Raw genomic sequence first — 131,644 nt, forward strand, 5'->3', positions numbered from 1 at the left:
TCCATATATGTCCATATTTGCGGCCGCATGTTTTGGACACTCAGGTGAAGAGAAGGGCGGAGCTGTCAACATATCACCACCTGGTAGTGTGTTGGCTCCAAGGGTGGGGGAAGATGCCGGTCCGACCTGGCGGACCCAAACGTATTGTGAGGGTTTGCTGGGAACATCTGGCGGAATCCCCTGTCAGAAAGAGTTTCTCCCTCTGGCAGAACTTCTCCCTTGTCCCGGGGGAGGAGAGCGTTCCGAGGGGGCTATGTTCCGCGCCTCCATTGTTAAGGCAGCCGATCGGAGCTGCGGCCATAAGGTAGTCGGTGCCTGTCACGGCGACAGTCCTCGAACCACCAGCAGTAAGGCATGCCGTCAAGCTGAAGAAGGAGTCCTATCGGGCCTTTTTGGCCTGTGGTACTGCAGAGGCAGCAGACAGTTACGGGCTGGCCAAGCGGAACGCGGCTTCAGCGGTCGCTGAGGCAAAAACTCGGACATGGGAGGAGTTCGTTTGAGGCCATGGAAAATTACTTCCGGGCAGCTTTGACGAAATTCTGGTCCACCATCCGGCGTCTCATGAGAGGAAAGCAGTTCACTATTAACACTGTGTATAATGGAGATGGTGTACTGCTGACTTCAACTCGGGACGTCGTGAGTCGGTGGGGGGAATACTTCGAAGATCTCAATTGCACCAACACGTCTTCCTTTGAGGAAGCAGTCTGGCGAATCGGAGGTGAGCTCTCCTATCTCTTGTCACGTTTCAGTTGGTTTGGGTTTTTGTTTTATTTTGGTGAGTGTTGGTTGTCTGGTGTTCCTGTCTTCTTCCCCAGTCTCGTTATGGTTTACCTGGTCCACCTGCTTGTGTCTTCCCTTCCTGGTGTGTATTGCTGATTGGTTCCCCCTCCCTGCTGTGTCTCCAAGGTGTGTCCTGTTATTGTCATTAGTGTTTGTATAAGGGAGTGGTGTTTGTCACACACGGGTGTGGGAGCATTGTTTGTTGGGATGTTTGATGTTTGATGTTTGATGTTTGCTGGTTGAATGTCTGCATGTCTGGTCACCGTGGTGTCTTTATTACCAAGTCTACCAAGTCCTTATGGCCAAGTCTACCAAGTCTGTTATTGCCAAGTTCAAGTCTTCTACGCCAAGTCTTCCCTGCTAAGTCTTCCACGCCAAGTCTGCTAAGTCTTCTACGCCAAGTCCTCTACGCCAAGTCCTCTACGCCAAGTCCTCTACGCCAGGTCCTCCACGCCAAGTCTTCCACGCCAAGTCTTCCACGCCAAGTCTTCCACGCCAAGTCTTCCACGCCAGGTCTTCCACGCCAGGTCTTCCACGCCAGGTCTTCCACGCCAAGTCTTCCACACCAGGTCTTCCACGCCAGGTCTTCCACGCCAGGTCTTCCACGCCAGGTCTTCCACGCCAGGTATCCACGCCAGGTCTTCCACGCCAAGTCTTCCACGCCAAGTCTTCCACGCCAAGTCTTCCACGCCAAGTCTTCCACGCCAAGTCTTCCACGCCAAGTCTCTGCATCACGCCACGCCAAGTCTCTGCATCACGCCACGCCAAGTCTCTGCATCACGCCACGCCAAGTCTCTGCATCACGCCACGCCAAGTCTCCGCCATGATCTGTGTCCACGTCCAGCCCAGTGTCCTTCCCTTCAATCTCGTCCAGTCCTTCCCCGTCACAGTCAATAAAGTTCCTTACATCGTTCTTCCACTTGCTCTTCCTGCCTGTTTCCTCCACTTTTGGGTCCATCCATACCCCATACGTAACATCTCTGGGTTCAAAGTCACTGAGGTGGTTGGAAATCTCCTCGGTGGCAGGGCCCTGAGGGTGGATGAGATCCGCCCGTAGTTCCTAAAGACTCTGGATGTTGTGGGGATGTCGTGGTTGACACGCCTCTAACGCTGCTTGGTAAATAATTTACAACGCTATTGCTCAAGATTTATTTATTTTTTGCATTTTTATATATTTTAGTTTGGTTTTAAGGTATTTACAAAGAAAAAGGGCAAGGTTAAAATGTTAATTTAAAGATGCCGGGAGAATTTGTCGGCTGCGTGACGTCACTCTCGTGGATTTTGACAGCACACACGTATTTTTTTTTTCACTCACTCACTCACAGAAGCTAACGTGTGAATGAGTGAGTGAAAATAAAAATCCGTGTGTGCTTTTCAAATTGCCGCGGGAGTGACGTCACGCAGCCGACAATTTCGCCCGGCCCCGTTTGCGACACGCCAAACCCCGCTCTGCGATTGGCTGGAGCGGTGTAAACAGAAACGTCCCGCTGTTTACAAACCAAACACAAAATTGCAAAATACAGGCTGGGGCGGTGGGGGTTTATAGGACAAAATCACCCCCAGAAATTAAGAGAAGCCCAGATCTGTAAATTGACAAGTAGTTTGTTTGTTTCAATCCTGCATTTAAAAAGTGCATTTTCCTGCGTGAAACCGGCAGACTGGGCCTTTAAACTCAGAACATTTGGTGATTAAATCTCATCCCTAATAATAAACATTCAGTTTACCTCAAAATGCTTGTTCAACTTTGATGGCGAATTTTTAAACTGCACATTCACCACAAAAAAATGGAACTCTTTTTTTTTTTTTTTTTTTTTTTTTTAATGAATCAAATTTAAACGGGCATTTAAACTTTACAATTATATCGGGAACAAAACATTGAAAAAGGGAATGAGACTTTCGAACTGCAGCAAAAATGGCGACATCTGCCGATGACTTGATGACAATGCTTGCTCTGAAGCCCCCGGACAATTTCCAGCAGCCAATCGTAACGCAGCGGGGGCGTGTCCTGCCTGACTTCCGCCGCACGTCTACGTTCGTTTCTTCACGTGCTCACTGCACTGGCCGGCGGCCACATCGCGTTTCATCAGACGTCCTCTGCTAATTCATTCTTTCTTATTTGGTGTTGGACTGAACACACAGGACTCCCATCACCATTTTGAAGGTCTGCGACACCATTTATTAAATGTCGGCGTGCGTTTAAACTCGTCTCGGTGCGCGTTGATGCTTCTCGGCCAAGTTAGCTTAGTTTAGCTTAACTCGCTAGCCGCTAACAAAGAGAAGCACATAACACGTTTGTCAGGAAGAGACCAAGTGTGACTTTGTTGGCATTATTGTGCCAAAATGTCTGCGAGAACGACACCAAAGGACGAGGAGGAACTCTTTGGAGTCAAAGAAGAGAAAGAGCAACATTTTCAACCGCTGGACGACGTTTGCGAGGAGCCTCGAATTGTGCTACACGCAGCAGGTTTGTGCACTTCTTATTACTCTCCCTTGCTTAGCACTACTATATAGCGTTAAAAAAAAAATCACTGCAGTCCTCATTACTGTACACAGTAATTAAATTCAACTGTTATTTTAAAGAGTGAAATAAATTGATTTGATTGGTTGATTCCGGACAGGGGCCGATTATACAGTCATGAGACAGTCATACCAATGTATCTGACAAGACGTGTGCGATTTTAAGAACACTTAGGTGCACAATAAGACTGTATTAAAACGGTGGTACAATACTGCAAATTAATTTTTTTTGTCGGTATACATATCCCTGTTTCCCACATACATTTTTTTTTTTACAAAACAGTCACAGTTTTGTCATGATTACTGCATTATTACATTCCACTGCTGTTGCAACCAGTGTTAATTTTGACAAGAAATTTTAATTTAGTTTTAGTTATAGTCTTTTGACAAAAATTAACAAGTTTCAGTCATAATTTAGTCTTCTGATTGTATTTTAGTTTTGATCCAATTTTAGTCGACTAAATTCACAGTTTAGTCTGTTTTCCTTCAGCATACGTTTAAACTTTTATGCAGAATATTATAGCACCCCTATTTGTGACTGTAGTTTAACACGCAAGACACATTTCATACAATGGTGTCTTTCTTGTTTCAATGAATCATGTTCAACTGACAATAATGTAACTTTTCACCTGAATAAGAAAAGTGCATAATGAAATTGCTTGAGATTAATCTTACAGCTGCACAATTTATGTTTATGTACAACACTTTGTATACAGCAATGCCTGTTCTTAGAGCGCTTTATAATTAAAGTTGAGCTGAGTTAAAGTGCAGTGAACACAACATTTTCTGAGTGGTTCTTTTCTCATTCATTCTGATTGGATTGTGTGAATTTTCACTACTGTGTTGTTTTCATTTCCATTTTAGTCATTGACGAAATTGTCAGTCAATTTTAATCATAGTTATTGTCTGAACGAATGGCTTCTATTTTAGTTTTCATTTAATTTTCGTCAGGAAAAACAATTAGTCACGAAAATTATGATGTCAATTTTTCGGCGACAAAAATATCACTGGTTGCAACTGTAGCATTCACGAAGACGGGAGTCAATGACAATCGATTCCGTTTTGCAAATCAGTGCCGAGTTCATATGGGCATATACAGTGGCATGAAAAAGTATCTGAACCTTTTGGAATTTCTCACATTTCTGCCTAAAATCACCATCAAACGTGATCTGATCTTTGTCAAAATCACACAGATGAAACAACAGTGTCTGCTTTAACTAAAACCACCCAAACATTTACAGGTTTTCATATTTTAACAAGGATAGCATGCAAACAATGACAGAAGGGGGGAAGAATAAGTAACTGAACCATCACATTTAATATTTTGTGGCCCCCCTTTGGCAGCAATAACTTCAACCGGACGCTTCCTGTAGCTGCAGATCAGTCTGGCACATCGATCAGGACTGATCTTGGCCCATTCTTCTTTACAAAACTGCTGTAGTTCAGTCAGATTCCTGGGATGTCTGGCATGAATCGCTGTCTTGAGGTCATGCCACAGCATCTCAATGGGGTTCAAGTCTGGACTTTGACTTGGCCACTCCAGAACGTGTATTTTGTTCTTCTGAAACCATTTTGAAGTCGATTTGCTTCTGTGTTTTGGATCATTGTCTTGTTGCAGCATCCATCCTCTTTTTAGCTTCAACTGTCTGACAGACGGCCTCAGGTTTTCCTGCAAAACATCCTGATAAACTTTTGAATTCATTTTTCCATGAATGATTGCAAGTTGTCCAGGCCCTGAGGAAGCAAAACAGCCCCAAACCATGATGCACCCTCCACCATGCTTCACGGTGGGGATGAGGTGTTGATGTTGGTGAGCTGTTCCATTTTTCCTCCACACATGACGTTGTGTGTTCCTCCCAAACAATTCAACTTTGGCTTCATCAGTCCACAAAATATTTTGCCAAAACTTCTGTAGAGTGCCCAAGTGCCTTTTTGCGAACATTAAACGAGCCACAATGTTTTTTTTTAAGACAGCAGTGGCTTCCTCCGTGGAGTCCTCCCATGAACACCATTCTTGGCCAATGTTTTACATATAGTTGATGCATGCACAGAGATATTGGACTGTGCCAGTGATCTCTGTAAGTCTTTAGCAGACACTCTAGGGTTCTTTTTTACCTCTTTGAGTGGTCTGCGCTGAACTCTTGGCGTCATCTTTGGTGGGCGGCCACTCCTTGGGAGAGAAGTAACAGTGCCAAACTCTCTCCATTTGTACACAACTTCGCTGACTGTTGATTGATGAACATCCAGACTTTTAGAGATGGTTTTGTATCCTTTGCCAGTTTTATACAAACCAACAATTCTTGATAGCAGGTCTTCCGACAGCTCTTTTGAGCGAGTCATGGTGCATATCAGACAATGCTTCTCATCAAGACAATTCTAACCAGGTGTGTGTTTTATAGTGGGCAGGGAAGCTTTAAGCCACTCATCAGTGATTGGGCACACACCTGACTTAAATTGTTTGGTAAAAATTGTTTTCAATTGCTCTTTAAGTATCCTTAGGCAGAGGGTTCAATTACTTATTCCTCCCCCTTCTGTCATTTTTTGCATGCTATCCTTGTTAAAATATGAAAACCTGTAAATGTTTGGGTGGTTTTAGTTAAAGCAGACACTGTTGTTTCATCTGTGTGATTTTGACAAAGATCAGATCACGTTTGATGGTGATTTTAGGCAGAAATGTGAGAAATTCCAAAAGGTTCAGATACTTTTTCATGCCACTGTATGCGAACTGCGCACAAGACGACACGTGAAAATGGAATGAAGCGGTTGCGCTTAATTAAGGTAAATTAATGAGTTAAATTCAACGGTTATATGCGGTTGCGAAACACAGTCGACTCCGCGTACCCGTGTTCCCCTCCGCGAACCTGGTTGACGTCCCGCTCGTGAATGCGTCTTGATTATCCGTTTTTTACACGAATACAAAAAGTTAGTATTCCTCGTTGGAGATCGTTGCTGAACCATTATGATTTGACGAGGGGTTCTTGACCTGGTTAAAATAGTCCGTGTGCCACGTCATCCTGTGCTTCCAGCATGTGAGCAGTAATAATTTCGACATTTTTTTTGTTACGAACATTTTTTTTTTCAGGCGAAAATTCAAAACTAAAGTAGAAGCCATTCATTGAGACTAGTGTTGTTGCGATACCCTTTTTTTTTTTTTTGTCCCCGATTCCAATACCCAGTTTTTTCGTATCGATGCTGGTACCGTACCGATACCAATGGGTTTTTTTCCAACATGAAAATTGAAAAAACTGCCCTGCCATTGGTTCAGAACATTCAAGGGCCAATAGGATATCTTGGCTCGGCATGCAGTGAACATGTCACACATCAGTGAATGTCGTGCACACGCAAGAAACAAAATGTTGGACCAAATGTCCAATATTAGTGTCAGAAATAATGGTATCGGCATGTTACTTGTTAGTACTCTGGGCCTCTCCCGAGACCAGTATCGGTATCGGAACAACACTAATAGACTATAATTAAATTGATTGACAATTTTCTCAATGACTAAAACGAATTTCGAAAACAATACAGTGACGAAAATTCACACAATCCAACCAGAAGGAAGGAAACGTGTGTTGGAGAAAAGGACCACTCAGACACTGTTCAGTGCCACTGCACTTTGTTTAATGTAATTTCATGAATTTATTTCATATTATTTATTTCATTGTGCAGCTATAAGATTAATCTCAAGCAATTATGCACTTTTTATTTAAATGAAAACTAAGTGATATTAGAAAATGCAATTTCTGGAGAAATTGCGGGTGAATGCATCCATCCATCCATCCATCCATCCATCCATCTTCTTCCGCTTATCCGGGGTCGGCCGAGCCACCTCAGCTGGCTCCTCTCAACGCGGAGGAGCAGCGGCTCGACTCTGAGTCCCTCCCGGATGACCAAGCTTCTCACCCTATCTCTAAGGGAGAGCCCGGACACCCTGCGGAGGAAACTCATTTCGGCCGCTTGTATCCGGGATCTCGTTCTTTCGGTCACGACCCACAGCTCGTGACCATAGGTGAGGGTCGGAACGTAGATCGACCGGTAAATCGAGAGCTTTGCCTTTTGGCTCAGCTCTTTCTTCACCACGACGGACCGATACAGAGTCCGCATCACTGCAGACGCTGCACCGATCCGCCTGTCGATCTCCCGCTCCATCCTACCCTCACTCGTGAACAAGACCCCAAGATACTTGAACTCCTCCACTTGGGGCAGGATCTCATCCCCGACCTGAAGACGACACTCCACCCTTTTCCGACTGAGGACCATGGTCTCGGATTTGGAGGTGCTGACCTCATCCCAGCCGCTTCACACTCGGCTGCGAACCGCTCCAGTGAGAGCTGAAGGCCCCGGCCTGATGAAGCCAACAGCACCACATCATCTGCAAAGAGCAGAGATGCAATGTTGAGGCCACCAAACCGGAACCCCTCCACGCCTCGGCTGCGCCTAGAAATTCTGTCCATAAAAGTTATGAACAGAATCGGTGACAAAGGGCAACCTTGGCGGAGTCCAACCCTCACCGGAAACGAATCCGACTTACTGCCGGCAATGCGGACCAAACTCTGGCAACGGTCGTACAGGGACCGAACAGCCCGTATCAAGGGGCCCGGCACCCCGTACTCCCGAAGCACCCCCCACAGAACTCCCCGAGGGACACGGTCGAACGCCTTCTCCAAATCCACAAAACACATGTGGACTGGTTGAGCGAACTCCCACGCACCCTCGAGGATCCTGCGGAGGGTGTAGAGCTGGTCCACTGTTCCACGGCCTGGACGAAAACCACACTGCTCCTCCTGAATCCGAGATTCGACCTCCCGACGGACCCTCCTCTCCAGCACCCCTGAATAGACCTTACCAGGAAGGCTGAGGAGTGTGATCCCTCTGTAGTTGGAACACACCCTCCGGTCCCCCTTCTTAAAAAGGGGGACCACCACCCCGGTCTGCCAATCCAGAGGCACTGTCCCCGATGTCCACGCGATGTTGTAGAGGCGTGTCAACCACGACAGCCCCACAACATCCAGAGTCTTTAGGAACTCCGGGCGGATCTCATCCACCCCCGGGGCCCTGCCACCGAGGAGCTTTCCAACCACCTCAGTGACTTCGACCCCAGAGATAGGAGAGCCCACCCCAGAGTCCCCAGACTCTGCTTCCTCAAGAGGAGACGTGTTGGTGGAATTGAGGAGGTCTTGGAAGTATTCCCCCCACCGCTTCACGACGTCCCGAGTCGAGGTCAGCAGCACCCCATCGCCACTATACACAGTGTTAACGGTGCACTGCTTTCCCCTCCTGAGACGCCGGATGGTGGACCAGAATTTCCTCGAAGCCGTCCGGAAGTCGTTTTCCATGGCCTCACCGAATTCCTCCCATGTCCGAGTTTTTGCCTCAGCAACCGCCGAAGCCGCGTTCCGCTTGGCCATCCGGTACGCGTCAGCTGCCTCCGGAGTCCGACAGGCCAAAAAGGCCCGATAGGACTCCTTCTTCAGCTTGACGGCATCTCTTACTGCTGGTGTCCACCAGCGGGTTCGAGGATTGCCGCCACGACAGGCACCGACCACCTTACGGCCACAGCTCCGATCGGCCGCCTCAACAATGGAGGCGCGGAACATGGCCCATTCGGACTCAATGTCCCCCGCCTCCCCCGAGACAAGGGAGAAGCTCTGCCGGAGGTGGGCATTGAAACTCTTTCTGACAGGGGATTCCGCCAGACGTTCCCAGCAAACCCTCACAATACGTTTGGGTCTGCCAGGTCGGACTGGCATCTTCCCCCACCATCGGAGCCAACATACCACCAGGTGGTGATCAGTTGACAGCTCCGCCCCTCTCTTCACCCGAGTGTCCAAAACATGCGGCCGCAAATCCGATGACACGACTACAAAGTCGATCATCGAACTGCGGCCTAGGGTGTCCTGGTGCCAAGTGCACATATGGACACCCTTATGCTTGAACATGGTGTTCGTTATGGACAAACCGTGACGAGCACAGAAGTCCAATAACAGAACACCGCTCGGGTTCCGATCAGGGGGGCCGTTCCTCCCAATCACGCCCCTCCAGGTCTCACTGTCATTCCCCACGTGAGCGTTGAAGTCCCCCAGCAGGACGAGGGAGTCCCCAGATGGAGCGCTCTCCAGCACACCCTCCAAGGACTCCAAAAAGGGTGGGTACTCTGAGCTGCTGTTTGGTGCATATGCACAAACAACAGTCAGGACCCGTCCCCCCACCCGAAGGCGGAGGGAGGCTACCCTCTCGTCCACCGGGGTAAACCCCAACGTACAGGCGCTGAGCCGGGGGGCAATAAGTATGCCCACACCTGCTCTGCGCCTCACACCATGGGCAACTCCAGAGTGTGAGAGAGTCCAACCCCTCTCAAGAGGACTGGTACCAGAGCCCAAGCTGTGTGTGGAGGCGAGTCCGACTATGTCTAGTCGGAACTTCTCGGCCTCGCACACCAGCTCGGGCTCCTTCCCTGCCAGAGAGGTGACATTCCATGTCCCAAGAGCCAGTTTCTGTAGCCGGGGGTCGGTCCGCCAAGGTCTCCTCCCTTGGCTGCCACCCAGCCTACACTGCACCCGACCCCTTTGGCCCCTCCCACCGGTGGTGAGCCCGTGGGAAGGGGGACCCACGTTGCCTCTTCGGGCTGTGCCCGGCCGGGCCCCATGGGTGCAGGCCCGGCCACCAGGCGCTCGCCAACGAGCCCCGCCTCCAGGCCTGGCTCCAGAGGGGGGCCCCGGTGACCCGCGTCCGGGCGAGGGAAACGCTTCTCCAAAGATATTTGTCATCATAAGGGTCTTCTGAGCCGTTCTTAGTCTGGCCCCTCACCTAGGACCTGTTTGCCATGGGTGACCCTACCAGGGGCATAAAGCCCCAGACAACATAGCTCCTAGGATCATTGGAACACGCAAACCCCTCCACCACGTTAAGGTGCCGGCTCACGGAGGGGCGGGTGAATGCAGTAAGGGTGAATAAAAACCTGTGGAATGATTAGGAATAATATTGAATGACCTGGAATGCTATACAGTGACCTGGAATGACCTGAACATGCTAAATTTGGAATGGTTTGAATTTATACAGAAATATAGAAGCAGTTGAAGGAAGAAAAATAGCACACAAATAAAAATAAATTAGCAAGAAACAAATTAACAAGACAACAAGAAAGAAGTCGAGTGAGCAATGTAGGAAGGAGCAAGTAATTGAGGAAGCAATGGAGTCAAGAGAGAAAAATTAAGTGAGCAATGAAGTAAGGAGCATAGAATCGAGTAGCAATGGTGTAAGGAGTGACAAATTGAATCAGCAATGGAGAAAAGATTGAGGACTGGAGTAAGCAATGGAGTAACGGTCACTTTCTGTTGAAATTAGGTCACTTCCTGTTGAAATTGGACTACTTCCTATTGATAAGTCACTTCCTGTTGAAATCGGGCCACTTCCTGTTGAAATTGGACTACTTCCTATTGATAGGTCACTTCCTGTTGAAATCGGGCCACTTCCTGGTGAAATTGGGCTACTTCCTATTGATAGGTCACTTCCTGTTGAAATTGGGCTACTTCCTATTGATAGGTCACTTCCTGTTGAAATCGGGCCACTTCCTGTTGATTCTAAGTCACTTCCAGGTCACTTCCTATTGAAACAGGTCACTTCCGGGTCACTTCCTGTTGAAAACAAGTCAGTTCCTGTTGATTTCAGGTCACTTCCTATTGAAATCAGGTCACTTTCTGTTGAAATTGTGTCACTTCCTGTTGAAATTGTGTCACTTCCCGTTGATTTAAAGCCACTTCTGAGTCACTTCCTGTTCATTTTATGCCATTTCCGGGTCACTTCCTATTGAAATCAGGTCACTTCCTGTTGAAATCGTGTTGCTTCCTGTTGATTTGATGCCACTTCTGGGTCACTTTCTGTTGATTTTAGGCCATTTCCGGGTCACTTCCTATTGAAATCAGGTCACTTCCTGTTGAAAACAAGTCAGTTCCTGTTGATTTCAGGTCACTTCCTATTGAAAGCAGGTCACTTTCTGTTGAAATTGTGTCACTTCCTGTTGATTTCAGGTCATTTCCTATTGAAATCATGTCACTTCCTGTTGAAATCGTGTTGCTTCCTGTTGATTTGATGCCACTTCTGGGTCACTTTCTGTTGATTTTTGGCCATTTCTGGGTCACTTCCTGTTCAAATCAACAGGTCACTTCCTATTGAAATCAGGTCACTTCCGGGTCACTTCCTGTTGAAAACAAGTCAGTTCCTGTTGATTTCAGGTCACTTCCGGGTCATTCCTGTTGAAAACAAGCCACTTCCTGTTGAAATCGGGTTATTTCCTGTTGAAATCGTGTTGCTTCCTGTTGATTTGATGCCACTTCTGGGTCACTTTCTGTTGATTTTAGGCCATTTCCGGAGAGGTAGGGTACAAAATGGGGAATTGTGGTAAGGCGTTAATTTTGGAAGTGAAAAAGAAGAACTCATGGTGTGAATTGGTGGAATATATTGAAGTTGGAACAAAGTGAATCGAATGAAAAATGTGGAAGTAAATGTGAAATGTAGAATCTCCCATTATGAATACATTGGAAAAAACGTGTACGAAATCGGGAATTGCGAGTAAGGCGTGAATTTTGGAACAGGAAAAGAGCTCGTGGTATGATTTGGTGGAATATATTGACGTTGGAATGAAGTAAATTGGATGAAAAATGTGGAAGGAAATTTTTAATCTTCCATGAAGAATGCATGAGGAAAAATTGGGTACAAAATCGGGAATTGTGGGTAAGGCGTGAATATTTGGAATATGTTTAAATTGAAAGATGAGAATGGGATGAATCATGTGGAAGTAGGGGTCTTCCAGCCTAACTATGGTTACAAATTGGTGTTTTAATTTTCTATGTAAAAGTTGAAATGTATGCGGATGGATAATATCAACTCAACTCAATTTAGTCGACTTGAATCAATAGAGAGAGATTAAAATGGTTTTTGATTTGACCTTATATCGGCTGTCAGATTTTTAACAAGGCCAATACTTTTTTTTTTCCTTTTTCTTTTTGTTTTTTTGGATGGGCCAATCCGAGTGTGCGGTGGCCCCAAGTCGAGGTGCACTGTAGAAACATTAATGCACATCATCTCACGCTTGAAATTTGACTTGACCAACCCAAATGTGTGTTTGTCTTCTTGTGTCCTGCAGACGTCGCTGAGAAATATCTTCGTCCTGACCAAGAGGACATGAAGCCTCCGAATGTTAAAGAGGAGGAAGAACATCCTTACATCGAAGAGGAAGAAAAGCCCGTTCGTGTCAAAGAGGAGGAGGTTGAGGATGACGTCACCAAGTCACCAATGACTTTCGCCCCTTTAAAGAGTGAAGATGAAGTCAAGGGTGAGAGTGAGGAGGGCAGAGGGGCGGAGCCTCCAAACAGGATCTTAAATCCTCAAAACATGATTCCAGAAAGTGATGCAGACCACTGGGGACCATCAAAAGCAAAAAGTGATGACATAAGGTCCCTTTCTTCTTATGATGATGATGATAATGATAATGATGATAATCTGGATGGTAATGATGAACGCGCTGATGATGATAGGTCGTGTCACACTGACGACAAATCCTGCGAATGTTCTCACTGTGGGAAAACATTGAGTTCAAAAAGAAGTTTGAAAATTCACTTGAGAACACACACTGGGGAAAAACCTTTTTCTTGTTTAGATTGTGGCAAAAGCTTCTCTGACAAGTCAGATTTAACAAAACATACAAGAAGACACACTGGGGAAAAACCTTTTTCTTGTTTAAATTGTGGCAAAAGCTTCTCTTTGAAGTCAACTTTAACAACACATACAAGAAGACACAATGGGGAAAAACCTTTTTCTTGTTTAGATTGTGGCAAAAGCTTCTCTTTGAAGTCAACTTTAACAACACATACAAGAAGACACAATGGGGAAAAACCTTTTTCTTGTTTAGATTGTGGCAAAAGCTTCTCTCAGAAGTCAGCTTTAACAACACATACAAGAAGACACACTGGGGAAAAACCTTTTTCTTGTTTAGATTGTGGCAAAAACTTCTTTCTGAAGTCAGATTTAACAACACATACAAGAAGACACACTGGGGAAAAACCTTTTTCTTGTTTAGATTGTGGCAAAAGCTTCTCTCAGAAGTCAGCTTTAACAACACATACAAGAATCCATAGTGGCGAGAAACCTTTTTCTTGCTCAGACTGTGGCAAAAGCTTCTCTTGGAAGTCAGCTTTAACAACACATACAAGAAGACACACTGGGGAAAAACCTTTTTCTTGTTTAGATTGTGGCAAAAACTTCTTTCTGAAGTCAGATTTAACAGCACATGCAAAAACACACACTGGAGAGAAACCATATTCCTGCTCAGATTGTGGAAAAAGCTTCTCTTCCATGTCACATTTAAGAAAGCACACAAGAATACATGGTGGGAAGTAGGCGTGTGAATTGCCTCGTACCTGACGATTCGATTCGTATCACGATTCATAGGTCACAATTCGATTCGATACCGATTAATCCCGATACGGTTTTGTTTGTCGATTGCTGCGATTTTTTTTAACTCAAATTTAGAAAATACTAATCAGTAATCTTGTACACTAAGATTTGTATGAAAATGTATTATTTATAGGCGGCACGGTGAGCGAGTGGTTAGCACGTCCGCCTCCCAGTTCTGAGGGCTCTGGTTCGAGTCCGGGCTCCGGCCTTGCTTTGTGGAGTTTGCATGTTCTCCCCGTGCTCGCGTGGGTCTTCTCCGGGTACTCCGGTCTCCTCCCACTTTCCAAAGACATGCATGGCAGGTTAATTGGACGTTCCGAGTTGTCCCTAGGTGTGCTTGTGAGTGTGGATGGTTGTTCGTCTCTGTGTGCCCTGCGATTGGCTGGCAACCAGTCCAGGGTGCCCCCCCGCCTTCTGCCCAGAGCCAGCTGAGATAGGCGCCAGCACCCCCCGCGACCCTTGTAAGGAATAAGCGGTCAAGAAAATGGATGGATGTTTTGGACACTCAGGTGAAGAGAAGGGTGGAGCTGTCAACATATTACCACTTGGTAGTGTGTTGGCTCTGAGGGTGGGGGAAGATTCCAGTCCTACCTGAAAGACCCAAGCGTATTGTGAGGGTTTGCTGGGAACGTCTGGCGGAATCCCCTGTCAGAAAGAGTTTCAACGCCTCCCTCTGGCAGAACTTCTCCCTTGTCCCGAGGAAGGCGGGGGTTCCGAGTGGGCTATGTACAGCGCCTCCATTGTTGAGGCGGCCGATCGGAGCTGTGGCCGTAAGGTGGTCGGTGCCTGTCATGGCGACAATCCTCGAACCACCAGCGGTAAGGGATGCCGTCAGGCTGAAGGAGGAGTTCTATCGGGCCTTTTTGTCCTGTGGTACTGCGGAGGCAGCTGACAGGTACCGGCTGGCCAAGCGGAACACGGCTTCGGCGGTCGCTGAGGCAAAAACTTGGACATGGGAGGAGTTCGTTTGAGGCCATGGGAAATGACTTATGGACGTCTTTGAGGAAATTCTGGTCCACCATCCGGCGTCTCATGAGAGGAAAGCAGTTTACTATTAACACTGTATAATGGAGATGGTGTGCTGCTGACTTCGACTCGGGACGTCGTGAGTTGGTGGGGGGAATACTTCGAAGATCTTAATTGCACCAACACGTCTTCCTTTGAGGAAGCAGTCTGGCGACTCTGAGGTGGGCTCTCCTATCTCGGGTCAAAGTGACTGAGGTGGTTGGAAAGCTCCTCGGGGGCAGGGCCCCGGTGGTCGATGCTATCCGCCCGGAATTCCTAAAGGCTCTGGATCTTGTGGGGCTGTGGTGATTGACCCGCCTCTACAACATTGCGTGGACATCGGGGACAGTGCTTCTGGATTGGCAGACCGGGGTGGTGGTCCCCCTTTTTAAGAAGGGCGACCGGAGGGTTTTTCCAAATACAGAGGGATCACCTCAGCCTCCCTGGTAAGGTCTATTCAGGGAGAGGATAGGCCGTTGGAAGTCGAGTCTCGGATTCAGGAGGAGCAGTGTGGTTTTCGTCCTGGCTGTGGAACCGTGGACCAGCTGTACACCCTCAGCAGGATCCTCGAGGGTGCGTAGGAGTTCGCTCATCCAGTCCACATGTGTTTTGTGGATTTGGTGAAGGCATTCGACCGTGTCCCTCGGGGAGCCCTATGGGAGGTGCTTCGGCAGTATGGGGTACCGAGCCCCCTGATACGGGCTGTTTAGTCCCTGTACGACCGATGTCAGAGTTTGGTCCGCATCGCTGGCAGTAATTTGGTTTCGTTTCCAGTGAGAGCTGGACTACGCCAAGACTGCCCCTTGTCACCGATTCAGTTCATAACTTTCTAAGAATTTCTAGGCGTAGCTGAGGCGTAGAGGGTGTCCGGTTTGGCTGCCTCAGCACTGCATTGCTGCTTTTTGCAGATGATGTGGTGCTGTTGGCTTCATCAACCCGTGATCTCCAACTCTCACTGGAGCGGTTTGCAGCCGAGTGTGAAGCAGTTGGGATGAAGATCAGCACCTCCAAATCTGAGATCATGGTCCACAGTCGGAAAAGGGTGGTGTGCCCTCTCTGGGTAGGGGATGAGATACTTTTCCAAGTGGAGGAGTTCAAGTATCTTGGGGTCTTGTTCACGAGTGAGGGCAGGATGGAGCGGGAGATCAACAGGCGGATCGGTGCAGCGTCCCCAGTGACTCTGTGTCGGCCCATTGGGGTGAAGAAAGAACTGGGCGAAAAGGCGAAGCTCTCAATTTACCAGTCGACCTACGTTCCAACCCTCACCTATGGTCACAAGCTGTGGGTCGTGACCGAAAGAACGAGATCCCGGATACAAGCGGCCGAAATGAGTTTCCTCCGCAGGGTGGTCGCCTGTCCGGGCTCTCCCTTAGAGATAGGGTGAGAAGCTCGGTCATCCGGGAGGGACTCAGAGTCGAGCCGCTGCTCCTCCGCGTTGAGAGGAGCCAGCTGAGGTGGCTCGGACATCTGGTTTGGATGCCTCCTGGACGCCTCCCTGGGGAGGCGTTCCGGGCGTGTCCCACCGGCGGGAGGCCCCGGGGACGACCCAGGACACGCTGGAGAGACTATGTCTCTCGGCTGGCCTGGGAACGCCTTGGGATCCCACCGGAGGAGCTGGTTGAAGTTGCCGGGGAGAGGGAAGTCTGGGTTTCCCTCCTAAATCTGCTGCCCCCGCGACCCGACCTCGGATAAGCGGAAGAAGATGGATGGAAACACGTGCCTTCGAGCAAATAATTTTTTAAAACAAATAACTTTATAAACTAACTATTTAGTTAATTTGAACAAAACAGTCTCTAAAACGTGTAGACAATTTGAATTTAAACAACGTATACAATATCAACAACAAACTTCATCGGAAACACTTTGCTTCTGAACGAAGCTGATGTACAGACGGACTAGTCCGTGCGTACAACATGCTCAAATCAACCGTGATTTAAATGTCGAACTGTGTTGTTGTTTTTGAGAAAATCGAAAGTTTTGGAATAATTGAGGACGGGTAAAACTAAGCAAGCCTCGTCGGTATTTGATAATTTTAAGAATATATCGTCTGTTATAGTCTTTTTTTTTTTTTGTTTTTTGTTTTTTTGTCCTGTTTTCTTTTCCTTTTGTTCGAGTGCACGGTTCTATGTTGTGTGCTCACTGCTAAATTTGCAATTCTCGTGTTCTTTGGATTATTTGGGGGGTCTGTTGATTTTCCTTAAAAATGTCTAATTGTTTGTGTATTATTGCACTATATCGCCACTGGGTATCTTCAAACTTGTTTTCAATTGCATGTGACGCGTTATATGTTTACACGAAAATAAAAAGTTACGAGTACTTAATTGTGAGTTATTCCGAAATGTTGAAGTTCTTGCATTCAAGCCATATGTTTTAAAATGCTTGAATTTGCGGGAGCTGGATTTCAAGTGGAAAGGTGTTCTGCCTGTTAATGCCGATCTACAAAGATGCTCAATAACACATAACAGGTGTTGTGAACTGGAAGGAGCTGCCTGCAGAGTACAAAATAATGTACAGTACTTCTTCAGCACCCACATCAACAGCTGCAAAATTTATTGACACTCGAGCTGAATGTAAAGGAAGGGAAATGGACATTTTTTATTATTATTTTTTAAAAGATATATAATTATGGGCGTTTTAAGCCACGCCACTGAAGACTGAGCGTTCTGCCGCATACTTAATCCAAGAATCCTGCACAATTGAGGAGTCTGCTTTCGAGAAGGAACAGGAAGCATAAATGTGTAATGTAAACGTGGAAACCACCCGGTGTAATAACCTTATTTATTGATTGATTGAATTTTTATTTTTTTATTTTATTTTCATTATTATTATTATTATTATTATTATTATTATTATTATTATTATTATTAATTTACTCTCAGGTGTAATAACCTTATTTATTTATTGATTGAATTTGTATTTTATTATGATTATTATTTATTCAATCTCTGGTGCAATAACCTTATTTATTATTGATTGATTGAATTATTTATTTTATTATTACGCTTTTGTGAATGAATATATTCCATCACGACAGAAATCAGTTTGCGTCCACCTTGTTGTTTTGACAAAACCACCGTCAAAGACACGATTTACTGCAATTACGCTACATTGGCCATTCGGTGGCGCTGCGCTACACTACTACTTAACATTACTTTGAGGTTTTTTTTTGTTTTTTTTATTTGCTGTAAGACATACAAACATGGTAACAATCAAAGATTTTCAGTATAAGTCAACATTACTTTGAGTTAAGATAGTTTACGTTTAGGCTGAGTTTAAAAAAAAAAAAAAGACGGAATTGGAGACCACGTGTTTCCGGTAGAGCTCCACTCACGTGTATGGGGCTATCGGCTATCCAGTCGTTCATATATTCAGGTCAGTGTTCTCGGCCTAGTTAGCTTAGCTTAGCTTAGCTCGCTAGCCGCTAACAAAGAGAAGCGCATAACACGTGGTCAGGAAGAGATCAAGTGCGACTTTGTTGGCATTATTGGGCCAGAAATGTCTGCGAGAACGCCACCAAAGTACGAGGAGGAACTCTTTGGAGGAAAAGAAGAGAACGAGCATTTTCAACAGCTAGACGATGTTTGCGAGCAGCCTCGAAATGTGCTACACGCAGCAGGTTTGTACACTTGTTATTACTCCGCCTTGCTGAGCACTACTATATAGCGTTAAAAAAAACATGCAGTCAGGACGGTTTAACAGTCATCGGACAGTCATACCAATGTAACAGTCGTGTGCGTAGGGTTTTAATAAAGATGCTCGAGTGATTTATTTGCTCTGTAAAAGACAAAATGGGACACAGTTTTTCGTATTCGTCATCTGCACCACATGTGCTTCCCCCTGCAACTCGTGTCGCGATGTCCACATCTGCATTTCTTTTCAAAGATGAATGGAATATATTCTTCCAAAATGTTAAATAATGGTAAGCACCTTCATTTATACAGAGTTAATCAACAAAAAAACACAGTATTTATTTTATTTCAACCGCCCAAAGAAAAAGGACCCAAAAATGGGAAAGCAATACATTGGTTAAAGTGGGACAGTATTTATTTATATAAATCCTTTTATTTATTTATTTTTAACTTTTTTATTTAAATGTATTATTATTATTATTATATATTAAATTATCCTGTTGTTTTTATTTCTATTTCTATTTATTTTTTGTAATAATTTTTTAAAATGTTTTTTAATATCCATTTTTATTTTCACTTTATGCATTTATTTGTTCATGTCTTTCTTCATTTACCTTATTTATTTAAATTTATTATTCTGTTGTTTTTATTTCGATTTATATTGTACCTTTTAAAAAAATGTTTTTATATCATTTTTTATTTTCACTTTATGCATTTATTTGTTCATGTCTTCATTTACTTTTTTATTTTTTTTTATTTTTATTTTAGCAGTTTCTGTCCTCCATACAGAAGAAGTGTGAGCGGGATTGTGGGCAGTTTGGAGATGCAATGTAGCCAACTCGCGGCCTGTCGTCGTGGCAACCCTCATTTGCAGGAACATTAAAATGAATCCGATTAATCTGAAATAGTGCTGGGCGATATATATCGGCATGACGATAGAAAAATGTTTATTGTGCCCTTTCTTACCTAACAGCATAAGACAAATAGCCAAATATTTCTAGTTGACTGTTGAATAATTCAAAATTAATAAAACTTAAGCAGTCTAAAGAAGAGAGTCGTCACAAAGGAAACGGAAGATCAGTAAAAATCTCATCTTCTTATTTTTGCCTTTTACTGTTTGAGGATATTCGACACTTGTGGATTAAGAAAGGAGTAGTTAACAATTTTTACCACTTTTCAAAAGGATTATTATTTCTTCAAAGTTAATGCCCATTTTTGGATTACTTTTGAGATTTTTTTACTTTTCATTTTTGCGTTTATTTTTTTTAATCTTTTGATGTTTCTTCATTGAGTTTTTGGAATTACCAATTACCAATGACTGAGTATTCATTTAATTTGATAAAGGTATAAACTTAATGTCCATTTATTTTAACTTATTTATTTATTATACGTTTTATTTACTTATGTTATCCTGCTTTTACAAACCAAAATAGATCTAATGTTTGCCGTTTTATATGAGAGTTGAGTTTCAATAAATATTGGAAAAAAAATGATATTAACCGTTTGTTTATGATCTTTTCCTCCATCAAGCAGCTTAATCGAGAAGCTACATTTGATATGAATCAATTCGCTCAGTTTGAAGCCGAGCATATACGTATTTCCGTATACGCGGCAAGTGAATCTGGAACAAAACGCACGAAGAAAACCCAACAAAAGTCAACCGAACTACAAGAGTCTTTTGCGCGGGTCACCCCGTATAACAGAAACTCACCTCGCTGGAAAAAAAAAAAAAATGACAGAGGCGATGGCGCGTTTGATTGCAGATTCTGTAAAACAGAATGCTTGTGTTTATTTTGATATAATTGCATATTTGCCACATGTAAATAATGTTATATGCTGTTGATCTACTACTCTAGCTGCACTACAAAGCTACTTTCATAAGAAAGTTGAAACTTGCACTTTGAAAAAAAAATCTTTTTTTGCATTTAATTTATGACAGAAAATGTCTGAACTTATTTTTTTTATGCCTTATAAAAATGTCTAGGCCGCTGTGACTCCTTTGTTTACATTTTTTATTTTATATTGCAGCCCTACGAGATTCATTTGTGACATTCATTAAATGTTACACACAAATAAAATGTGAAATTGTAAGCAAAGTACGTTGTATAATTGGGGTGTGAATTGCCTAGTACCTGACGATTCGATTCATATCACGATTCATAGGTCACGATTCGATTCGATACCGATTAATCCCCATCCGAATTTATAAGTCGATTGTTGCGATTTTTTTTTTTTTGACTCAAATTTAGAGAATACTATTCAGTAGGGGTGTGAATTGCCTAGTACCTGACGATTCGATTCGTATCACGATTCACAGGTCACGATTCGATTCGATACCGATTAATCCCCATCCGAATTTATAAGTCGATTGTTGCGATTTTTTTTTTTTTACTCAAATTTAGAGAATACTATTCAGTAAACTTGTACATGTACACTGTTAAGATTTGTATGAAAATGTATTATTTATTTATCTGAAACTTCAGTCATAACTGTGAGCCACTGTATTGAACAAACAGGTTGTAATCTGTTTCATGTTTGAATGGCTTTGAAATAAAATATTAAGGCTTAATATTCCATTCATTAATATAAAAATCGTTTAAAAGACGTTTAAAAATCGATTCGGCTGCCTATTGAATCGATTCGAGAATTGCGTGATGTAATATCGCGATATATTGCCGAATCGTTTTTTTTTTTTTTTTTTTAACACCCCTATTGTATAATATTTCATGAAGGAACTGCAAATACATCTATATCGTGGTATGGACCATTTGCACGTGCCGTCACTTCCCCCCCATGGGGCCGCACCCTCCTGAACGCTGGACGGCAAAAGAACCACTTGCCTGGATTGTAACAATTGAATCGCGCAGAGCGTGAAGTCCTTTGTGTCGTCGATTAAATTATACAATGGTCATATCTTGCTGTGCGGTCGGTTGTACAAACAGACAAGGGAGTAAACCAAATGTTGCTTTTTAACGAATACCTACTAATAAAAACAAAAGACGTCGATGGATGGCGGCAATCAACAGAAAGGACTGACGGCCCAAGAAAAATATTCACGGATTTGAAGCGAGCATTTTTTACACGAGGTTAGTAGATCAATGTTCATACACTTTACTCGTCAACGTACACTTATTACATACACTCTAACAAAGCGTGTAACAGGGGTGTCGAATTACGTGTTTCGAATCACATTAAAGATTGTTAATGTGAACGTTGGCTTGAGTCACGTAGTGAGCGTCCACTCTGCACACATACAACTTAAGTGTACCTTCTTCAAAACTATTGAGTGCATCTGACAGAAAATACTTGATGCATACTTGACATAACCACAGTGTTTCAATATAGGACCGAATGTGTAAAAATAACATTTAAAAAAAAAAATAACTCCGCATGATAAACAAATTTGACCTTTGCCATGATGAGGTCGATTGTCCCTCGGGTTTGAGCGTAGCATCTCGTTGCAGACCCAGCCAGCAGCAAAAAAAAAAAAAAAAAAAAAAAAAGGGTATGCGTCGAGATTTTTATAAGCTTTTAAATCGTCTCCGGTGTAATGATCGGTGTATGTTGTCAAAATGGACAACATAGTGATACAGGTCGTGCACCGTGAATTCCGGAAAAGTCGGCAATTTGATTAGTTCCGAAAACGGTGGGGGACAGAAGGTAAGGGTCTGTTTTCAAACTAGCCATCTCCAGTTTCTGTAAATATCGCACTCTATGAGCTCCTACTCAACGTTCCACTTCTGCCGACAGGCGAACGTCAGTTGAACTAGCAGATTCCATGGCTCGATGGGTAATAATAACTTTTCGTTTGTAAAATAAAAGTCTCTAAGTTCCATAAATCGCTCCGCGGCCCGTCCACTTCCATTCAAACGTCATTTCCTTCCGCCGTCCATGGTGGGGCAGTCACGTGATCACAATTATTTCCCATATCGCCCAGCACGAATCTGAATAATCGATAGATTAAGCAATTAGGGCTGCACAATATATCGAAAAAATATCGATATCACGATATTGGCTCTTGCAATATGCATATCGCAAAGGCACGCAATAAGTTTTAGATGGAATTTTATGCTTTTTAAATGAATTTGACCAGTCAGATGCTAACTAAAATGTGCATCGCCATTCAATAGTTGAAAATGATCAAGACATAATTACAATTCATTAACTAAGATTACATGAAGGTTGCTTATTTTGCCCCATGAAAAAAAAATTTCTTTCATTCGGTAATAAAAATGGAATTTCTTTAGGGAAATGTTAAATATCGCAATATCGATATCGCTATGTTCAGGAAGTATATCGCATATCGCATGTTTTTCCAATATCGTGCAGCCCTATAAGCAATTCTAAATTTGATAGTAACAGTACTATCAACTCACACTTGAAATTTGACTTGACCAAACCAAATGTGTGTTTTGTCTTCTTGTGTCCTGCAGACGTCGCTGAGAAATATCTTCATCCTGACCAACAGGACATGAAGCCTCCGAATGTTAAAGAGGAGGAAGAACATCCTGACGTCGAAGAGGAGGAAAAGCCCGTTCGTGTCAAAGAGGAGGAGGTTGAGGACGATGTCACCAAGTCGCCACTGACCTTCGCCCCTTTAAAGAGTGAAGATGAAGACAAGGGTGAGAGTGAGGAGGTTGGAGGGGCGGAGCTTCCAAACAGCAGGTCATCTCGTCAACACATGACGACAGAAGGGGATGCAGACCCCTTGCGACCACCACAAGCACAAAGTCATCATGACATAAGGGCTAGAGATAGACCCATATGTTTTTTTCAGGACCGATACCAATAGCGGTTATTAGTAGTCAAGGAGGCCAATGACCGATATTTCAGGCCGATATTCATTTTCATTAAAAAAAAACAAAAAAAAAAAACGTGGGGAAATATTAGCGTCAAAATTTTTGTAAAATACAAAAGCCAATCTTGACTGTGTTATATCGTCTAAAAAAGTGAAATGGAAACTTGAGCAAATAAATACCATATCGCTCTACTTTTCTACAGTAAATGTTTTTCCCCAAAATTTACAAACACCTGAAATCTTCACATTTCTGTCACAAAAACAAAATGGTTCAGAAGATTCCCAGGGTCAGTAGTAGCAACTCTTATAAATTTAACTGAAAATTTCAAATGGGTTTAGATTTACCTTATATCGACTGTCAGATTTAGATAAAGGCCAATACCGATATTCATCAAAATGCCCAATATCTATAATCGGCCTGTATCGGTCTATCTTTAATAATGTCCCACTTTCCTCACGATGATGATGATGATGATGATGCTAATGGCATGTCACTCTGCCAACAACTGTTTGGAATTTTCGCAGTGTGGGAAAACATTGAGCTCAAAATGGAGTTTGAAAGCACACACACAACACGGGAAAACCTTTTTCCTGCTCAGATTGGTGCAAAGGTTTCGCTCAAAAGTCAATTTTTGCAATAAACAAAGGAAACACAAACAAAAGAACACAAACTGATGAAAAACCTGTTGTCCATCGATCAAAGTGCTCCATGTGGGGTGTTGAGTCGCCAAACTTTTTTTTTTTTTTTTTTTTTTTGGACTTGACCAACACAAATATGTGTTTTGTCTTCTTGTGTCCTGCAGACGTTGGTGAAAAATATCTTCATCCTGATGAACAGGAGGTGGAATCTCTTCATGTTAAAAAGGAGAAGGAGGAGGAAGAACATCATTATTCTAAAGAAGAAAAAAAGCCCCTTGGTGTTGAGGATGATGTCACCAAGTCACCAATGACCTTCGCCCCTTTAAAGGGTGAAGATGAAGTCGAGGGTGAGAGTGAGGAGGGCACAGGGGCGGAGCCTCCAAACAGCATCTCAACTCCTCAAAACATGATTCCAGAAAGTGATGCAGACCACTGGGGATCAACAAAAGCAAAAAGTGATGACATAAGGTCCCTTTCTTCTCATGATGATGATGATGATAATGATGATAATCTGTATGGTAATGATGAACACGCTGCTGGTGATAGGTCGTGTCACACTGATGACAAATCCTGCGAATGTTCTCACTGTGGGAAAACATTGAGTTCAAAAAGAAGTTTGAAAATTCACTTGAGAAGACACACTGGGGAAAAACCTTTTTCTTGTTTAGATTGTGGCAAAAGCTTCTGCCGGAAGTCAGATTTAACGATACATACAAGAAGACACACTGGCGAGAAACCTTTTTCTTGTTTAGATTGTGGCAAAAGCTTCTCTTTGAAGTCACGTTTAACAACACATACAAGAAGCCACACTGGCGAGAAACCTTTTTCTTGCTCAGATTGTGGCAAAACCTTCTCTGACAGGTCAGCTTTAACAACACATATAAGAAGCCACACTGGTGAGAAACCTTTTACTTGCACAGATTGTGGCAAAAGCTTCTCTTTGAAGTCACGTTTAAGAACACATACAAGAAGCCACACTGGCGAGAAACCTTTTTCTTGCTCACATTGTGGCAAAACCTTCTCTCTGAAGTCAGCTTTAACAACACATACAAGAAGCCACACTGGTGAGAAACCTTTTTCTTGCTCAGATTGTGGCAAAACCTTCTCTGACAGGTCAGCTTTAACAACACATATAAGAAGCCACACTGGTGAGAAACCTTTTACTTGCACAGATTGTGGCAAAAGCTTCTCTCGGAAGTTTTTTCTTAAAGCACATACAAGAACACACACTGGGGAAAAACCTTTTTCTTGCTCAGATTGTGGCAAAACCTTCTCTGACAAGTCAGTTTTAACAACACATATAAGAAGCCACACTGGCGAGAAACCTTTTACTTGTACAGATTGTGGCAAAAGCTTCTCTCAGAAGTCAGATTTAAAAGCACATACAAGAACACACACTGGCGAGAAACCTTTTTCTTGCTCAGATTGTGGCAAAATCTTCTCTCGGAAGCCATCTTTAACAAGACATACAAAAACACACACTGGGGAGAAACTTTTTTCTTGCTCTGATTGTGGCAAAAGCTTCTTTGACAAGTCGGATTTAAAAGCACATACAAGAACACACACTGGCGAAAAACCTTTTTCTTGCTCAGATTGTGGAAAACGCTTCTCTGCCAAATCATATTTCAACAAACACACAAGATCACATGGTGCAAAGGAACCATTCAGTTGCAGTGTTTGTGCTAAAAGATTCTCTTCTAAATATCTTGCTGAGAGACACGAGTGTGCTGGTGAGAATAGCAGCGATCTTTGAAGCTTCAAAAAATGAAGGGAAGTGAGTCTACTGTGTTATTTTGTAATAAAACATTCAAAGCTACCTGGGGCCTGTCATCATGATTTCCGTTCATTACTCAAATAAAAGTATAGATATTAGGATTTCGGAAGACTTAAGAAGTATCAAGTCCAACGTCTTACTTAAAAGTGTAAATGTAATGCTTTCAAAACTACTCAACCTGTAAATATTAAATGTTTTTAACGTTTACTGTTAATGTGTTTACAATGTATGTAATTTTGGAAGCTATTCTTATCTGTTTCTGAATCTTGTTAATTGTTAATTTGTTGATGTTCTTAGATGTGTTTTTGCTTGTGTGAAGCACATTGAGTTGCCTTGTGTATGAAATCGAAATAAAGCCACCTTGCTTTGCCTTGCAATTTTCCCCAAATAAGCGTCGAGAATACCTTCAGGGACACACAAAGCCATCTGGGATTAAAAGTTGCTGTTGAACACTGAAACGATTAACGCAAAATGTCCTACTCTTTGTATACAATATTAAAAAGAGTGTCGACTGGCTGGCCAGGCTAACTCAACCCGAGATCAAACCAACAACAGCTCCGCGCTAGCTAACGTGCCATATGCTAGTCTTTGGACGTGCATTTCACACATTTTATTTTTCTATGGAACAGTTTTTACATTATTAGCACAATGTACAATATTCAGATGACTTAAGAACAAAATTGTATTCATACCCGGTTTTGCTTCTTTCATTTTTCATGTAATAATGTGGCTACATGTAATGGATCAGGGCTTGTAACTCATACTAATATTTCTGTGCACGTAAGATAAACACGTTTTGTTTATTTTCTATTGTTTAACTTTTATGTTAGTAAGAACAACTTTAGTACATTATCATAGAAGCGTTAGTGAGTAGGACTAGGTGTTTTTGTACTTCTTCCTACTTCTTTTCCTTTTCTCTTTAACACATTCACTGCCAGCCCAGCAAAAATGCATTATTTGACGTTTTTTTCCGTCAATGGCAGTCAATGACTTAAGATGAGATGTAACCAAAATTGATGGTTTTTTAAACATTTGCCTTAAAAAAAAAAAAAAAAAAAAAAAAAAAAAAGGATGCTGCAATATAATCACAAAATATATTGGCACATTGTGTTTAACACATTCACTGCCAGCCCAGCAAAAATGCATTCTTTGACGTCTTTTTCCATCAATGGCAGTCAATGAGTTAACTACACCTTGTTTATGCTTGACATTTTTATATGTTCAATAAAACCCAATCAATCAATCAATCAATATGCTTGACTCTTTCACTTATTCTTTTCACGAAAAAATAAAATAAAAATCAATACCCACGCGATATTACGTTCAATAATTATATATAAGCTGAATCTACCAAATGACATAGTAGAATAGAATACTTTTTTTTTTGCCCCGTCCCGTTCTTTTATAATTGACAGTAGAAAAATGTAGGTTTGCCAAAATACAGCCATTTTTTTTTCCCATGGACTCTGAAAACGTGTGTAGCCTGGGTGCCAAATCCGGTGCCTGTTCCTTTAAATCCCTCTCTGCGTGTGGTCATGTGACCCAGAGTAGCGAGCGAGGAGCACATATAAAAGGAGGGAAAATTGAATCAGGAAGTGAGGTGGGAAGTTGTTAAGAGATTCAGCTGCAGGATTGTGTCTCTTCAGTTTTATTTATTGTATGTCTTAGCCTTGCTTGTTGTTAAATCCGAGCTGACTGTTACCTTGTAGGAGCCTCCGATGAGCCCAAACTGGTGAGCTATCAAAAAATCGTTACGGCAATATATCGTTGCGGGCCTCATTACAATACACGTATCGATACGCAGGCGTCAGAATCGATATTGCTCATTACCTTGAAATAGGCAGTTAACGTTTGCCTTTGCAGCTTGCATTGTACCTAAAAAATAAAAACCAGCAGCGTCTTTGAAGTTAATTGCCTTCAATTAATGCGAAAATAGCTCACCAGTGATTGGACACTGTATCTTGCTAAGAAAAGTGAAAACAGAGGAGGAATATCAACATTTATTTACTTCTAAACTTAACATGGCACGTGTCTTTAATGTACCAATTTTTGTATATTTAGTTTACAAACGAAATAGAATGTGTTACACAAAAAAAATACGTTTTTATTTACCCAAATATTTCAAATAAGCGCATTTTAGAGCTGTAATTTTAATGAGTGTTGTTCCGATACCGGTATCGGCAGAGGTGCTGATACTGCATTAAAACAGTGGTATCGGTGAGTACTCACAAGTAACATGCCGATACCATTAATTCCAATTCTAATATAGGATTTTGGATGCAGCATCTTGTGTCTTGCTGGTGCATGACATTCACTGATATGTGACATGTTTTCATCTTGAGAAAAAAAAAAAAAACCTTAAATATCGGTATGGTATCGGCCGATACTGCAAAGCTGGGTATCGGTATCGGGGGCCAAAAAAACCCAGTATCGGAACAACACTAATTTTCATACTTTGATATTTTTGCTCATATCCCGGTGTGTCTGTGAAAGCTGCTCCTTGCTCTGCAGTGCGAACACATTTAGACCAGGCATGCCGCTTGGTGGTAAACCAGAAGAGCTGCTAACAAAAATATTTTTGTCAGTCAGCATAACAAACATATCCTTTAGGTATACACATGACTGTTATGCAAGTAAATTAATGTAATATATCGGGATACGTATTGCCTTGAAGATCAAGTATTGGGAAACATATGTATCGCGATACGTATCGTATCGTGAGGTTGGCGGCAATACCCAGCCCTAGTAATAACCTTATTTTGATTGATTGAATTTTTATATTTATTATTGTTATCATTTTTATTATTATTCGGTATGGGCGAGTACCGATACCAGGTGCCTAACCCTAACGTGATGTTTGTTGAGTTTCTGCAAAGTCATGATCGAACGTCAAAGAAGAACCTGGATGGAGAAGATAAGCGGTATCTCTTTCGCTTTCCCTCCCCTTAGCATTTTGAGTGTCAGGCAATCCCAATAAAAAGAGGGGGGTGCAGAGGGACTGTTTTTGAAGCATAGGGTTGAATTGTATGGCACAGTTCTCCTCTGCTCTCCTCGCTAGCGTGTTAAAAGGTATTACGGTGTCTTTCTCTCCTTTTTGTGTCTGTGGAAAATTATTATAAAAGTGTCAGTTTTGATGAACCTGACAAATAGAAATAAAGCCACCTTGCAATTTTCCCCAAATAAGCGTCGACAATACGTTCAGACACACAAAGCCATCTGCAATTAGAATTTTTTGTTGAACAGTGTTATCACTGAAATGATTGACGCAAATGTCCTACTCTTTGTTGCTAACTCAACCACCACAGCTCTGTGCTAGCTAACACGCCACATGCTAGTGCATTTTGCACATTTTATCTTTCTATGTAACAATTTTGACACGATTAGCATAAAATATTCATATGACATCAGAACAAAATTGTGTCCATACCTGGTTTTGATTCTTTCATTTTGCATGGAATAATATAATTTCTGTTCATGTGGCACTTTTGCCTCTGCAGGCAGATTGTTCTTGTCGTCAAACAACCTTTCATCACATTTTGAAATCAAAATACACATCAAATGGAGTAGATGCCACCTGGACTTCCGGGCTTCACACACCAGCTCCGTTTCCGGCCACTGCTGCGACTCACAGGCGGCGTTCCGACAAAAATGATCACATTAAGAGAAGCGAGAGTACAATGCAATTGCATTTGTACTAATGAGTGTGGCGCTGATGAGATGATGCTCCCCCTGGTGGGAAGTGTGTGGCAATACCTTACATCCCTAGCCAATCAGCATTAGTGCCCTCCCTACAAATAAGGAGTCAGTTGGTACCTGCCCTCAACTTACTCCTTGGCTCTGAGGTCCGCCTCCTTGACTTCAATGGCTTGTCATCATCAGTCATCACAAACATTTTACCTTCATTGGAAGGTAAGTGTTGCGTCAAAACTTTGCTGAAGGAAAGTGTGAGACCCACAGAAGAGAAAAACTGGCCAAAAGTCATTTGTATTACTTGCAGTACAAATAAATGTTGCATATATATATATATATCAATAATATATCAGATACTGTATCACCTTCCCATGGGCTCACCACCGGTGGGAGGGGCCACAGAGGTCGGGTGCAGTGGAGGCTGGGTGGCAGCCATGGGAGGAGACCTTGGCGGACCGACCCCCCCCAGCTGCAGAAGCTGGCTCTTGGGACATGGAATGTCACCTCTCTGGCAGGGAAGGAGCCTGAGCTGGTGTGTGAGGCAGAGAAGTTCCGACGAGACATAGTCGGACTGTCCTCCACACACGGCTTGGGCTCTGGTACCAGTCCTCTCGAGAGGGGTTGGACTCTCTTCCACTCTGGAGTTGACCATGGTGAGAGGCGCCGAGCAGGTGTGGGCAGTCTTATTGGCCCCCGGCTCAGCGCCAGTACGTTGGGGTACACCCCGGTAGATGAGAGGGTAGCCTGCCTCCGCCTTCAGGTGGGGTGACGGGTCCTGACTGTTGTTTGTGGATATGCACCAAACAGCAGTTCAGAGTACCCACCCTTTTTGGAGTCCCTGGAAGGTGTGCTGGAGAGTACTTCCCCAAGGACACCCTCATTCTTCTGGGGGACTTCAACGCTCACGTGGGCAATGACAGTGAGACAGGGAGCGACGTCATTTTGAGGAACAGCCCTCCCGGTCAGAACCCGAGTGGTGTTTTGTGATTGGACTTCTGTGCTCATCACGGATTGTCCATAACGAACACCATGTTCAAACATAGGGGTGTCCATATGTGTATTTTGCACCAGGACACCCTCGGCTGCAGTTCGATGATCGACTTTGTAGTCGTGTCATTGGATTTGTGGCCACATGTTTTGGACACTCAGGTGAAGAGAAGGGCGGAGCTGTCAACATATCACCACCTGGTAGTGTGTTGGCTCCAAGGGTGGGGGAAGATGCCGGTCCGACCTGGCGGACCCAAACGTATTGTGAGGGTTTGCTGGGAACGTCTGGCGGAATCCCCTGTCAGAAAGATTTTCTCCCTCTGGCAGAACTTCTCCCTTGTCCCGGGGGAGGAGAGGGTTCCGAGGGGGCTATGTTCCGCGCCTCCATTGTTGAGGCAGCCGATCGGAGCTGCGGCCATAAGGTAGTCGGTGCCTGTCACAGCGACAATCCTCGAACCACCAGCAGTAAGGCATGCCGGCAAGCTGAAGAAGGAGTCCTATCGGGCCTTTTTGGCCTGTAGTACTGCGGAGGCAGCTGACAGTTACCGACTGGCCAAGCGGAACGCGGCTTCGGCGGTTGCTGAGGCAAAAACTCGGACATGGGAGGAGTTCGTTTGAGGCCATGGAAAATGACTTCTGGACGGCTTTGAGGAAATTCTGGTCCACCATCCGGCGTCTCATGAGAGGAAAGCAGTTCACTATTAACACTGTGTATAATGGAGATGGTGTGCTGCTGACTTCAACTCGGGACGTCGTGAGTCGATGGGGGGAATACTTCGAAGATCTCAATTGCACCAACACGTCTTCCTTTGAGGAAGCAGTCTGGCGAATCTGAGGTGGACTCTCCTATCTCTTGTCACGTTTCAGTTGGTTTGGGTTTTTGTTTTATTTTGGTGAGTGTTGGTTGTCTGGTGTTCCTGTCTTCTGACCCCCAGTCTCGTTATGGTTTACCTGGTCCACCTGCTTGTGTCTTCCCTTCCTGGTGTGTATTGCTGATTGGTTCCCCCTCCCTGCTGTGTCTCCCAGGTGTGTCCTGTTATTGTCATTAGTGTTTGTATAAGGGAGTGGTGTTTGTCCCACACGGGTGTGGGAGCATTGTTTGATGTTTGATGTTTGCTGGTTGAATGTCTGCATGTCTGGTCACCGTGGTGTCTTTATTACCAAGTCTACCAAGTCCTTATGGCCAAGTCTACCAAGTCTGTTATTGCCAAGTTCAAGTCTTCTACGCCAAGTCTTCCCTGCCAAGTCTTCCCTGCCAAGTCTTCCACGCCAAGTCTTCCACGCCAAGTCTTCCACGCCAAGTCTTCCACGCCAAGTCTTCCACGCCAAGTCTGCCACGCCAAGTCTGCCACGCCAAGTCTGCCACGCCAAGTCTGCCACGCCAAGTCTTCCAAGTCTGCCACGCCAAGTCTTCCAAGTCTGCCACGCCAAGTCTTCCAAGTCTGCCACGCCAAGTCTTCCAAGTCAGCCACACCAAGTCTCTGCCTCACACCACGCCAAGTCTCTGCATCACGCCACGGCAAGTCTCTGCATCACGCCACGCCAAGTCTCTGCATCACGCCACGCCAAGCCTCTGCATCACGCCACGCCAAGTCTCCGCCATGATCTGTGTCCACGTCCAGCCCAGAGTCCTTCCCTTCAGTCTCGTCCAGTCCTTCCCCGTCATAGTCAATAAAGTTCCTTACATCGTTCTTCCACTTGCTCTTCCTGCCTGTTTCCTCCACTTTTGGGTCCATCCATACCCCATACGTAACATCTCTGGGTTCAAAGTCACTGAGGTGGTTGGAAATCTCCTCGGTGGCAGGGCCCTGAGGGTGGATGAGATCCGCCCGTAGTTCCTAAAGACTCTGGATGTTGTGGGGCTGTCGTGGTTGACACGCCTCTAACGCTCCTTGGTAAATAATTTACAACGCTATTGCTCAAGATTTATTTATTTTTTGCATTTTTATATATTTTAGTTTGGTTTTAAGGTATTTACAAAGACAAAGGGCAAGGTTGAAATGTTAATTTAAAGATGCCGGGAGAATTTGTCGGCTGCGTGACGTCACTCTCGTGGATTTTGACAGCACGCACGTATTATTTTTTTCACTCACTCACAGAAGCTAACGTGTGAATGAGTGAGTGAAAAATAAAATCCGTGTGTGCTTTCAAATTGTCGCGGGAGTGACGTCACGCAGCCGACAATTTCGCTCTGCCCCGTTTGCGACACCCCCCCCTGCTCTGTGATTGGCTGGAGGGGTGTTAACACTGTTTGTTTTTTTTTGCAAAATACAGGTGGGGTTGGGCTGGGGCGGTGGGGGTTTATAGGACAAAATCACCCCCAGAAATTAAGAGAAGCCCAGATCTGTAAATTGACAAGTAGTTTGTTTGTTGAAATCCTGCATTTAAAAAGTGCATTTTCCTGAGTGAAACCGGCAAACTGGGCCTTTAAACTCATAACATTTGGTGGTTAAATCTCATCCCTGAAAATAAACATTCAGTTTACCTCAAAATGCTTGTTCAACTTTGATGGCGAATTTTTAAACTGCACATTCACCACAATAAACTGGAGCTCTTTTCAATAAGTCCAATTTCAATTTTACAATTGTATCGGGATCAAAACACTGAAAAAGGGAATGAGACTTTCGATTCCAACCGCAGCAAAAATGGCGACATCTGCCGATGACTTGATGACAATGCTTGCTCGGAAGCCCCCGGACAATTTCCAACAGCCAATCGTAACGCAGCGGGGGCGTGTCCTGCCTGACTTCCGCCGCACTTCTCCATTCGTTTCTTCACGTGCTCACTGCCGTGGCCGGCGGCCACATCGCGTTTCATCAGACGTGCTCTGCTAATTCATTCTTTCTTATTTGGTGTTGGACTGAACACACAGGACTCCCATCACCATTTTGAAGGTCTGCGACACCATTTATTAAATGTCGGCGTGTGTTTAAACTCGTCTCGGTGCGCGTTGATGCTTCTCGGCCGAGTTAGCTTAGCTTAGCTTAGCTTAGCTTAGCTCGCTAGCCGCTAACAAAGAGAAGCACACAACACGTGGTCAGGAAGAGACCAAGTGTGAGTTTGTTGGCATTATTGTGCCAAAATGTCGGCGAGAACGACACCAAAGGACGAGGAGGAACATTTTGGAGTCAAAGAAGAGAACGAGCAACATTTTCAACTGCTGGACGATGTTTGCGAGCAGCCTCGAATTGTGCTACACAAAACAGGTTTGTACACTTCTTATTACTCTCCCTTGCTTAGCACTACTATATAGCGTTAAAAAAAATCACTGCAGTCCTCATTGCTGTACACAGTAATTCAATTCAACTGTTATTTTAAAGAGTGAAATAAATTGATTTGATTGGTTGATTCCGGACAGGGGCCGATTATACAGTCATGAGACAGTCATGCCAATTTATCTGACAAGACGTGCGATTTTAAGAACACTTAGGTGCACAATAAGACTGTATTAAAACGGTGGTACAATACTACAAATTAATTTTTTTTTGTCGGTATACATACTAGCCCTGTTTCCCACATATTTTTTTTTTTTTTTTACAAAACAGTCACAGTTTTGTCATGATTACTGCATTATTACATTCAACTGCTGTTGCAACTAGTGTTAATTTTGACAAGAAATTTTAAATTAGTTTTAGTTATAGTCTTTTGACTAAAATTAACAAGTTTCAGTCATAATTTAGTCTTCTGATTGTATTTTAGTTTTGATCCAATTTTAGTCGACTAAATTCACAGTTTAGTCTATTTTCCTTCAGCATACGTTTAAACTTTTATGCAGAAAATTATAGCACACCAATTTGTGACTTTAGTTTAACACGCAAGACACATTTCATACAATGGTGTCTTTCTTGTTTCAATGAATCATGTTCAACTGACAATAATGTAACTTTTCACCTGAATAAGAAAAAGTGCATAATTTAAATTGCTTGAGATTAATCTTACAGCTGCACAATTTATGTTTTATGTACAGCACTTTGTATACAGCAATGCCTGTTCTTAGAGCGCTTTATAAATAAAGTTGAGTTGAGTTAAAGTGCAGTGAACACAACATTTTCTGAGTGGTTCTTTTCACATTCATTCTGATTGGATTGTGTGAATTTTCACGACTGTGTTGTTTTCATTTTCGTCATTGACGAAATTGTCAGTCAATTTTAAACAGTTATTGTCTGAATGAATGGCTTCTATTTTAGTTTTCATTTAATTTTCGTCAGGAAAAACAATTAGTCACGAAAATTATGATGTCAATTTTTCGGCGACAAAAATATCACTGGTTGCAACTGTAGCATTCACGAAGACGGTAGTCAATGACAATCGATTCCGGTTTGCAAATCAGTGCCGAGTTCAGATGGGCATATATGCGAACTGCGCACAAGACGACACGTGAAAAATGGAATGAAGCGGTTGTGCTTAATTAAGGTAAATTAATAGTTAAATTCAACGGTTATAAGCGGTTACGAAACACAGTCGACTCCGCGTACCCGTGTTCCCCTCCGCGAACCTGGTTGACATCCCGCTCGTGAATGCGTCTGATTATCCGTTTTTTACACGAATACAAAAAGTTAGTATTCCTCGTTGGAGATCGTTGCCGAACCATTATGATTTGACGAGGGGTTCTTGACCCGGTTAAAATAGTCCGTGTGCCACGTCATCCTGTGCTTCCAGCATGTGAGCAGTAATAATTTCGTCGACAAAAATTTTTGTTACGAACATTTTTTTTTCAGGCGAAAATTCAACACTAAAGTAGAAGCCATTCATTGAGACTAGTGTTGTTGCAATACCCTTTTTTTTGGTCCCCGATTCCAATACCCAGTTTTTTCGTATCGATGCTGGTACCGTACTGATACCAATGGGTTTTTTTCCAACATGAAAATTGAAAAAACTGCCCTACCATTGGTTCAGAACATTCAAGGGCCAATAGGATATCTTGGCTCGGCATGCAGTGAACATGTCACACATCAGTGAATGTCGTGCACACGCAAGAAACAAAATGTTGGACCAAATGTCCAATATTAGTGTCAGAAATAATGGTATCGGCATGTTACTTGTTAGTACTCTGGGCCTCTCCCGAGACCAGTATCGGTATCGGAACAACACTAATAGACTATAATTAAATTGATTGACAATTTTCTCAATGACTAAAACGAATTTCAAAAACAATACAGTGACGAAAATTCACACAATCCAACCAGAAGGAAGGAAACGTGTGTTGGAGAAAAGGACCACTCAGACACTGTTCAGTGCCACTGCACTTTGTTTAATGTAATTTCATGAATTTATTTCATATTATTTATTTCATTGTGCAGCTATAAGATTAATCTCAAGCAATTATGCACTTTTTATTTAAATGAAAACTAAGTGATATTAGAAAATGCAATTTCTGGAGAAATTGCGGGTGAATGCAGTAAGGGTGAATAAAAATCTGTGGAATGATTAGGAAGAATATTGAATGACCTGGAATGCTATACAGTGCCCTGGAATGACCTGAACATGCTAAATTGAATCAGCAATGGAGGAAAGATTGAGGACTGGAGTAAGCAATGGAGTAAGGGTCACTTTCTGTTGAAATTAGGTCACTTCCTGTTGAAATTGGACTACTTCCTATTGATAGGTCACTTCCTGTTGAAATCAAGCCACTTCCTGTGAAATTGGACTACTTTCTATTGATAGGTCACTTCCTGTTGAAATCGGGCCACTTCCTGTTGAAATTGAGCTACTTCCTATTGATAGGTCACTTCCTGTTGAAATCGGGCCACTTCCTGTTGATTCTAAGTCACTTCCAGGTCACTTCCTATTGAAATCAGGTCACTTCCGGGTCACTTCTTGTTGAAAACAAGTCAGTTCCTGTTGATTTCAGGTCATTTACTATTGAAATCAGGTCACTTTCTGTTGAAATTGTGTCACTTCCTGTTGATTTTAGGTCACTTCCTATTGAAATCAGGTCACTTTCTGTTGAAATTGTGTCACTTTCTGTTGAAATTGTGTCACTTCCTGTTGATTTGAAGCCACTTCCTATTGAAATCAGGTCACTTTCTGTTGAAATTGTGTCACTTCCTGTTAATTTGAAGCCACTTCTGGGTCACTTCCTGTTCATTTTATGCCATTTCCGGGTCACTTCCTATTAAAATCAGGTCATTTCCTTTTGAAATCGTGTTGCTTCTTGTTGATTTGATGCCACTTCTGGGTCATTTTCTGTTGATTTTAGGCCATTTCCGGGTCACTTCCTGTTTAAATCAGGTCACTTCCGGGTCACTTCCTATCGAAAACAAGGCAAGGCAAGGCAAGGCAAGGCAAGTTTATTTGTATAGCACATTTCATACACAAGGCAACTCAATGTGCTTTACACAAGGAAAGACAACAACAAAACATCTTATAGTTAGAGTTCACACCTTAAACATGGAAAAATGTTTACTATGTGGCTCAGAGTTATAAGCCAAAACAAGTCAGTTCCTGTTGATTTCAGGTCACTTCCGGTTCATTCCTGTTGAAAACAAGTCACTTCCTGTTGAAATCAGGTCACTTCCTATTCAAGCCGGGGCATTTCCTGGCGAGAATCCCTGGTGTACCAAATCAATTGGCCAAGATGGCCGCCACCCCTAGTGAGACTCTTGGACGTAACTAATCAATTGGCCAAGATGGCTGCCGCTGAGGGCAGGCGTAGGGTACAAAATAGTGAATTGTGGTTAAGGTGTGAATTTTGGAACTAAAAAAGGAGAATTGGTGGACTACTTTGAAGTTGGAATGTAGTGAATTGGATGAAGAATGTGGAAGTAAATGTGAAATGTAGAATGTAGGGAGAGGTAGGGTACAAAATGGGGAATTGTGGTAAGGCGTTAATTTTGGAAGTGAAAAAGAAGAGCTAATGGTGTAAATTGGTGGAATATATTGAAGCTGGAACAAAGTGAATCGGATGAAAAATGTGGAAGGAAATTTTGAATCTTCCATTAAGAATGCATGAGGAAAAATTGGGTACAAAATCGGGAATTGTGGGTAAGGCGTGAATATTTGGAATATGTTTAAATTGAAAGATGAGAATGGGATGAATCATGTGGAAGTAGGGGTCTTCCAGCCTAACAATGGTGACAAATGGGTGTTTTAATTTTCTATGTAAAAGTTGAAATGTATGCGGATGGATAATATCAACTCAACTCAATTTAGTCGACTTCATCAATCAATAGAGAGATTAAAATGGTTTTAGATTTGACCTTATATCGGCTGTCAGATTTTTAACAAGGCCAATACTTTTTTTTTCCTTTTTCTTTTTGTTTTTTTGGGATGGGCCAATCCGAGTGTGCGGTGGCCCCAAGTCGAGGTGCACTGTAGAACCAATAATGCACATCATCTCACGCTTGAAATTTGACTTGACCAACCCAAATGTGTGTTTGTCTTTTTGTGTCCTGCAGACGTCGCTGAGAAATATCTTCGTCCTGACCAAGAGGACATGAAGCCTCCGAATGTTAAAGAGGAAGAACATCCTTACATCGAAGAGGAAGAAAAGCCCGTTCGTGTCAAAGAGGAGGAGGTTGAGGATGACGTCACCAAGTCACCACTGACCTTCGCCCCTTTAAAGAGTGAAGATGAAGTCAAGGGTGAGAGTGAGGAGGGCAGAGGGGCGGAGCCTCCAAACAGGAACTTAAATCGTCAAAACATGATTCCAGAAAGTGATGCAGACCACTGGGGATCATCAAAAGCAAAAAGTGATGACATAAGGTCCCTTTCTTCTCATGATGATGATGATAATGATGATAATCTGCATGGTAATGATGAACATGCTGCTGATGACAGGTCGTGTCACACTGACGACAAATCCTGCGAATGTTCTCACTGTGGGAAAACATTGAGTTCAAAAGGAAGTTTGAAAATTCACTTGAGAAGACACACTGGGGAAAAACCTTTTTCTTGTTTAGATTGTGGCAAAAGCTTCTCTTGGAAGTCACATTTAACATTACATTCAAGAACACACACTGGGGAAAACCCTTTTTCTTGCTCAGATTGTGGCAAAAGCTTCTCTTCGAAGTCAAATTTAACAAAACATTCAGGAACACACACTGGGGAAAAACCTTTTTCTTGCTCAGATTGTGGCAAAAGCTTCTCTCAGAAGTCACATTTAACATTACATTCAAGAACACACACTGGGGAAAAACCTTTTTCTTGTTTAGATTGTGGCAAAAGCTTCTCTTTGAAGTCAAATTTAACAAAACATTCAGGAACACACACTGGGGAAAAACCTTTTTCATGCTCAGATTGTGGCAAAAGCTTCTCTCAGAAGTCATATTTAACATTACATTCAAGAACACACACTGGGGAAAAACCTTTTTCTTGCTCAGATTGTGGCAAAAGCTTCTCTGACAAGTCACATTTAACAACACATACAAGAAGACACACTGGGGAAAAACCTTTTTCTTGTTTAGATTGTGGCAAAAGCTTCTCTTGCAAGTCATATTTAACAACACATAAAAGAATCCATAGTGGCGAGAAACCTTTTTCTTGCTCAGATTGTGGCAAAAGCTTCTCTCAGAAGTCACATTTAACATTACATTCAAGAACACACACTGGGGAAAAACCTTTTTCTTGCTCAGATTGTGGCAAAAGCTTCTCTCACAAGTCAGATTTAACAACACATATAAGAAGACACACTGGGGAAAAACCTGTTTCTTGTTTAGATTGTGGCAAAAGCTTCTCTTGCAAGTCATATTTAACAACACATAAAAGAATCCATAGTGGCGAGAAACCTTTTTCTTGCTCGGATTGTGGCAAAAGCTTCTCTCAGAAGTCACATTTAACATTACATTCAAGAACACACACTGGGGAAAAACCTTTTTCTTGTTTGGATTGTGGCAAAAGCTTCTTTTGGAAGTCAAATTTAACAAAACATACAAGAACACACACTGGGGAAAAACCTTTTTCTTGTTTAGATTGTGGCAAAAGCTTCTCTCAGAAGTCAGCTTTAACAACACATACAAGAATCCATAGTGGCAAGAAACCTTTTTCTTGCTCAGACTGTGGCAAAAGCTTCCCTGCCAAACCTGAATTAAGAAGCCACATAAGAACACACACAGGACAGAAACCATATTCATGCACAAAATGTGTGGAAAGCTTTGCTTCCACCAATTCTTTAACAGCACATGCAAAAACACACACTGGAGAGAAACCGTATTCCTGCTCAGATTGTGGAAAAAGCTTCTCTTCCATGTCAAATTTAAGAAAGCACACAAGAACACATGGTGGGAAGGAACCATTCAGTTGCAGTGTTTGTCCTAAAAGATTCTCTTGTAAAAAGCTTGCTGAGAGACACGAGTGTGCTGGTGAGAATGGCAGCCATCTTTGAAGCTTCAAAAAATGAAGGGAAGTGAGACTGGTGTGCTGTAAAAGTGTCAATGTATCTTAAAAGTGTAAATGTAATGCTTTCAAAACTACTCAACCTGTAAATATTAAATGTTTGCTGTTAATGTGTTTAAATGTTTTTTTTTTGTATGTAATTTAGGAAGTTATTTTTGTTTGCTTCTGAATGTTGTTAATGGTTGTTTGTTGATGTTTGTACGTGTTGTGTATTTGCTTGTGTGAAGCACATTGATTTGCCTTGTGTATGAAATAGAAATAAAGCCACCTTGCAATTTTCCCCAAATAAGCGTCGACAATACGTTCAGACACACAAAGCCATCTGCGATTAAAATTTTTTGTGGAACAGTGTTATCACTGAAATGATTGACGCAAATGTCCTACTCTTTGTTGCTAACTCAACCACCACAGCTCCGTGCTAGCTAACACGCCATATGGTAGTGCATTTTGCACATTTTATCTTTCTATGTCACAATTTTGACATGATTAGCATACAATATTCAGATGACATCAGAACAAAATTGTGTCCATACCTGGTTTTGATTCTTTCATTTTTCATGGAATAAAATAATTTCTGTTCATGTGGCACTTTTGCCTCTGCAGGCAGATTGTTCTTGCCGTCAAACAACCTTTCATCACATTTTGAAATCAAAATACACATCAAATGGAGTAGATGCCACCTGGACTTCCGGGCTTCACACACCAGCTCCGTTTCCGGCCACTGCTGCAACTCACAGGCGGCATTCCGACAAAAATGATCACATTAAGAGAAGCGACAGTACAATGCAATTGCATTTGTACTTCTGAGTGTGGCGCTGATGAGATGATGCTCCCCCTGGTGGCAAGTGTGTGGCAATACCTTACATCCCTAGCCAATCAGCATTAGTGTCCTCCCTACAAATAAGGAGTCAGTTGGTATCTGCCCTCAACTTACTCCTTGGCTCTGAGGTCCGCCTCCTTGACTTCAATGGCTTGTCATCATCAGTCATCACGAACATTTTACCTTCATTGGAAGGTAAGTGTTGCGTCAAAACTTTGCTGAAGGAAAGTGTGAGAGCCACAGATGACAAAAACTGGCCAAAAGTCATTTGTATTAGTTGCAGTACAAATAAATGTTGCATATATATATCAATAATATATCAGATACTGTATCACCTTCCCATGGACTCACCACCGGTGGGAGGGGCCAAAGAGGTCGGGTGCAGTGGAGGCTGGGTGGCAGCCATGGGAGGAGACCTTGGCAGACCGACCCCCAGCTGCAGAAGCTGGCTCTTGGGACATGGAATGTCACCTCTCTGGCAGGGAAGGAGCCTGAGCTGGTGTGTGAGGCAGAGAAGTTCCGACGAGACATAGTCGGACTGTCCTCCACACACGGCTTGGGCTCTGGTACCAGTCCTATCAAGAGGGGATGGACTCTCTCCCACTCTTGGAGTTGCCCACAGTGAGAGGCACAGAGCAGTTGTGGGCATTCTTATTGGCCCCCGGCTCAGTGCCAGTACATTGGGGTACACCCCGGTAGATGAGAGGGTAGCCTGCCTCCGCCTTCAGGTGGGGTGACGGGTCCTGACTGTTGTTTGTGCATATGCACCAAACAGCAGTTCAGAGTACCCACCCTTTTTGGAGTCCCTGGAGGTTGTGTTGGAGAGTGCTTCCCCAAGGACACCCTCATTCTGCTGGGGGACTTCAACGCTCACGTGGGCAATGACAGTGAGACAGGGAGCGACGTGATTTTGAGGAACAGCCCTCCCGGTCAGAACCCGAGTGGTGTTTTGCTTTTGGACTTCTGTGCTCATCACGGATTGTCCAAAATGAACACCATGTTCAAACATAGGGGTGTCCATATGTGTACTAGGCACCAGGACACCCTCGGCTGCAGTTCGATGATCGACTTTGTAGTCGTGTCATTGGATTTGTGGCCGCATGTTTTGGACACTCAGGTGAAGAGAAGGGCGGAGCTGTCAACATATCACCACCTGGTAGTGTGTTGGCTCCGAGGTTGCGGGAAGATGCCGGTCCGACCTGGCGGACCCAAACGTATTGTGAGGGTTTGCTGGGAACGTCTGGCGGAGTCCCCTGTCAGAAAGAGTTTCTCCCTCTGGCAGAACTTCTCCCTTGTCCCGGGGGAGGAGAGGGTTCCGAGGGGGCTATGTTCCGCGCCTCCATTGTTAAGGCAGCCGATCAGAGCTGCGGCCATAAGGTAGTCGGTGCCTGTCACAGCGACAATCCTCGAACCACCAGCGGTAAGGCATGCCGTCAAGCTGAAGAAGGAGTCCTATCGGGCCTTTTTGGCCTGTGGTACTGCGGAGGCAGCTGACAGTTACCGACTGGCCAAGCGGAACGCGGCTTCGGCGGTCGCTGAGGCAAAAACTCGGACATGGGAGGAGTTCGTTTGAGGCCATGGAAAATGACTTCCGGACGGACATCCATCCATCCATCCATTTTCTTGACCGCTTATTGCTCACAAGGGTTGCGGCTGGCGCCTATCTCAGCTGGCTCTGGGCAGTAGGCGGGGTACACCCTGAACTGGTTGCCAGCTAATCGCAGCAAACCAAACACAAAATTGCAAAATACAGGCTGGGGCGGTGGGGGTTTATAGGACAAAATCACCCCCAGAAATTAAGAGAAGCCCAGATCTGTAAATTGACAAGTAGTTTGTTTGTTTCAATCCTGCATTTAAAAAAGTGCATTTTCCTGAGTGAAACCGGCAGACTGGGACTTTAAACTCATAACATTTGGTGGTTAAATCTCATTCCTGATAATAAACATTCAGTTGACCTCAAAATGCTTGTTCAACTTCGATGGCGAATTTTTAAACTGCACATTCAACACAAAAAAATTGAACTCTTTTTTTTTTTTTCTTCTTTTTTTTTTTTTAATAAATCAAATTTAAACGGGCATTTAAACTTTACAATTATATCGGGATCAAAACACTGAAAAAGGGAATGAGACTTTCGATTCCAACTGCAGCAAAAATGGCGACATCTGCCGATGACTTGATGACAATGCTTGCTCGGAAGCCCCCGGACAATTTCCAGCAGCCAATCGTAACGCAGCGGGGGCGTGTCCGGCCTGACTTAACTTCCGCCGCACGTCTCCATTCGTTTCTTCACGTGCTCACTGCCGTGGCCGGCGGCCACATCGCGTTTCATCAGACGTCCTCTGCTAATTCATTCTTTCTTATTTGGTGTTGGACTGAACACACAGGACTCCCATCACCATTTTGAAGGTCTGCGACACCATTTATTAAATGTCGGCGTGTGTTTAAACTCGTCTCGGTGCGCGTTGATGCTTCTCGGCCGAGTTAGCTTAGCTTAGTTTAGCTTAGCTTGCTAGCCGCTAACAAAGAGAAGCACATAACACGTGGTCAGGAAGAGACCAAGTGTGACTTTGTTGGCATTATTGTGCCAAAATGTCGGCGAGAACGACACCAAAGCACGAGGAGGAACATTTTGGAGTCAAAGAAGAGAACGAGCAACATTTTCAACCGCTGGACGATGTTTGCCAGCAGCCTCGAATTGTGCTACACGCAGCAGGTTTGTACACTTCTTATTACTCTCTAATGGTACATGTAGAAATCTAGACTGGGGAAAACAATCAGATTTTGATCTCTGGCAGTATAATTGTCAAACTGATATAACTCTTTGTGATGTTGACATCCCATGTGAAGCTATCCTATGTGATGATATAAATTGTAAGAAACAGGAACATTTCATGGCTGTGCTCAACATGTATGAAACAATAGTGACAGGCCTCCTTAATGATAGTAATCCCCTTATTATTGAGAAGAAGAAGCATAGAATCATGCCTGGTTGGAGTGTGCATGTGTCTGATCTATATTCAGAGGCTAAAATGCCACTCAAAAATGGGTATTGGCTGGTAAAATAAGATACGGACCAGAATTTGAGAAGAAGAAAGAAGCAAATGCTGAGTTTAAGTATCCGCTGCGCTTTATTAAGAAGAATGAACAAATGTTGAGAGCAAACTCTATGGCAGGAAACCTTGGGCAGAAAGACAGTATCGCTTTCTGGAAAGAAGTTAAAAGAATTAACAACAGTTAAATACCGCAGTCGGCTAATATTGATGGGATTACTGGAGATAAAAATATTGTGGAGTTATGGCGAAAGTATTATAGTAAGCTTTTTAACTGTGTTCAGAGTGCTGATTTTAATGTATGTATGGCTGATGACAATAATGGCATGGTGATTAAACCAGGTGAAGTGTGCAATGCTATTGGAAAACTGGCATTGAATAAATCATGTGATTCTGATCAAATAACAGCCGAACACCTGAAGTATGCTAGTAAAAGAGTATCGGTGTTGCTCTCTATGTGTTTTTCTGGCTTCCTATCACATGGAATATTGCCTGACTCTATGCTGTCCGTAATCCTGGTGCCAGTAATTAAAGATAAAACATGTAAAGTATCAAGTTCAGATAATTATAGACCAATAGCTCTTGCAAGTGTATTATCTAAAGTCTTAGAGCGAATTTTATTAGACAGACTTCAGGGATACATAATGAGATGTGACAGTCAATTTGGTTTTAAAAATGGACATAGCCCAGATTTGTGTGTTTACACATTAAAAGAGGTGGTGTCCAAATATAATAGACATAACTCCACTGTATTTTTGTGCTTTTTAGATGCATCTAAGGCTTTTGATCGCATCAACCATGGCAAACCTTTTATTAAACTGCAAGAGCGAGGGGTTCCTTCATACTTACTACGTATTATGTATTACTGGTATACAAAACAAACTATGCAAGTCAGATGTGGGACAACTGTCTCAACATGTTTTCCAGTTACAAATGGGGTAAGACAGGGGGGGATATTGTCACCAATTCTGTTTAATTTGTATATGGTTGAACTGTCAAAGAAATTACATGAATGCAAGACTGGATGTATGGTTGGGGATAGGCTCATTAATCATTTAATGTATGCTGATGACTTGGTAGTAATGACACCTTATAGTGCTGGTTTACAGCAACTACTTAAAGTATGTGCTGAGTATGGGGTGCAATATGACATCCAATATAACCCTATTAAAACTGTGGTAATGATGATTAAATCTAAGGCGGATCAAAAGCTGATATTTCCATCTTTCTATTTGTCCAAACAAGAACGTAAAGTTGTAACAGAGGTAAAATATTTGGGCCATGTGTTGAGGGATGATTTAAGTGATGATGATGATGATGTACTGAGACAGTGCAGAAAGTTATATGCCCAAGCAAATATGCTTGCGCGCAAATTTAGTTACTGTTCTGATGATGTTAAAATTGAACTCTTTAAAGCCTACTGTACTCCATTATATTCCCCACATCTATGGCGCAACTATAGAAAAGGAATAATGAATAAGATCAAGGTTGCATATAATGATGCTTTAAGAATTCTGTTAAAATACCCTAGGTGGGAGAGTGCAAGTTTATTGTTTGTTGCCTCAAATGTTCCAACATTTCATGCACTGTTAAGGAATTTTATATATAAATTTATGTGTCGAATTAATAGATCCGGTAACAGAATTATAAAATCGATAAATGATCCTTTTTTAAGTGATTCTAGATACACTTCATTGTTCTGGAAATACTGGATACATGAACTGTATGTTGTTTGAACAAAGGACTATTTTTCATGTGTGTTTTTATATAAGTGTGTTTTTTTGTATGTTGTATTATTTGTTTGTTCTTAATGGACTTGAGTCTGTCAATAAAGATACTTTCCTTTCTCCCTTGCTTAGCACTACTAAATAGCGTTAAAAAAATCACTGCAGTCCTCATTGCTGTACAAAGTAATTCAATTCAACTGTTATTTTAAAGAGTGAAATAAATTGATTTGATTGGTTGATTCCGGACAGAGGCCGATTATACAGTCATGAGACAGTCATGCCAATGTATCTGACAAGACATGTGCGATTTTAAGAACACTTAGGTGCACAATAAGACTGTATTAAAACGGTGGTACAATACTGCAAATTAATTTTTTTTGTCGGTATACATATTCCTGTTTCCCACATACGTTTTTTTTTTTTTTTTACAAAACAGTCAGTTTTGTCATGATTACTGCATTATTACATTCAACTGCTGTTGCAACCAGTGTTAATTTTGACTAGAAATTTTAATTTAGTTTTAGTTATAGTCTTTTGACTAAAATTAACAAGTTTCAGTCATAATTTAGTCTTCTGATTGTATTTTAGTTTTGATCCAATTTTAGTCGACTAAATTCACAGTTTATTTTCCTTCAGCATACGTTTAAACTTTTATGCAGAAAATTATAGCACACCTATTTGTGACTTTAGTTTAACACGCAAGACACATTTCATACAATGGTGTCGTTATTGTTTCAATGAATCATGTTCAACTGACAATAATGTAACTTTTCACCTGAATAAGAAAAAGTGCATAATTAAATTGCTTGAGATTAATCTTACAGCTGCACAATTTATGTTTATGTACAGCACTTTGTATACAGCAATGCCTGTTCTTAGAGCGCTTTATAAATAAAGTTGAGTTGAGTTAAAGTGCAGTGAACACAACATTTTCTGAGTGGTTCTTTTCTCATTCATTCTGATTGGATTGTGTGAATTTTCACGACTGTGTTTTCATTTTCATTTTAGTCATTGACGTAATTGTCAGTCAATTTTAATCATAGTTATTGTCTGAATGAATGGCTTCTATTTTAGTTTTCATTTAATTTTCGTCAGGAAAAACAATTAGTCACGAAAATTATTATGTCAATTTTTCGGCGACAAAAATATCACTGGTTGCAACTGCAGCATTCACGAAGACGGGAGTCAATGACAATCGATTCCGGTTTGCAAATAAGGGCCGAGTTCATATGGGCATATATGCGAACTGCGCACAAGACGACACGTGAAAATGGAATGAAGCGGTTGCGCTTAATTAAGGTAAATTAATGAGTGAATTAATTAATGGAGGAAAGATTGAGGACTGGAGTAAGGCTCACTTTCTGTTGAAATCAGGTCACTTCCTGTTGAAATCGGGCCACTTCCTGTTGATTCTAAGTCGCTTCCAGGTCACTTCCGGGTCACTTCCTGTTGAAAACATGTCAGTTCCTGTTGATTTCAGGTCACTTCCTATTGAAATCAGGTCACTTTCTGTTGAAATTGTGTCACTTCCTGTTGAAATTGTGTCACTTCCTGTTGATTTAAAGCCACTTCTGAGTCACTTCCTGTTCATTTTATGCCATTTCCGGGTCACTTCCTGTTGAAATCATGTTGCTTCCTGTTGATTTGATGCCACTTCTGGGTCACTTTCTGTTGATTTTAGGCCATTTCCGGGTCACTTCCTGTTGAAATCAGGTCACTTCCTGTTGATTTTTGGCCATTTCTGGGTAACTTCCTGTTCAAATCAACAGGTCACTTTCTATTGAAATCAGGTCTCTTCCGGGTCACTTCCTATTGAAAACAAGTCACTTCCTGTTCAAATCAGGTTATTTCCTGTTGAAATCAGGTCACTTCCTATTCAAGCCGGGGCATTTCCTGGCGAGAATCCCTGGTGTACCAAATCAATTGGCCAAGATGGCCGCCACCCCTAGTGAGACTCTTGGATGTAACTAATCAATTGGCCAAGATGGCTGCCGCTGAGGGCAGGCGTAGGGTACAAAATAGTGAATTGTGATTAAGGCGTGAATTTTGGAACTAAAAAAGGAGAATTGGTGGACTACATTGAAGTTGGAATGTGGTGAATTGGATGAAGAATGTGGAAGTAAATGTGAAATGTAGAATGTAGGGAGAGGTAGAGTACAAAATGGGGAATTGTGGTAAGGCGTTAATTTTGGAAGTGAAAAAGAAGAGCTCATGGTGTGAATTGGTGGAATATATTGAAGTTGGAACAAAGTGAATCGGATGAAAAATGTGGAAGTAAATGTGAAATGTAGAATCTCCCATATGAATACATTGGAAAAAACGTGTACGAAATCGGGAATTGCGAGTAAGGCGTGAATTTTGGAACAGGAAAAGAGCTCGTGGTATGATTTGGTGGAATATATTGACGTTGGAATGAAGTAAATTGGATGAAAAATGTGGAAGGAAATTTTGAATCTTCCATGAAGAATGCATGAGGAAAAATTGGGTACAAAATCGGGAATTGTGGGTAAGGCGTGAATATTTGGAATATGTTTAAATTGGAAAGATGAGAATGGGATGAATCATGTGGAAGTAGGGGTCTTCCAGCCTAACTATGGTTACAAATAGGTGTTTTAATTTTCTATGTAAAAGTTGAAATGTATGAGGATGGATAATATCAACTCAACTCAATTTAGTCGACTTGAATCAATCGAGAGAGATTAAAATGGTTTTAGATTTGACCTTATATCGGCTGTCAGATTTTTAACAAGGCCAATACTTTTTTTTTCCTTTTTCTTTTTGTTTTGTTTTTTGGATGGGCCAATCCGAGTGTGCGGTGGCCCCAAGTCGAGGTGCACTGTAGAAACAATAATGCACATCATCTCACGCTTGAAATTTGACTTGACCAACCCAAATGTGTGTTTGTGTTCTTGTGTCCTGCAGACGTCGCTGAGAAATATCTTCGTCCTGACCAAGAGGACATGAAGCCTCCGAATGTTAAAGAGGAGGAAGAACATCCTTACATCGAAGAGGAAGAAAAGCCCGTTGGTGTCAAAGAGGAGGAGGTTGAGGATGACGTCACCAAGTCACCAATGACCTTCGCCCCTTTAAAGAGTGAAGATGAAGTCAAGGGTGTGTGTGAGGAGGGCAGAGGGGCGGAGCCTCCAAACAGGATCTTAAAGCCTCAAAACATGATTCCAGAAAGTGATGCAGACCACTGGGGACCATCAAAAGCAAAAAGTGATGACATAAGGTCCCTTTCTTCTTATGATGATGATGATGATGATGATAATGATGATAATCTGGATGGTAATGATGAACATGCTGCTGATGATAGGTCGTGTCACACTGACGACAAATCCTGCGAATGTTCTCACTGTGGGAAAACATTGAGTTCAAAAGGAAGTTTGAAAATTCACTTGAGAAGACACACTGGGGAAAAACCTTTTTCTTGTTTAGATTGTGGCAAAAGCTTCTCTCAGAAGTCACATTTAACATTACATTCAAGAACACACACTGGGGAAAAATCTTTTTCTTGTTTGGATTGTGGCAAAAGCTTCTCTCAGAAGTCACATTTAACAACACATACAAGAATCCATAGTGGCGAGAAACCTTTTTCTTGCTCAGATTGTGGCAGAAGCTTCTTTCAGAAGTCAGAATTAACGATACATACAAGAAGCCACACTGGCGAGAAACCTTTTTCTTGCTCATATTGTGGCAAAAGCTTCTCTCAGAAGTCAACTTTAACAACACATACAAGAAGACACACTGGGGAAAAACCTTTTTCTTGTTTAGATTGTGGTAAAAGCTTCTCTCAGAAGTCAACTTTAACAACACATACAAGAATACACACTGGGGAAAAACGTTTTGCTTGTACCCACTGTGGCAAAAGCTTCTTTCAGAAGTCACATTTAACATTACATTCAAGAACACACACTGGGGAAAAAACTTTTTTTTGCTCAGATTGTGGCAGAAGCTTCTTTCAGAAGTCAGAATTAACGATACATACAAGAAGCCACACTGGCGAGAAACCTTTTTCTTGCTCATATTGTGGCAAAAGCTTCTCTCAGAAGTCAGCTTTAACAACACATACAAGAAGACACACTGGGGAAAAACCTTTTTCTTGTTTAGATTGTGGCAAAAGCTTCTCTCGGAAGTCACATTTAACATTACATTCAAGAACACACACTGGGGAAAAACCTTTTTCTTGCTCAGACTGTGGCAAAAGCTTCTTTCAGAAGTCACATTTAACATTACATTCAAGAACACACACTGGGGAAAAACCTTTTTCTTGCTCAGATTGTGGCAAAAGCTTCTCTCAGAAGTCAGCTTTAACAACACATATAAGAATCCATAGTGGCGAGAAACCTTTTTCTTGCTCAGACTGTGGCAAAAGATTCTCTCAGAAGTCAGCTTTAACAACACATATAAGAATTCATAGTGGTAAGAAACCTTTTTCTTGCTCAGCCTGTGGCAAAAGCTTCCCTGCCAAGCCTGAATTAAGAAGCCACATAAGAACACACACACGGGACAGAAACCATATTCATGCACAAAATGTGTGAAAAGCTTCACTTCCACCAATTCTTTAAGAGCACATGCAAAAACACACACTGGAGAGAAACCATATTCCTGCTCAGATTGTGGAAAAAGCTTCTCTTCCATGTCAAATTTAAGAAAGCACACAAGAATACATGGTGGGAAGTCGGGGTGTGAATTGCCTCGTACCTGACGATTCCACTCGTATCACGATTCATAGGTCACGATTCGATTCGATACCGATTAATCCCAATACGGATTTGTTTGTCGATTGCTGTGATTTTTTTTTTTTTTTTTACTCAAATTTAGAAAATACTAATCAGTAATCTTGTACACTGTAAGATTTGTATGAAAATGTATTATTTATAGGCGGCACGGTGAGCGAGTGGTTAGCAGGTCCGCCTCCCAGTTCTGAGGACTCTGGTTCGAGTCCGGGCTCCGGCCTTGCTTTGTGGAGTTTGCATGTTCTCCCCGTGCTCGCGTGGGTCTTCTCCGGGTACTCCTCCCACTTTCCAAAGACATGCATGGCAAGTTAATTGGACGTTCCGAGTTGTCCCTAGGTGTGCTTGTGAGTGTGGATGGTTGTTCGTCTCTGTGTGCCCTGCGATTGGTTGGCAACCAGAACAGGGTGTCCCCCGCCTACTGCCCAGAGCCAGCTGAGATAGGCGCCAGCAGCCCCCGCGACCCCTGTGAGGAATAAGCGGTCAAGAAAATGGATGGATGTATTATTTATCTGAAACTTCAACCTTATAACTCTGAGCCACATAGTAAATATTTTTCCATGTTTACGGTGTGAACTCTTAACTATAAGACATTTTGTTGAATATTTTCCCATCAAAAATTGATATTTAAAAATCAATTCTGCCACCTATTGAATCGATTCGAGAATTGCGTCCTGTAATATCGCGATATATTGCCGAATCGATTTTTTTTAACACCCCTAGTGGGAAGGAACCATTCAGTTGCAGTGTTTGTACTAAAAGATTCTCTTGTAAAAAGCTTGCTGAGAGACACGAGTGTGCTGGTGAGAATGGCAGCCATCTTTGAAGCTTCAAAAAATGAAGGGAAGTGAGACTGGTGTGCTGTAAAAGTGTCAGTGCATCTTAAAAGTGTAAATGTAATGCTTTCAAAACTACTCAACCTGGAAATATTAAATTTGCTGTTAATGTGTTTGAATGTCAATGTTTGTTTTTTTTGCACGTAATTTAGGAAGTTATTTTTGTTTGCTTCTAAATGTTGTTAATGGTCGTTTGTTGATGTTTGTAGGTGTTGTGTATTTGCTTGTGTGAAGCACATTGAGTTGCCTTGTGTATGAAATAGAAATAAAGCCACCTTGCAATTTTCCCCAAATAAGCGTCGACAATACGTTCAGACACACAAAGCCATCTGCGATTAAAATTTTTTGTGGAACAGTGTTATCACTGAAATGATTGACGCAAATGTCCTACTCTTTGTTGCTAACTCAACCACCACAGCTCCGTGCTAGCTAACACGCCATCTGCTAGTGCATTTTGCACATTTTATCTTTCTATATAACAATTTTGACACGATTAGCATACAATATTCAGATGACATCAGAACAAAATTGTGTCCATACCTGGTTTTGATTCTTTCATTTTGCATGTAGTAATATAATTTCTGTTCATGTGGCACTTTTGCCTCTGCAGGCAGATTGTTCTTGTCGTCAAACAACCTTTCATCACATTTTGAAATCAAAATACACATCAAATGGAGTAGATGCCACCTGGACTTCCGGGCTTCACACACCAGCTCCGTTTCCGGCCACTGCTGCGACTCACAGGCGGCGTTCCGACAAAAATGATCACATTAAGAGAAGCGACAGTACAATGCAATTGCATTTGTACTTCTGAGTGTGGCGCTGATGAGATGATGCTCCCCCTGGTGGGAAGTGTGTGGCAATACCTTACATCCCTAGCCAATCAGCATTAGTGCCCTCCCTACAAATAAGGAGTCAGTTGGTACCTGCCCTCAACTTACTCCTTGGCTCTGAGGTCCGCCTCCTTGACTTCAATGGCTTGTCATCATCAGTCATCACGAACATTTTACCTTCATTGGAAGGTAAGTGTTGCGTCAAAACTTTGCTGAAGGAAAGTGTGAGAGCCACAGATGAGAAAAACTGGCCAAAAGTCATTTGTATAACTTGCAGTACAAATAAATATTGCATATATCAATAATATATCATCAGATACTGTCCCAAACATTTACTACTAACTAAGACCAGTAATTAAACTCATAACATTTGGTGGTTTAAATCTCATCCCAGATAATAAACTTTCAGTTTACCTCAAAATGCTTGTTCAACTTTGATGGCGAATTTTTAAACTGCACATCCACTTTAATAAACTGGTGCCATTTAAAACTCTACAATTATATCGGGAACAAAACATTGAAAAAGGGAATGGAACTTTCGAACTGCAGCAAAAAATAAATATATAAAAAATGGCGGCATCTGTCGATGCCGTGATGACGATGCTTGTTTTGAAGCCTCCGCACAGTTTCCAGCAGCCAATCATAAGGCAGCGGGGGCGTGTCCTGCCTGACTTAACTTCCGCAGGTCTTCTGTACTGTGTGGGCTGTCGGCTATCCAGCTCAGTGCTCTCAGTCTAGTTAGCTTAGCTTAGCTTAGCTTAGCTTAGCTTAGTTTAGCTGAGCTTAGCTTAGCTTAGCTCGCTAGCCGCTAACAAAGAGAAGCACATAACACGTGGTCAGGAAGAGACCAAGTGTGACTTTGTTGGCATTATTGTGCCAAAATGTCGGCGAGAACGACACCAAAGGACGAGGAGGAACATTTTGGAGTCAAAGAAGAGAACGAGCAACATTTTCAACCGCTGGACGATGTTTGCGAGCAGCCTCGAATTGTGCTACACGCAGCAGGTTTGTACACTTGTTATTACTCTCCCTTTCTGAAGCACAACTATAAATACTATAAAGCGTGAAGAAATTTCAGCGCTGTTCAATTCAACTTTATTCCGGACAGGGGACGGTTATCCAGTCATCAGACAGTCATACCAATGTCTGTAACAGACGTGTGCGATTTGAAGAACACTTTAAGGTCCAGGATATTATTGTATTAAAACGGTGTTTCCCCACATGCATTTTTTTACAATATTGCCACATTAATCTTTTTGTCATGATTACTGCATTATTACATTCAACTGCTGTTGCAACCACTGTTAATTTTGACAAGAAATTTCAATTTAGTTTGTCTTTTGACCAAAATGTATCAAAGTTGTAGTCATAATTTAGTCCTCTGATTGTATTTTAGTATTAATCCAATTTTAGTATTGACATTTTAGTCGCCATACATATCAACGTTTATGCAGAAAATTATAACACACCTATTTGTAACTGTAGTTTAACACGCAAGACACATTTCACACAATGGTGTCTTTATTGTTTCAATGAAACGTGTTTAACTGACAATAATATGACTTAGTTTTCACCTGAATAAAAAAAAATAAAAGTGCACAATTAAATTGCTTGAGATTAATCTTAGAGCTGCGCAATGAATGTAACCATGTTTGAACATTGAACAAAGTGCAGTGAACAGTGAACAGTTTCTGAGTGGTTCTTTTCTCCAATTCGCGTTTCATTCATTCTGATTGGATTGTGTGAATTTTCGTCACTCTGTTGTTTTCGTTTTAGCCATTGACAAAATTGTCAGTCGATTTTAGTTGTAGTTATCGTCTCAATGAATGGCTTCTATTTTAGTTTCCGTTTAATTTTTGTCTGAAAAAAACAAGTTTGTCACAAAAATCATGACAATTTTTTGTTGACGAAATTATCGCTAGTTGCCACTGTAGCATTCATGAACTCAACTTTATTTATAAAGCGTCTTAAAAACAGGCATTGCTGTATACAAAGTGCTGTACATGAAATATAAATCGGTTGTGCAGTCAAGAATAAGCTAACAAAACAAGAACAAAGCAAACATTTCGAAGTGTGTATACAAGTTTTTGTGTTTTTTTTTTTTACAAGTAAATACATTTTACATCAGTAAATTAATAATAGACCTGGTCAAAATAGTCCGTGTGCCGCGTCATCCTGTGCTGCCAGCATGTGAGCAGTGCTAATTTCGTCAACGAATAATTTTCAGCATGAAATTTTTCTTTCAGATCGAAATTAAACAAAAACTAAAATAGAAGCCATTCATTGACATGATAACTAGAACTAAAATTGACTTACAATTTAATCAATGACTAAAAGGAAAATGAAAACAACACAGTGACGAAAATTCACACAATCCAATCAGAAGGAATGAAACGCGGGTTGGAGAAAAGAACCACTCAAAGTGTTCACTGTTCACTGCACTTTATTTAATTAATTTAATTATTTATTTCATTGTGCAACTGTAAGATTAATCTCAAGCAATTATGTACTTTTTTTTAATTTAGGTGAAAACTAAGTTATATTATTGTCAGTTCAGTATGTTTCATTTAAACAATAAAGACACTGTTGTATTAAATACGTCTTGTATGTTAAACTACAATTACAAATACATGCCACCCCAACCACCCCTACTTTGTACACAGATGTTTGGTAAAGCGATTTTCCCCCTGTGCTATTTTGATCAACAAATTGGCTGCAACAATGTAACAAGGGGGAAATATTGAACATTTCATCTCGTCACTGGACACGTGGTGAAGGAGCGCACACCCTCGAGATGAATGGATTCTAAAAAAAAAAAAAAAAAAAAAAATTCGATTGTGACAGTACTATCAACTCACACTTGAAATTTGACTTGACCAAACCAAATGTGTGTTTTGTCTTCTTGTGTCCTGCAGACGTCGCTGAGAAATATCTTCGTCCTGACCAAGAGGACATGAAGCCTCCGAATGTTAAAAAGGAGGAAGAACATCCTTACATCGAAGAGGAAGAAAAGCCCGTTCGTGTCAAAGAGGAGGAGGTTGAGGACGACGTCACCAAGTCGCCACTGACCTTCGTCCCTTTAAAGAGTGAAGATGAAGACGAGGATGGGGAGGCGGAGCTTCCAAGCAGCAGCTCAACTCGTCAACACATGACGACAGAAGGTGATGCAGACCCCTGGCGACCACCACAAGCACAAAGTCATCATGACATAAGGGCTAGAGATAGACCGATATGTTTTTTCAGGACCGATACCGATGGAGATTATTAGTCGTCAAGGAGGCCACTAACCAACATTTGAAGTCGATATTCATTGACAGTAAAGGAGGGAGGTGTTTGGCGTCAATTTTTTCTAAAATACAAAAGCCAATCTTGCATCTGTTGTGTCATCTAAAAAAGTGACATATTGCTCAAGTTTTCGAAAGTAAATATTTTTCCCCCAAATTTAAAAACGCCTGCAATATTAAACGTTGACATTTCTGGTCACAAAAACAAATGGTTCAGAAGATTCCCAGGGTCAGTAGCATCTCTGATAAAGTTAACTGAAAATTTAAAGAAATAGCTCCCACAAAGGTTTCCCTCAGAAGTCAACGTTTGCAATAAACAAAAGAACACAAACTGGTGAAAAACCTTAGATCATCCTTTGATCCATAGATCAAAGTGCTCCATGTGCAGTGTTGTCGGCAAACTTTTTTTTTTTTTTTTTTTTTTTTTTTTTTTTTTTTTTTTTTAATGGATTGGCAAATCCGAGTGTGCGGTGGGCCCAAGTCGAGGTGCCACTGTAGAAACGATAATACACATCAACTCACGCTTAACCAACCTAAATTTGGCTTTGTCTCTTTGTGTCCTGCAGACGTCGGTGAAAAATATCTTCGTCCTGACGAACAGGAACTGAAGTCTCCTCATGTGAAAGAGGAGGAGGAGGAGCATCCTTATTTTAAAGAAGAAAAAAATCCCCTTTGCGTCAAAAAGGAGGAGGTTGAGGATGACGTCACCAAGTCACCAATGACCTTCGCCCCTTTAAAGAGTGAAGATGAAGTCAAGGGTGAGAGTGAGGAGGGCAGAGGGGCGGAGCCTCCAAACAGCATCTCAACTCCTCAAAACATGACTCCAGAAAGTGATGCATACCATTGGGGATCATCACGAGCAAAAAGTGATGACACAAGGTCCGTTTCTTCTCATGATGATGATGATTATGATGATGATTTTGATGATGATGACGACGATGATGATGATGATGATGATGATCTGGATGGTAATGGTGAACACTCTGATGGTGAGAGGTCGTGTCACACTGACAACAAATCCTGGGAATGTTCTCACTGTGGGAAAACAATGAGTTCAAAAGGAGGTTTGAACATTCACTTGAGAAGACACACTGGAGAAAACACTTTTGTTTGTGCACAATGTGGCAAAAGGTTTTCTCAGCGGTCAGATTTAACAACACACACAAGAAGGCACACTGGGGAAAAACCCTTTGCTTGCACATACTGTGGAAAAAGGTTTTCTCAGCAGTCAATTTTAACAAGACATACAAGAACGCACACTGGGGAAAAACCTTTTTCTTGCTCAGATTGTGGCAAAAGCTTCTCTTCGAAGTCAAATTTAACAACACATACAAGAACACACACTGGGGAAAAACCCTTTTCTTGCTCAGTTTGTGGTCAAGGCTTCTCTCACAACTCAGATTTAATAACACATACAAGAAGACACACTGGCGAGAAACCTTTTTCTTGCTCATGCTGTGGAAAAAGTTTCCTTCACAAAGGATATTTAAAAAGACACATAAGAAGCCACACGGAAGAGAAACCGTATTCCTGCTCAGATTGTGGAAGAAGTTTCTCTTACATGTCAAATTTACGAAAACACACAAGAACACATGAGCTGCTTTGACACCAGCAAGACCAGGAACTTTGAGTTTTGGGTCAAGGGAGTTCTTGGTTGTAAAAGTTCAGCTGATGTAGAGACAACGCCCCTGAATTTGACCAATCAGCCGTGGACATTGCAGCCCGCCCCCTCAAAGTTCCTGCCTGGCTCAGCAAGACCCTGCTGCCGAGATAGCACTTGGATGCCACCTGGGGAATTTAATTAATCTGGTAATTGTTGTTGGTGGAAAAACACCCAAACTGAATTTTACTAAGGTCAACTGAAAAGTTATCCAAAAGTTCCGACGGTGGAAAAACCCGTATAGTGAGAACTGAGAAGGAACCATTCAGTTGCAGTGTTTGTGTTAATAGATTCTCTCGTGAAAATCTTACTGAGAGACACGAGTGTGCCGGTGACAATCGCAGCGATCTTTGAAGCTTAAAAAAAAATGAAGGGAAGTGAGTCTGGTGTGCTGTAAAAGTGTCAATGATTTTGAATAAAAAACAAGAGTGTAGGAAATATTTAATCCCTCCCTGATTTTGAGACTTTTCATACGAAGTGTCATGTTTTGGTTTTGTGGGGGGTGGGATTTTGTTTTCTTTTGTTGTTTTTGGTTGTTTGTCATGTGTTCCTTGTCTCTTCCCTTGTCCCGTTATGTCAAACCACGTCCACCTGAGTGTGTCTTCCCTTCCCAGTGTATCCACCAATCAGCTTCCCTTGCCACTTGTGTCTCGCCCAGCTGTGTCTAGTCATTGTCAATTAGCCTGTGTGTATTTAGTCACCTGTTTTCCGTTCGGTTCTTGGGGGAGTCATTGTGCCTGTTCATGTTCATGTCCCTGTTTTCCGTGCCGTGCCGTGCCGTGCCGTGCCGTGCCGTGCCGTGCCGTGCCGTGCCATGCCATGCCATGCGTTTGTTTTTGATCTTGTTAATTTTTTCCATAGTCCCTTGTTTACATTTTTTGTTAATTAAATCCCCCTTTTTACTTGCATCCCTGCCTTGCCCTGTTTTTGTTGACCCCTGCATTTGGGTCCTGCCTCCAACACCCCCACACCTTGACACTAAGTATGTGTGTATGTTTGTGTATATTTACACGCACCCACCTCTGGAGATGGGGAGCGCCGGGCATAGCCCGAAGAGGCTCCATTGTTGAGGCGGCTAATCGGAGCTGCGGCCGTAAGGTGGTCGGTGCCTGTCGCGGCGACAATCCTCGAACCACCAGTGGTCAGGGTTGCTGTCAAGCTGAAGAAGGAGTCCTATCGGGCCTTTTTGGCCTGTGGTACTGCGGAGGCAGCTGACAGTTACCGGCTGGCCAAGCGGAACGCGGCTTCGGCGGTCGCTGAGGCAAAAACTCGGACATGGGCTCTCCTATCTCTGGGGTCAAAGTGACTGAGGTGGTTGGAAAGCTCCTCGGTGGCGGGGCCCCAGGGGTGGATGAGATCCGCCCGGAATTCCTAAAGGCTCTGAATGTTGTGGGGCTGTGGTGGTTGACCCACCTCTAACGCTCCTTGGTCAATAATTTGCAACACTATTGCTCAAGATTTATTTATTTTTTGTCTAAGAATCTGCATTTTTGTTTATTTTAGTTTGGTTTTAAGGTATTTACAAAGACAAAGGGCAAGGTTAAAATGTTAATTTACAATGATTGTCGCAAACGGAACCGGGCGAATTTGTCGGCTGCGGGACGTCACTCTCGCGGGTTTTGACAGCACGTACGTATTTTTATTATTATTATTATTATTATTATTAGTAGTAGTAGTAGTAGTAGTAGTCGTATATTCACTAACTCACTCACAGAAGCTGACATGTGTAAATTAGTGAGTGGAAAAAAAAAAATCCATGCGTGCTTTCAAATTGCCGCGGGAGTGACGTCACACAGCCGACAATTTTGCCCTGCCCCGTTTGCGACACGCCCCACCCTGCTCTGCCATTGGCTGGAGGGGTGTTAACACTTTTTTTTTTTTTTTTTTTGGCAAAATACAGGCTGGGGTGGTGGGGGTTTATAGGACAAAATCACCCCCAGAAATTAAGAGAAGCCCAGATATGTAAATTGACAAGTAGTTTGTTTGTTGAAATCCTGCATTTAAAAAAAGTGCATTTTCCTGAGTGAAACCGGCAGACTGGGCCTTTAAACTCATAACATTTGGTGGTTAAATCTCATCCCTCATAATAAACATTCAGTTTACCTCAAAATGCTTGTTTTTTTTTTTTTTAATAAATCAAATTTAAACGGGCATTTAAACTTTACAATTGTATCGGGATCAAAACACTGAAAAAGGGAATGAGACTTTCGATTCCAACCGCAGCAAAAATGGCGACATCTGTCGATGACTTGATGACAATGCTTGCTCTGAAGCCCCCGGACAATTTCCAGCAGCCAATCGTAACGCAGCGGGGGCGTGTCCTGCCTGACTTCCGCCGCACGTCTACTTTTCCTTCACGTGCTCACTGCCGTGGCCGGCGGCCACATCGCGTTTCATCAGACGTCCTCTGCTAATTCATTCGTTCTTATTTGGTGTTGGACTGAACACACAGGACTCCCATCACCATTTTGAAGGTCTGCGACACCGTTTGTTAAATGTCGGCGTGCGTTTAAACTCGTCTCGGTGCGCGTTGATGCTTCTCGGCCGAGTTAGCTTAGCTTAGCTTAGCTTAGCTTAGCTTAGCTTAGCTTAGCTTAGCTTAGCTTAGCTCGCTAGCCGCGAACAAAGAGAAGCACATAACACGTTGGTCAGGAAGAGACCAAGTGTGACTTTGTTGGCATTATTGTGCCAAAATGTCGGCGAGAACGACACCAAAGGACGAGGAGGAACATTTTGGAGTCAAAGAAGAGAACGAGCAACATTTTCAACCGCTGGACGATGTTTGCGAGCAGCCTCGAATTGTGCTACACAAAACAGGTTTGTACACTTGTTATTACTCTCCCTTGCTTAGCACTACTAAATAGCGTTAAAAAAAAATCACTGCAGTCCTCATAGCTGTACACAGTAATTAAATTCAACTGTTATTTTAAAGAGTGAAATAAATTGATTTGATTGGTTGATTCCGGACAGGGGCCGATTATACAGTCATGAGACAGTCATACCAATTATGTATTAAAACGGTGGTACAATACTACAAATTGTTTTTTTTTTTTGTCGGTATACATATCACTGTTTCCCACATACATTTTTTTTTTTTTTACAAAACAGTCACAGTTTTGTCATGATTACTGCATTATTACTAAAGGTGGGAATCTTGGGGCACCTCAAGATTCGATTGCGATTACGATTCAGAGGCTACGATTCGATTATCAAACGATTATTGATTCCCCCCCAGGCAGCAGAAAAAAAACAATGTATTTTGGTGCTTTTAATGTTTCGTACATTAGTTACAAAAATAGTACAAAGTCCTCTCAGGCTTACATAAACTACTATTTCAGTATCAAGTTAACAGTTCAAAACAGTAAATAAAATACTCAAGTCCTCATTCTGTAACAACAGCTTTTAAGTATATTCAGTCTTCAACAGAATAAAACAGCATTGAGCAAAAATATATTATTTTTATCCACTCAAAAGTGCACTGAGGTATAAATGAAAGACAATGTGAACTACTACTTCAATACAAATACCTAAAAAAAAAAAAAGTGCTTTCCTGCTTTTTAAGTTGTGTAAAGATGAACATGTAAACATTAAAGTTTCTCAGAGGTACAAAAAAAAACCCTCAAGTGCTTTTCTGCTTTTTAACTTGTGTAAACATGAACGTGTATACATTAAAGGGATCATTCGGCTTTTTTAACATGAATCTCAATTTGATCCTCACCTCCCGTGTGTGCGATCAGCACTGACTTCTTTCTGACAGCGTTCTGTGACACGCGTTCTGGTTCGGCGTTGGACGAGAAGAAAATAAAAAAGAAAATAGTCCAGCAAGCTGGCTGGGGTCTCGAAAATAAAGCGTTTTTCTTCTAAAAACTATTTGTTTTCAAAAGCGTGATACATTTCCACCACAATACTCTTTTCTGAATAAAGTCAGACGCCGTTACCGCCAGCCACTACTTTTCTGTTCGTTCGTTCGTATCACTGCGCGGCGCCCTGTAGAACGCTAACCGACGCACTGCAGCCAGCTAGCTGATACTTCCGCCTCAAGTTGTTTGCCTTTTCGGAGCAGGTCTGATCTGACGAAGAGGTGGGTTGGTCAGCTCAGCCATGCTTGTTGTTGTTTTGAATCTCGAGGCGTGAGTTGTGGATGTGTACTCTCGGTCCGTCCCAAAAAGCGTCCGGAAGACCGCGCGCGCTACTGCTTTTCAGTTCCGCGTACTTTTCGCTCCGCTTCACTTTTAGTTTCGCTTCCCTTGGCATATTTATATAATCGGAATTTGGACGTTTGTGAATCGTTCTCGATTGTTCCACGGCCGAATCGTGAATAATCTAAGAATCAGAAATTTTGCACACCTCTAATTATTACATTGAACTGCTGTTGCAACCAGTGTTAATTTTGACTAGAAATTTTAATTTAGTTTTAGTTGTAGTCTTTTGACTAAAATTAACAAAGGTTCAGTCATAATTTCTATTTTGTATTGTATTTTAGTTTTAATCAAATTTTAGTCGACTATATTCACAGTTTAGTCTATTTTCCTTCAGCATACGTTTAAACTTTTATGCAGAAAATTATAGCACACCTATTTGTGACTTTAGTTTAACACGCAAGACACATTTCATACAATGGTGTCGTTATTGTTTCAATGAATCATGTTCAACTGACAATAATGTAACTTTTCACCTGAATAAGAAAAAGTGCATAATTAAATTGCTTGAGATTAATCTTACAGCTGCACAATTTATGTTTATGTACAACACTTTGTATACAGCAATGCCTGTTCTTAGAGCGCTTTATAAATAAAGTTGAGTTGAGTTAACGTGCAGTGAACACAACATTTTCTGAGTGGTTCTTTTCTCATTCATTCTGATTGAATTGTGTGAATTTTCACGACTGTGTTGTTTTCATTTTCATTTTAGTCATTGCCGAAATTGTCAGTCAATTTTAATCATAGTTATTGTCTGAATGAATGGCTTCTATTTTAGTTTTCATTTAATTTTCGTCAGGAAAAACAATTAGTCACGAAAATTCTGATGTCAATTTTTCGGCGACAAAAATATCACTGGTTGCAACTGCAGCATTCACGAAGACGGCAGTCAGTGACAATCGATTCCGGTTTGCAAATCAGTGCCGAGTTCATATGGGCATATATGCGAACTGCGCACAAGACGACACGTGAAAATGGAATGAAGCGGTTGCGCTTAATTAAGGTAAATTAATGAGTGAATTAATTAAAACCCTCGTGGCTTAAATAGACTTTTACCCCTCTCGCGGTAATAGCGCCAACAGTTGGCGCCCCCTAAGAATTGTGATAACTCAGTCATTTATGAATATTTTTTTACTGCCGACCACTCAAAATGTTCAGTGGGGTCATACCTATCGATACATATATAGTTTTTATTTATTGATTGATTTTGGATGCCCTCTATGGACAATAAAAGCAATAGTGCGCTATGAATGAAAATAATTATGATGTGTGTAATATATAAAAACAAATCCAAGTTGGAATATTTCATATCATGTCATTAGAGCCTTGAATATGTTAATGAATCCTAACATCAAATTTTTTTTGGAACACTCATTTTTTTTTACAATGGCAATTTCCAAACTTTTACCCCTCTCTCGGTAATAGCGCCAACAGTTGGCGCCCCCCAAGAATTGTGATAACTCAGTCATTTATGAATTTTTTTTTTTTACTGCCGACCACTCAAAATATTCAGTGGTATCAGAAAAAAAGTCAACAAGTCACAACTGGAAGAATTTAGAATTAACAGACTTTATATAACTCAAACTCACACCAACAAACAACAAACTACTGAACTATCACAACAAACAAGAACCATTGAACTATATATATATATATATTTTTTTTAACAATTTGAACATAGTTTTTGCGTGTGCTTTTGGCAAAAGAAAATGCCACATTTTTTGCATCTGTTTGATGCCCGAACAGGTGTCTCGCAAAGGCCACATTGCCCACGTTTGGGTGTTTGCGGCGTGGCCATCACTGGGGCCTCTGCAGCCGCCTCCGGAGCTCTCGTTGCAGCATCACCTTTTATAAGCGCCATGCCCACTTCCTCCAGAAAGAGGCGGCGCCTGTACAACTTCTTCTTATTCCACCCAGGTTCCACCTGGAGGAATAAGATGTATGCGTTGAAGCAGGATACGTCAAGCATGTGGTAAAATACGCACATGGGCCATCGGTTTGCCCGGCGGCGGCACGAATATGTGCCACATGCCTGCAAATAAGACACACAGACAAAAAAAACAAACATCAGATAATGTCATATGACAAGACAGCTTTGATGGAAAATTTTGACAATAACAAAACCTGTGTTTACCTGGTCCAGGTGATCGACTGCCCCTTTACATTTATTGTAGTCAAGGATCATCTTTGGCTTTTTTTTTTTACCATCTTCCACCTCCGGTTCCCTGTGCTTCGTACTCAAGATCAAAACGTTCTTGTTTTTTTTTGGTACGTACGACACAAGTGTCATCGTCGGGGAAAAGGCAAAAAGACTTGAGAGTACTGGTCGGGATTTGGTTTTGATGAGCGCTGGAGGAAGCTCCGGTTTGTTTTTTCTCACCGTTCCCACCAGTGACATTTTCTTTTTGCTCAGTTCCTTTGCCAGCTGGAAGGAGGTGAAAAAGTTGTCCACGGTGATGGTGTGGCCCTCCAGCTGGTCACAGAGGCTGAGAACCACACGCATTCCTTGATTACGCTCTCTTTGCGTTCCTGGAGCTTTGCCGCTGTAGATCTCCATATTCCACGCGTACGATGTGGCAGCATCACAGACGGTCCATATTTTTATTCCATATTTAGCGGGTTTGGACGGGATGTACTGCTTGAAAGTGCAGCGGCCCCGGAAGGAGACCAACTGCTCATCAACGCAAACATCCCTCCCCAGGTTGAAAAATTTGGAATGGAGGCTGTTCCATTTGTGCCACAAGTCACTAATGGGTGACAGCCTATTGTGGTGGTGCCGCTGTGGCCTGGAAAGGCGGTCGTCAAAGCGTAACGCACGGTTGATGTGAGCAAACCGCCCATGTGGCATGGTGTCAAAAAATATTGACCTGCCTTTTTGTTTGTCCCACAGACTGACCGTTGCCTCATGGCGAGAGCGGTACATACCTGCCAGGATCAGCAGCCCAAAGTAAGCCCGCAGCTCCTCCGCTGTGATGTCCCTCCAGCCGCTGATGGCGCGCCGCCCCTGCAGGTTTGTCATGCTGACAATCTGCTGGACGATGTCATCCGGAAAAAACAGATTGAAAGCCGTTTTGGGGCTGCTGATCCTGGCAATTGCATATCTTGTTGGGCCAGGTGGTAATATGGGTGGAAGAATGAAGTGCCTGGAAACGTCATGTTGAGGCGACCACACCATTTTTTCATCTTTGGAAAGCCATTGTGTCCTGACCTGATTCTCCGCTGCATCCTCTTCATTATTCTCCTCCTCATCCTCCTCATTCTCTTCATTATTCTCCTCCTCTTCCTCTTCATTATTCTCCTCCTCATCCTCCTCATTCTCTTCATTATTCTCCTCTTCTTCCTCCTCATCCTCTTCCTCCTCTCCTTCCATTGGCACATATTCAACATCCTCGTCATCAGAGGATGTCAAGTTGAATGATAAATCGGACGCCTCCTTCTCACTCTCTGAGTCAGTCAAATAGTTGTCATCCAACACCATCCTTACTGCCTCCTGAAGAGATATATTTCGTCTTGCCATCTTTGCACAAGTTGCTCAGGGAGAAAACTGGCCTCTGAGCCGTTGGACCCTTATAAAGGTTTGTGTACACATTTGAACATTCCCTCAACCAATTGGAGGAGGAAAAATTCAAAAATTCTACCAATCAGAGTTCAGAGTCAGTAAACATTTACTTTGAGTTTTTATTCCCACGCTGCAGAGTCTCACATCAAATACATTCAGAGGCCTTTGAAGTACATGCAAAGCCGCTGTCTGCAAGAGACCGCGGCATGATATCCACAGAAGTGGCACCAAGTTACTTTTTTGTCAATTTGGCACATTCATTTCCTTTACCAAAATAAAAGCATACCAGCGGACAATTCTGTTACGCAACAAGCACGTAGAGAATCAAACCTGTGCGCGTGCGCGTGCACGTGCACGTGCACGCGCAGACACACATGCACGCGTGCAAACAAAATTATTTTACTTTTACAAACAGTAAGTACTCGTATTTTAGTAAAACACCGTCGTATTGTCGAATCGAACACGCATCGTGCGTGCGCGAGCACACACGCGCACACACACGCGCGCACACGCACCCCAAAAAGTGCATGTGAGTACACACAACACACTCACACAATAGCCTGTTCATCAATATTCACCGTGCAACTTTTATTTTTTGTGCAAATAAAGGGGACTTTGCATTGAGCTCAGTTCAAGAAAACGATAAACGGTCCTCTGGCGCCACCTACTGGATTTTGTCTTTTATGATTTTGAACACACATTCAATACATTCTGGCCGTTGATGACCCTCTACTGAAAAGATTAGGCCTTGTCTGGGAGAAAATGCACAAAAAAACACCAGGTGTACAGTGTGTCCAAAAATGACATTTATAATGGGACATAATGAGGACAAGTATTGTTCGAATACTGTATGAAGTATTGAAAATTGACTTCCCCACATATAACAATGACAACACAAATTTTTAAATGGTGGATGGTGCCATTTTGAATTTCATCAGATTTTGACATTTTTTGGAAAAATTCAGCCCTCCAACTCATTTTTTGCTATGCTTTATCTATGATAGTATGGCTGCAGTTACAGCAAAACGCCAACAGTTGGCGGTATACCCCATGTATGGAGTAAGGCTCACTTCCTGTTGAAATCAGGTCACTTCCTGTTGAAATTGGACTACTTCCTATTGATAGGTCACCTCCTGTTGAAATCGGGCCACTTCCTGTTGAAATTGGACTACTTCCTATTGGTAGGTCACTTCCTGTTGAAATCGGGTCACTTCCTATTGATATCAGGTCACTTCTGGGTCACTTCCTGTTGAAAACAAGTCAGATCCTGTTGATTTCAGGTCACTTCCTATTGAAATCAGGTCATTTCCTGTTGAAATCGTGTTGCTTCCTGTTGATTTGATGCCACTTCTGGGTCACTTTCTGTTGATTTTAGGCCATTTCCGGGTTACTTCCTGTTGAAATCAGGTCACTTCCTGTTGATTTTTGGCCATTCCTGGGTAACTTCCTGTTCAAATGAACAGGTCACTTCCTATTGAAATCAGGTCACTTCCTGTTGAAAACAAGCCACTTCCTGTTGAAATCAGGTTATTTCCTGTTGAAATCAGGTCACTTCCTATTCAAGATGGGGCATTTCCTGGCGAGAATCATTGGTGTACCAAATCAATTGGCCAAGATGGCTGCCGCTGAGGGCAGGCGTAGGGTACAAAATAGTGAACTGTGGTTAAGGTGTGAATTTTAGAACTAAAAAAAAGATGGAGACTTGGTGGACTACATTGAAGTTGGAATGTGGTGAATTGGATGAAGAATGTGGAAGTAAATGTGAAATGTAGAATGGAGGGAGAGGTAGGGTACAAAATGGGGAATTGTGGTAAGGCGTGCATTTTGGAAGTGAAAAAGAAGACCTCATGGTGTGAATTGGTGGAATATATTGAAGTTGGAACAAAGTGAATCGGATGAAAAATGTGGAAGTAAATGTGAAATGTAGAATCTCCCATTATGAATACATTGGAAAAAACGTGTACGAAATCGGGAATTGCGAGTAAGGCGTGAATTTTGGAACAGGAGCTCGTGGTATGATTTGGTGGAATATATTGACGTTGGAATGAAGTAAATTGGATGAAAAATGTGGAAGGAAATTTTGAATCTTCCATTAAGAATGCATGAGGAAAAATTGGGTACAAAATCGGGAATTGTGGGTAAGGCGTGAATATTTGGAATATGTTTAAATTGAAAGATGAGAATGGGATGAATCATGTGGACGTAGGGGTCTTCCAGCCTAACTATGGTGACAAATGGGTGTTTTAATTTTCTATGTAAAAGTTTAAATGTATGCGGATGGACAATATCAACTCAACTCAATTTAGTCGACTTCAATCAATAGAGAGATGAAAATGGTTTTAGATTTGACCTTATATCGGCTGTCAGATTTTTAACAAGGCCAATACTTTTTTTCCTTTTTCTTTTTCTTTTTGTTTTTTTGGGATGGGCCAATCCGAGTGTGCGGTGGCCCCAAGTCGAGGTGCACTGTAGAAACAATAATGCACATCATCTCACGCTTGAAATTTGACTTGACCAACCCAAATGTGTGTTTGTCTTCTTGTGTCCTGCAGACGTCGCTGAGAAATATCTTCGTCCTGACCAAGAGGACATGAAGCCTCCGAATGTTAAAGAGGAGGAAGAACATCCTTACATCGAAGATGAAGAAAAGCCCGTTCGTGTCAAAGAGGAGGAGGTTGAGGATGACGTCACCAAGTCACCAATGACCTTCGCCCCTTTAAAGAGTGAAGATGAAGTCAAGGGTGAGAGTGAGGAGGGCAGAGGGGCGGAGCCTCCAAACAGGATCTTAAATCCTCAAAACATGATTCCAGAAAGTGATGCAGACCACTGGGGATCATCAAAAGCAAAGAGTGATGACATAAGGTCCCTTTCTTATCATGATGATGATGATGATGATGATGATGATGATGATAATCTGTATGGTAATGATGAACGCGCTGATGGTGACAGGTCGTGTCACACTGACGACAAATCCTGCGAATGTTCTCACTGTGGGAAAACATTGAGTTCAAAAGGAAGTTTGAAAATTCACTTGAGAAGACACACTGGGGAAAAACCTTTTTCTTGTTTAGATTGTGGCAAAAGCTTCTTTCGGAAGTCAGATTTAACAACACACACAAGAAGACACACTGGGGAAAAAACTTTTTCTTGTTTAGATTGTGGCAAAAGCTTCTCTTCGAAGTCAAATTTAACAACACATACAAGAAGACACACTGGGGAAAACCCTTTTTCTTGTTTAGATTGTGGCAAAAGCTTCTCTGACAAGCCAGATTTAACAACACATACAAGAAGACACACTGGGGAAAAACCTTTTTCTTGTTTAGATTGTGGCAAAAGCTTCACTCAGAAGTCACATTTAACATTACATTCAAGAACACACACTGGGGAAAAACCTTTTTCTTGTTTAGATTGTGGCAAAAGCTTCTCTTTGAAGTCAAATTTAACATTACATTCAACAACACACACTGGGGGAAAACCTTTTTCTTGCTCAGACTGTGGAAAAAGCTTCTCCCGGAAGTCATATTTAACAACACATAAAAGAATCCATAGTGGCGAGAAACCTTTTTCTTGCTCAGATTGTGGCAAAAGCTTCTCTCAGAAGTCAAATTTAACATTACATTCAAGAACACACACTGGGGAAAAACTTTTTGCTTGTACCCACTGTGGCAAAAGCTTTTTTCAGAAGTCAAATTTAACATTTCATTCAACAACACACACTGGCAAGAAACCTTTTTCTTGCTCAGACTGTGGCAAAAGCTTCCCTGCCAAACCTGAATAAAGAAGCCACATAAGAACACACACGGGACAGAAACCATATTCATGCACAAAATGTGTGGAAAGTAGTGATGGCAAAATGAAGCCCCGTAAAGCAGTGAAGCCCTGCAGTGAAATGCTTCACACACACGTAGGGGCTTCAAGATGATTCATTTCCTCGACGACGCCATCATGTGGACAGAAAAATGTATAACATGCTTGGTGCATGCAATAAAATGGTGGGGTGTAAATCATGCTCTAAATACAAAAGAATATATATTTGAAGAGTGTTTTAACATGAATTGTTCTGTGTTACTTTGTCTATGTTTGCACTTATGCAACAAGTGAAAATGTGAAATGAGGTAAAATAAAAATAGTGCTTATTCATTTTTATTTAAAAACAATATTTTTTCCGAAGTTTTTGGACTCAGGCGGTTTGTTTGTTTTTGCAGAGAATTTCACCTGCTTTGGAAAAAAACTCTTTCACATGGTACTGATGAAGCAGGGGTGCATCGATATGAGATAGCAAGTTTGTATAGAATTGGACGCGTATATTTCTGTGATTCCAGGACTGAAGGGGACTTTAACTGTTAACAGAAAAATGTGAATTTTATGTGTTGTCACATTTTATTTTATTTTTGGAATCTGTTAAAATAGTAGTGTAGTGATTAGAACATAATTCACCCATGGAACGTTGGGACGAAGGGGGAGTTTGTTGGGATGAAAGGATGAAAGGATAAAAGAACAAAATGTTGGTAGGTCTGTGAGCCTCGCGCAGAGTGAGTTGTTGTTGCTGTTAAACACTGAGAAGCTGATATCAATAAACCGCCGGTCTTTGGCTCCGGACTTCAGCACTCTGCCTCCGACTCCTGTCACTGCTCGCGATAGTAGCGTAATTGCAGTGCATTACCTTCTGAGGTGAGATCTGCTCAAAGTGCTCCCAAAGAAAGGGAAAATTTCTTTCTTGTTGGTTCCATCGCAAAAATAAGTTCGTCAAATCGAATGCCAAAAGCAAAAAAAAAGTAGCGCAATAAGGGACCCGAAAACAGAAAAAGTGAAGGGGAATCCATAGCGTTTCTTTGCCGCTTTTATTTCGAACTACACTCAAACCTAGCGAATCATTTCCTGAATCAGTCACGTGGTACACCTGCTTCGTGGGGCTTCAAACGTCACCACGTACGTCATCAACACACACACTGACACGCCGTTCATGAACCACTCATCTGCATTACTCGGCACACGCTTCAGGGATTCGACCCGAGAAGCACATCACTAGTGGAAAGCTTCGCTTCCACCAATTCTTTAACAGCACATGCAAAAACACACACTGGAGAGAAACCGTATTCCTGCTCAGATTGTGGAAAAAGCTTCTCTTCCATGTCAAATTTAAGAAAGCACACAAGAACACATGGTGGGAAGGAACCATTCAGTTGCAGTGTTTGTCCTAAAAGATTCTCTTGTAAAAAGCTTGCTGAGAGACACGAGTGTGCTGGTGAGAATGGCAGCCATCTTTGAAGCTTCAAAAAATGAAGGGAAGTGAGACTGGTGTGCTGTAAAAGTGTCAATGCATCTTAAGTGTAAATGTAATGCTTTCAAAACTACTCAACCTGTAAATATTAAATGTTTGCTGTTAATGTGTTTAAATGTCAATGTATGTTTTGTTTTGTACGTAATTTAGGAAGTTATTTTTGTTTGCTGCTGAATGTTGTTAATGGTTGTTTGTTGATGTTTGTACGTGTTGTGTATTTGCTTGTGTGAAGCACATTGAGTTGCCTTGTGTATGAAATAGAAATAAAGCCACCTTGCAATTTTCCCCAAATAAGCGTCGACAATACGTTCAGACACACAAAGCCATCTGCGATTAAAATAGGGAAGGAGCCTGAGCTGGTGTGTGAGGCAGAGAAGTTCCGACGAGACATAGTCGGACTCTCCTCCACACACGGCTTGGGCTCTGGTACCAGTCCTCTCGAGAGGGGTTGGACTCTCTTCCACTCTGGAGTTGCCCATGGTGAGAGGCGCCGAGCAGGTGTGGGCAGTCTTATTGGCCCCCGGCTCAGCGCCAGTACGTTGGGGTACACCCCGGTAGATGAGAGGGTAGCCTGCCTCCGCCTTCAGGTGGGGTGACGGGTCCTGACTGTTGTTTGTGCATATGCACCAAACAGCAGTTCAGAGTACCCACACTTTTTGGAGTCCTGAGTCCTGTGCTGGAGAGTGCTTCCCCGGGGACTTCAATGCTCATGTGGGCAATGACAGTGAGACATGGAGGGACGTGATTTTGAGGAACAGCCCTCCCGGTCAGAACCCGAGTGGTGTTTTGCGATTGGACTTCTGTGCTCATCACGGATTGTCCATAACGAACACCATGGTCAAGCATAGGGGTGTCCATATGTGTACTTGGCACCAGGACACGCTCGGCTAGGAGTTCCATGATCAACTTTGTAGTCGTGTCATTGGATTTGTGGCCGCATGTTTTGGACACTCAGGTGAAGAGAAGGGCGGAGCTGTCAACATATCACCACCTGGTAGTGTGTTGGCTCCAAGGGTGGGGGAAGATGCCGGTCCGACCTGGCGGACCCAATCGTATTGTGAGGGTTTGCTGGGAACGTCTGGCGGAATCCCCTGTCAGAAAGAGTTTCTCCCTCTGGCAGAACTTCTCCCTTGTCCCGGGGGAGGAGAGGGTTCCGAGGGGGCTATGTTCCGCGCCTCCATTGTTAAGGCAGCCGATCTGAGCTGCGGCCATAAGGTAGTCGGTGCCTGTCACAGCGACAATCCTCGAACCACCAGCAGTAAGGCATGCCGGCAAGCTGAAGAAGGAAGCTGTCAGTTACCGGCTGGCCAAGCGGAACGCGGCTTCGGCGGTTGCTGAGGCAAAAACTCGGACATGGGAGGAGTTCGTTTGAGGCCATGGAAAATGACTTCCGGACGGCTTTGAGGAAATTCTGGTCCACCATCCGGCGTCTCATGAGAGGAAAGCAGTTCACTATTAACACTGTGTATAATGGAGATGGTGTACTGCTGACTTCGACTCGGGACGTCGTGAGTCGGTGGGGGGAATACTTCGAAGATCTCAATTGCACCAACACGTCTTCCTTTGAGGAAGCAGTCTGGCGAATCTGAGGTGGGCTCTCCTATCTCTTGTCACGTTTCAGTTGGTTTGGGTTTTTGTTTTATTTTGGTGAGTGTTGGTTGTCTGGTGTTCCTGTCTTCTTCCCCAGTCTCGTTATGGTTTACCTGGTCCACCTGCTTGTGTCTTCCCTTCCTGGTGTGTATTGCTGATTGGTTCCCCCTCCCTGCTGTGTCTCCCAGGTGTGTCCTGTTATTGTCATTAGTGTTTGTATAAGGGAGTGGTGTTTGTCCCACACGGGTGTGGGAGCATTGTTTGATGTTTGATGTTTGCTGGTTGAATGTCTGCATGTCTGGTCACCGTGGTGTCTTTATTACCAAGTCTACCAAGTCCTTATGGCCAAGTCTACCAAGTCTGTTATTGCCAAGTTCAAGTCTTCCGCGCCAAGTCTTCCGCGCCAAGTCTTCCGCGCCAAGTCTTCCGCGCCAAGTCTGCCGCGCCAAGTCTCTGCATCACGCCACGCCAAGTCTCTGCATCACGCCACGCCAAGTCTCTGCATCACGCCACGCCAAGTCTCTGCATCACGCCACGCCAAGTCTCCGCCATGATCTGTGTCCACGTCCAGCCCAGAGTCCTTCCCTTCAGTCTCGTCCAGTCCTTCCCCGTAATAGTCAATAAAGTTCCTTACATCGTTCTTCCACTTGCTCTTCCTGCCTGTTTCCTCCACTTTTGGGTTCATCCATACCCCATACGTAACATCTCTGGGTTCAAAGTCACTGAGGTGGTTGGAAATCTCCTCGGTGGCAGGGCCCTGAGGGTGGATGAGATCCGCCCGTAGTTCCTAAAGACTCTGGATGTTGTGGGGCTGTCGTGGTTGACACGCCTCTAACGCTCCTTGGTAAATAATTTACAACGCTATTGCTCAAGATTTATTTATTTTTTGCATTTTTATATATTTTAGTTTGGTTTTAAGGTATTTACAAAGACAAAGGGCAAGGTTAAAATGTTAATTTAAAGATGCCGGGAGAATTTGTCGGCTGCGTGACGTCACTCTCGTGGATTTTGACAGCATGCACGTATTTTTTTTTTTCACTCACTCACTCACAGAAGCTAACGTGTGAATGAGTGAGTGAAAAATAAAATCCGTGTGTGCTTTCAAATTGTCGCGGGAGTGACGTCACGCAGCCGACTATTTCGCTCTGCCCCGTTTGCGACACCCCCCCCCTGCTCTGTGATTGGCTGGAGGGGTGTTAACACTGTTTGTTTTTTTTTGCAAAATACAGTTGGGGTTGGGCTGGGGCGTTGGGGGTTTATTGGACAAAATCACCCCCAGAAATTAAGAGAAGCCCAGATCTGTAAATTGACAAGTAGTTTGTTTGTTGAAATCCTGCATTTAAAAAAGTGCATTTTCCTGAGTGAAACCGGCAGACTGGGCCTTTAAACTCATAACATTTGGTGGTTAAATCTCATCCCTCATAATAAACATTCAGTTGACCTCAAAATGCTTGTTCAACTTTGATGGCGAATTTTTAAACTGCACATTCACCACAATAAACTGGAGCTCTTTTCAATAAGTCCAATTTAAACTTTACAATTATATCGGGATCAAAATACTGAAAAAGGGAATGAGACTTTCGATTCCAACCGCAGCAAAAATGGCGACATCTGCCGATGACTTGATGACAATGCTTGCTCGGAAGCCCCCGGACAATTTCCAACAGCCAATCGTAACGCAGCGGGGGCGTGTCCTGCCTGACTTCCGCCGCACGTCTCCATTCGTTTCTTCACGTGCTCACTGCCGTGGCCGGCGGCCACATCGCGTTTCATCAGACGTCCTCTGCTAATTCATTCTTTCTTATTTGGTGTTGGACTGAACACACAGGACTCCCATCACCATTTTGAAGGTCTGCGACACCATTTATTAAATGTCGGCGTGTGTTTAAACTCGTCTCGGTGCGCGTTGATGCTTCTCGGCCAAGTTAGCTTAGCTTAGCTTAGCTTAGCTTAGCTTAGCTTGCTAGCCGCTAACAAAGAGAAGCACACAACACGTGGTCAGGAAGAGACCAAGTGTGACTTTGTTGGCATTATTGTGCCAAAATGTCGGCGAGAACGACACCAAAGGACGAGGAGGAACATTTTGGAGTCAAAGAAGAGAACGAGCAACATTTTCAACTGCTGGACGATGTTTGCGAGCAGCCTCGAATTGTGCTACACAAAACAGGTTTGTACACTTCTTATTACTCTCCCTTGCTTAGCACTACTATATAGCGTTAAAAAAAATCACTGTAGTCCTCATTGCTGTACACAGTAATTCAATTCAACTGTTATTTTAAAGAGTGAAATAAATTGATTTGATTGGTTGATTCCGGACAGGGGCCGATTATACAGTCATGAGACAGTCATGCCAATGTATCTGACAAGACGTGTGCGATTTTAAGAACACTTAGGTGCACAATAAGACTGTATTAAAACGGTGGTACAATACTGCAAATTATTTTTTTTGTCGGTATACATATCCCTGTTTCCCACATACATTTTTTTTTTTTTTTTTTTACAAAACAGTCACAGTTTTGTCATGATTACTGCATTATTACATTCAACTGCTGTTGCAACCAGTGTTAATTTTGACAAGAAATTTTAATTTAGTTTTAGTTATAGTCTTTTGACTAAAATTAACAAGTTTCAGTCATATTTTTTTCTCCTGATTGTATTTTAGTTTTAATCCAATTTTAGTCAACTAAATTCACAGTTTAGTCTATTTTCCTTCAGCATACGTTTAAACTTTTATGCAGAAAATTATAGCACACCTATTTGTGACTTTAGTTTAACACGCAAGACACATTTCATACAATGGTGTCTTTCTTGTTTCAATGAATCATGTTCAACTGACAATATTGTAACTTTTCACCTGAATAAGAAAAAGTGCATAATTAAATTGCTTGAGATTAATCTTACAGCTGCACAATTTATGTTTATGTACAGCACTTTGTATACAGCAATGCCTGTTCTTAGAGCGCTTTATAATTAAAGTTGAGTTGAGTTAGTGCAGTGAACACAACATTTTCTGAGTGGTTCTTTTCTCATTCATTCCGATTGGATTGTGTGAATTTTGTGTTGTTTTCATTTTCATTTTAGTCATTGACGAAATTGTCAGTCAATTTTAATCATAGTTATTGTCTGAATGAATGGCTTCTACTTTAGTTTTCATTTAATTTTCGTCAGGAAAAACAATGAAAATTATGATTTAAATTCTTCGTCGACAAAAATATCACTGGTTGCAACTGTAGCATTCACGAAGACGGCAGTCAATAACAATCGAGTCCATTTTGCAAATAAGGGCCGAGTTCATATGGGCATATATGCGAACTGCGCACAAGACGACACGTGAAAATGGAATGAAGCGGTTGCGCTTAATTAAGGTAAATTAATTAGTGAATTAATTAATGGAGGAAAGATTGAGGACTGGAGTAAGGCTCACTTTCTGTTGAAATCAGGTCACTTCCTGTTGAAATTGGACTACTTCCTATTGGTAGGTCACTTCCTGTTGAAATCGGGCCACTTCCTGTTGATTCTAAGTCACTTCCAGGTCACTTCCTATTGAAATCAGGTCACTTCCGGGTCACTTCCTGTTGAAAACAAGTCAGTTCCTGTTGATTTCAGGTCACTTCCTATTGAAATCAGGTCACTTTCTGTTGAAATTGTGTCACTTCCTGTTGATTTAAAGCCACTTCTGAGTCACTTCCTGTTCATTTTATGCCATTTCCGGGTCACTTTCTATTGAAATCAGGTTACTTCCTGTTGAAATCGTGTTGCTTCCTGTTGATTTGATGCCACTTCTGGGTCACTTTCTGTTGATTTTAGGCCATTTCCTGGTCACTTCCTGTTGAAATCAGGTCACGTCCTTTTGATTTTTGGCCATTTCTGGGTAACTTCCTGTTCAAATCAACAGGTCACTTCCTATCGAAAACAAGTCAGTTCCTGTTGATTTCAGGTCACTTCCGGGTCATTCCTGTTGAAAACAAGCCACTTCCTGTTGAAATCAGGTTATTTCCTGTTGAAATCAGGTCACTTCCTATTCAAGCCGGGGCATTTCCTGGCGAGAATCCCTGGTGTACCAAATCAATTGGCCAAGATGGCCGCCACCCCTAGTGAGACTCTTGGACGTAACTAATCAATTGGCCAAGATGGCTGCCGCTGAGGGCAGGCGTAGGGTACAAAATAGTGAATTGTGGTTAAGGTGTGAATTTTGGAACTAAAAAAAAAGATGGAGAATTGGTGGACTACATTGAAGTTGGAACAAAGTGAATCGGATGAAAAATGTGGAAGTAAATGTGAAATGTAGAATCTCCCATTATGAATTGGAAAAAACGTGTACGAAATCGGGAATTGCGAGTAAGGCGTGAATTTTGGAACAGGAAAAGAGCTCGTGGTATGATTTGGTGGAATATATTGACGTTGGAATGAAGTAAATTGGATGAAAAATGTGGAAGGAAATTTTGAATCTTCCATTAAGAATGCATGAGGAAAAATTGGGTCCAAAATCAGGAATTGTGGGTAGGGGTCTTCCAGCCTAACTATGGTTACAAATAGGTGTTTTAATTTTCTATGTAAAAGTTGAAATGTATGCGGATGGATAATATCAACTCAACTCAATTTAGTCGACTTGAATCAATAGAGAGAGATTAAAATGGTTTTAGATTTGACCTTATATCGGCTGTCAGATTTTTAACAAGGCCAATATTTTCTTTTTCCTTTTTCTTTTTGTTTTTTTGGGATGGGCCAATCCGAGTGTGTGGTGGGCCCAAGTCGAGGTGCCACTGTAGAAACGATAATACACATCAACTCACGCTTGACCAACCTAAATTTGGGTTTGTCTCTTTGTGTCCTGCAGACGTCGCTGAGAAATATCTTCGTCCTGACCAAGAGGACATGAAGCCTCCGAATGTTAAAGAGGAGGAAGAACATCCTTACATCGAAGAGAAAGAAAAGCCCGTTCGTGTCAAAGAGGAGGAGGTTGAGGATGACGTCACCAAGTCACCAATGACCTTCGCCCCTTTAAAGAGTGAAGATGAAGACAAGGGTGAGAGTGAGGAGGTTGGAGGGGCGGAGCCTCCAAACAGGATCTTAAATCCTCAAAACATGATTCCAGAAAGTGATGCAGACCACTGGGGATCATCAAAAGCAAAGAGTGATGACATAAGGTCCCTTTCTTCTCATGATGATGATGATGATGATGATGATGATGATGATGATGATGATGATAATCTGGATGGTAAAGATGAACGCGCTGATGGTGACAGGTCGTGTCACACTGACGACAAATCCTGCGAATGTTCTCACTGTGGGAAAACATTGAGTTCAAAAGGAAGTTTGAAAATTCACTTGAGAAGACACACTGGGGAAAAACCTTTTTCTTGTTTAGATTGTGGCAAAAGCTTCTCTCAGAAGCCACATTTAACAAAACATTCAAGAACACACACTGGGGAAAAACCTTTTTCTTGCTCAGATTGTGGCAAAAGCTTCTCTTCGAAGTCAGCTTTAACAACACATACAAGAACACACACTGGGGAAAAACCTTTTTCTTGCTCAGATTGTGGCAAAAGCTTCTCTGACAAGTCAGATTTAACAAAACATACAAGAAGACACACTGGGGAAAAACCTTTTTCTTGTTTAGATTGTGGCAAAAGCTTCTCTCAGAAGTCATATTTTACAACACATAAAAGAATCCATAGTGGCGAGAAACCTTTTTCTTGCTCCCATTGTGGTAAAGGCTTCTCTTCAAAGTCACATTTAACAACACATACAATAACACACAGTGGAGAAAAACCTTTTTCTTGCTCAGACTGTGGCAAAAGCTTCTCCCGGAAGTCAGATTTAACAACACATACAAGAAGACACACTGGGGAAAAACCTTTTTCTTGTTTAGTTTGTGGCAAAAGCTTCTCTGACAAGTCATATTTACCAACACATACAAGAAGACACACTAGGGGAAAACCTTTTTCTTGTTTAGTTTGTGGCAAAAGCTTCTCTGACAAGTCAGCTTTAACAACACATACAAGAAGACACACTGGGGAAAGACCTTTTTCTTGTTTAGATTGTGGCAAAAGCTTCTCTTGCAAGTCATATTTAACAACACATAAAAGAATCCATAGTGGCGAGAAACCTTTTTCTTGCTCAGATTGTGGCAAAAGCTTCTCTCAGAAGTCACATTTAACATTACATTCAATAACACACACTGGGGAAAAACCTTTTTCTTGCTCAGATTGTGGCAAAAGCTTCCCTGTCAAACCTGAATTAAGAATCCACATAAGAACACACACGGGACAGAAACCATATTCATGCACAAAATGTGTGAAAAGCTTCGCTTCCACCAATTCTTTAACAGCACATGCAAAAACACACACTGGAGAGAAACCGTATTCCTGCTCAGATTGTGGAAAAAGCTTCTCTTCCATGTCAAATTTAAGAAAGCACACAAGAAGACATGGTGGGAAGGAACCATTCAGTTGCAGTGTTAATCCTAAAAGATTCTCTTGTAAAAAGCTTGCTGAGAGACACGAGTGTGATGGTGAGAATGGCAGCCATCTTTGAAGCTTCAAAAAATGAAGGGAAGTGAGACTGGTGCGCTGTAAAAGTGTCAGTGCATCTTAAAAGTGTAAATGTAATGTTTTCGAAACTACTCAACCTGTAAATATTAAATGTTTGCTGTTAATGTGTTTAAATGTCAATGTATGTTTTTTTTGTACGTAATTTAGGAAGTTATTTTTGTTTGCTTCTGAATGTTGTTAATGGTTGTTTGTTGATGTTTGTACGTGTTGTGTATTTGCTTGTGTGAAACACATTGAGTTGCCTTGTGTATGAAATAGAAATAAAGCCACCTTGCAATTTTCCCCAAATAAGCGTCGACAATACGTTCAGACACACAAAGCCATCTGTGATTAAAAATTTTTGTTGAACAGCGTTATCACTGAAATGATTGACGCAAATGTCCTACTCTTTGTTGCTAACTCAACCACCACAGCTCCGTGCTAGCTAACACGCCATCTGCTAGTGCATTTTGCACATTTTATCTTTCTATGTAACAATTTTGACATGATTAGCAGGGTGGCAGCCATGGGAGGAAACCTTGGCGGACTGACCCCCCAGCTACAGAAGCTGACTCTTGGGACATGGAATGTCACCTCTCTGGCAGGGAAGGAGCCTGAGCTGGTGTGTGAGGCAGAGAAGTTCCGACGAGACCTAGTCGGACTGTCCTCCACACATGGCTTGGGCTCTGGTACCAGTCCTCTCGAGAGGGGTTGGACTCTCTTCCACTCTGGAGTTGCCCATGGTGAGAGGCGCAGAGCAGGTGTGGGCAGTCAGAAAGAGTTTAAACGCCTCCCTCTGGCAGAACTTATCCCTTGTCCCGGGGGAGGAGAAGGTTCCGAGTGGGCTATGTTCCGCGCCTCCATTGTTGAGGCAGCCGATCGGAGCTGCGGCCATAAGGTGGTCGGTGCCTGTCACGGCGGAAATTCTCAAACCCGCAGGTGGACACCAGCGGTAAGGGATGCCGTCAAGCTGAAGGAGTCCTATCGGGCCTTTTTGGCCTGTGTTACTGCGGAGGTACCGGCTGGCCAAGCGGAACGCGGCTTCGGCGGTTGCTGAGGCAAAAACTCGGACATGGGAGGAGTTCGGTGAGGCCGTTGAAAATGACTTCTGGATGGCTTCGAGGAAATTCTGGTCCACCATCTGGCGTCTCATGAGAGGAAAGCAGTTCACCATTAACACTGTATAATGGAGATGGTGTGCTGCTGACTTCGACTCGGGATGTCGTGAATCGGTGGGGGGAATACCTCGAAGATCTCAATTGCGCCAACACGTCTTCCTTTAAGGAAGCAGTCTGGTGACTCTGAAGTGGGCTCTCCTATCTCTGGGATCAAAGTGACTGAGGTGGTTGGAAAGCTCCTCGGTGGCAGTGTCGATGCGATCCGCCCGGAATTCCTAAAGGCTTTGGATCTTGTGGGGCTGTGGTGATTGACCCGCCTCTACAACATTGCGTGGACATCGGGGACAGTGCCTCTGGATTGGCAGACCGGGGTGGTGGTCCCCCTTTTTAAGAAGGGGGACCGGAGGGTTTTTCCAACTTCAGAGGGATCACACTGCTCAGCCTCCCTGGTAAGGTCTAAGTTGAGTCCCGGATTCAGGAGGAGCAGTGGTTTTCGTCCTGGCCGTGGAACCGTGGACCAGCTGTACACCCTCAGCAGGATCATCGAGGGTGCGTGGGAGTTCACTCATCCAGTCCACATGTGTTTTGTGGATTTGGTGAAGGCGTTCGACCGTGGGTGCTTCGGCAGTATGGGGTACCGAGCCCCCTGATACGGGCTGTTTCGTCCCTGTACGACCGATGTTAGAGTTTGGTCCGCATCGCTGGCAGTAAGTTGGATTCGTTTCCAGTGAGAGTTGGACTACGCCAAGGCTGCCCCCTGTCACCGATTCAGTTCATAACTTTCTAAGAATTTCTATGTGTGGCTGAGGCGTCGAGGGGGTCCGGTTTGGCTGCCTCCGCACTGCATCGCTGCCCTTTACAGATGATGTGGTGCTGTTGGATCTCCAACTCTCACTGGAGCGGTTCGCAGCCGAGTGTGAAGCAGTTGGGATGAAGATCAGCATCTCCAAATCTGAGATCATGGTCCACAGTCGGAAAAGGGTGGTGTGCCCTCTCTGGGTCGGGAATGAGATACTTTCCCAAGTGGAGGAGTTCAAGTATCTTGGGGTCTTGCTCACGAGTGAAGGCAGGATGGAGCGGGAGATCAACAGGTGGATCGGTGCAGCGTCCCCAGTGATGTGGACTCTGTATCGGCCCATTGGGGTGAAGAAAGAACTGGGCGAAAAGGCGAAGCTCTCAATTTACCAGTCGACCTACGTTCCAACTCTCACCTATGGTCACGAGCTGTGGGTCGTGACCGAAAGAACGAGATCCCGGATACAAGCGGCCAAAATGAGTTTCCTCTGCAGGGTGTCCGGGCTCTCCCTTAGAGATAGGGTGAGAAGCTCGGTCATCCGGGAGGGACTCAGATTCGAGCCGCTGCTCCTCCGCGTTGAGAGGAGCCAGCTGAGGTGGCTTCTGGTTCGGATGCCTCCTGGACGCCTCCCTGGGGAGGCGTTCCGGGCGTGTCCCACCGGCGGGAGGCCCCGGGGACGACCCAGGACACGCTGGAGAGACTATGTCTCTCGGCTGGCCTGGGAACGCCTTGGGATCCCACCGGAGGAGCTGGTTGAAGTTGCCGGGGAGAGTGAAGTCTGGGTTTCCCTCCTAAATCTGCTGCCCCCGCGACCCGACCTCGGATAAACGGAAGAAGATGGATGGAAACACGTGCCTTCGAGCAAATAATTTTTTAAAACAAATAACTTTATAAACTAACTATTTAGTTAATTTGAACAAAACAGTCTCGAAAACATGTAGACAATTTGAATTTAAACAACGTATACAATATCAACAACAAACTTTATCGGAAGTTGAGAAAATCGAAAGTTTTGGAATAATTGAGGACGGGTAAAACGAAGCAAGCGTAGTCGGTATTTGATAATTTTAAGAATATATCGTCTGTTATAGTCTTATTTTTTTCTTTTTTTTTTTGTCCTGTTTTCTTTTCCTTTTGTTCGAGTGCACGGTTCTATGTTGTGTGCTCACTGCTAAATTTGCAATTCTCGTGTTCTTTGGATTCTTTGGGGGGTCTGTTGATTTTCCTTAAAAATGTCTAATTGTTTGTGTATTATTGCACTATATCGCCACTGGGTATCTTCAAACTTGTTTTCAATTGCATGTGACGCGTTATATGTTTACACCAAAATAAAAAGTTACGAGTACTTAATTGTGAGTTATTCCGAAATGTTCAAGTTCTTGCATTCAAGCCATACGTTTTAAAATGCTTGAATTTGCGGGAGCTGGATTTCAAGTGGAAAGGTGTTCTGCCTGTTAATGCCGATCTGCAAAGATGCTCAATAACACATAACAGGTGTTGTGAACTGGAAGGAGCTGCCTGCAGAGTACAAAATAATGTACAGTACTTCTTCAGCACCCACATCAACTGCTGCAAAATTTATTGACACTTGAGCTGAATGTAAAGGAAGGGAAATTGACATTTTTTATTTATTTATTTTTTTTTAAGATATATAATTATGGGCGTTTTATGCCACGCCACTGAAGACTGAGCGTTCTGCCGCATGCTTAATCCAAGAATCCTGCACAATTGAGGAGTCTGCTTTAGAGAAGGAACAGGAAGCATAAATGTGTAATGTAAACGTGGAAACCACCCGGTGTAATAACCTTATTTATTGATTGATTGAATTTTTATTTTTTTATTTTATTTTCATTATTATTATTATTATTATTATTATTATTAGTTTACTCTCAGGTGTAATAACCTTATTTATTGATTGACTGAATTATTTATTTTATTATTACGCTTTTGTGAATGAATATATTCCATCACGACAGAAATCAGTTTGCGTCCACCTTGTTGTTTTGACAAAACCACCGTCAGACACGATTTACTGCAATTACGCTACATTGGCCATTCGGTGGCGCTGCGCTACACTACTACTTAACATTACTTTGAGTTTTTTTTTTTTTTTTTTTAATTTGCTGTAAGACATACAAACATGGCAACAATCAAAGATTTTCAGTATAAGTCAACATTACTTTGAGTTAAGATAGTTTACGTTTAGGCTGAGTTAAAAAAAAAAAAAAAAAAAAGTAAGACGGAATTGGAGACCACGTGTTTCCGGTAGAGCTCCACTCACGTGTATGGGGCTATCGGCTATCCAGTCGTTCATTTATTCAGGTCAGTGTTCTCGGCCTAGTTAGCTTAGCTTAGCTTAGCTTAGCTCGCTAGCCGCTAACAAAGAGAAGCACACAACACGTGGTCGGGAAGAGACCAAGTGTGACTTTGTTGGCATTATTGTGCCAAAATGTCGGCGAGAACGACACCAAAGGACGAGGAGGAACATTTTGGAGTCAAAGAAGAGAACGAGCAACATTTTCAACCGCTGGACGATGTTTGCGAGCAGCCTCGAATTGTGCTACACGCAGCAGGTTTGTGCACTTCTTACTCTCCTTTGCTTAGTAATAATATATAGCGTTAAAAAAAATACATGCAGTCAGGACGGTTAAACAGTCATCGGACAGTCATACCAATGTAACAGTCGTGTGCGTAGGGTTTTAATCAAGATGCTCGAGTGATTTATTTGCTCTGTAGAAGACAAAATGGGACACAGTTTTTCGTATTCGTCATCTGCACCATCTGCTTCCCCCTGCAACTCGTGTCGCGATGTCCACATCTGCATTTCTTTTCTAAGATGAATGTAATATATTCTTCCAAAAATGCTAAGTAATGCTAAGCACCTTCATTTATACAGAGTTAATCACCAAAACACAGTATTTGTTATTTTATTTCAACCGCCCAAAGAAAATGGGAAAGTGCATTGGTTAAAGTGGGACAGTATTTATTTATATAAATACTTTTATTTTATTTATTTTTTTACTTTTTTATTTAACTGTATTATTATTGTTATATATTAAATTATCCTGTTGTTTTTATTTCCATTTCTATATATTTTTTGTAATTATTTTTTTAAAACGTTTTTTAATATCCATTTTTATTTTCACTTTATGCATTTATTTGATCATGTCTTCATTTACTTTATTTAAATTTATTTATTATTCTGTTGTTTTTATTTCCATTTATATTGTATTTTTAAAAAAAAATGTTTTTATATCATTTTTTATTTTCACTTTATGCATTTATTTGTTCATGTCTTCATTTACTTTTTTTATTGTATTTTATTTTTTTATTTTAGCAGTTTCTGTCCTCCATACAGAAGAAATGTGAGCGGGATTGTGGGCCGTTCGGAGATGCAATGTCGCCAACTCGTCGTGGCAACCCTCATTTGCAGGAACATTAAAATGAATCCGATTAATCTGAAATAGTGCTGGGCGATATATATCGGCATGACGATAGAAAAATGTTTATTGTGCCCTTTCTTACCTAACAGCATGAGACAAATAGCCAAATACTTCTAGTTGACTGTTGAATAATTCAAAATTAATAAAACTTAAGCAGTCTAAAGAAGAGTTGTCACAAAGGAAACGGAAGATCAGTAAAAATCTCATCTTCTTATTTTTGCCTTTTTCTGTTTGAGGATATTCGACACTTGTGGATTAAGAAAGGAGTAGTTAACAATTTTCACCACTTTTCAAAAGGATTATTATTTCTTCAAAGTTAATGCCCATTTTTGGATTACTTTTGAGATTTTTTTTTTACTTTTCATTTTTCGGATTTTTGCGTTTATTCTTTTTTATCTTTTGATGGATTACCTGTTTCTTCATTGAGTATTTGGAATTACCAATGACTGAGTATTCATTTAATTTGATAAAGGTATAAACTTAACGTCCGTTTATTTTAACTTATTTATTTATTATACGTTTTATTTACTTATATTATCCTGCTTTTACAAACCAAAATCGATCTAATGTTTGCCGTTTTATGAGAGTTGAGTTTCAATAAATATTGGGAAAAAAAAAAAGTCTATTCACTGTTTGTTTATGATCTTTTCCTCCATCAAGCAGCTTAATCGAGAAGCTACATTTAATATGAATCAATTCGCTCAGTTTGAAGCCAAGCATATACGTATTTTCCGTATAAGCGGTAAGTGAATCTGGAACAAAACGCACGAAGAAAAACCCAAAGTCAACCGAACTACAAGAGTCTTTTGCGCGTATAACAGAAACTCGCCTCGCTGGGAAAAAAAAAAATGACAGAGGCGATGGCGCGTTTGATTGCAGATTCTGTAAAACCGAATGCTTGTGTTTATTTTGATATAATTGCATATTTGCCACATGCAAATAATGTTATATGCTGTTGATCTACAACTCTAGCTGCACTACAAAGCTACTTTCATCAGAAAGTTGAAACTTTGCACTTTGGAAAAAAAAATAAACATTTTTTTGCATTTAATTTATGACAGAAAATGTCTGAACTTTATTTTTTTATGCCTTATAAAAATGTCTAGGCCGCTGTGCCTCCTTTGTTTACATTTTTTATTTTATATTGCAGCCCTACTAGATTCATTTGTGACATTCATTAAATGTTACACACAAATAAAATGTGAAATTGTAAGCAAAGTACGTTGTATCAGTGGGGTGTGAATTGCCGAGTACCTGACGATTCGATTCGTATCACGATTCATAGGTCACGATTCGATTCGATGCCGATTAATCCCGATCCGAATTTATAAGTCGATTGTTGCGATTTTTTTTTAATTTTTATTTTTACTCAAATTTAGAGAATACTATTCAGTAAACTTGTACATGTACACTGTTAAGATTTGTATGAAAATGTATTATTTATTTATCTGAAACTTCAGTCATTACTGTGAGCCACTGTATTGAACAAACAGGTTGTAATCTGTTTCATGTTTGAATGACTTTGAAATAAAATATTAAGGCTTAATATTCCATTCATTAATATAAAAATCGTTTAAAAGACGTTTAAAAATCGATTCGGCTGCCCATTGAATCGATTCGAGAATTGCGTGATGTAATATCGCGATATATTGCAGAATCGATTATTTATTTTTTTTACACCCCTATTGTATAATATTTCATGGAAGAACTGCAAATACATCTATATCGTGGTATGGACCATTTGCACGTGACGTCACTTCCCCCCCATGGGGCCGCACCCTCCTGAACGCTGGACGGCAAAAGAACCACTTGCCTGGATTGTAACAATTGAATCGCGTAGAGCGTGAAGTCCTTTGTGTCGTCGATTAAATTTATAAAATGGTCATATCTTGCTGTGCCGTCGGTTGTACAAACAGGCAAGGGAGTAAACCAAATGTTGCTTTTTAACGAATACCTACTCATAAAAACAAAAGACGTCGATGGATAGCGGCAATCAACAGAAAGGACTGACGGCCCAAGAAAAATATTCACGGATTTGAAGCGAGCATTTTTTTACGAGGTTAGTCGATCAATGTTCATACATTTTACTCGTCAACGTACACTTATTACATACACTCTAACAAAGCTTGTAACAGGGGTGTCGAATTACGTGTTTCAAATCACATTAAAGATTGTTAATGTGAACGTTGGCTTGAGTCACGTAGTTAGCGTCCACTCTGCACACATACAACTCAAGTGTACCTTCTTCAAAACTATTAACACATTCATTGCCAGACCAGCAAAAAATTTGACGTCTTTTTCCGTCAATGGCAGTGAATGAGTTAAGTGCATTTGACAGAAAATACTTGGTGCATACTTGACATAACCACAGTGTTTCAATATAGGACCGAATGTGTAAAAATAACATTTAAAAAAAAAAAATAAGTCCGCATGATAAACAAATTTGACCTTTGCCATGATGAGGTCGATTGTCCCTCGGGTTTGAGCGTAGCATCTCGTTGCAGACCCAGCCAGCACCAAAAAAAAAAAAAGGGTATGCGTCGAGACTTTTAGAAGCTTTTAAATCGTCTCCGGTGTAACGATCGGTGTATGTTGCTAAAATGGACAACATAGTGATACAGGTCGTGCACCGTTAATTCCGGAAAAGTCGGCGATTTGATTAGTTCCGAAAACGGTGGGGGACAGAAGGTAAGGGTCTGTTTTCAAACTAGCCATCTCCAGTTTCTGTAAATATCGCACTCTATGAGCTCCTACTAAACGTTCCACTTCTGCTGACAGGCGAACGTCAGTTGAACTAGCAGATTCCATGGCTCGATGGGTAACAATAACTTTTCGTTTGTAAAATAAAAGTCTCTAAGTACCTAAATCGCTCTGCGGCCCGTCCACTTCCATTCAAAAGTCATTTCCTTCCGCCGTCCATGGTGGGGCAGTCACGTGATCACAATTATTTCCCATATCGCCCAGCACTAATCTGAATAATCGATAGATTAAGCAATTAGGGCTGCACAATATATCGAAAAAATATCGATATCGCGATATTGGCCCTTGCAATATGCATATCGCAAAGGCACGCAATAAGTTTTATATGGAATTTTATGCTTTTTAAATGAATTTGACCAGTCAGAAGCTAACTAAAATGTGCATCGGCATTCAATAGTTGAAAATGATCAAGACATAATTACAATTCATTAACTAAGATTACATGAAGGTTGCTTATTTTGCCCCATGAAAAATGTTTTTCTTTCATTCGGTAATAAAAATGTAATTTCTTTAGGTAAATGTTAAATATCGCAATATCGATATCGCTATGTTCAGGAAGTATATCGCATATCGCATGTTTTTCCAATATCGTGCAGCCCTATAAGCAATTCTAAATTTGATAGGAACAGTACTATCAACTCACACTTGAAATTTGACTTGACCAAACCAAATGTGTGTTTTGTCTTCTTGTGTCCTGCAGACGTCGCTGAGAAATATCTTCGTCCTGCCCAAGAGGACATGAAGCCTCAGAATGTTAAAAAGGAGGAAGAACATCCTTACGTCGAAGAGGAGGAAAAGCCCATTCGTGTCAAAGAGGAGGAGGTTGAGGATGACGTCACCAAGTCGCCACCGACCTTCGCCCCTTTAAAGAGTGAAGATGAAGACAAGGGTGAGAGTGAGGAGGTTGGAGGGGCGGAGCTTCCAAACAGCAGGTCAACTCGTCAACACATGACGACAGAAGGTGATGCAGACCCCTTGCGACCACCACAAGCACAAAGTCATCATGACATAAGGGCTAGAGATAGACCCATATGTTTTTTTCAGGACCGATACCGATAGCGGTTATTAGTAGTCAAGGAGGCCAATGACCGATATTTCAGGCCGATATTCATTTTCAGTAAAAAACAAAACAAAAACAAAAACGTGGGGAAATATTAGCGTAAATTTTTTTGTAAAATACAAAAGCCAATCTTGACTGTGTTATATCGTCTAAAAAAGTGAAATGGAAACTTGAGCAAATACATACAGTAAATGTTTTTCCCCAAAATTTACAAACACCTGAAATCTTCACATTTCTGTCACAAAAACAAAATGGTTCAGAAGATTCCCAGGGTCAGAAGTAGCAACTCTTATAAATTTAACTGAAAATTTCAAATGGGTTTAGATTTACCTTATATCGGCTGTCAGATTTAGATAAAGGCCAATACCGATATTCATCAAAATGCCCAATATCTATAATCGGCCTGTATCGGTCTATCTTTAATAATGTCCCACTTTCCTCACGACGACGACGACGATGATGATGATGATGATGATGCTAATGGCATGTCACTCTGCCAACAACTGTTTGGAATTTTCGCAGTGTGGGAAAACATTGAGCTCAAAATGGAGTTTGAAAGCACACACACAACACGGGAAAACCTTTTTCCTGCTCAGATTGGTGAAAAGGTTTCGCTCAAAAGTCAATTTTTGCAATAAACAAAGGAAACACAAACAAAAGAACACAAACTGATGAAAAACCTGTTGTCCATCGATCGAAGTGCTCCATGTGGGGTGTTGAGTCGCCAAAATTTATTTTTTTTTGGACTTGACCAACCCAAATATGTGCTTGTCTTCTTGTGTCCTGCAGACGTTGGTGAAAAATATCTTCATCCTGATGAACAGGAGGTGGAATCTCTTCATGTTAAAAAGGAGAAGGAGGAGGAAGAACATCATTATTCTAAAGAAGAAAAAAAGCCCCTTGGTGTTGAGGATGATGTCACCAAGTCACCAATGACCTTCGCCCCTTTAAAGGGTGAAGATGAAGTTGAGGATGAGAGTGAGGAGGGCACAGGGGCGGAGCCTCCAAACAGCATCTCAACTCCTCAAAACATGATTCCAGAAAGTGATGCAGACCACTGGGGATCATCAAAAGCAAAAAGTGACATAAGGTCCCTTTCTTCTCATGATGATGATGATGATGATAATGATAATGATGATAATCTGCATGGTAATGATGAACACACTGCTGATGATAGGTTGTGTCCCACTCACAACAAACCCTGGGAATGTTCTGACTGTGGGAAAACAATGAGTTCAAAAGGAAGTTTGAAAATTCACTTGAGAACACACACTGGGGAAAAACCTTTTTCTTGCTCAGATTGTAGCAAAAGCTTCGCTTTGAAGTCACGTTTAACAACACATACAAGAAGCCACACTGGCGAGAAACCTTTTTCTTGCTCACATTGCGGCAAAAGATTCTCTCGGAAGTCAGTTCTTTAGGTACATACAAGAACACACACTGGGGAAAAACCTTTTTCTTGCTCAGATTGTGGCAAAAGCTTCTCTGACAAGTCAGATTTAACAACACATACAAGAAGACACACTGGGGAAAAACCTTTTTCTTGTTTAGATTGTGGCAAAAGCTTCTCTTGGAAGTCAGATTTAACAAAACATACAAGAAGACACACTGGGGAAAAACCTTTTTCTTGTTTAGATTGTGGCAAAAGCTTCTCTCGGAAGTCACATTTAACATTACATTCAAGAACACACACTGGGGAAAAACCTTTTTCTTGTTTAGATTGTGGCAAAAGCTTCTCTGACAAGTCAGATTTAACAAAACATACAAGAAGACACACTGGGGAAAAACCTTTTTCTTGTTTAGATTGTGGCAAAAGCTTCTGGCGGAAGTCACGTTTAACAACACATACAAGAAGCCACACTGGCGAGCAACCTTTTTCTTGCTCAGATTGTGGCAAAACCTTCTCTGACAGGTCAGCTTTAACAACACATATAAGAAGCCACACTGGTGAGAAACCTTTTACTTGCACAGATTGTGGCAAAAGCTTCTCTTTGAAGTCACGTTTAAGAACACATACAAGAAGCCACACTGGCGAGAAACCTTTTTCTTGCTCACATTGTGGCAAAAACTTCTCTCTGAAGTCAGCTTTAACAACACACACAAGAAGCCACACTGGGGAAAAACCTTTTTCTTGCTCAGATTGTGGCAAAACCTTCTCTGACAGGTCATCTTTAACAACACATATAAGAAGCCACACTGGTGAGAAACCTTTTACTTGCACAGATTGTGGCAAAACCTTCTCTCGGAAGTTTTTTCTTAAAGTACATACAAGAACACACACTGGGGAAAAACCTTTTTCTTGCTCAGATTGTGGCAAAACCTTCTCTGACAAGTCAGCTTTAACAACACATATAAAAAGCCACACTGGCGAGAAACCTTTTACTTGCACAGATTGTGGCAAAAGCTTCTCTCGGAAGTCAGATATAAAAGCACATACAAGATCACACACTGGCGAGAAACCTTTTTCTTGCTCAGATTGTGGCAAAATCTTCTCTCGGAAGTCATCTTTAACAAGACATACAAAAACACACACTGGGGAGAAACTTTTTTCTTGCTCCGATTGTGGCAAAAGCTTCTTTGACAAGTCGGATTTAAAAGCACATACAAGAATACACACTGGCGAAAAACCTTTTTCTTGCTCAGATTGTGGCAAACGTTTCTCGAACAAGTCGGATTTAAAAGCACATACAAGAAGACACACTGGCGAGAAACCTTTTTCTTGCTCAGATTGTGGAAAAAGCTTCTCTTCCACGTCAAATTTAAGAAAGCACACAAGAAGACATGGTGGGAAGGAACCATTCAGTTGCAGTGTTTGTGCTAAAAGATTCTCTTCTAAATATCTTGCTGAGAGACACGAGTGTGCTGGTGAGAATAGCAGCCATCTTTGAAGCTTCAAAAAATGAAGGGAAGTGAGTCTGCTGTGTTATTTTGTAATAAAACATTCAAAGCTACCTGGGCCTGTCATCATGATTTACGTTCATTACTCAAATAAAAGTATAGATATTAGGATTTCGGAAGACTTAAGAAGTATCAACTCCAACGTCTTACTTAAAAGTGTAAATGTAATGCTTTCAAAACTACTCAACCTGCAAATATTAAATGTTTTTAACGTTTACTGTTAATGTGTTTACAATGTATGTAATTTTGGAAGCTATTCTTATCTGTTTCTGAATCTTGTAAATTTGTTGATGTTCTTAGATGTGTTTTTGCTTGTGTGAAGCACATTGAGTTGCCTTGTGTATGAAATCGAAATAAAGCCACCTTGGCCTTGCAATTTTCCCCAAATAAGCGTCGAGAATACCTTCAGGGACACACAAAGCCATCTGGGATTAAAAGTTGCTGTTGAACACTGAAACGATGAACGCAAAATGTCCTACTCTTTGTATACAATATTAAAAAGAGTGTCGACTGGCTGGCCAGGCTAACTCAACCCGAGATCAAACCAACAACAGCTCCGCGCTAGCTAATGTGCCATATGCTAGTCCTTGGACGTGCATTTCACACGTTTTTATTTTTCTATGGAACAGTTTTTACATTATTAGCACAATGTACAATATTCAGATGACTTAAGAACAAAATTGTATTCATACCCGGTTTTGCTTCTTTCATTTTTCATGTTATAATGTGGCTACATGTAATGGATCAGGGCTTGTAACTCATACTAATATTTCTGTGCACGTAAGATAAACACGTTTTGTTTATTTTCTATTGTTTAACTTTTATGTTAGTAAGAACAACTTTAGTACATTATTATAGAAGCGTTAGTGAGTAGGACTAGATGTTTTTGTACTTCTTCCGACTTCTTTTCCTTTTCTCTTTAACTACACCTTGTTTATGCTTGACATTTTTATATGTTCAATAAAACCCAATCAACAATATGCTTGACTCTTTCACTTATTCTTTTCACGGGGAAAAAAATAAAAAATCAATACCCACGCGATATTACGTTCAATAATTATATATAAGCTGAATCTACCAAATGACAGAGTAGAATAGAATACTTTTTATTTATTTTTTTTTTATAATTGACAGTAGAAAAATGTCGGTTTGCCAAAATACAGCCATTTTTTTTTTCCCATGGACTCTGAAACCGTGTGTAGCCTGGGTGCCAAATCCGGTGCCTGTTCCTTTAAATCCCTCTCTGCGTGTGGTCATGTGACCCAGAGTAGCGAGTGAGGAGCACATATAAAAGGAGGGAAAATTGAATCAGGAAGTGAGGTGGGAAGTTGTTAAGAGATTCAGCTGCAGGTTTGTGTCTCTTCAGTTTTATTTATTGTGTGTCTTAGCCTTGCTTGTTGTTAAATCCGAGCTGACTGTTACCTTGTAGGAGCCTCCGATGAGCCCAAACTGGTGAGCTATCAAAAAATCGTTACGGCAATATATCGTTGCGGGCCTCATTACAATACACGTATCGATACGCAGGCGTCAGAATCGATATTGCTCATTATCTTGAAATAGGCAGTTAACGTTTGCCTTTGCAGCTTGCATTGTACCTAAAAAATAAAAACCAGCAGCGTCTTTGAAGTTAATTGCCTTCAATTAATGCAAAAATAGCTCACCAGTGATTGGACACTGTATCTTGCTAAGAAAAGTGAAAACAGAGGAGGAATATCAACATTTATTTACTTCTAAACTTAACATGGCACGTGTCTTTAATGTACCAATTTTTGTATATTTAGTTGAAAAACGAAATAGAATGTGTTACACAAAAAAATACGTTTTTATTTACCCAAATATTTCAAATAAGCGCATTTTAGAGCTGTAATTTTAATTAGTGTTGTTCCGATACCGGTATCGGCAGAGGTGCCGATACTGCATTAAAACAGTGGTATCGGTGAGTACTCACAAGTAACATGCCGATACCATTAATTCCAATTCTAATATAGGATTTTGGATGCAGCATCTTGTGTCTTGCTCGTGCACGACATTCACTGATATGTGACATGTTCACTGCATGCCGATCTAAGATATCCTATTGGCCCTTGAATGCTCTGAACCAATAGCAGGACAGCTTTTTCATGTTGAGGAAAAAAAAACCCGTAAGTATCGGTATGGTATCGGTATCGGCCGATACGGCAAAGCTGGGTATCGGTATCGGGGGCCAAAAAAACCCAGTATCGGAACAACACTAATTTTCATACTTTGATATTTTTGCTCATATCCCGGTGTGTCTGTGAAAGCTGCTCCTTGCTCTGCAGTGCGTACACATTTAGACCAGGCATGCCGCTTGGTGGTAAACCAGAAGCGCTGCTAACAAAAATATTTTTGTCAGTCAGCATAACAAACTTATCCTTTAGGTATACACATGACTTTTATGCAAGTACATTAATGTAATATATCGGGATACGTATTGCCTTGAAGATCAAGTATTGGGAAACATATGTATCGCGATACGTATCGTATCGTGAGGTTGGCGGCAATACCCAGCCCAAGTAATAACCTTATTTATTGATTGATTGAATTTGTATATTTATTATTATTATTATTAGTAGTAGTATTATTGTTATCATCATTTTTATTATTATTCGGTATGGGCGAGTACCGATACCAGGTATCGGTATGGGGCCGATACCACCCTTTTTTCAAGTACTCGAGTACTGGTGACGCAGACGAGTACAAGCGACTGATGGCAGAGGGGGAAGACGTTAAGTGAGTCCTCCTTGCCTGTAAGTGGCGCTAGCGAGCTTGCAGCAGTTTTTCACCAAAACTTCACTGGTTTGGAAATACTTCAAAATTGTGAATCTTAAACTAAAAGAGCATATTTTTATTTTTTTTATTTTGAGCGTTAAGACGACTGAAGAGTGACTGTGCTGTTTTTTTTTTGTGTCAAAATTAGAGGAAATATATTTGTTTAAAAATATCTTTTAGTGATTTTTTTTTTTTTTGTCAATGTGCTACTGGTATCGGAAGTTGGTATCGGTATCAGTGAATACTGAGGATCGGTATCGGTCTGAAAAAAAAAGTGGTATCAAACATCCCTAATTATTATTATTAATTCAATTACCGGTGTAATAACCTTATTTATTGATTAATTGAATTTGTATTTTTTATTTTATTATTATTATTATTAGTTCAATCTCCGTTTTATTATTATTATTATTTTTATTTATTTTTTCCCTTCCTTTCTGCATGCATCTGTTCTTATTGCTGCTGGAAATGTAAATTTCCCAGAGGGAGCCATCCCAAAGGGATCAACAAAGTGAAGTTCTAAATCTATTTATGTAATTGTGAGGAATGATTTGTGAAGTATTTGTTTTTGAATATTTGTGGTTTCTGAACAGAAATATATATATATATATATATATATATATATATATATATTATATTAGGGGTGTTAAAAAAATCGATTCGGCAATATATAGCGATATTACATCACGCAATTCTTGAATCGATTCAATGGGCGGCTGAATCGAGTTTTAAATATCCATTTTTGATAGAAAATATTCATCAAAACGTCTTAGGGTTCACACCTTAATTAAGCATGAAATAATGTTATATTAATGGAACATTAAGCCTTAATATTTTTATTTCAATGCTGTTCAAACGATACAGATTACAACCTGTATATATATTTTGTATATGTGTGTATATACACATATATATATATATATATATATATATATATATATATATATATATATATATATATATATATATAGGGCGGCACGGTGGACGAGTGGTTAGCACGTGCGCCTCCCAGTTCTGAGGACTCAAGTTCGAGTCCAGGCTCCGGCCTTCCTGGGTGGAGTTTGCATGTTCTCCCCGTGTCCGCGTGGGTCTTCTCCGGGTACTCCGGTCTCCTCCCACATTCCAAAGACATGCACGGCAGGTTAATTGGGTGCTCCGAATTGTCCCTAGGTGTGCTTGTGAGTGTGGATGGTTGTTTGTCTCTGTGTGCCCTGCGATTGGCTGGCAACCAGTCCAGGGTGTCCCCCGCCTACTGCCCAGAGCCAGCTGAGATAGGCGCCAGCACCCCCCGCGACCCTTGTGAGGAATAAGCGGTACAGAAAATGGATGGATATATATATATATATATATATATATATATATATATATATATATATATATATATATATATATATTTTTTTTTTTTTCATACAAATCTTACACAGTACAAGTTTATTGATTAGTATTTTCTAAATTCGAATTAAAAAAAAAAAAATCGCAATAATCGAGCTATAAATTCGTATCGGGATTAATCGGTATCTAATCGAATCGTGACCTATGAATCGTGATACGAATCGAATCGTCAGGTACTAGGCAATTCACACCCCTCATATATATATATATATATATATATATATATATATATATATATATAAATCACCATATGATACAATAATATAGTGTTGTATTAAGACAACAATATTAACCCAAGCACGTATTCAGACATGTTCGAAACATAATTTTGTATGGGAAGAGGTTAATGGGCATGTGTCCTGAACATGAGTGCCAGTGGAGTGAGAATTACTCCCGCAAACTATGAAAAGAACACTTGTAACGCTTATGGAAACAGTAGGTAATTACTATTTAAGCATGAAAGCGACTGTATAGTAACAATTCGACCCAATATGGCTCGTGTAACTAGCTTGAACAGAAGACATTGATGGACCAATTGAAAGTAGCAGCCAAGTCATTGACGGAGTTACTCAAGCAACAATAAACAACATATTCGACACAAACTTACTTTCTCATGGACGGACAAACGATTCAAGTTAGGTAGATAATTGTGAAGTCCACTGAATCTTGACGAGGCGAGTGCTCCGAACTTCAGCTTTCCGCACACACTGCCCAGAAAAGGACTCGCTTGTGGCTAGCGAAAACTGAGTCCTGATTGGTGGATGAGACGGTAAGGTCACTTCTGATTGGTTGCTAGTTGCTAGGCAGTTGCTTCCCGTCTCTTATTATGCTGCATTCGACGATGGTCGGAAATGGGACTTTTCTGAGTTTTTTCTAAATTATTATTATTATTTATTGAAAGAACAACAATACAAAACACAAGAGCCAGGGGGAGACAAATACATATGAAAATATATACATGTGAACTGTATAATATATGTTAAAGTTTTTGTTTACTTTCTTATTTGTGGAATGTCCAATAGACTTAATATATTGTTTGACTTCATTTCCGAACATGAAAAAAATAGGTCTCTGCTTATTGTATCGCCATATTGCCAATATGAAAACAAAATTAATGATATGAAAAGCGTCTTGAGATCTAGATGGATAACTATTGAAGCCAAACAGTATATTTTCAAAACAAAGAGAAAGTTGTGGTTCTACAATTATGAAAACAGAATTATAAATATCTTTCCAAAATGTTTTGGAAAACGGGAAATCCCAAAACAAATGAAATATATCCTTAGGAGAATTTTCACAAAAAGAGCAGTCGGTGTTAATATTTTTCTTCATCCGCTGTAGAAAAACTTTGCATGGATAACATCTATGAATTATTTTAAAAGATATTTTAAAAGATACAATTTCCTTCATTAGCATTCAGCTAATAGCGTTCAGCTTTCAGCATTCCCATACAATTTCTCCAGAAATTGCACTTTAGTCTTGTGAAATTTGAGTTCTTTATTTACAAAAGGCTTCATTACAAAGAACATGCAAGAATTAAGTTGAAATAAATGTTAAGATTTAAGATTTTGCATATTGCACTTCAAAGCATTGCACGTGCCGTGTTTTAGGCTGTCAAATGTACTTAACTCATTTGCTCCCAATAACGTATAAATAGTTTTTTTTAATGTTCTAAGTGTCCCAAAGACGTATTTATAAGTTTTTTGTTTGTTTGTTTGTTTTTTTTATGCTAGAGCATACAGAAGGCTTTGATGCAGCCTCTCAACTGCAAAGACCGGTTGCAGAAATGGTAGTTATTACACAAACGGCCAGCAGGTGGCAGCAGAGCAACGGAGATCAACCAGGGCCATGTAGAAAAAAAAAGCTCAATTACTTACAATTTTAAATAATTTGTGAAAACTGATAAAACTTCGCTCTCTTCTAATGCTAATTGCTGCAAAACGGAAACAGATAGAAACATACTTTTTTTTTTCCTGATGAAAGAAGAGACTTTAATCTTTCTTTTGATAGATTCCATGCTTTTATAGCAATAGAACACAATATTCTGTGGGCCTTGCAAATTCAGTCAAAATCCAGTAAAACGGCCGGGAGCGAACGGGATTGCGAAATGTGAAAATGGCGGCGAGTGAATGAGTTAAGTGGACAACACTTTTTAGTCGATTTCACACCTCCACTTTCAAGTCTGTAAATTTTCTATGACCCTCATGTGGGACTGAAGGCCTCTGCGTACGGGTGTGCCACACTAATATCTGAGTGCAGTTCTCAGCTTTAGGCTCCAGGTCGTCAAGGGTGACCAGCTGCTCTAAAAGACTGCCCTCCTGGCGACCCGACTGGGCATCCAGCTTGAAGTTTGCGTCAGGTTTTGACAGGATGACGTTCAGGTTGATCGCAAAGGCGGCCATGTCTACTGCAAAGGGCCGACCGGGGTCATATTTGACGTCAAAGCCGTATACTTTTCCCAAGCCGTTGACTTTGAAGGACTCATACCAAACGCCCCCGACGAGGCCGACGGGCCACACCGAGACACGTTTGGTAAATCGCATCTCCTCAAACAACTTGAGGCTGTAGGTGTTGTCGTCATCGGCAAAGTAGACGACGCCCGGCCGGATTCGCGCTTCGACGGAGGTTCGAAGCCACTCCAAGGCCAGATTTCTTTGTAAGGTCCCCCTCGGGACGCCCCGAGTTGGGTAGCCGTCACGCGTCTTGAAATTGGAAGGCGACGGCACGTTGAGGTGGGTGCACTCGATCCCGGACTCGCGGAGGAGTCGACCGACCAGAAGCGTCTTGTTTTCCGAGTCCTCCACCAGGATCCAGCGCAGTCTGGGCACGTGGAGCAACGTATTGACGAGACGGGTGAGTTCGGCCTTCTGCACCGCTCGGCGGTAGGTCGGCGTGACCGCGTAGATGGTCGGCAGCTCGTCGGGATCGGGCGCTTGCCGGCCTCCGCATGCAGCGCTGTCGTACCAAACGTAGACCAGCAGCAAGGTCCAGAGCAACGCCATCGACAGGAAGCAAGCAAAGTTTTGTTTTTTCGCCATCCCCATGTCCAGATCGTGCTCAAACCCCCTGTGGACAGATGAGAAAGATGGATTTGTTTGGCATCCAGAAAATCAGAAGGACGCAAGGGCCACAAAATGTTATGAAGAGAAATTGTGTTTAGTCCGAAAAATTTTACAAATAATTTATTTGCGCTTTTTAGAAAAATGCTACAGTATATAAACCAATTTATTTGTATTATGGCAGTAGGGTTATTATAGTTTGGGAATTTTTAGTTTTTTAGTTTTAGTTTTTATTTATTTATTTTTTATTTAATTAATTTTAATTAGTTTTCAGAGTGGTTCTGTTAGTTTTTTATTAGTTTTAGTTCTTTAATAAATGATTAGTTTTAGTTTAGTTTCAGTATTATTTTTTTTTTTTTTTTTTTTATTTTTTGTGTGCGTATTACTTGTGCGCAATATTTAACTCTTTGACCGCCAAAAACGTTTAACGACGTATTCTAAAATCCTAATGAATGCTGCCAAAAACTAGGGATGGACCGATTATCGGCCGGGCCTATTATCGGCGCCAATATTTGACTTGTTGACAAATATCGGCATCGGCCGTTTTACGAATCTGAAGGGCAATAAAGCTGGTATCAAGTTATGCCATTAAATAATTAAAAAAAATTTTTTTAAATTTTGGAAAACTTTATTTACAGTAGAACACTTTAGAAAAAAACATGTATTTATTTATTCATTAACTGCAAACACTGGGAAGTCCCAACATTTTTTTAATTTATTAAAAATAATAATACATTTTTTTTTTTAGAAATTATGTTGACATTTTGGAAAACTATTTACAGTAGAAAACTTTAGAAAATTATTTATTTATTCACTGCAAATACTGGGAAGTCCAAACACTTTTTAATTTATAATAATAATAATAATAATAATAATAATAATAATAAAAATTATGTTGAAATTTTGGAAAACTTTATTTCCAGTAGAAAACTATTTAGTTATTTATTTATTTGCTTGCTGAGTTTTGAATTTAGCTTAACACATGCTGATGACCCTGGAAGTTCCCTACATTTTCTACAATTTCTGTTAAAATTTTTAAATTAAACAAAACTGTCTAATGTTTATATGTTTTAAAATTAAAACTTTTTTTTTTTCTTTTTTTCTTTTTTTTTAACAATTATTTTCTCTTTTACTGCAAATGATATCGGCTTGAAATATCGGTTATCGGCCCCCTTGACAACGAATAATCGGTATCGGCATCGGCCCTAAAAAAAAAAAAAAAAAAAAAATGTATCGGTCTATCACTACCAAAAAGGTAAATTTACGTTTATTACGTTTTGGGTTTTTTTTCCTCTCATTGGGCCGCGCAACGTCTAGTGCAGCGCTGCCTTGTCACTAAACAAAGAATATTAGTGTCAAAGTCACTGTTGTGCAAAAAAATGTATCTTTTCACAAAAAGCTTGTTTTTCTCTGAATATTTTTGTATTTTCGCTTATGTATCTTTTCTTTTCAATTTTTGCTCAATGTCACTCAAATGACCTAATTTCAAATGGTGATTACTAAAGAACGGAATAAGGCAGAAACATACTTTTTTTTTTTTTTTTTCTCATGAAAGAATGGAATCCAATGTTTCATGTGGTATCCACCATATTTATATCGTCATACCGTACAATATTCTGTTTGCTTTGAAAGATGAGTCAAAATGCTCCAAATCGGCTGGCACCGTTGGTTTTTTTTTTTTTTTTGGATAACGTTTGGCAGTCAAAGAGTTAAAAAAACACCATAAGGCATGACGTTATTCCGTTTTATATCAAAAATAAATCTACTAAAAATCACATTTGGTTCTGTTAGTCTTTGTATTAGTTTTAGTTCTTTAATAAATGCTTAGTTTTAGTTTAGTTAGTTTCAGTATTAGTTTTATTTTTTATGTGTATTACTAGTGTGCAATATTAAAAAAAAAACACCATAAGGCGTGACGTCATTATTCCGGTTTATATAAAAAATAAATCTACTAAAAACCACATTTAAAATCATTCCCAAAGGCTCATGCATTAAAATAATTACCAAAGACTAAAACACAGGACATTTTTGCTATAATTATATATATATATATTATATATATATAGTTTTATTTTAGTTAGTTTTGTAAACATCAAATGTAGTTTCAATTAGTTTTCTTTTTTTTTAAAACTGTTTTTATTTCATTAACGAAATTGTTTTTTGAGTTTTAGTTTTTTCATTAGTTTTAGTGAACTAAAATAACCTTTAACTCATTCACTCGCCGCCATTTTCACATTTCGCAATCCCGTTCGCTCTCGACTGTTTTACTGGATTTTGACTGAATTTGCAAGGCCCACAGAATATTGTGTTCTATTGCTATAAAAGCATGGAATCTATCAAAAGAGAAAGATTAAAGTCTCTTCTTTCATCAGGAAAAAAAAGTATGTTTCTATCTGTTTCCGTTTTGCAGCAATTAGCATTAGAAGAGAACTAAGTTTCATCAGTTTTCACAAATCTATTTAAAATTCTAAGTAATTGAGCTTTTTTTCTAGATGGCCCTGGTTGATCTCCTTTGCTCTGCTGCCACCTGCTGGCCGTTTGTGTAATAAGTACCATTTCTGCAACCTTTCTTTGCAGTTGAGAGGCTGCATCAAAGCCTGCTCTAGCATAAAAAAACAACAAAAACGTATAAATACGTCTTTGGGACACTTAAAACATTAAAAAAACGTCTTTAAACGTTATTGGGAGCAAATTAGTTAATAGAAAGTTTTTTTCGACACCCTCCCTTCTTACTTGGACCATCTCCAAACATTTTTGTTTTGTTGATTTGATTTGAACCGAGTCAAACGCCATTTTTAGCATATGTCGCTGGCCACTGAAAAATAGACGGCGGGCCGCAAATGGGCCCCCCGGGCCGTAGTTTGGACACCATTGGCGTAAGGCCAGCATTGTCAGAAAGGTCTGAAATGCCAATATCATTTTCCTGTGACAAATACACAAAAGTTATAAACTCTATTAAAGTTATGCCTCTTAAAATGGCTAAAAATGCACCAACTACGTCAGTGATGCGTCAGTGGTGGCCAAGGTTTTGGTTGGAACCTTTTTTTTTTTTTTTTGTAGAATCTGCTATCGTTGGGATGCCAAACAACAGAGCAGGGTTCACCAATTCCGATCCTCGAGTTTTCCGCGTGGCATCCGCTTGAACTGCAATTCACACCACATGCGTTGCTTGAACTGTCTTGTGTCCAGAAATCTGCACCCGTCAGACCGCAAAATCCCCATTTTACAAACACGGACAAGAAATGAGAAATGATATGAACACAAAGTTGCCATTAAATTCATGCAATTTTAAGGAAAAAATAATAATATATTGGGCTACTTTAAAATCATCTGTCATTTATGGGCGGGGAATTTTGCTTACTAGTTGTATCGGTATTTGGTATCAGTAGTGGTGATAAAAAAAAAAAAAAGTGATAGCTTTCTTTTTTTTTTTTACAGGAAACATATGATAATTCCATGTTTCAATAATAACAATAATAAGTCCAATAAGAATAGGACTATCATCATGTTAAAGCATTCATTCATTATCAGTCACTTAGGCTGGAGGTGGTAAGCAAATAAGGCGGAGGTGGCCGCCTCCGAATTTTGCACACAGGAAAAACCCTGTTAATATCGATCAAATCAACTAACTCCAAGTTGCGCAATTTGTATTTGGTTCATTGAGCAGAACACTCCCTTCCTTTTTGAATCATTTTATTTTTCCCCGCAAATCATCCAATTCACAGCTATCCCGCACGAACGGTTAACTCATTCACTGCCAATGACGACTATAGACGTCAAAAATCCAAGCAAACAGCCAGTGCAAATTTTGACAAGAAATTTGAATTTAGTTTTAGTTTTTCATTTTTTCATTCATAGTTATTAACTCTTTCACTGCCAATGACAACTAATGACGTCAAAATCCAAGCAAACAGCCAGTGTTAATTTTGAAAAAAAAAAACAACAAAGAAAACCCCGAAAATTTAAAATTAAATTTTTAATTAAAAAAACAACAACAGTAATTTAGTTTTAGTTATAGTCTTCTGACTTAATTTAATTAAAGCCTTAGTCATAACTCAGTCACCTGATTGTATTTTAGTTTTAATCAAATTTTAGTCAACAAAAATAAAGAGCAATTTTAGTCGACTAAAATGGACTTTTGGAGGCCGAGACCCAGTATGTGGTCTCAGTAAGACCAAGAACGTCAACGCCCGTGTTGTAGGGTAACAGGAATCCGTTCTACGCACGATGGTAGCACTTAGCAATGAAATTGTTGTCATCGCTGTTATTCATAGCAACAATGATTAATAACTATGAATGAAAACAATGAAAAACTAAATTCAAATTTCTTGTCAAAATTTGCACTTGCTGTTTGCTTGGATTTTTGACGTCTATAGTCGTCATTGGCAATGAATGAGTTAATGGTGCAAGTTTAGGCCCTGATAACTGTGATTCATTTTGCAAAATTATATTGTTAATATTATTATTATTATAGCCAGCTGAGATAGGCGCCAGCATCCACCGCGACCCTTGTGAGGATTAAGCGGTTAAGAAAATTGATGGATGGATATTATTATTATTATTATTGCTGCTGCTATATAATAATAATAATAATAATAATAATAATAATACTTCTAATACTGATAATACCAATACTACTACTACTACTACTACTACTAATAATAATAATAATAATAATACTACTACTAATACTAATAATACTACTAATATTAATAATACTAATACTACTACTACTAATAATAATAATAATAATAATACTAATACTCATAACACCAATACTACTACTAATACTAATAATACCAATACTACTACTACTAATAATAATAATACTAATACTACTACTACTAATACTAATAATACCACTACTACTACTACTAATACTAATAATAATAATACTACTACTACTACTAATAATACTAATACTACTACTAATACTGATAATACCAATACTACTACTAATACTAATAATACCAATACTACTACTACTACTAATAATAATAATACTACTACTAATACTGATAATACCAATACTACTACTGATAATACCAATACTACTACTAATACTAATAATACCACTAATACTACTACTACTAATACTAATACTACTACTAATACTAATAATACTAATACTACTACTAATACTAATACTGATAATACCAATACTACTACTAATACTAATAATACCACTAATACTACTACTACTAATACTACTACTAATACTAATACTAATACTGATAATACCAATACTACTACTAATACTAATACCAATACTACTACTACTACTACTAATACTAATACTAATACTGATAATACCAATACTACTACTAATACTGATAATACCAATACTACTACTAATACTAATAATACCACTACTACTACTACTAATAATAATAATAATAATAATACTACTACTACTACTAATAATAATAATACTAATAATAATAGAGTAATAGTAAATAATGACAATATTTTCCACAAAAATAACAGGGACCTTGCAGCAGTCACTGCTCAGACCCTAATGAGACAAATAAAAGTAAAAAAAAAAAAAAAAAAGTCAAGTTTACCTTTTCCTCTTTTGAGACTCGGGTCCGAGCAGGCAGCAAATGTTCCCAATGCAAGATCCTTGTCAGGTGAACTGGTTCCTCTTCCAGGTTCTAACCCTATACACAATATGCCCTTTACATATTTATATGGCTCTGCCCCCAGTGTCGAGAATCTCCGCCTTAATTGTCTCGAGAGCATCGTTTTCCATCCGGATCGGCACGCATGGCTACTTTGCTCGGCACATTTGTAACCTTTGCCGGTGCAAATTGTGACGATTCAATTCAAGTCAATTTATTTCATTCCTTAAAAAAAAAAAAAGATAAATGAAAAGGGACATAAAGAAGAAAAAATTTATGTTATCTGCCCCAAATCAACAACAACAAAATTATCAACACAAAGTAAATGACAGCGAACGGTCAAGACATTTTCAATATAATATATAATAATTCAGCAGCATGTCTTTGTGCCATATGTATGTATTTTTCCAGTAATTGAGCTTTTGTCAAGTTTTTAAAGATACAGATAGACTCAGATGATTTTGTTTTACAATCCAGATTGTTAATCGTTAAATAATCGTTTGTTCTCGATTATGTTTTAGAGAAAATATGTGTTCCTCTTAATTTATACTCACTTTCTTTCTTTCTTTCTTTTTTTTATTTAATTTGTATATAAACTGGTAAACGTTCATGATGGGCTTCAAACATTATTTTGAGACGGTTAAACTCCATCAATTCATTCAATTTTAAAGTTTTTAGTTGCATGAATAATGGATTAGTGTGGTCTCTGTATTTTGCACTGCAGTGAGGCACACACCGATTCTTTTTCAATAATATACATCTTGTCCAAAAAAATAAATAAATAAATGTGAAAAATGCCCAATTTATTTGTGCGAAAAATTTTGAGGACAAATCTCTCCCCATAGCTCAGTGCGATACGGGCTTCATTTTTCGGAATGAAAGAAATTGGGGGTGTGCCAAAACATCGATTCATAAAAGAATCGAGATTCTCATTTATTAATTGAATCGATATTTAACATCCAAAAATTGATTTTATTTAAATTAGAAATGAAGAAGAAAGGGAAAAGGCAGGTGTAGCCCACATGCTATTTTTGTGGAAAAATGAATAAATGTTTAAAAAAAAAAAAAAAAAGAAACTTTAATGTCTCTATTTGTCATTTTGTCTTGCAAAGCAGACTGGAGTCGATCATGACAATGTTGAGCACATCTGTAAATTGAGACAGAAATCATTGGTCAATCAAATCATATTGAATCGAAAACCGTTTGAATCGAAAACCGTTTGAATCGAATCGTAGACCCAAAATTTGTAACCGAATCGAATCGTGAGAGAGTCAAAGATTCCCAGCCCGACAAGAAATCCGTCCCGGCGACGGAGAACTTTCCAGCAGCTCGAGCTTGTTCCGTGTTCTTTAATCGAACTAATAGAAATGTGAGCTTGATGATAACTTTTTGTTTTTGTTTTTTTTGTTGTTGTTTTTTAACTCAACAGTCAACGATGTGCGGGTGCAAGACGTCACCACGTCATGTGCGTGACCAAAGATAATCACTTGTCAGGAAAAACGCTCGCACCTCCCCCTTTATCAAAAACTAAACAAGTGCATATTGTTTGCTTGCATGTGTAGCGTGACAACTCGTCCCTTCATTTCTTGTCACAATTCAAACCTTCTTGGTTTTGACAGTGACTCTTCCTGGTCTTGTTATTGCTATTCGTTTCCCTTGCTCCGAAGGAAACGGGTGCTCATCCAAAAATTGGAATATCTTCTTGTGATTTTTATTCTCCACAATTCCAATTTATACTGATCAAATTTCAATTAGCTTCTAAAATTGACGCCTTCTGGGGTATATATATCGTCTGATTCCACATTACTTACAGTATTTGCACAATTTAATGTTTAAGATTAACTTTTCCCCCCATTCATTTTCAATGGGACAGACATTGAACTTTTTCTATGTATCACTTTCCACGTCCGCTTCCTTATATATAACTTAGCATCATTACCAGGTGTCTGATACTGCTTGGTAGCACAGTTGGTATTGTCCAGTAACCAGGAGGTTAGAATTTGATCTCTCCATTTACTTCATAAGCATTCTACATGCGTTCAAATTTTAGCGTTCAGCTATTAGCATTCAGCATTCCCACGCAATTTCTCCAGGAATTGCACTTAATCTAGTTTCCAATGTAATCTTAAGACAGATGTGAAAAACTACGTTCATATTTACATCTATATCAGGTATAACCCTCGTAGCCTCTGTTCCATGTGGTTTCAAATGCTGGAAGAAACTGAAAGAAACTGAAGAAATTAGGCCACAAAATCATCCGATGCATATCTCCTATGAAGTTAGGTTTCAATTTTCATTTAAATATGGTAAAAGAGGCAGAAAGTTTTATATCATTGTCCAGCGGGTTCGTGAAATCAATGGTTTTGGGGGTAATTATTGATGATAAAATTGTCTGGAGACCACATATTAACTCTTTTACTGCCACACGTTATCAAAAAACAACCCCCAAATGCCAGCGCATTTCGAGCATTCTAACTCGGTTTTCGAAGCAAAAAGAATATTGTGTTCTTTTGCCATATATACAACATGGGTACCACATGAAAGATGGCATTCCATTCTTTCATTAGAAAAAAAAAAGTATGTTTCTACCTTATTCCGTTCTTTAGTAATCACCATTTGAAAATGGGTCATTTGAGTGACATTGAGTGAAAATTGAAAAGAAAAGATACATTTTCTCCACAACAGTGACTTTGATACGAATATTTTTTTTTAGTGACGCTCCGTCAAATTAGGTTTAATGTTACAAAGGCCTTGATGATTCACGTCAGCCTTGAAAACGTTCGATTTCATCAGATTGCGTCATGGTTCATCGTAATTCGCAGCTCTAGTTAGGGCCCGAGCAGCTTCCGCTGTGAGGTTAAATAAACTTGTGTTGAGTTGAGTTGAGTAATTCCATACACCGGCAGCCCATTGACAAGAGATACAATGCTGCCATCTGCTGGCCATAGTTAGTGGGTGTTTTTGATTTCACAACTCATTGACCCGGCTGCGCTGCACTTGGACATTGCACTGACCACTGATATATTAAAAAAAAAATAATAAAAAAATAGTTGTCACTTAGCGTTTTATGGCGGCATACATCGTGATTTTACTAAAAGTTATTCAACGTTTTTGCCAGTCAAAGAGTTAAATATATACAGAGTAAAATTTCGAGAAACATTGCAATAATAACAAATAAAGCAAAGAGGGTGTTAGACAGTAAATCCCTATGTTCATTCGTCTCTCCTTATTTGCAGTACTGTGCTGAAGTTTCGGGCAATAATTACAAAACCTCACTTACATTCAATAAATATCCTAGAGAAAAGAGCATTACGGATTATTCACAAAGCTGGCTATCAGGATCATACAAACCATATTATTTCTAAAGTCTCAATTACTCAAATTTCATGACCTGGTACAGTATCAAACAGCGCAAATAATGTTTAAAGCAAAATATAATTTACTACCACTATTTCAGGTGAAAACACTATCAACAAGAACTTGTTGCAACATTGCCCTGGCTGATCCCACTCTGCCTCCATCTGCTGGCCATTTTTTTTGTAGTAACTACCATTGTTTTAAGCCACCTCTTCATGTCAGAAGCTGCAACAAAGCCTTCTGTATGCTCTTGCATAACAAAAATGACATTTAAAAAAACGTATAAATACGTTTTGGGGAGTGAATGAGTTTTAATAAGAACTCCAACGATGGCTACAATCTACGGAGGGATTTTGACTTTAAAGAACCTCGGTACAACAAGAACGAGTTTTTTGTCTATCAGTATGCGGGGTTAGGTTACTGAAGGGATTTAGCAAATATGAGACAATTTAAAATACGACATAAACATAGGATTTTTAAGAAATATGAGGATGAGGGAGGAGGGCTCACTTATCAGGTGTGTTAGTTGTTCTATTTGTTGGTTTGCTTGTTTGTTTGCTATTTCCTTCGTTGTTTTGGTTAGTTTTATGGTTTTCTTTATGGATGTTTTCTTATGTAAATAGGTTGAAGCAGCTGATTTAAAGGTGGAACTGCTTATGTGGTAAATTAGGTGATGGGTGTGTGTTCCACATTTGTGGACCTTTATAACATACACTAAAACGAGCACGTTAGTTTTTTGCATTTCCCTCTTAACAGCAATCTATTTCTGGTAGAAAAGAGCAGCATTGGTAGGAGAATTACGTTTAGACCAGGATATTTTTTTTTTTTTTTTTTTTTTAATTCTGAATAAATAATTTGGCAGTAAATGTAGGGTAAGTATTGTTCCAGATCTCGACTCGGGACGTCGTGAATCGGTGGGGGGGAATACTTCGAAGATCTCCTCAATTCTACCGACACGTCTTCCTTTGAGGAAACCGAGTCTGGGGACTCCGAGGTGGGCTCTCCTATCTCTGGGGTCGAAGCCACTGAGATGGTTGGAAAGCTCCTGGGTAGCAGGGCCCCGGGGGGTGGATGAGATCCTCCCCGAAGTTCCTAAAGACTCTGGATGTTGTGGGGCTGTCGAGGTTGACACGCCTTTACAACATTGCGTGGACTGGTTGAGCTGGTTGAAGTGGCTGGGGAGAGCCGGACCCCTAATTATTTGTATTCAGTAACCAGTGGTTAGCAACCCCCAAATGCTTGGTACAGTTAAAGGTACACGCCGAATGTGACGAAGCGACGGGCAGATTTTCTCGAATGCTGCTAGTGATTTGTCAATTGTGTGGGGTGGAATGAGTGAGTGAAGGAGAGAGACAATGAAGGTGGTGGGAAACGTGGTATAATACAATGATAATGACAATGGCAACAGCAGTCCCCTCAGAATAAAAAAAATAAATAAACATTTCCAAACCAGAGCAGATCATATCAAACCAAGGAAACCGGATCAGCTCGTCAATCCATTTGGCAACTGCTGTTTTTCAGGTTTACATGGGGACTTTTTCTTGTTTTTTTGTCATTCCGAGCGAAATCAATCTGATGAGAGATCTGTGGTCACCCGTTGACATGTGCCGTGAACCGTTCCGATCCGCCGGTTGACATGTTCCGCGCCGTTGATCTGATCAGCCTGCGGCAGCCGTGGAATGCGGACGGGCTCTTGGCAAGACGCCGCCATTTTACACGTACGGAAACGCCGACGTCGCGACGCCGAGGGAGGGCATGCCTTGACGATCCAATTAAAAACTGTTTTCATGACCTGAATAAGAATTGGCATAAACCGCCCTCATCAATTGGAAGCCAACTTTGAAAAAGTCTAACCCAGTGGTGTCCAAACTCGGTCCTCGAGGGCCAGAGTTAAGTCAAGTCAAGTCAAGTCAAGTTTATTTATATAGCCCTTAATCACACAAAAGTCTCAAAGGGCTTCACATGCCCACAGTTGACAAATAATAACGACATCCCCTGATCAAACTAGTGATGTAACGATATCCAAACATCACGAAATGATATTACGATATGAAGGTCACGATACGATAATGACCACGATATTGTGGGGGCGTTGGCGATATTTAAAAAAGATCACAATATTGTAAAAAAAAAAAAAAAAAAAAAGAGAGCTCATACTAAAAAAAAATGCATATAAACCACCTACAATCTCTAATAACAACAGTGAGGCACATACTTGCTGATGCAATCACACATTGATCGCTTCACAAACAAATTAGTTTCCCCTTCATCTGACGATTAGCATAGATTTTAAACATAGAAGGACAAAACATCCCTAATGAAAATTAAATTGCACTAATAAACTAGCCACTAGAGGGTGCTCGAACTGCACAAATGGAAATCAAGCTGACTTTTTTTGAACAGATGTGTTCCTTTTAAATATTGTGAACATGACGATGACGATATTGTGGCAGTTTTAATATCACGATATTGCCCTTATCGTGACATCCCTAGATCATACCACAAAAGGGCAAGGAAAAAAAAAAAAAGAAACCTAGAGAAGGGGCCGCAGATAAGTGGTAATCCTCCTCCCAGGATGACCAGGCTGCAGTGGATGCCGAATGGGCAACAATTGACATAGTTTATGATACTAAACATTATTACTAGAATAGTGCAATATAAAGTTTACATGCACTTTTCAGTGTTTATACATCCATCCATCCGTCCGTCCATTTCCTTGACCGCTTATTCCTTATTATGGGCAGTAGGCGGGGGACACCCTGTACTGGTTGCCAGCCAATCGCAGGGCACACAGAGACGAACAACCATTCACACTCACAAGCACACCTCGGGACAATTCGGAGCACCCGATTAACCTGCCATGCATGTAGGTGGAATGTGGGAGGAGACCGGAGTACCCGGAGAAGACCCACGCGGGCACGGGGAGAACATGCAAACTCCACCCAGGAAGGCCCGAGCCTGGACTCGAACCAGAGTCCTCAGAACTGGGAGGCGGATGTGCTAACCACTCATCCGACGTGCCACCCCAGTAGAATAATCGATTCTAAAAAATATTTGATAGTGACAGCATCCAAATTTGTCATTGTATGTAGCATTGTAGCAGCTTGCAGCTCTAGTTAGGGCCCGAGCAGCGACCTCTGAGAGGTCCCGATTGTTTCTGTGAACAACTCTTGGCCTCATTGGGAATCAATGGTGATTTTTATTTTTTTATTTTTTTTTATTTTGTCGGAGCACCCAATTACCCTGCCATGCATGTCTTTGGAATGTGGGAGGAGACCGGAGTACCCGGAGAAGACCCACGCGGGCACGGGGAGAACATGCAAACTCCTCCCAGGAAGGCCGGAGCCACCCAGTGTTTATACAGAACTCTCGTAATAGATAAAACTATTTTCCAAAGTTGTATTGCTCACAAATGAGAGGCAACCTATCACAAATGTTCACAGAGGCATGAAAACAATTCTTTCAATCAAAATAGTTCTTTATTTACTTGTGTATTTCTACTTCTTGCTGAATCGACATCAAGGTGTTTAAATCGATATTGAATCAAATCACACCCTCAAGAAAGTCCGAAGGAATCTAAATCCTAGATAATTAAATTGAATCGAATCGCAACCAAAAGAATTGAAACAGAAGCCATTTACAAGAATCAGAATGAAATTGAAATAAGAACTGAAATCAAATGGGGAGAAAAAAAAAGGAATCGAATCACACCCTAAAGAACCCAAATTGAGTCAGCGCTAAAGAATCACAATGGAATTGAATCATCAGCTCAAAGAGCAAAATCAAATTGAATCACACCCGAAAGAATCGAAGTCGAATCAAACCAAATCACAAGCTAAATAACTGACATTGAATCAAAATCTAAGATTGAAAATCTAATTATAACAGAAACAAAAATAAAATGAAACCTAACGAGTGAAAATTGAATCACAACATGAGCCATTGAAAAGGAATCGCTACTTAAGCAACGTAGGGAATCAAATATTTAAGAACTGAAATTGAATCCAATCACAATTTGAATTTCAACCCAAATGATCAAAATGGAAATGCAAACTAAAAGAATAGAAACTGAATCGGAACCTTTAAGAATGTAATGTAATGCACAGCCACACTTGGTCACTAATCCACAATTTCTATGAGGTCGTCATGAGGTTCAGTTTTTCCATGTCATCGAAACAACGAAAGCGATCGTGGACCGTATTTTCATAACCATAAGGCGCACCATATTAATTAAAAGTACTTAATTTAAGACTGATATGCATTTTTTTTAGGCTGATGCCGATACCGATATTTGGCAGGAAAAAAAATACTGTCTTTCGCATTCTCATAATTCCTACCTGTCCTCAGAATATTGTGTCCTATTGCTATAAAAACATGGAAAATTCTTTCTGTTCCCGTTTTGGAGCAATTAGCATTAAAATGTAGCTAAGTTTCATCATTATTCCAAATCTATTTAAAACAGTGGCGGAAAAAGGACCCTGGTTGAGCTCTTATACTCTGCTGCCACCTTAGACTTGACTTTATTGATCCCTTTGGGATGGCTCCCTCTGGGAAATTTACATGTCCAGCAGCAATGAGAACAGATAATAAAATAAAAAATAATTCAATCAGTGAATAAAGTTATTACACCAGAGATTGAATTAATAATAATAATAATAAAACGAAAATTAAGAATTCAATCAATAAATAAGGTTATTCCACCACAGATTGAATTAATAATAATAATAAGAAGAAGAAAAATAAAAATTTAATTAATGAATAAGGTTATTACACTGGAGATTGAATTAAATACATTTTTGTATTTTGTAATAACTACCATTGCTTCAAGCATTCTCTTCAGTTCTTTTCAGATTCTGTATCAAACCTTTCCTGTATGCTCAAGCATAAAAAAAAATATCCCCCCAAAAAAACGTGTAAATAAGTCTTTGGGGGTATGGTAATATTTAAAATAGGACGCATTTATACGTTTTTGGGAGCAAATGAGTTAACGAAGTCGCACGACAACATTTACAGATTTTGGAACCTCATTATTAGGTGCGCCTGCGAGTTTTGGCAACATTTAAGGTCATGAAAATACGGTACCTTTTATTTTGGCGAGTCGCCCCAGGAAACGGGCGGCCCTCAGCCTTCCTGTTGCGATCCGGGGTGGTGCTTCTGCAGGTGTATCCGCAGGTTCTGCTTACCCGCAAACCTCTTGGCGCAGCGGTGGCAGGCGAAGGGCCGCTCGCCCGTGTGGACGCTCTGGTGCGTCTTGAGGTGGCCCGATTGCGTGAAGCGCTTTCCGCACTGGCCGCAGCAGTACGGCCGCTCGCCCGTGTGGACGCGCACGTGCGTCTCCAGGTTGCGCGCCGACGTGAACCACTTGCCGCAGTAGCTGCAGACGAAACGCCGGTCCCCGCACAAACGGTTCCGGTCCCCGGCGCCTGACCGGGACCCCGCCGAGCCCAGGGGCAAAGGGAAGGCGGAGTTCAAGTCGGACGTCGGTCGGCGGGGGAGGGCCAGGACGCCAAGCGGGCCCTGAATGGCCCACGGAGGGCCAAGGTCCGGCTCGCCGGCGCCCGCTCCGGGGTCGCGTAAAGTTACAACCCGGTCGGGGCTCCCCGAAACGAAGGCGGAGATTTTCCTCACCGGTGAGATTTCGCCGTCGGATTCCGAAGCCAAGTGGTAGACCGCGTCCATGGAGGTGTCACCGGCGGGTCCCGGGGAGCCCGGAAAGCTGTGGGAACCTTGAGGCGGCGCGTTGTTTTGTTCCCAGGCATGATGGGGTGCAAGTTCTGCTCCTTCTAACAACAGATAGCAGGATGCTAACGTTAGCACGTCTACGTCATAATGCGAAACATGCTAATGCTATCTGTTAATGCTCTCTGTAGCGTTAGCTTGTGTTTTAAGCGTAAAATGTACTTTCCGTTATCGTTTTTTTTTTTGTAAGCACTTTGGGCTTTATTTCATTGACAAAAATATTTCATTTCGTTAATTTTCGTTAACTCTAAGAACCGTGATGACATCACACTAGGAATGTGACGATATATCAATATCACGATAAATCGTGATACTTTTGGTTTCCCGACAGATTATCGATACGCCTACGCAAGTGTATCAATATTAGTAGTTAAAGGGATACTTCACTTATTTATCCCATTATTGCAATAAAAAGTTCATATTTTGTCTATAATTAATTTCATACTTTCATTACTTTTCATGTACAATTAGTAGCTATTAAAAACACATTTTGCAACTTGTTTGGTCATGTGACATTCACAAGCTGAGCTGTGATTGGTTACCTGAGCCCTTGTGATGTCATTTTCAGTCGACAGCAAGTTGCAAAATGTGTTTTTAAAGGTACTAATTGTACATGTAAAATAATGAAAATATCAAATTTATTATAGGCAAAATATTAATGTTTGACTGCCAAAAATGGCTAAATAAGTAAAGTATCCCTTTAATATACAGCCACTATAATGGCTCCATTGTTTTTGACTTATTGAGCAATTACTTGGCGGGCCACTAGGGGGAGCGCCTCAAAAGAGTGGCGGGGAAATGTACGGAAATCTTCAGGTGAAGAAGACTCATGAGCTTACTTTTACTTGTGGAAGACATTTATCTGCCCAGCAACTGACTCAGTTTCTATGAAAAATGTGTATTATATCTTAAATTTTAGCATTTTAAAATATATTTTATGTTTCGACTCTTTGAAGCACACAATTTCTGTAGGGAGGACCAAAACTGCCAAAATTCAAAATAAATAAATGACTCAAAGTGAAAATAAAAATGAATATAAAAAAATATATAATCTGAAAAATATTTAAAAAAAAATGTATTTAATTTTTGAATTCTATTTTTTTTATGTCTTTTTATTTTAGATTATTTATTATATATATAATATTAATTAATTAATATTAATATTGATTTCATTGGATTTAATATTTAAGTAATTCATTGGATTTAATATTTAAGTAATGTATTTATTTACTTTTGCAATGTTATACAAAAAATGTGCCAGTTTATAAAATGAACCAATTGACGATGTAATTGACTGACATGTTACATGACAATAGTGTTTAAGAAAGATAAAGTTGTTGACATAAAGTTGTCTCTGAATACATTTGTAATTATCTATTTATTTTTTAAATACACTAAAGTACTCACTGTGAAAAAGATACCAGTTTTAATATTGTGTTTCAGTGATGGCGCAAAAAGAAACTATTTTCTCATTGAAAAATAGTTTATGTCTTGAGTAGTTTTATCGTAGATTATCGTGGACTTATTTCCTGACCAATATAATCGATAATCGCGGTATCGTCATGTCGCGAGATATTCGTTATCGTGAGCCTTGTATCGCATATCGTATCGTATCGTATCATGAGGTACGCAGAGGTTCCCACCCCGACATCACACGGCAACAAACGAGCGCTTTGACGCATACCGTCCTCGTCCAGAAGCATCTCGCCGCCATCGTCCTTGTCGTTCGCCACTTCCTGTTTGACGACAATCACATCCTCTTCGCTCCTTGAATCGTCGCCACGCGAGCCGTCCTGGGGGACCGCGAAACCCCGCCCACGCGATTTCAGACAGAAGTCAGATTTAGGCTATGTACGGCATGCTTGTTGTGAAAAAACAAAACGATATTATACCGTGTTTTTCCCACGGGAGCGTAAACATGAACGTTAACCAACCTCTGCAGCCGAGGGCGTGGCTTCGCCCGTTGCCGCTGACGACAAACGCTGACATCTTCTCCGGCCATCGCAGCCAATCGGCGACCTGTTGGCCACGCCCGATGATGCCAAACGCACTGGACGACGACAAGAAACAAAAATTACTTTGTAATGAAAAGTAATATTCAAATAGAGTACAAGGTTATTAGTTGGAAATATTATTTGCAACAATAGTACAGAAACAAGTAGTGGTAGTTTGGAGCAATAGTAATAAATTGCAGTAGTATTACTAGTAGGAGTGTACGATATATCGATACCATAATAAATCATGATACTTTGTCTCTCAATAGATTATCGATATGTATGTATGTACGGCAAGTATCGAGATATTTGTAGTTAATATACAGCCACTAGAACGACTCTATTGTTCATGACTTATTGAGCAATTACTTGGCTGGCCGCTAGGGGGAGCGCCTCATAAGAGTGGTGTGGAAATGTACGCAAGTCTTCAGGTGAAGAAGACTCATCAGCGTAGTTTTTTTTTTTTTTTACTTGCGTTTATCTGTGCAGCGAGTGACTCAGTTTTGCATGCACTTGTATGAAAAATGTGTATTATAGCTTCGATTTTAAAGTTTTAAAACATATTTTATGTTTTGACTTTCCACAGTACACAATTTCTGAGGAAATGCCACGAGCCAATACACGTTCAACGGTGCAAAGTTTGTACTTGCAGTTATCGCACGATTCACGGCGGGGAGGGAAAAAAAAAAAAAAAAAAAAAAAAAAAAAAAAAAAAAAAAAAAAAAAAAAAGAGCGTTTTCACGACACGTCATCCGGCGCATCATTAACCCGGAAGTAGCCATCTTGGAGATACTCGTTGTCCACACTCCGAGTCCGCACCACATTACCACAACAAAGAATTTTGTTTAGGACAATGGTGAACCTTTGTCCATTAGATGTTGATTTTGATTAAAGTGTATTTCATATTCACTTTGGAAATAAAATACCGTTAATAATTAATAGATGACTATTTTTTGTTTAGTAACTTAAAAAAAACAAAACACAGATGAAATGCTAAATGCATCAAGCTTAATTAGGGTGTTTCTGTATTAATAATAGCAACTATCGGGTCTATACCTAGTGAGCTGTTTTCAGTAAAGGCAATGACGTTTGTTACAATTCAACAATGAGAATGAAAGGATAATAGCAATACAATAGCGGTCTCTAGTGGTGAGAACATCCATTCATTTTGTTGCATATACTTCCCTGGTCTGCAAATATGTAGCTTCAAGATATTTCTAAAAGATTTGCTATTTATAGTAATCATTGTTACTGCATGGTTATGAAATACGACCTACAGAATGTCACTCAGTAGCTCACACATTTATTCAAGAAAGCCACGATCCAAACCGCATTATCAATACAACAGTGTAAATAAGAGTGTATTATAAATTATGCTATGGCATAACAAACGTTTCTTTGACCTTTGGAAAAAATAAATATATACATAAATTAATTCAACATAATTTCAAACCACAAGTAAACCGTCTGAAGAGCAAAACTTCACAGCAGTTCACTGAAATACTTGTAATTATTTAGAGGTTTCCTTCCTTTTTTTATGCAGACTATGGTACGCTGATGACTTGGTAATGTGTCTCCCTCACCCATGCACACACTATTTGGTTGTAAGCTTCCAAACATTTGTACGATTTAAGGTATTCTGCTGTGTACAGGCTCGGCGAGAAAATCAGGTAGTTAGTTCACAATGTCGGGGTATGTAATTGAAGGAAGTATCGCCGGGTCGTCATGGATACAAGACGAGGTGGCCAACTCATACGGATCTGTACCGCTGATAAGACGTAGTTTTTTCCAAATCGCGGGCTTTTTCCTGTTGCCAAGTCCGTCCCTATATGCCTTTAGCATCTTTGGTGGGCTTTGCCGAGCTTTCGAAGTTGTTTTGACATCGATAAATACTCGCCAAACAATTCTCATTGTAATTCTCCATTAGCTTGCGTTAGCTTGTTTACGTCAATATCGCCAATATGGCCGCACATCCGGGTTACTGTCGAGTTCGTGACGTCAGTGAAAACGCTCTATTGTGCTAAGTGGTGCGTTGCCGGTTACGGCAAAATATCCGCTTTGTAACAAAAAACAAAATGCTTGCAATATCTCCTTGTTATTCGAAATGAAGATAATTATCTGTTTGGGTATCGGCATAAACTTTGCGGGGGGCCGGGCCGCGATTTCGACACCTGAACAGTAGTTGCAGCTGAAGTAGTGATTGTATGGTTACGGAAACAGTAAAAGTAGTACTTAACAACCAGTGGTGATTTTGTAATATAAGTAGATGTAGTGGACTTAATAGTGGTCTTAATAAGCTAGTAATGTAGTAGTGTTGTTGTAGTTTTTGGTGGTGTGTATGAGTACTCGAGTATTCGCCGTCGTCGGACTCCTCGTTGGCTTCGTCTGGGCTTCCGGCGCCCGAGACGGCGGCTGCCTCCCCGCCGCTATCGCCGCCGCCGCGGTGGGCGACGATGGTCTCGATGAGCTCGAGCTTCCTGCGGAGCTCGTCGTTCTCCTTGCGGCGGCGGCTCATCTCCATCTGGAAGACGGCGTAGCTGTCGTCCATCAGCTGGCAGATTTCGACCACGGCCGCCCGGGTCAGAGTCTCCATGATGGTCGCCAGCTGCGAGTGCAGCGCCGCCAAACTCTTCATCGCCGTAAAACACAAAAAAACGCACACTTAACTTGATGAACGTGACACTGGAAGAAACACGCAAGCGTTTACATTCGAACAATATGTATGTTTCATACACGGGCCGACATGTTTGGGTCTGTGGGCGCTTTGTTTTGGTTGTTTTCCCTGAGCCCCCCTCTACTTCCGGTTTGCAGATTTCAAAATGAAAGCACTGCGCAGCTCTCTGCGCATGCGCACGGCGACTCACTTCCGGGTGCTCCACTCCACTGGTTGTTTACGTTTGTTGAGATTGTACGAGACGTTTTGTCTGTAGTGTAATCTTTTAATATTAAAACGTTTATATATTTTACGGCGTATTTTTTATTTGTTTTTTACTAACGTCAATTCTTTATTAGTATTAAAGCGATTTTTTTTTTTTTTTTTTTTTTTAAAGTTGATGTTACGAAAATAAATGGAAACTATTTATTTTAACCCTTCAAATTCCAGTCTAATTGCACAATGCACATGTAAAACAAACCTAAAAAATGACAACCTTAATATTTTCGAAATAGCAAGGCTTATTTTCTTATTTCCTGTCTTGAGATAGAAGTGCTATTTGTTCCGCAATTACACTTGTAATTCAAAACACTTTTGTGTCTCAAATCATCTTTCTCCATTGTCATGAGTGGAAACAACATTAATCCGTTCCAGCCTATTAAAATATAGATTACAAAATTATTATTATTTTTTTTTAATAAAAATAGTTCTTTGCTGAGGAAAAAAACACGTTAAGTACTGACATAAATCAATTGAGTATAAAGAGTTTTTGAGTTGTTGTTTTTTTTTTGCCACAGTCACCTGGGGGCACTATATGTCTGCCAAACTGCTGCTTTTTGGGAAGTGAGTTGAATCATTGACACCAGACATTTCAAATTTTTTTGGTCATAAGTGGGACTGTCTTCTGCACGATTTGTATGCTCCCAAAGAAATGTTAAACATGTTTAAAAAAAATTGAAGGCAACAAGAAAAGTTGTTTGCAAGAATAAGAAACCTGACACATTCGAAATACCAACACTCTAAAAACACACACCCTAAAAATCAAACCCCTGAAGAAAAAAAAAGTAATGTGTATATATATATATAATTTATTATTTTTTTAAATTGAATAAATAATAAATGGGGCGGCACGGTAGTGGAGTGGTTAGCACGTCCGCTTCCCAGTTCTGAGGTCTCCGGTTCGAGTCCAGGCTCGGACCTTCCTGGGTGGAGTTTGCATGTTCTCCCCGTGCCTGCGTGGGTCTTCTCCGGGTACTCCGGTCTCCTCCCACATTCCAAAGACATGCATGGCAGGTTAATTGGGCGCTCCGAATTGTCCCGAGGTGTGCGTGTGAGTGTGGATTGTTGTTCGTCTCTGTGTGCCCTGCGATTGGTTGGCAACCGGTCCAGGGTGTCCCCCGCCTACTGCCCAGAGCCAGCTGAGATAGGCGCCAGCAGCCCCCGAGACCCTTGTGAGGAATAAGCGGTCAAGAAAATGGATGGATGGATAAATAATAAATGGAGGGGAAACATCCGCAAATAGGTGACTCTGCGGGTGGTGAACAGGGTTATTCGAGTTTTGGAATTTTAATTTTAGTTAGTTTTTATTTCGTTTTTAGTTTTTTTTTTTTTTTTAATTTAGTTAGTTTTAATTATTTTTTCAGAGTGGTTCTGTTTGTTTGTTTGTTTTTTTAAATTAGTTTTAGTTATTTAATAAATGCTCAGTTTTAGTTAGTTTCAGTATTAGTTTTAGTTAAAAAAAATGTCTCAGGAAAAAAAAAAGTATTACTTGTGCGCAATATTTAAAAACCATGGGAGCGACGTCATCTGAAGGTGCATTTCTATTCACAAATTTCTAGCCTTAATTTCCTTTGGGATCAATCTTATTTATTTTATTATTATTATTATTATTATTATTATTATTATTATTATTATTTATCTATTTAGCAAATTGTATTTGCATAAAACAAGAATTTCGAAATTTTCCTAATTTTCATATATTTCTGGTGGAATTTAATTTATATATTAAGTCATTGAAGTTGACAAGAAACAAGAAAAGTACGTATACATTGAAAATTCTTGGTGAATTGTCTTTTGTTGACCTTGATTGAATTTTTTTTTTGTGCTTTGTTATTTTCTTTATCTTCATTGCTTAGTTTTTTTTTTTTTAATGTGGAATTGTTGATTGATTTTTTTTTTTCAATAGTGACAAGATGGAAACTTTGATCTGATGTTTGTTGCAATGCTGTGAATGTTAAATGCAGTTTCAATTAACAAAAAAAAGAAAAAAAAGTCCATATTCCGGCAGTTCATATCAAAATAAATCTACCGTACTTAAAAAATCACATTTAAAATCATCCTCAAATGCTCATGCATTAAATCAATTACCAAAGACTAAAACGAAGGACATTTTTGCTATAGTTAGTTTTAGTTAGTTTAGGAAGCATAAAATGTACTTTCAGTTAGTTTTCGTTTTTTAAAAAGCATTTTCGTGTTTTTATTTTATTCCGTTAACAACATTTTTTTTTCATTTTATTTTTATTTTATTTTATTTTTTCGTTAGTTGTAGTTAACTTAAAATAACCTTGTTGGCTAACCGCAAGTCTGAAGGAATTCCACTCTATTTTTTTTTATGGAATCAAATATTTTTTCTCGATTCGTTTTGGCACAAATCTGATTCCATGTACAGTGAGGTATTTTCCCTTTTTTTTTTTTTTTTTGCTGCCATTTCGACCAAGCCAGTTGCGGTTCCTCTTCTCGCCACCAGGGCTCGCCAGTGTTCCGCAGCAGGCCCCGCGGGCGGAGGCCGACCTCTCCTCGGCGATGACGGCTTCCTGCCGGGGTTGTCGGAGCAGCAGCGGCGGCGGCAGCGGCGGCGCCTCCACATCGCTATGAAGTGAGAAGCCGAGGGAAGCAGTCAAGCCTGGTCGGAGGAGTCGAAGCTGGTCGGCATGTGGTGCACCGCGCGTCCTCGCTGCTCCATTTGAGGTCGTTTTGAAGAGCGAATGCGGATTCTGGTAAGTGTTGCGTGTTTGCTTGCTTTGTGGAAAGAAGTAGATTTTTTGTTTTATGTTTTTTTGTTGTTTTTTTTTTCCATCCGGGTTGTCGTTGGCTTCGACGCAAGAAGCTCTTTCTACGTGTCACTTGTTGGGGAAGAACGTCATGCCGGACTCGCTTGAAATTTGAGCTGCTTTAACGTTTGTACGCCTTCGAGTAAATATGAGCCTCGTGTTTATTGCAACGCAGCTACGAATTGGATTTGATAAGAGGGTGTTCTTTGGTTCGGCGTACATGAAAGCACGAAAAACGAGGTTTAGGAAGCACTATAAGCTGAAATTCGATCATAGCGCGACATCGCCGCCAGCGATTAGTGGCAACTAAGAAGACACTTCACAGCACTTTAACCAAGTGAAATGCTAAGTTCAAATAAACGTTAGCAAGCGTTGGATGTACGCCGAACACAACAAAGGCTCAGCATGTTCCGCTGTGGGTCATTTAAGTCACCCTGTCTGGCTAAGCGAGCGTCAATAATCGCGGCCATTTCAACAAATGGAATGTTTTTTTTTTTTAAGGTATGGAATGGCGATGCAAGTCAAATGACGTCAGAGGGCAACCATGAGAAATCTTTTGCATTCCTTTGACCACACCAAACAAATTGTTATTGTTATTTTTTGTTAAATTCATGCAATTGGGTGCTTTTGTGGACTTGCACAGTCCTTCTCAAACTTATTGGGAGACATTTTATTTTTCCAAGGACTCCCATATAATTCATGTTTTTATCCCAAAAAGAAACAAAGAAAAATAAAATCATTTCAAAGGAACAAAGTGGAAAAAAAAATTGTTCACTCTTAATTTTCAATGTTTCAAAGTTGAACGAAGGGATTAGATAAAATTTCGAGAAGTGGATTAAAAAATATATATCTGGTTATTCTAGAAATTAAGCAATTATTTTCTAGAAACGAACTGTGTTCAAGTTAAAAAAAATTAATAATAATTCTTGCATTATGACCTTTGATATGCAATACCATACTCAAATAGAGAGAAAAAAAACCCGTAATGTTACGTAAGTAAAGTCCTATTTTCTTAAAGGAAAAAAAGGTTGTTTTTTTGCACAAACGCACAAAGAAAATTTGATTACGGTTCAGTTCCCACTTTGATCCATTGCACATGAGCAAATTGTCCAAAATGTTGAACGTTGCTTCCCAAAGTAAAAGCAGATGCTTGCAAATGTCTTATTTTGAAAAAAAAAAAGCCAAACATAATCAGTTTGTCTGAGTCTTATGGGGGACTTCAGAATTTGCAAAATATTTACTGTTGACATTCGGAGCTCTGTAAAGGATTCATCGCTATCAAAATAAATTTGATAATCGAAGCAAAAAGGACAGTAGAAAATGTAAGAAAAAATATAGTAAAATAATAAAAGTATTACTTCAAATAAGCAAAATTATCTGCCAACGGAACAAGAAAAAATTTGCTTAAATTTTCATATAAGATAAAAAAAAAATCTGAACATAATACTATTCCTATCTCAACCATAGCTGCCTTGAAAATTGTTTTTTTATACAAAGAAAAAAAAAAAGTATATTGACTTTTCCAAGTTGAAATAAAACTATTTTCTTAAATTACATGTGTATTTTTTATTTATGTTTTTACTCTTGGATAACTTTGCCTGCACTTATGGGAAGTCACAGGTCACATTTTTATTGTCTTTGTTATGACCCAGGCCGGGATTGAACCCACAACCTCCAAGTCTCTTTACCACTAGACCTCTGAATTTGGATATTGGAATTGTTGGAAAGATGAAAAATGAGCTTAGTAAATATAACGAAACCAAACTTGCACTTTTTGTCTGATTGTTTTCATACTTGCAGAGCAGGACTGGCACAAATAATTGGCCTTGGCTTTTTTGACTTAGGCCCGCCAGCCCAACCCGATTCCTGACCACCCTTGGCTACCACATAAGCTCCACCGCTGATGTTTATTAGTCCGGTTTGCTCTCGATATTGTTAATGGAGGAATGGGCTGCTCCCTCTAATTTGTGGGCCGGTCCTGTTGGGGCAAAAATAATAAATGAATAGCACCACATCGGCCCCAAAAGACACCTGCCAACCGGGCATCTGCCCTGTATGCCAGATGGCCAGTCCAGCCCTGCATACTTGTAATTTTTTCCATTTATGTAATTTCTAGATGATGCAAAATCTTAAAGAGATACTTCACTTATTTAGCCCATTATAGCAATAAAAAGGGAATATTTTTCTATAATTAATTTTATACTTAAATTAACACATTCACTGCCATAGACGGCTTTAGACGTCAAAGATTCTTTTTTTTTCCTGGACTGGCAGTGAATGAGTTAATTTTCATGTACAAATAGCACCTTGAAAAACACATTTTGCAACTTGCTGTCGACTGAAAATGAATCACAATGTGCTCAGGTAACCAATCAAAGCTCAGTTTGTGAATGTCACATGACCAAACCTAGAAAACAGGTAAGCTGTGATTGGCTAACTGAGCCCTTGTGATGTCATTTTTAGTCGACAGCAAGTTGCAAAATTTGTTTTTGAAGGTACTAATTGTACGTGAAAAATAATCAAAGTATTAAATTAATTATAGACAAAATTGTAACTTTTTATTGCTATAATGGGCTAAATAAGTGAAGTATCCCTTTTAAGATTTCATTTTTGTTTGACTCATTGTTCATTTTCAACCACAAACTTTATTTTGAGAGGTGCTGTTGTTTGTGTGTCGTTGTGGTAAATGCGTGACCTTGTGCCCTTTTGTACCGTAGAGGCGACATGAGTAACAGCGTTGGCCCCAGGACGGAAGGCTCGGCCATGCCCAACGGACCGGTCCCGGTCCCGGCCCCCGGCGGCCCCTCGCTCGGCCCGCCGCCGGCGCCGGAGGAGCAGCCTCAGTCGCCGTCGTCCCTGGCGGACGTGACGGAGATGTGGGTGAAATTCGGCAAGACGTTCGCCGCCATCCTGCCCATCTACATCCTGGGCTACTTGGAGTTCAGCTTCAGCTGGGTGCTGATCGGACTGGCCGCCTTGTTCTACTGGAGGCGGGCCCACGGCGCCAAGGACTACAGGGTCAACCGCGCCCTGGCCTTCCTGGAGCACGAGGACAAAGTGGTCAAGCAGAATCTGCCCACCACCGAGCTGCCGTCGTGGGTGAGTCATTTTTACAATTTTTTTTATTTTTTATTTTTATTTTTTTTAAACCGATCTGAATGCCGATAAAGTTGGCATCTCACCAGCTGTGAACGCTTTGGGATGTAGCAAATTTAGGGTTTTCGTCAGGATTTTTAAGATGTTCACAGTACTGTTAATTTTGTCTGCCATTTTTAGTCCAATTTCAGTCCCGCTTGTTAGTTTTTATAGCAGTTAGTCAACCTCATCCCATTTTTATTTTGTCCACTTTTAGTCGACTATAAAGATGTCAGTTTAGTCCAAGAAAACACAATTTAATTTGTGTCGTTTTAATCAACAAAAACTGTCAAAAGTTTTAGTTCATAATAAATTTGACTTTTAAGTTGTACAAAAGCTATGAGTAGCTTTTTTTTGCACAAGCTATGTATATGACATTTAAGTTGAGCAAAAGCTATGAATAGCTTTTTTTCACAAGCTATGTGGCATTTAAGTTGGGCAAAAGCCATGAGTAGCTTTTTTTGCACAAGCTATGTGGCATTTAAGTTGAGCAAAAGCTATGAGCAGCTTTTTTGCACAAGCTGTGTATGTGGCATATAAGTTGAGCAAAAGCTATGAGTATCCTTTTTTTCACAGCTATGTGGCATTTAAATTATGCAAACTCTATAAGTAGCTTTTTTTGTTGCATAAGCAATGTATGGCATTTAAGTTGAGCAAAAGCTGTGAGTAGCTTTTTTTTGCACAAGCCACGTGGCATTTAAATTATGCAAAAGCTTTCAGTAGCTTTTTTTTGTTGCATAAGAGGGGTATGACATTTAAGTTGAACAAAAGCTGTGAGTAGCTTTTTTTTGCACAAGCTATGTGACATTTAAATTATGCAAAAGCTTTTAAGTAGCTTTTTTTGTTGCATAAGATAAGTATGACATTTAATTTGAGCAAAAGCTGTGAGTAGCTTTTTTTTTGCACAAGCCATGTGGCCCTTTAAATTATGCAAAAGCTTTAAGTAGCTTTTTGTTGCATAAGATGGGTATGCCATTTAATTTGAGCAAAATCTGTGAGTAGCTTTTTTTTGCATAAGATGGGTATGGCATTTAAGTTGAGCAAAAGCTGTGAGTATCTTTTTTTTTTTTTTTTGCACAAGCCATGTGGTTAAGTAGCTTTTTTTGTTGCATAAGATGGGTATGACATTTAAGTTGAGAAAAAGCTGTGAGTAGCTTTTTTTGCACAAGCTATGTGGCATTTAAATTATGCAAAAGCTCTAAGTAGCTTTTTTTTTTGTTGCATGACCTCGGTATGGCATTTAAGTTGAGCAAAAGCTGTGATTAGCTTTTTTTTGCACAAGCCATGTGGCATTTAAATTATGCAAAAGCTTTAAGTAGCTTTTTTTTGCATAAGATGGGTATGGCATTTAAGTTGAGCAAAAGCTGTGAGTCGCTTTTTTTTTTTTGCACCAGCCACGTGACATTTAAATTATGCAAAAGCTTTAAGTAGCTATTTTTGTTGCATAAGATGGGTATGGCATTTAAGTTGAGCAAAAGCCGTGAGTAGTTTTTTTTTTTTTTTTTTTGTACACCTGCTATGTGGTATTTAAGTTAAGCAAAAGCTATGAGTAGATTTTTTTTTGCACACGCTATGCATGTTAAATTTATGTTAAAACTGATTGAAAATCAGTGTACGTTATTGTCTGAACATTTTGCACAATTTTCTTTTTGAATAAATCAAGCCCTGTTTAAATGTTTTTTAAAACTTTTGATTAAAACCGTAATCGTCGAGAATAACAGTAAAAAAATAAAATAAAAAAAATCAAGATTTTCTTTTTTGGCCATACCGCCCAGCCCTGTTTGGCAGTGCATTTTGTCATCCGGAGCTGTGCGCCAGTTCTTTCCAAAAAGGTACGTTTGTGTCGGAGGGCGGGGGTGTCACCCCGACACAAAAGTTTGCGGTCATTGAGATAAGAGCGCTCACTTGATAACGGAGGGTTGAAATTCACTCACTCACTCACGCACGCACGCACGCACACGCGCCGATTGCCAGGCTCTTGTTTTCACAGACTGAACGTCTTTAATCCTTCGTCGGGGCCAACAAAGACGTCGATCAGCGCTTTGTCCGTCACGAAGAATTCTTCCAAAAAAAATTCCAAATGTTTATTACCACTTCCAGTTGAATTTTACGCTCCAACTAAACGCATTATGTTTGAAAAACAACCACATATTTTTTTTTTTATATTGAACAATTCAATCCATTATAAAATCATATTGTTTTAAGATGAGTGTAATTAGCAAAATGAATAACAACAATATACAACGAGCGATGATTAAATCATGAAGTGTCAAAAAAAAAAAAAATCTAGTGCTGGTGGCATCTTTTTGTTGTTTGAAGAAATGTCAGCTGACGGTGCGTTCAAGTGTCTTGTGACAGGGTATGCGGGGGGGGGGGGGGGCCACGGCGACGTTTCGAGTGCCAACGGGCGGGACAGGAATGGGAACAATGCGGAGGAACGCGGATGACGAAAGGAGGCCCGGTTATACGAATGTCCTGCTTCGACCTGCAGTCACTCGCTTCATTGCTTTTGTGTCGGAAGGCTGCGGATTCCATACGGTCCTTGAAGGCATCGCCTGATTTATGTCAACAGTCAAACGGTTGTTAACTCATCCCGATTGCTCCAGTTTGACTGGATTTGGACTGATTTTTTTTCGAGGTCCACAGAACGTTCTGTTCTATTGCTATAAAAACTCGGACCCTACCAAAATAAACATTAGTCTCTTCTTGCATCAGAAAAACAAAAAAAAAGGTATGTTTGAAATCTGTTTCCGTTTTACAGCAATCAGCGTTTGAATTTAGCTTCATCTAGATAAAGTTTTTGTTCACAAACCTGTTGAATACACTGGCAAAAAGAGCTTGTTGCAACACGGCTGATCTCGTATACTCTGCTGCCACCTTCTGGCAGTTTTATGCAATAACTACCATTGCTTAAAGCGACCTCTTCATGTCAAAAGGTGCATCAAAGACGTCTGTATACTCTAGCATTAAAAAAACAAAAAACAAAAAAAAAACAACATATAAATACGTTTTTGGGGAGTGAAGGACAAAGTATTAAAAAAAACATTTATACGTTTTTTGGGTTTGAATGAGCTAAGTGCGGAAAGCTGTGATTTCCGACTGTCCCTGAATGCAGCAACTGATACATAGATCATAGATACTACGTAGATCGAGAGATAACCTAAATGGATAAGGATGGTTCTTTCTAAATTGTTCGGTGAGAAAGCTATCATTTCAGACTCTCCCTGAAGGCATCACCTGATTAATTTGGGTTGATGACGTTATGATAGATTGATGGTGGAATGGCACGCAGGACATTTTGAAATAATCAATCCCTTGTTTTGTGCAGAAAGCTGTGATTTCCAATTGTCCCTGAATGCAGCAACTGATATACATAGATCATAGATGCATAGATAGATAACCTGAACGGATATTTACAGATCTTCTAGTTGTTTTATGAGACAGCTATCATTTTAGGAAATTCAGACTCTCCCTTAAGGCATCACCTGATTTATGATGGATTGATGGACATTTTGAAAGAATCAATCCCTTGTTTTTTTGCAGAAAGCTGTGATTTCCGATTGTCCCTGAATGCAAACACCTGATTGCATCGGATAGGCCGATTGATGGATAAAACGCAACCGTATAAGGACAGTCACTCGGTTCTTTTGTGCGGAAATCTTGTGATTTCCGACCGTCCCTGAAGGCAACGTTAGCGGGCAAAGCACAATGACATCTTATTGACTTTGGACGTTCAAATGCAGTTATTAGGCACATCATCTTTCCAAAAGATTCATCCGTTCACGGCGCGTTTATTACCGCAGCCGTTTCTAATCATTGTGATCCCGTGATGGTTTTTCCCTAATTTAGTGGCCTGCGAGAGGACGATGTCGTCAGTGATGCTGCGCCATGATCACATGACGACAACACAATGTCAACACAAAGACAGGGAATCTCTCTCTCTCTCGCTCGCCCTCCCTCCATTAGAACGCAGTGTCTCTCTCTCTCCCAGTTTAAAAATAGACGCCAGAGCTTCTCCTCATCCCGGTTTCCGATTTCTTTGCCTTCCAGGAAGACATCATCATCATCATCATGACATTCATGTTTTCTCACTGGGCCACCACAATGGAAGTCTACACAAGAGCTTTTTATTATTTGTTTGTTCATGCCATAGCGCAGCATAGCAAGTTTGACATTCAAAGTCAAAATAAACATCAGGCCAGCCACCAAAATAGCTAAAAGAATGTGGAGATGGAGCCGGGCGTGTTTGTTTACATGCGAGAAGGCACCGTGAACAACCCGTGTTGATGAGTGGGGCGCAAATAATGCCCAAAAAAGGCAAAGAAGAAAAAATGGTATGAAGAGGCGAACAGTGGCAGATTTTCAATTATGTGGGAGGAATTAGCGGGGACAGTGTGGGGAAAAGTTGAACGGATGCCGCTCGCCTCTCACATGCATCGTGTTGAAAGTTTCCATGGCGAAGTCATGTGACTTGATGTTTTGTTTGGTGGCATCTTTGGATGCTCGCTGACTAACGTGGCGCTTTCATGTCTTTCGCAGGTCCACTATCCTGATGTGGAGAGAGTCGAGTGGCTGAATAAGGTGCTCACTCACTCACTCACTCACTCACTCACTCACTCACTCACTCACTCACTCACTCACTCACTCACAAATACTCACACACACAAATACACTCACACAAATACTCACTCACTCACTCACTCACTCTTTATTTGTCTCTCACACTAATTCTCACTCATTCTGTATCTCTCTCACCACATTCTTACTCACTCACTCTTTATCTGTCTCTCACACACATTCTCTCTCACTCACTTACTCACTCACTCACTCTGCATCTGTCTCTCAGATGCATTCTCTTTCACTCACTCACTCACTCACTCTCACTGACTCTATCTGTCTCACACACATTCTCACTCACTCTATATCATTCACTCACTCACTCACTCTTTAACTGTCTCTCACTCACTCACTCACTCACTCTTTAACTGTCACTCACTCACTCACTCTCTGTATCTGTCTCTCAGATGCATTCTCACTCACTCACTCACTCACTCACTCACTCACTCACTCTGTATCTGTCTCACACATTCTCACTCTGTATCACTCTCACTCACTCACTCACTCACTGTCTGTTTTTTATTCACATACTCACTCACTCACTCGCTCACTCACTCACTGTCTATTTTTATTCACATACTCGCTCGCTCGCTCACTCACTCACTGTCTATTTTTTATTCACATACTCACTCACTCACTCACTGTCTATTTTTTATTCACTCACTCACTCACTCACTCACTCTGTCACTGACTGTTCCTCTCTTGTTCTCACTCCAACATTGTCACTCACGCTTTCTGTCACACAGACTCAATTTTTAGAAGTCAGATGAGACCATGTATCTGTGCCGTTACCCAGGGGATCCCTCCCCCCTCCACATTGACCCCTCCCCCAATTTGGCCTGTAAAAGTAATATTCCAAGTGATGAAGTTGTGAGGAGTGACCGACCCAGTTCTTCTTCTTCTTGGAGTTGTCATAAAGCAGTTAGCATCCAATGCTAACTGTAGCTAGCAGCTAAAAATCGTAGCATGAGCGTTTTTCACGCACGTCGCTGACTTTGCGCTCCCTCTTCACGCAGACGGTGAAGCAGATGTGGCCGTTCATCTGCCAGTTCGTGGACAAGTTGTTCCGGGAGAGCATCGAGCCGGCGGTCAAGGGGGCCAGCCCCCATCTCAGCTCCTTCTGCTTCTCCAAGATCGACATGGGCGACAAGGTCGGCATGGCGCTCACACGCACGATACGCACGGCACGCGATCAGTCGGCGTCTTTCCTTCACGGTTTTGTTTGTTTGCAGCCTCTGCGGGTGAACGGCGTGAAAGTGTACACGGAGAACGTGGACAAGCGCCAGGTGATCATGGACATGCAGATCAGGTAACGTCACGGTTGCGAGCTTCTCAAACGCCGCGATATCTTGGAACACGGATTATAATGTCATCATTTTTTAGGGGTGCACCGATCACAATTTTCCGGCCGCTCACCGATCTAGATGATAAAACTAGATAGCTTTCTCATTCATAAATATTTGACATAGCACGTAACACAACGTACCTGCATGAAATTATACTAACTGAACTGTACGGAATGCTTATGAAATAAGATGAAAACAATAAATGAAGCACAATTACAAGAAGTTTGCTGGAGGTCAAAAATTAGTTTTAAGAATCCGAGTATAAAACTAGATAGCTTTCTTCATTCCTAAATATTCGACATAACTTCACGTAACACAACGTACCTGCATGAAATTATACTACCGAACTGTATGGAATGCTTATGAAATAAGATAAAAACAATAAATGAAGCAAAAATTGCAAGAAGGCAGGTTTGTTGGAGGACAAAAATTACTTTTAAGAACCAGAGTATAAAACTAGATAGCTTTCTTCACTCATAAATATTCGATATAATGTCACGTAACACAACGTACCTGCATGAAATTATACGAACTGAACTGTACGGAATGCTTATGAAATAAGACAAGAACAATAAATGAAGCAAGAATTGCGAGAAGGTAAATTTACTGGAGGTCAAAAATTAGTTTTAAAAACCAGAAAAAAAAAATACAATTTACCACTATCCGCCATTTTTGTTGTTGACTTTCGCCTCGAACGCTTTCAGGTCGTAACTGGGAAAAACCGCAACCCGGATATATCCGACTTTAACTATACAATCTCTTGTCGTCACCAACATCTGCGACATTTTAAATCTCTGTCATAACACCCTTTGTAACCTCTCTGGAAACGATATGAATGCGTCTCGTCTCGTTTGCAGTTTTGTGGGCAACACGGAGATCGACGTGGACATCAAGAAGTACTACTGCAGGGCGGGAATCAAGAGCATCCAGGTACCAGGGCACATTGTTGTCACGGCAACTTCGACCTTTTCACATCCTGTTTCAGCGCGTTTAGCATTTAGCTCGTTTTGCGTAGCTCGCAGTCGTGGAATGTGCAAAAGTGTAAAACGACGTCAAGGTATTGTCGAGAGCGCTTTTCATGTCTTTATGACCCGCACCGTGTTGACTCAAGCCTGATAACGACACTCGTTATCGATAAATCACTCGTTATCAGCGCGCCGGGCTGCTGCCGCCGTTTGCCGAGCACGCCGGGGGAAAGTTTTCTTTGCTTAAAGTGGGACCACATCGATGGGTCGCTCGCTCTCGTCGTGACTGGTTTGTGCAAACATTTTGAAAAAAAAAAAAAAGACCTGTTTATTTAGCAACTAGTTCAAAGTGCGTCCCAGTTGACCTGCTGCGCTTACACCAACAACAACGGCTGCAAACAGACGGGAGCTTTATTTTATGGCTATTATCGATGACAATTTAGCTAGATAGCTTTCTGACTACTTGCAGGAAAAAAAAAAATCAAAATCAAAAAAGCGTTAGGTATTTAGCCTTTAATTTCGTTAGCATTCAGCCTTTATTTTTGTTAGCATTTTTAGCATTTCTTGTTTAAAATTTCTTATTTAGCATTTAGTACTCAGCCTTTATTCTTGTTAGCATTTTTAGCATTTATTGTTGAGCATTTAGCATTTATTTCTGTGAGCATTTTTAGCATTTAACGTTGAGCATTTAGTGCTTAACCTTTATTTTTGTTGAAATGTTTAGCATTCCATGTCGAGCGTTTAGTGCCCAGTCTATTTGGGGGGAGGATTTTTAGCAGTTAATGTTTAGTATTTAGTATTTAGGCTTTATTTTTGTTAGCATTTATTGTTGAGCATTTAGCATTTATTTCTGTGAGCATTTTTAGCATTTAACGTTAAAGCATTTAGTGCTTAACCTTTATTTTCGTTGAAATGTTTAGCATTCCTTATTTAGCATTTAGTGCTCACTCTTTTTTTTTTGGGGGGGGGGGGGGGGGGGGGGGGTTTAACATGGAATGTTTAGCATTTAGTATTCAGTCTTTATTTTTGTTAGCATTTTTTAGCATTTGTTGCTGAGTATTTAGTACTCTGTTTAATTTTTTGCACATTTTTAGAATTTAATGTTAAGCATTTATGCTTAGCCTTCATTTTCATTAAAATATTTAGGATTTCATGTTTTGCATTTAGTATTTAGCCTTTATTTTGTTAGCATTTTTAGCATTTATTGTTTTTACTACTCGGCCTTTATTTTCGTGAGTATTTTTAGCATTTAGTGTTAAGCATTATGCTTAACCTTCATTTTTCATTAAAATACTTAAAATTTCATGTTTACCATTTAGTACTCAGCCTGTATTTTTGTTAGCAGTTATAGCATTTAGTGTTTAGCATTTCGCCTTGATTTTTGCGAGTAATTTTCACGTCATCTCTAGAATTGAGTATTTAAGCTTTATTGTTGTGAGCATTTTTAGCTTTTCATGTTTAGCAATCGGTACTCAGTTTTTGTTAGCATGAGACTCGACATTGTTTGTATTTTATGTCATTAACCGTGTTTTTTTTTTTTTTTTTTGGTATGTGTTTGATTTTCACTCCATGTACAGCACTTTGTATGCAGTGATGGTTGTTTTTAAAGGGCTCCGGAAATAAATATGTTGAGTTGATTTGAGTAGCATTTGTAGTATTTAATGTTTGTATTTAGTATTCATACTTTTTAGCATTTAATGATTAGTATTTGTTTAGTACATACAGAGATACATACATAGATTTTTGTTAACATTCATTGTTTATCAATTAAGTTACTTAGCCTGTGTTTTTGTGAGCATTTTAAGTACTTTCCGTTTAGAGAACGGTGAAGAAAAATGAGCCGTAGTTTTGACAGCCTGAGCATGAGCGCCTGGTAGCAGACGTCCCACAAAGCGTCAGGATTATGTTGTCAGTCAAGACAACAACAACAACAAGTTTACTCAGTGCTGATTGATTCCACTTTAAAGGAAACACGAGTCCCATATGTTCGCTATTCAGCAATTAGAATGGGAAGCTAATCGGGGTTTTTTTTTTTTTTTTTTTTTTTTTTTTTTTTTTTTAAACGTTGGTGTTTACATTTAACACATTCACTGCCAGCCCAGCAAAAATGCATTATTTGACATCTTTTTCCGTCAATGG

General features: G+C 40.6%; 6 protein-coding genes and 1 pseudogene across 8 annotated transcripts in view; 5 read left to right on the forward strand and 2 right to left on the reverse strand.

Annotated features, from left to right (window-relative positions):
• Positions 1-12,677: 12,677 nt before the first annotated feature.
• LOC144006456 (uncharacterized) lies at positions 12,678-26,476 on the forward strand. Its single transcript, XM_077505311.1, has 5 exons — positions 12,678-13,681; positions 14,566-14,687; positions 18,175-18,370; positions 22,817-23,005; positions 23,985-26,476. The coding sequence occupies exons 1-5, from the start codon at positions 12,688-12,690 to the stop codon at positions 25,571-25,573; spliced, it is 3,090 nt and encodes a 1,029-aa protein (XP_077361437.1). The 5' UTR covers positions 12,678-12,687; the 3' UTR covers positions 25,574-26,476.
• A 6,619-nt stretch (positions 26,477-33,095) lies between these two features.
• LOC144005940 (uncharacterized) lies at positions 33,096-39,593 on the forward strand. Its single transcript, XM_077504452.1, has 2 exons — positions 33,096-33,165; positions 37,669-39,593. The coding sequence occupies exon 2, from the start codon at positions 37,707-37,709 to the stop codon at positions 39,591-39,593; it is 1,887 nt and encodes a 628-aa protein (XP_077360578.1). The 5' UTR covers positions 33,096-33,165; positions 37,669-37,706.
• A 3,189-nt stretch (positions 39,594-42,782) lies between these two features.
• On the forward strand, positions 42,783-90,511 carry LOC144006603 (uncharacterized). Its single transcript, XM_077505534.1, has 6 exons — positions 42,783-43,137; positions 48,124-48,312; positions 55,457-56,482; positions 67,686-67,973; positions 76,548-77,609; positions 88,411-90,511. The coding sequence occupies exons 1-6, from the start codon at positions 43,014-43,016 to the stop codon at positions 89,775-89,777; spliced, it is 4,056 nt and encodes a 1,351-aa protein (XP_077361660.1). The 5' UTR covers positions 42,783-43,013; the 3' UTR covers positions 89,778-90,511.
• LOC144007514 (uncharacterized) lies at positions 81,921-88,457 on the forward strand. The gene is made up of 3 exons (XM_077507240.1): positions 81,921-82,199; positions 86,530-86,790; positions 87,679-88,457. Exons 1-3 carry the CDS (start codon positions 82,076-82,078, stop codon positions 88,308-88,310), a joined length of 1,017 nt encoding a protein of 338 aa, XP_077363366.1. The 5' UTR covers positions 81,921-82,075; the 3' UTR covers positions 88,311-88,457.
• A 4,937-nt stretch (positions 90,512-95,448) lies between the features above and the next one.
• On the reverse strand, positions 95,449-102,710 carry LOC144007558 (galactosylgalactosylxylosylprotein 3-beta-glucuronosyltransferase 1 pseudogene; annotated as a pseudogene). The gene is made up of 2 exons (XR_013280219.1): positions 102,593-102,710; positions 95,449-97,035 (listed from the first exon to the last, which is right to left on the reverse strand). The product of XR_013280219.1 is annotated as a galactosylgalactosylxylosylprotein 3-beta-glucuronosyltransferase 1 pseudogene (transcript).
• Positions 102,711-109,463: 6,753 nt separating this feature from the next.
• On the reverse strand, positions 109,464-119,607 carry LOC144007463 (uncharacterized). 2 transcript variants are annotated; one of them, XM_077507146.1, is made up of 4 exons: positions 116,086-119,607; positions 113,680-113,795; positions 113,430-113,538; positions 109,464-111,789 (listed from the first exon to the last, which is right to left on the reverse strand). In XM_077507146.1, exons 1-4 carry the CDS (start codon positions 116,372-116,374, stop codon positions 111,128-111,130), a joined length of 1,176 nt encoding a protein of 391 aa, XP_077363272.1. In that variant the 5' UTR covers positions 116,375-119,607; the 3' UTR covers positions 109,464-111,127. The 2 variants fall into 2 exon arrangements, with proteins under 2 accessions (XP_077363272.1, XP_077363280.1); XM_077507154.1 differs by lacking the exon at positions 116,086-119,607 and adding an exon at positions 115,506-116,048.
• esyt2a (extended synaptotagmin-like protein 2a) overlaps positions 119,147-131,644 on the forward strand; it is a 45,334-nt gene continuing 32,836 nt past the window's right edge. The window contains exons 1-6 of the mRNA XM_077505967.1: positions 119,147-119,388; positions 122,160-122,541; positions 127,117-127,158; positions 128,211-128,345; positions 128,427-128,503; positions 129,398-129,470. Coding sequence (XP_077362093.1) covers positions 122,167-122,541; positions 127,117-127,158; positions 128,211-128,345; positions 128,427-128,503; positions 129,398-129,470 — 702 coding nt within the window. The 5' untranslated portion in view covers positions 119,147-119,388; positions 122,160-122,166. The remainder of the gene's footprint in view (positions 119,389-122,159; positions 122,542-127,116; positions 127,159-128,210; positions 128,346-128,426; positions 128,504-129,397; positions 129,471-131,644) is intronic.

This window comes from Festucalex cinctus, chromosome 1 (genome assembly GCF_051991245.1).
Source record: "Festucalex cinctus isolate MCC-2025b chromosome 1, RoL_Fcin_1.0, whole genome shotgun sequence".
Lineage (NCBI taxonomy): Eukaryota > Metazoa > Chordata > Actinopteri > Syngnathiformes > Syngnathidae > Festucalex > Festucalex cinctus.

Bases quoted from the DNA above. Each gene is read 5' to 3' on its own strand.
- LOC144006456 (XM_077505311.1), top strand. From the start codon at position 12,688: ATGATTCCAGAAAGTGATGCAGACCACTGGGGACCATCAAAAGCAAAA. The intron at 13,682-14,565 runs GTGGGAAGTAGG...TCGAACCACCAG, and splicing joins AAAGCACACAAGAATACATG to CGGTAAGGGATGCCGTCAGG. The intron at 23,006-23,984 runs GTGAGAGTGAGG...TGTGTCCTGCAG, and splicing joins GAGTGAAGATGAAGACAAGG to ACGTTGGTGAAAAATATCTT.
- LOC144007463 (XM_077507146.1), bottom strand. From the start codon at position 116,374: ATGAAGAGTTTGGCGGCGCTGCACTCGCAGCTGGCGACCATCATGGAG. The intron at 113,796-116,085 runs GTACTCATACAC...GTCGTCGTCCAG, and splicing joins CGACGACGGCGAATACTCGA to TGCGTTTGGCATCATCGGGC. The intron at 113,539-113,679 runs GTTGGTTAACGT...GCGGTCCCCCAG, and splicing joins CCACGCCCTCGGCTGCAGAG to GACGGCTCGCGTGGCGACGA.
- LOC144006603 (XM_077505534.1), top strand. From the start codon at position 43,014: ATGTCGGCGAGAACGACACCAAAGCACGAGGAGGAACATTTTGGAGTC. The intron at 43,138-48,123 runs GTTTGTACACTT...TGTGTCCTGCAG, and splicing joins AATTGTGCTACACGCAGCAG to ACGTCGCTGAGAAATATCTT. The intron at 77,610-88,410 runs ATGGTGGGAAGG...ATACAAGAAGAC, and splicing joins AAGAAAGCACACAAGAAGAC to ACACTGGGGAAAAACCTTTT.
- LOC144005940 (XM_077504452.1), top strand. From the start codon at position 37,707: ATGAAGCCTCCGAATGTTAAAGAGGAAGAACATCCTTACATCGAAGAG.
- LOC144007514 (XM_077507240.1), top strand. From the start codon at position 82,076: ATGTCGGCGAGAACGACACCAAAGGACGAGGAGGAACATTTTGGAGTC. The intron at 82,200-86,529 runs GTTTGTGCACTT...TGTGTCCTGCAG, and splicing joins AATTGTGCTACACGCAGCAG to ACGTCGCTGAGAAATATCTT. The intron at 86,791-87,678 runs GTGATGCAGACC...TGTGTCCTGCAG, and splicing joins TCAACACATGACGACAGAAG to ACGTTGGTGAAAAATATCTT.